The sequence below is a fragment of the Xiphophorus couchianus genome, chromosome 3, assembly GCF_001444195.1.
Source record: "Xiphophorus couchianus chromosome 3, X_couchianus-1.0, whole genome shotgun sequence".
Lineage (NCBI taxonomy): Eukaryota > Metazoa > Chordata > Actinopteri > Cyprinodontiformes > Poeciliidae > Xiphophorus > Xiphophorus couchianus.
Genome location: NC_040230.1, coordinates 857,893 through 982,547, shown reverse-complemented (window position 1 = coordinate 982,547; position 124,655 = coordinate 857,893). Strand labels below are relative to the sequence as shown.

General features: G+C 43.5%; 8 protein-coding genes and 1 long non-coding RNA gene across 21 annotated transcripts; 7 read left to right on the top strand and 2 right to left on the bottom strand.

The window, feature by feature from the left end:
• Positions 1 to 5,818: 5,818 nt before the first annotated feature.
• Positions 5,819 to 6,592, top strand: LOC114142203 (zinc finger MYM-type protein 1-like). The gene is made up of 2 exons (XM_028013345.1): positions 5,819 to 6,404; positions 6,478 to 6,592. Exons 1-2 carry the CDS (start codon positions 5,869 to 5,871, stop codon positions 6,590 to 6,592), a joined length of 651 nt encoding a protein of 216 aa, XP_027869146.1. The 5' UTR covers positions 5,819 to 5,868.
• Positions 6,593 to 16,929: 10,337 nt separating this feature from the next.
• On the top strand, positions 16,930 to 18,887 carry LOC114140853 (kallikrein 1-related peptidase b22-like). The gene is made up of 6 exons (XM_028011116.1): positions 16,930 to 17,037; positions 17,250 to 17,439; positions 17,516 to 17,698; positions 17,850 to 17,911; positions 18,453 to 18,601; positions 18,702 to 18,887. The coding sequence occupies exons 1-6, from the start codon at positions 17,001 to 17,003 to the stop codon at positions 18,867 to 18,869; spliced, it is 789 nt and encodes a 262-aa protein (XP_027866917.1). The 5' UTR covers positions 16,930 to 17,000; the 3' UTR covers positions 18,870 to 18,887.
• A 3,630-nt stretch (positions 18,888 to 22,517) lies between these two features.
• Positions 22,518 to 24,436, top strand: LOC114142098 (snake venom serine protease Dav-PA-like). 2 transcript variants are annotated; one of them, XM_028013175.1, is made up of 4 exons: positions 22,518 to 22,690; positions 22,921 to 23,113; positions 23,196 to 23,381; positions 24,311 to 24,436. In XM_028013175.1, the coding sequence occupies exons 1-4, from the start codon at positions 22,654 to 22,656 to the stop codon at positions 24,408 to 24,410; spliced, it is 516 nt and encodes a 171-aa protein (XP_027868976.1). In that variant the 5' UTR covers positions 22,518 to 22,653; the 3' UTR covers positions 24,411 to 24,436. The 2 variants fall into 2 exon arrangements, 1 of the variants encoding a protein (XP_027868976.1); XR_003594962.1 differs by lacking the exons at positions 22,518 to 22,690; positions 22,921 to 23,113 and adding an exon at positions 24,053 to 24,127 and having other exon boundaries at positions 23,195 to 23,328; positions 24,311 to 24,378.
• A 14,666-nt stretch (positions 24,437 to 39,102) lies between these two features.
• LOC114142202 (macrophage mannose receptor 1-like) lies at positions 39,103 to 43,857 on the top strand. The gene is made up of 6 exons (XM_028013344.1): positions 39,103 to 39,475; positions 40,390 to 40,764; positions 41,339 to 41,701; positions 41,776 to 41,873; positions 42,936 to 43,632; positions 43,811 to 43,857. Exons 1-5 carry the CDS (start codon positions 39,439 to 39,441, stop codon positions 43,077 to 43,079), a joined length of 1,017 nt encoding a protein of 338 aa, XP_027869145.1. The 5' UTR covers positions 39,103 to 39,438; the 3' UTR covers positions 43,080 to 43,632; positions 43,811 to 43,857.
• A 10,195-nt stretch (positions 43,858 to 54,052) lies between these two features.
• Positions 54,053 to 64,288, bottom strand: dcst2 (DC-STAMP domain containing 2). Of its 7 annotated transcripts, none has more exons than XM_028007965.1 (16): positions 64,160 to 64,288; positions 62,490 to 62,746; positions 62,252 to 62,413; positions 61,260 to 61,409; positions 60,974 to 61,168; positions 59,718 to 59,783; positions 59,434 to 59,647; positions 58,600 to 58,757; positions 58,365 to 58,529; positions 58,130 to 58,297; positions 57,883 to 57,983; positions 55,673 to 55,806; positions 55,466 to 55,590; positions 54,665 to 54,758; positions 54,320 to 54,424; positions 54,053 to 54,227 (listed from the first exon to the last, which is right to left on the bottom strand). In XM_028007965.1, the coding sequence occupies exons 1-16, from the start codon at positions 64,246 to 64,248 to the stop codon at positions 54,086 to 54,088; spliced, it is 2,325 nt and encodes a 774-aa protein (XP_027863766.1). In that variant the 5' UTR covers positions 64,249 to 64,288; the 3' UTR covers positions 54,053 to 54,085. The 7 variants fall into 7 exon arrangements, 4 of the variants coding, with proteins under 4 accessions (XP_027863766.1, XP_027863773.1, XP_027863790.1 ...); XM_028007972.1 differs by having other exon boundaries at positions 61,308 to 61,409; XM_028007989.1 differs by lacking the exon at positions 64,160 to 64,288 and adding an exon at positions 64,029 to 64,150.
• A 90-nt stretch (positions 64,289 to 64,378) lies between these two features.
• Positions 64,379 to 83,991, top strand: dcst1 (DC-STAMP domain containing 1). Of its 3 annotated transcripts, none has more exons than XM_028008068.1 (15): positions 64,379 to 64,513; positions 65,872 to 65,946; positions 66,038 to 66,166; positions 66,968 to 67,107; positions 71,412 to 71,583; positions 73,600 to 73,743; positions 80,194 to 80,315; positions 80,387 to 80,544; positions 80,987 to 81,086; positions 81,159 to 81,254; positions 81,338 to 81,464; positions 82,416 to 82,532; positions 82,807 to 82,949; positions 83,165 to 83,281; positions 83,659 to 83,991. In XM_028008068.1, the coding sequence occupies exons 1-15, from the start codon at positions 64,411 to 64,413 to the stop codon at positions 83,752 to 83,754; spliced, it is 1,839 nt and encodes a 612-aa protein (XP_027863869.1). In that variant the 5' UTR covers positions 64,379 to 64,410; the 3' UTR covers positions 83,755 to 83,991. The 3 variants fall into 3 exon arrangements, with proteins under 3 accessions (XP_027863869.1, XP_027863863.1, XP_027863877.1); XM_028008062.1 differs by having other exon boundaries at positions 80,384 to 80,544; XM_028008076.1 differs by having other exon boundaries at positions 80,384 to 80,544; positions 83,165 to 83,337.
• A 2,311-nt stretch (positions 83,992 to 86,302) lies between these two features.
• adam15 (ADAM metallopeptidase domain 15) lies at positions 86,303 to 111,470 on the top strand. Of its 3 annotated transcripts, none has more exons than XR_003594237.1 (25): positions 86,303 to 86,938; positions 87,536 to 87,627; positions 93,001 to 93,077; positions 93,185 to 93,263; positions 93,368 to 93,444; positions 95,924 to 96,131; positions 96,202 to 96,267; positions 96,464 to 96,535; positions 96,613 to 96,782; positions 97,778 to 97,862; positions 97,947 to 98,095; positions 99,725 to 99,902; positions 100,065 to 100,157; positions 100,242 to 100,437; positions 100,568 to 100,676; positions 100,764 to 100,953; positions 101,213 to 101,290; positions 102,120 to 102,231; positions 102,304 to 102,457; positions 103,718 to 103,826; positions 104,699 to 104,767; positions 106,171 to 106,239; positions 107,076 to 107,135; positions 107,338 to 108,956; positions 110,897 to 111,470. XR_003594237.1 is itself a non-coding variant. In XM_028007941.1 (25 exons), the coding sequence occupies exons 1-25, from the start codon at positions 86,794 to 86,796 to the stop codon at positions 110,961 to 110,963; spliced, it is 2,853 nt and encodes a 950-aa protein (XP_027863742.1). In that variant the 5' UTR covers positions 86,305 to 86,793; the 3' UTR covers positions 110,964 to 111,470. The 3 variants fall into 3 exon arrangements, 2 of the variants coding, with proteins under 2 accessions (XP_027863742.1, XP_027863754.1); XM_028007941.1 differs by having other exon boundaries at positions 86,305 to 86,938; positions 107,338 to 107,486; XM_028007953.1 differs by lacking the exons at positions 104,699 to 104,767; positions 106,171 to 106,239; positions 107,076 to 107,135 and having other exon boundaries at positions 86,315 to 86,938; positions 107,338 to 107,486.
• Positions 96,575 to 124,164, top strand: LOC114138620 (semaphorin-4B-like). Of its 2 annotated transcripts, XM_028008013.1 has the most exons (15): positions 96,575 to 96,580; positions 112,756 to 112,862; positions 115,256 to 115,416; positions 115,489 to 115,551; positions 116,455 to 116,553; positions 116,657 to 116,747; positions 117,696 to 117,818; positions 118,281 to 118,408; positions 118,483 to 118,664; positions 118,735 to 118,870; positions 119,569 to 119,752; positions 120,411 to 120,526; positions 120,600 to 120,763; positions 122,147 to 122,214; positions 122,296 to 124,164. In XM_028008013.1, the coding sequence occupies exons 2-15, from the start codon at positions 112,778 to 112,780 to the stop codon at positions 123,012 to 123,014; spliced, it is 2,319 nt and encodes a 772-aa protein (XP_027863814.1). In that variant the 5' UTR covers positions 96,575 to 96,580; positions 112,756 to 112,777; the 3' UTR covers positions 123,015 to 124,164. The 2 variants fall into 2 exon arrangements, with proteins under 2 accessions (XP_027863814.1, XP_027863808.1); XM_028008007.1 differs by lacking the exon at positions 96,575 to 96,580 and having other exon boundaries at positions 111,642 to 112,862.
• Positions 108,565 to 109,644, bottom strand: LOC114138795 (uncharacterized). The gene is made up of 2 exons (XR_003594306.1): positions 109,532 to 109,644; positions 108,565 to 108,918 (listed from the first exon to the last, which is right to left on the bottom strand). It is a non-coding gene; the product is annotated as an uncharacterized LOC114138795 (long non-coding RNA).
• Positions 124,165 to 124,655: the final 491 nt, after the last annotated feature.

Below are 124,655 nucleotides of genomic sequence, written 5' to 3'. Positions count from 1 at the left end.
GAAGTGATTCCATGGAAATAACACAGAAGGCTCCTTTATTCACCATCCTTCCCCCCCGGTAGTTTTAGGCTGAAGAAGTTGATCCGGAGTGAAGTGAAGGCTGTAAACTTTGCTGTGCTGCGTTAGCTTTAACTGGTAGCGACGATTATTTACAATCCACCGTCTTCTTAATTCAGGACCGCTTGGAAATCCATGAAAACTTAAATCCCATTATATTTGGAAAGCCAACAATGTGCATTTTATTGCTTTATTTGCATTTGAAATACGACTTTGTCTTTTCCAGCTGTCATGGAAACTTAAAGCGGAAACAAGAAAGCCGCATTTCGCTCATGTGGATGTGACGTCAGCGCCGTTCGTGCAAAGATCCCATTTGTTAAGAACTGTGAGAGAAGTTCAAATACATGTAGAGAGTGAAACTTCTTCCCAAAGATTAAGATACATTACAGATTTCTAAAGAAAATATAAAGGGGAAACCACAGATAATATAAGAAATAGCGCCCCCTTTGCATCCGGAGGTCTGTAAGGTTTTGGTTTTTTCTCCATGTTAATTTAGGTTTTTGAGTCGTTTCACTTAATTGAGTCTCCGTGTTGTCCTGTCCATCCCAGCTGTCTCCTGATTGTCTCCCTATGTATTTAAACCCACTTGTTCCTTGTTCTTTGTCGGGTCATTGTCTTGTCGTCTAGTCCGCAGTCTATGGGATTATTACCAGTTGCTACCAGTTTTTGAGTTAATAGCCTTCTGCTCATTCTGTGCTGCCTGGATTTTGGACTTTGGGATTGTATTTTCACATTAAATCACCATTAATTCTCTACAACCTGGGTCCGCTGCGTCTGCCTCGCCACCTTCATAACCTTCAGTGGTCCGTCCCTGCCCCTTTCTGTTTGCTGCATCCAGGTGGATTTGGCTGTTTTGCCTACAGAGAACATTTTAAAAGATCAGCTCAGGCCTTCTCCTGCTGACTGGGGTGTTGAGAGGCTTAAACAGACTAAGTGCAATATTATATTTGTTGTTGTATCCCTGATTTATTCAGGTTGTTTTCTTTCAGGGACGGAGGCTGCTGTGGCGGTGTCTTGTCTTACGTGTTTATTTTGTTGGTGCACCTTTTTCTTTCTTTGCTGTGTTTTTGTAGTGCCCCTTTTTCTTCACTGGACGTTGCCCCTTCCCTCACAGCTAAGCCTCTGTGTCCCTTGAAATTTAAACATATTTTACTACAACCAACAATTCTGTTAAACCGCATTCACTGTGTTTTAACCATTCTATTTTAGGTCTTTTTAAATGTTGAATTCTAATAAATCTTGCAGCACTTCTTGAATCTTGTCTCCTTCTAACATAAACTTACCTGTGCCCTTAAAATAAAATGTTCCTGGAGTGTTATTCCAGGTGGCGTTATTTTCTCTCATTCATTACAAAGCTTAACATCTCCTATTTGTGTTTCATAACCTTAAAGAAAATCCACCCCAGGTTGCCACAATAACATAGAGCAACTTATGGACAAAGATACTTAGAGGTTCAAACAAAGGTGGAAACATAGTCCTTCTGTCAGATTAAATTTGAATTAAAACAAAACCTAAATCCTGCCACAGGGGAGTAGTAAGTCACCAGAAAATGTTTTCTAAGTAGCTCTTCAACATTAATACAAACATTAATAAAATTGCAATTGAAAAAAGGTGTGTTGTCACAAAACGGACAGGAAAGTCTTTACAGGGAAAACGACATACATAATTATGAAATAAAGTAAATCGTTTTTTCACTAAAAAACTATTTGGTTCATATTTTCTTTAGAAATATCATCAAGATTTTTAAACAAATGTTTTCTTCTCAGACTAGAGGGGAAGAAAACAGTTTGCCAGCTTCGCGACCCGACTAAAACCCCAGTGTCATTACTGTTACCCCCATATATTTGTAATATTATTGTTAGTATCAGTACCAGAAACCGCCAGTAGGTGGCTTGTGGGTTTACACTTTGGTTTTGACAACAGAGAAAAATAAGAGTAGAAGAAGAAAGAGTAGCTGGCTGCAGCATGTTGTGCTGAGCTGTTCCTGCATACGTTTGGACTTTAATAGTTAATTAAGTTATATATATACATATATATATATATATATATGCACAGCAATGCACAGTGGTTGATCTCTCTACGAGAGGACCATAGTAACCTCCCTGAGCAAGCCTTGGTAACCATCACTGTGACAGATGTCCAAGAAAGAGTCTCAGGTATGAAAAACTGGACAGCACCAGGGCCTGACATGATCCATGCCTACTGGCTAAAGAAACTCACTGCCCTCCATGAGCGACTGGCAGACCAAATGAACCAGCTGCTACAAAGTGGGACTCACCCTGAATGGTTAACTGAAGGGCGGACAATCCTAATCCAGAAGGATCCATCAAAGGGTCCAGTCCCACCCAACTACCGACCAATAACCTGCCTCTCCACAACATGGAAGCTCATGTCAGGCATCATAGCGGCCAAGATAAGCAAACACATGGATAAACACATGAGCACAGCACAGAAAGGTATCGGTGTAAATAGCAGAGGAGCCAAACACCAACTCCTCGTAGACCGCTCAGTTGCCCGAGACTGCAAAACCCGACACACCAACCTGTGCATGGCTTGGATTGATTACAAGAAAGCCTATGACTCAATGCTGCATACTTGGATCATTGAATGCTTAGAGATGTATAACATCAACAGGACTCTGAGAGCCTTCATTGCAAACTCGATGAAGCTGTGGAAAACCACCCTTGAAGCCAACTGCAAACCACTTGCACAAGTGTCCATCAAATGGGGCATATACCAAGGAGATGCTCTGTCCCCGCTACTGTTCTGCATAGGCCTGAACCCCCTCAGCCAAATTATCAACAAGACTGGCTACGGATACCGACTCAAAAATGGGGCCAACATCAGTCACCTTCTCTACATGGATGACATCAAGCTGTATGCCAAGAGTGAGCGAGACATCGACTCACTGATCCACACCACCAGGATCTACAGCACGGACATTGGGATGTCATTCGGACTAGAGAAGTGTGGTCGGCTGATCACAAAGAGGGGGAAGGTCATCTGCACAGAAGGGGTCTCACTCCCAGAAGGAACAATAGCAGACATAGAGGACAGTTACAAGTACCTAGGTATACCACAAGCAAATGGCAACCTCGATGAGGTCACAAGGAAAGGAGCCACAGCTAAATACCTCCAACGAATAAGGCAAGTCCTGAGAAGCCAGCTCAATTGCAAGAACAAAATCCGTGCGATAAACAGCTATGCCCTGCCAGTAATCAGATACCCTGCTGGAATAATTAGCTGGCCAAAGGAGGAGATAAAAGCCACGGATATTAAGACTAGAAAACTACTAACAATGCATGAAGGGTTCCATCCCAAATCCAGCACCCTGAGACTGTACACGAGCCGCAAGGAAGGAGGCAGAGGACTAGTGAGTGTGAGAACCACAGTCCAGGACGAAACAACTAAGATCCATAAATACATCAGGGACAAAGCCTCAACAGACAATGTGCTCAGTGAATGTCTCAGACAACAGGGAACGGAGGTTGAGGTGCCAGAGATACCATCATGGGAGGACAAGCCCCTACATGGGATGTACCACCAGCAAATAACCCAAGTGGCTAATATCAGTAAATCCTACCAATGGCTGGAAAAAGCTGGACTCAAGGACAGCACAGAGGCCCTCATCCTGGCAGCCCAGGAACAGGCCCTAAACACCAGAGCAATAGAGGCCCAGATCTACCACACCAGATAAGACCCAAGGTGTAGGTTGTGCAAGGTGGCCCCTGAGACAGTCCAGCACATAACAGCAGGGTGCAAGATACTGGCAGGGAAAGCGTACATGGAACGACATAACCAAGTTGCAGGCATAGTGTACAGAAACATCTGTGCAGAATATGGACTGGAAACCCCGAGATCAAAGTGGGAAACACCCCCAAAGGTGGCGGAGAACGCCAGAGCTAAGATCCTGTGGGACTTCCAGATCCAGACAGACAAAATGGTAATGGCGAACCAACCAGACATTGTCGTAGTGGATAAACAACAGAGGAAAGCCGTTGTGGTAGATGTAGCAATACCAAGCGACTGCAACATCAGGAAAAAGGAGCACGAGAAACTAGAGAAATACCAGGGCCTCAGGGAGGAACTGGAGAGGGCCTGGAAGGTGAAGACCACAGTGGTGCCTGTGGTCATCGGGGCCCTCGGGGCAGTCACCCCCAAACTGGACCAATGGCTACAACAGATCCCTGGAACAACATCAGACATCTCAGTCCAGAAATGTGCAGTCCTTGGCACAGCCAAGATACTGCGCAGGACCCTCAAGCTCACAGGCCTCTGGTAGAGGAGCCGAGCTCAGAGGATAAGAACCACCCGCGGTGGGTGAGAAGAGAATTTTATTTTATGAATGGGTCAGTGGCAGCTGGCCAGTAGGGGGCGCTTGGGCGCCGCCCCCTTTAAATTGTTTAGATAATAAATGATTTCTATTCTGAACTGCAAAATACTTAGAAATGTATTTATTCATACTGTGTGTCCAATAGACATGTTAGAATTTATTAAAATAGTAAATACATAATTCTAATTGCTCACATTGTGCACACTTCCTATGTGCAGGGCGCCGTCCTAATGAGTGTGTATGTAGGCGCATCAACTTTTGGCAAGCAGGTGATCTGAGGCTGACTTTTAATTGGTTGTTTAAGGTTTTCCACAGGGCGCAGCGCTCTGCGTCCCGGACACACCCATTTTGTTGTGTCATTACTGGTAGAGCGTCAGTACTGGCTCATTTTTTTTAAAACATTGTGTGATTGGACAATCCCCGATTCGACTCATTAGCGCAGCTGCAGTTCGTTAGGTCGATTCACGGTAACGTTTGCAAAGTGGAGTAGTTTCAAAATGAGAGAAAATTCTGTTTTGTCTTTACAAAAAAATGCTTTTACAAAGCGTTCACTTGAAGAAAAAAACAGGATAAAGGAGCTTGGACCGGATCGTCCCAATTTACAAATTCAGCAGCAGGCAAGTGATCGTGGACACTTGCCTGTCCACGATCACTTGCCTGCACGCGGCTTTTTCCAGCTTTTCTTATGACAAGCGGAGTTGGCAGCTGGATGTGATGTAAGCAATGCATTTTACTGCTTTCCGTGTTTGCTATTTCAAAGTTCTGGCACGGAGGCAATGTGGACAACAACTGGGGTAAGAGACTTAAAACATCTTTCAGAAGAATGCAAACGGCACGAAAACAGCCGCAGCCACCTAGACAATGCAATGAAGCTAAGTTTTGGGGGGAAACTTAGCTTCATTGCTCAACAGCTAGATGAAGGCTACAGGATTGCTGTTAGAAGGCACAATGAAGAGGTGACAAAAAATCGGCACATCCTTTCTAGAATAATAGACTGTGTTAAGTTGTGTGGAGCCTTTGAGCTGGCCTTGCGTGGTCATGACGAAAGTAAGAGCTCTGAAAATCCCGGGATCTTTCGTGGGTTGGTTGATTTTGTTGCTTCTCTTGATGGAGTACTAAAAGAGCACCTTGAGAATGCTACTGTGTTTAAGGGAACTTCGAAAACTGTGCAGAATGAGCTACTGGACTCTATGTTTTCTGTTCTGAAGGAGCATATAATCAAAGAAGCACAGAGCAGTGATTGTCTTTCCATCCAGGCAGACGAGACTGTGGATGTTGCTACGCAGTGCCAGCTTGTGCTTGTACTACGCTATATCGATGCCAAAAACACTGTGCAGGAAAGGTTTTTTGAGTTTATCCCTCTGCAGTCGACTACAGCTGATTCCATTGCTACAGCCCTAAAAGAACGTCTTGCAGCTATTCTTCCTGAGGATCAAAAGGCTAAGCTAATCTGTCAGGCATATGATGGAGCCAGCGTGATGCGAGGTGCCACTGCAGGTGTTCAGAAGAAGATACAAGATGTGTACCCAAATGCCCACTACATCCACTGCTATGCTCATCAGCTCAATCTAATAATGCAACAGGCTACTTCTCACATAACCAAAGTTAGAATTTTTTTTTCTAACCTTAGTGGATTTTCCAGCTTTTTTTCCAGATCATCCAAGCGCACAAGCGTTCTTGATAAAGTTGTGGCCCACAGACTACCAGCATCCAGCAATGTCAGATGGAACTTTCACAGCCGTGCCATCAATACTGTGTTTGAGCACAGAGAGGACCTCATCCGCTGTTTCGAAAGCATACAAGACTCTGGTGACTTTGACCCCATTACCGTCAGAGAGGCTGGAGCATTTGCCATGCTACTGGAGGATCAGGATTTTAAGTTCTTTCTGCAACTTTTCCACCATATCATGCCTCATGTGGACCTTCTCTATGCCAAACTCCAGAAGAAGGTCATAGATTCAGTCTGTATCCAGGAGAGCATCCAACAGTTCCAGCAGGACATTCAAAAGATCAGGTAATTGTTTAAATAGCTGATTTTTCTTCTTCTTTTTCATTATTATAATATTGTAAGTATTTCTCTTTGGCAGAAATTCTCTCCACTCCATGGTTGGACAAAGCAGTGTAGGTAGTAGTCAGCCAGTGAAGAAGCGTCGGACACTCAGTGTAGAAGACCATGAAAGGATTGCTGCAGAGGCGAGTTGATGTGGAAAATCACTGTTACACTGGTTTATAGTAGTGTTATTTAATATATTAGGAAGATGTGCGTTGTAGTTAGAAATACCTTTAGTTGTGTCTATGCTGTGTAGGTATGTTGATGTAATGTTTGTCAGCAAGATATTTTATTATTTAAGTTGTACTGAAGTTTATGGGTAATGGGGAATAAAACATTTGGTTACTGTATTTTGTATAATCTTGTCCCACAAAAATGCTGTAACACATTTCATAACACAGCCTTAAAAAATGGCAGCAAATGTTATTAAAATCAGTAAGTTTATAAATAAAATGTGTTCCTTCTTTCTATGACTTAATAGAAAGGACAAAATAACATTTCATATTTAGAATGAAAAATGTGATTATAATATCATAATCTTCATGTTTGTCCTTCTCTCTTAAGGTCTGTGATATCATACTGGGACACACCAGGGAGCGCTTTTCTTTCACAAACCACCTTGTTAGTGCCACAGTCCTGCAGGGGGATAGATTTGAACAATACAACACAGCATTTCCTGAAGATGCACTGAGCAACACCTTAAAAGCCTATCCGGTGCTCAATCGAGGTAAGCTGAAGACAGAGCTTACTCTCATCTACAGCAAGGAAGAGTTCAAAGCCTGTTGTGGTGCTGTGGGCCTACTCCAGCTGTTTATGGAAAACAATCTAGAAGAAGTCTTTTCAGAAACTGTCACGCTCTTGAAGATCCTCATCACCACACCCATGACCACAGCAGAAGCTGAAAGGTGCTTTTCAACTCTGAAAAGAATCAAGACTTTTCTGAGAAACTCAATGACTCAGGACAGGCTGAATGCATTGGCCATGTTGTCAATGGAGAAAAGACTAGTCACAGAGATGACTGACTTTAACAAGAATGTAATTGAGAAATTTGCAGGGCAGAAGGAAAGGAGGGCAAAATTCATGTTCAAATAGTGCTATTTTTTAAGATTTGTTTTGTTTGTTTTTCATTTGTTTGTTTGTGTGCGCCCCCCTCAGTTTTTTTAGCACCAGCCGCCACTGGAATGGGTTGGTTTTCTTTAGAACCACACTCAACTTGGGACATTGCCCCCTGCAGGCCTGGATTCAATAAACTGAGCTCCAGGTTTCAACCCAACTGCTGGATCTGCTGGATCCACTTCCTGCCTTTCACTGGATTAAGATTTTAGAACCCAAGAAACACAAGGCCATTGAAATTGACAGAAACTTGACTGACTGACTTAAAGAGCACTGTATTAAACATTTGTTCATTTTTTGACAACAGGGTTGTTTGTGTTTACTCTCCTCCTTTAGCATGAATACTAATTGTAACTACATTGGTAAGAAATCCAAATTTTTTCAACCTACCTGTTTGTGAGTTACACATGTTGGTCACATTACCTTGAGAAATAATGACATTTTGTTAAAAATAAAACAGGTTTTAATGCAGAAAATGGTCAAATGTTACAGGTTATACAATTGGATCAGATACAGAGTGACGTTCACCGTCCAGCGCTGGATCCACTCAGCTCACCTTAGTGGTGACACCAAGTGAAGCAAAGACGAGTTCTGCTTTATTTTCTCCTCATTCTGCTCTCTCTAAGGTGTTGCCTTCCTTAATCTGTTCTTGTTCTTGTGTTATTGTCGCCAGTCTGAAATGTTATGGTTATGTCAGCGTGCAGCAGTGTGCGTGTGAGCAGATAAAACACATGGAGAAAAGACAAAGAGTCACTTTGTCCACAACAGAGTGTTCCTTATAAATTACTTGTAACAATTTTGGTCTAAAGTTACAAGATTCATAGTTTCTTTTATGAAGGACATTTCAGTTCCATTAGTCTTTTTGTTTTTCACAATGTAGCATCAGGGATTTTTTTCTATTTTTTCTATTTATGTTTGTCCTGAACTTGATCTTTGTTAGCACATTAGCTCCACTTTACACCAATCTAACTTTTAGCCACATAAAACGGATGTTTTTTTAAAGTAATAGCTGAATATGTAATCACATCTCTAATTAGTCAAATCACAGGCTGTTAAACTGAACATTTGTACATTTTAATGTGTATTTTTTACCATCTTGGAAATATGCCAATGTTCACAGAGTAAGCTGTCTGTTGCAAAAAATAGAACAAATCTTTTCAAAAGTAAAGTATTAAAATAATGTTTTAGTCATGAGGTGTGTTTTTTCGTGCTCATTAGGCCTCGTTATGCCCGCCGCCTGGGCGTGATTATCTCAGCTGTTTCGTTTTCTTGATCGTGTATTTAAGTTCTCCGGTTGCCGCCGGTGTTTTGTGGGATCATCTGCGTTGCTCGCTGCTCTCAGTGAGTTTTCAGAACGTGTATGCAGGAATGATACCAGTCTTGGGAAAATAAGTCATTTTACTTTTCAAACTAAGCTGCATCTGGATTCACCTTTTTCCACAAATCACTGTTCCTGACAGATTGTTTCACTCTACTGAACATGTGTGATTACAATGAATTTTGCTCATTATACAAGTCAAAACAAAACACTTTTGAACAGTCAAAAATCTCCAACAATGAGTTTGGAAAGCAAAAATACTTTATATGTAATATATACATATAAAATGAAGTTTTTGTTCTAGTTGTACCTTTTAGCAGCACAAATGCCTAAGCAGTGACCAGTCCCACCATGTTGGATGTCCAAGTTATGACACAGGGGTGTACTGTCCCAGTTTTTCCACTGTTGTAACCTTCAAACTTGTTTGTGCACTTCGACTGAGTCCAGACTTCATAGAGGGGTTTAGGGTGCAGCCTTAGTGTTTTGACCAGGCTGTGGAAATGCACACACCCCTACATGCACACGTATATACACAAGTAAGGTTAAGAAAATTACACATCAGGAAACTCCCTCTTTAAAGCAGAGCTTAGATTGAGACCTAGAATATGAATCAGAAACTGTTGCCAGGCACCATTTGCTTTATTCTCCAATAAGGAAACATGGTGATGGACCAGTTCTGTAATTTGGTCTAAATCAGGGGCGTCAAACTCCAGGCCTCCAGTCGCAGTCCTGCAGGTTTTAGATGAGCCACAGGTACAAAATACTGGAATGAAACGGCTTCATCACCTCCTCCTGGTGTGGATCGGTTCTCCAGAACCTTAATGACCTAATTATTCTGTTCAGGTGGTTCAGCAGAGGCTCATCTAAACGTTGCAGGACTGCGGGCCTCCAGGACTGGAGTTTGACACCTGTGGTCTAAATAAACAAGGTTGATGATTTCAACTCACTGACTCCTCTTTGGTTTTTTTCCAAAGTTTTAGTGCAAACAGAAAAGAAAAGCAGAAAAAAACATAACCATAACACCACAATAAAATAAACTTTTATGTACTTATCGATGTCTTCTTTTTTCTGCTTTTCTACATTACATGCTTCACTACACTACTAAAAATGTGTTAGGCTGCAATTACATTTAAAGATAAATTACACAAGGAACCACTTAACACACTTTCTAGGTGAAACAACATTTTTCTTTTATTACAGACATTTTAAAATACTCCAACATTAGTCACAACTTCATGAATTTTAAATATATTATCAATTTATTAAAGAACAATTAAATCTTAACACATTAAACATGAACATTTAAGTGTGACTAAAAAGCAAGATATTTATTAATCTAAAGAACAGAGAACCAAAGTAAAAGAAAATTTCAATCTGAGTGTTGGTTTGCGATCCAAAATCAGACAAAGTCCAGCCATTATAGAGCTCTAAATCTTTTCTTTATCAGTTCTTTGCACATTACACGACCATTTTCAAACTGACAAACATTCCAAACACGAGGGAGCCACACCTGATTCAAACCACCTGGCTTTTAAAGCATGGCCAGGACTAATTAAGGGGCGGAGACAACAATTACATTTCCAGGTAAACAAAAGAACAAACATTTGTGCTAAACAATATTCCTAAACAAATATTTACAGAATTACAACTAACAATTTAACAAAAACAAAAATAAGCTGGGGCCAAACAAAAAATAAAACAAACATCTCTCCTCCTCAAACAATGGACCTTCCCAGTAAGGTAAATTGGAAACACCAGGTCCTAGGCAACACTGCTCATGGGCGCGCCTCCATGGCAACACATGACCTCAAAGGAAAGAGAGGATGATCAAAACAAAATATTAAATAAAGCAACAATACAGGAAGCAGAAAAAACAACAACACCTGTTGAAGGGGGTAAATCCCTCACACTGAGCATCTGAAATTCTTCTTTTTTGGCTGAAGGCTCGTTATTACATTTGTGACGAATGACTACGCGCAAAAATAAAAATAAAGATCCTGTAAATGGCTGTTTGACCATCAGAGCGTTCAGCCGGGATTAAAGACAGAGAGTCTCTGAGTGGGAATGTGGACAATTATTCTAAATACTAGATGCTTCATGTCCAGAAGGAGCATTCATAAAGCGGGTGACTGCAGCTGGACCGGTACCGGTACCGGTACCTGCTTTAAGTTCTGCTCAGAGCTCCAGGATGATCAGTCTGGATGAATGTAAACGATCAGAAACCAGCAGATCAATCTGATCTCTGATCAATGGCTCCATGTTCTCCATCAGAGCCAAAGCTCCTCAGGTAGCGGCTCACCTTGGTGCAGCTACTGATATACCTGGGATTGTCTCCACACCTGATCACCTGATCAATAATCAAACTGTTTGATCAGCCCTGGTTTCTCTCTAGTGAGAATAAATAGATGCATTCAGATGATGAGTTTCATCTTTATGAGACACAAACTGAGCAACATGATTATTTACATTGAGGTTTTCACATCCTGTATTTCTCTTTTCTTTATTCTGTGTGTGTGTGTGTGTGTGTGTGTGTGTGTGTGTGTTAGCTTATTGTCTGAGGATAAATGTCATGGTTTAAACACTAAAATATTAAAATCATAAAATCATGGGGTTTGATGCTTCCTGGTCTAAATAACGGAATCAGATTTCAGTGGATTTAGTGAGTTTTGACTCTTTCTAGTTTATTATTGTCCACAGAAAAAGTTTCCTGGCTGCTGCACATTTTTACGCCAGTGAAAAAGTTTACATCTATTTACAGAAACTTTGGTGCAAAGTTAATTTTTATACATGCCGACTTGTGCGTAAAATATGGCACCGCACATTTTTGTGCGCAGGCTTTATGCATGAGGCTCCTGATTTCTACGTTCTGATCGGTTTCAGTGACTCCGGCTCAAATTAAAAATAACATTACTCATCACTGCTTTGGCTGGAGGAGCCAGGCAGTTGGACCATTACACCTGTTTAGAATTGTATTTGAAATGTAATCAATTACAAATATATTGATGGATCCTGACTTAATGCTGTGTTTTGATTATTGATTCTATATTGCTTTGTGTTTCTGTGTTTGTAATGATGTAAAGCACTTTGAAATGCCTGCTGCTGAAATGTGCTATACAAATAAAATTTGATTGATTGATATGTCATTTACCCAGAATACATTGCTGCGTGAACAACATGGCAACATTCCTGTGAAAATATTTTATTAAAATTTCTAAAAACTAAATAACCTATAGTATTATTACTGTATTGTTTTTACATCTAAGATAAATATTTCCCAAATAAGGACAATTTTTATAACTAGTCATGGATGCCTTTAAAGCAAAAGAGATGTAAACATTTTATTTACTTTGATTGCTCAATAAGAGGAAACACATTAACAATAAAAATCAGATTGCAGTTTATGTCATTACTTTGGATGAATCATGATAAACTGCCACGTTGTGCCTCAGAAATCCAAATTAGTCAAACTGACTACATTGTTTTCATAAGTAGCAATTTTCCTTCCATCAGAGGATATTTCAGTTATATTTAACTCTCTAACTCTTTGAAACTGGAGGGGCTGAATGTTAGGAGCCGAGAGCAGCTGACAGTAAAAAACAGGAGAAAGTATGCCTTTATTTCTTACCATCTTCAATGTAGAGCCTTTACAACCGCAAAATAAAATCTTAATATTTTTCTAGAAAAACTCTGGTGCTGAACCTTAAGTTGAAGTTCTGATACTTCCCAGATATTCAATTTCTACATATTTATATTTTCTCAGCCATCCAGGACATGGGAAAACAAAAAAAGAAAAAGGAAAAAAAGATTTAAAGCAACTAAATTTATAATTTAATTGAGAAAAACACATTTGATATGCATTGATGCTTACTAGTCACTTTTGGCCCTGCAGCTTGAAGACAATGAAAAAATGTTAAACCACATTTTATGTTACATTTCACTGAAACTTTGCAGACCACCCCCCTGCCCAAAAAGGCTGCTCTTAAGAAATATTCCTGTTTATGGTCCCCCAATGATGAAATGGGATTTCTTCCCTTGCTCCCAGATTTTGGGAATGATCTCTAGTTTTTAGTTTTACTAACCGAAGCTGTGCATTAACTCTAGAAAATTCCACTTTAGGTCCAAAGATAATCCATCCATCTCCTTCCGCTTTATCCAGGGTCGGGTTGCGGAGGCAGCAGCTTCAGAAGGGAGGCCCAGACTTCCCTCTCCCCAGCCTCTTGTTCCAGCTCCTCCAGGGGAATCCCGAGGCGTTCCCAGGCCAGCAGAGAGACATCGTCCCTCCAGCGTGTCCTGGGTTTTCCCCTCCTCCTGGTGGGACCTGAACTCCTCACCAGGGAGGCGTCCAGGAGGCATCCTGACCAGATGCTCCTCAACTGGCTCCTCTCGATGTGAAGGAGCAGCGGCTCTACTCTGAGTCCCTCCTGGATGACTGAGCTTCTCTCTCTAAGGGAGAGCCCAGCCACCCTACGGAGAAAACCCATTTCGGCCGCTTGTATCCGCGATCTCGTTCTTTCGGTCATGACCCAAAGCTCATGACCATAGATGAGGGTGGGAACGTAGATCGACCGGTAAGTCGAGAGCTTTGCTTTCTGGCTCAGCTCTCTCTTCACCACGACGGACCGGTACAGCGCCCGCTTGACAGCAGACGCTGCACCAATCCGCCTGTTGATCTCCCGCTCCCTTCTTCCCCCATTTGTGAACAAGATCCCGAGATACTTGAACTCCTCCACTTGGGGCAGGACACCCCCCCTGACCCGGAGAAGGCACTCTACCCTTTTCCGGCTCAAGACCATGGCCTCGGATTTGGAGGCACTGATCCCCATCCCGGCCGCTTCACACTCGCCTGCGAACCGCTCCAGCGAGAGCTGCAGATCACGACCCGATGAAGCCAATAGGACCACATCGTCTGCAAAAAGCAGAGATGAGATCCTAAGGCCACCAAATCGGATCCCCTCAACACCTTGGCTGCGCCTAGAAATTCTGTCCATGAAAGTAATGAACAGAATCGGTGACAAAGGGCAGCCCTGGCGGAGTCCAACTCTCACCGGAAACGAGTCCGACTTACTGCCGGCAATGTGGACCAGACTCTGACACCGATCATACAGGGACCTGACAGCCCGTATCAAAGGGCCCGGTACCCCATACTCCCGGAGAACCCCCCACAGGGCTCCCCGAGGGACACGGTCGAACGCCTTCTCCAAGTCCACAAAACACATGTAGACTGGTTGGGCGAACTCCCAGAACCTTCCAGGACCCTGCTGAGGATGTAGAGCTGGTCCAGTGTTCCACAACCAGAACCAGATCTTTCAACCTACCTGTTTGTGAGTTACACATGTTGGTCACATTACCTTGAGAAATAATGACATTTTGTTAAAAATAAAACAGGTTTTAATGCAGAAAATGGTCAAATGTTACAGGTTATACAATTGGATCAGATACAGAGTGACGTTCACCGTCCAGCGCTGGATCCACTCAGCTCACCTTAGTGGTGACACCAAGTGAAGCAAAGACGAGTTCTGCTTTATTTTCTCCTCATTCTGCTCTCTCTAAGGTGTTGCCTTCCTTAATCTGTTCTTGTTCTTGTGTTATTGTCGCCAGTCTGAAATGTTATGGTTATGTCAGCGTGCAGCAGTGTGCGTGTGAGCAGATAAAACACATGGAGAAAAGACAAAGAGTCACTTTGTCCACAACAGAGTGTTCCTTATAAATTACTTGTAACAATTTTGGTCTAAAGTTACAAGATTCATAGTTTCTTTTATGAAGGACATTTCAGTTCCATTAGTCTTTTTGTTTTTCACAATGTAGCATCAGGGATTTTTTTCTATTTTTTCTATTTATGTTTGTCCTGAACTTGATCTTTGTTAGCACATTAGCTCCACTTTACACCAATCTAACTTTTAGCCACATAAAACGGATGTTTTTTTAAAGTAATAGCTGAATATGTAATCACATCTCTAATTAGTCAAATCACAGGCTGTTACTCCTCGTCCTTCTCCCTGGTTTCCTCATGGCCTCTTCATTTGTCTGATTTTGTTAATTTTTATTCTTTGGACGTTGTTGGTTTATTGTAAGTCTGATTTTAAATTAAATCTCCAACAGAACTTTTACGTCTCCTGCCTGCTGCATTTGGGTCCACACTTCAACCACACACATCATGATAGACGGTGGGAATGCATTGAACTTTAAAGTCACTCTGTCCATCATGATCAGTTAGGAATGAATATATGTAATGTAAACATTTAAATATAAATAAAAATATTTTTTCAGAACCACAATAAAGCCCAACTTTGTTACAAAATAAAATGGCAACAATGGACTTTTTCCTTAAATCTCCAAGTTAAGAACTAAAATATAAAAATATTTTTACAGCCAAGATATTTGCTGGAAATGGTGCATATTGTAGATTTATAGTCAAAGTAATGATATCAATCAATACTTGTCAAAATATTTTCACTGATGCCCAACGTAAACTTTGATGGACAGGTGATCATTTGTAGAAAGTAACGACTAAAGTAGTTATTTATAAACTAAGTCAGTAGTATTACTCTCTAGAAGTTGCTTGATGTCACAATATTTTTGTACCTGCTAGAGCACAGGTCTCAAACTCCAGTCCTCCAGCCGCAGTCCTGCAGTTTTTAGATGTGCCACAGGTACAAAACACTGGAATGAAACGGCTTAATGACCTCCTCCTTGTGTAGATCAGTTCTCCAGAGCCTTGATGACCTAATTATTCTATTCAGGTGGTGCAGCAGAGGCTCATCTAAAAGTTGCAGGACTGCGGCCCTCGAGGACTGGAGTTTGACACCCCTGCGCTAGAGTTTTCTACAGTAGAAGGAGCGACTGGATATTCCTGAGTTGGTCTGCATGCTTTTTCATCTGTCCGCCATATTGGATTTAATTACATTTTCTTGCAATGCAATGGATGGCCAGTAGTTGGCAGTGTATTTTATAATGCACTGGTCATCGCTTTAGTGGTCTGTGCGCATTTACAACTTAAAAACCCCTAAAAACACAAGAAAATGGCTTTTGGATGGCTGTCCACTGTCCGCTGTGCATAAAATGGGTTATATATATAATGGATGCTCTGAGAAACTAACAGGCCAGTGTTTCTCAGTCAGGAAATAATTTTGGAGTTTCAGTTATGCAGAAGCTTGTGAAGTCAAGATTCTACCTGTTAGACATGGGGTGAACTTAGTTCATGTATGTTTTTGTAAGGTAATGAATCATAAAACAAGGCTGCAGACAGCAAAACAAATAAAGGGTTTGTACACATCCTATGTTTAAATCACATTCATGCAGCAGCCAACTGCAGGTCAAGGACTAGCACATGTTCAAGATCATGTTAATATGAAGTGAAATGCATAAAATGGCTGCATGAAAATGTAACTATCTGATCTACCAACGTTACAGGACAATAGCTAAGCAACGATTTGATGTCAGTTCATGCAAAGCTTTGACGATAAAGTCCTGTTTCTAATTTAGATTTCTGGCTGGAGTGAGAACTTCGACTAACTGACCTGAAATAGTCATAAAATATGTTTGCTGTCTAACCTCTACAGGCTGTAGCAGTCTGCCATAAGCACATAACTTTATCCAGTAACAAAGTCCACTGGAGTTTTGGCATCTTATTGAGTTTTAGCAATGAATTCATCAAAAAGCTGTTTGCATTAGATGCTTCAGTGTAGGTGAATCATTCTCAGGTTTTGTCAAGTTGAGTTTATTGAATGTTTTCATAATTCTTAAAGACATGAATTTCATACACTGGTAACCAGTTAAACTGGTAACTGGTATAATTTTAATCGGCCAAATTTAAAGGAATTTAAATTCCTCAACAAATCCTCAGCTCACAATGCTCTTTACTTTCTCATAAAAACATTTGGACTGAGACTGACAGATTAGGCAGCCAGAAAAAAGAAAACTGCTGGTCGTATAGACGGCCTGGAGGACCATGGACCAGATGTTAGGGAGTATAGTCGCCCAGCAAGCCTGGCAGAGCTGGGTGACTATACTGGGATTTTTCAGATCAGTGTCCGTCCTGTGATTGGTGGCTTCCTGTCCAACAGGAAGTGGTGAACAGAGTTTAAAAGCTGCTGCAGGACTGCAGACATTCACAGAAAGCTGGACCAGCAATGGCTCTGCTGAAGGTTCTGCTACTGCTGGGGCTGGGTGAGTCGGACACACTGGACACACTGGACACACTGGACACACTGGTGACACTGGACACACTGGAGACACTGGTGACATTTCCACTGGCTCTGAATGCTATGAATTATGTTGATCTGTATTTTATTTTATCCATTCCATTATAAGCTGTCATGTTGGTTCCTTATTTCTACTGTGTGAATTTAATTTGCTAAAACAGCAACTTTCTTCTCCAGGTGTTGCAGTGAGTTCAGTGTCTCTGCAGAAGAGAATTATTGGAGGTGAGAAATGTAGAGACGATGAGCGTAGGTATCATGTGAAGATTTATGGACATAATAAGACACAGGACTATATTTGTGGAGGATCTCTGGTCAGTCATCGATGGGTTCTGACTGCAGCTCACTGCTGGGAGTCAGATCCAGGATGGTGAGTCAGGAAACATTTTACTGAAAAATCACCAATAACTATTTGTTTCTCTATTAATTGTGTTTCATTTGCCTAGGGTTATTGAAGCACATGTAGGAGTTCATCCTAAAAGTGCTCCAAAGCAGATTTATACAATCACTCATCATGAGATTTATAGAGACAGCAACGGTCGTAAACATGACATCATGCTCCTCAAGCTGCCAAGACTAACAATAATCCAACCAGTCAGACTAGCTGCCTGTCCAGATACTCTCCTACTGTAAGTTTTATCTTCTCAAATGTCAGAATTTGGCTCTTGATCTGCAAGATGATGCAAAGTTCATCCAGGAAAACCTTTGAGCTCTGGTCTCCCAGAGTTAGTTGTTTTTCTTAATGTGATTTATTTTTATTTTGTTTTTCTTGTGTTTCAGCGGCACCAAGGTTCAGATTGCAGGTTTTGGAGGATCAAAACTTGGCATGTTTGGCAAAAGAAGTGAGATGAATGTTCATGTTTCTCATTGTTATTGTTATTACCTCACAATGATTCAGACAATTCAAACCATTGTTATACTCTGCTGCAGCTGAACTTAGTTTTGATCATCAAACTCTCTGAGATAAACGGCTTAAAGCTGAAATAGGAAGTCTTGAGAAAACTGTGACCTTACCCTGAAAATTAGAACCAGCAACATTACAGGTCCCTCCCCTGTAAAGGGAGCAGGATGTACATTAGCATTGATTGACAGCGCTAAGACCCTCCTCTAGGCTCTGATTGGTTGTTTTTGACCTGGAGTTCTGCATTTCTGCAGGCAGCTGGGACAACAGGGAGGAGGTGGAGGAGATCAATGTTTTCATAGATTATCTGTCTCATGTTTACCTTGAGGATATAGTGACAGTTTTGATAAAAATGTAAAAAATACTTTTTATACAAGTAACATGCTGCAGTTTAATAACCACAGATAACAAAGTGATATCCTGAGCAAAATGTGACAACACTTAAACTGACCTTACATGTTGGTGCTGCTTTTCCTCTACAGTCCATCATCGTTCAGATGATCTCCAGTGTGCAGAGATTAAGATTGATAAACATCACAGGATGGAACTGCTCATGTCAAAACATGAGTTCTTTGAGTACAGTTTCCAGAAGTGGTACAGTGCGAGTAGCTCTAAGAAAGACATATCTGAAGTACGTCAGTCTTTAAACCATTTTCTGCAAAAACCTTGATATCTATTTTACTGGATAAATCACAGCAGCATATAAACTGAAAGCTTTGTGTTTGTCACAGGGCGACAATGGTGGAGGATGGGTGTTCCAGAACAGGCTGTATGGTGTTTGTGCCTTTTCTGGACATCCAGAGTATGCACTCAGTGCACCAAGTGCCTTCATTGACGTCTGTGGCTACAAGGATTGGATAAAAGACAGAATTAATAAACCAGAAGAAAGATTAATCTGAATTGTGGCTAAGTGTTTCCAGGATAATAAGGTTACAAAGTTCAAGTTAATCTTTAAATTTAAATTTTCAATTGATTCATTTTGTGATTTGCAGCTGAATTATTTGGGGATTAATGTTATTGTATACAAATTAATCTGTGACAATCTTATTTCTGAATAAGTGAAGCTGCTGTTTGTAATAATCAGTAATAATATCCACTGTCACATGACTACAAAATAAACGGCTGTTATCTGATCAGATTGTCTCTCTTGTGCTTATTCCTGGTTATTAGTAAAGAAAATAACAGATTTTAAATTATTGAACACATTTCAGCTTTAAAGGCTGCTAAACTCGTCATCAAAACCAAAAACCTGCAGGCTTCCATCAAGCAGTTTAGAGAACAATGTTATCAGTTTCACACCATCTGTTATTGGATCTATTCTGGAAAATCCTGATGGTTTTGAACAAAATATTTTTAAATTATAAATTGAATTTCAGAAACTTTCTAAGAACAGGCATGAAAAGTTTGTCAGAAATCCGACATTTGGGGTCTGGATAAAGGATGGTTGATTAGCTCATTTAACTGATCTGTCAGTTTGTGTGTAGGTCGCCTTTTTTATTTTTAAACTGAACCAAAACACAACTTATTCCACAGCACATCTTGTTGTGGATATGAGTAGCTCTGATCACATGGTGTTGGTATTGATTGTAGATCACCTGTTGCTCACCTGGTGACTTTAGAGCAGGGATGCCCAAAGTGGGTCCTGGAGGCCCGGCATCCTGCACGTTTTAGTTCTCTCCCTGGTACCAACAACCTTTTCAGCATGTCAGAGTTCTTTTTAGGCCTTCTAACGAGCCACCATGTGATCCAGGTGTGTTAAACCAGGGAGAGACTAAAACATGCAGGATGCCAGACCGTGAGGACTGAGTTTGGGCACCGCTGGGTTACAGAGTGGGTGATGGAGGAAGTCTACTTTTTGCTGACTGCTTTAAGCTTGTATGATTTTTAGTTTTTGATCACTGTTATATATACAGAGTGACAATTTTGGTTTATAAAGTTACAAGATTTATAGTTTCTTTTATGAAGGATACTAGAAATAGGAAAACTACTTATGCTACGAATTAATTAATGGAAAAGTTGTATGATTATATATGTTAAACTTCATCATACTCCTTTTCAGACTTACAGTCACAGAATAAGTGATGTATTTACATATATTTGAGTATGTAAATTTGATAGTAAGGTATTGTCCATCCAGTTTCCATCATCTCAGTAGAAGAAAACCTCCTGCATATGTATGAACATCTGGACACTTTTCTCTCACCCTTTGGGAAGACAATTAACACAGATGTTATTCCAACAATCCAAACTCCATCATTTATGGCAACCAAACAGAAATCAGCTGTTCTTTCTCACCCACTGAAAGCTGCATGCATCAATATGAATCCACTGAAGCAGCTGCTTCACTTCACAAAAATCTCCAATCAGGCACATGATACTTTTTTTCTTATAGTTTCTTTTTCTAACTTTCTTATTCTTTGAATTTAGTTTGGTTTACATTTACAGTGTTTTCATTCACAGTTAAAATCTGGATTGCAACATTTGTGATTCTGGATCTATGTCATTTCAAGGACAATTTGACACAACCTGTTGAGACAGATTTTGGATTTAGCCAACATCAACAAGCCTGAGGCTAATATGGAAGCTAGCACAGAAGTTACCATGGAACTAGCATGAAGTCTAGCATGGAGGCTGGCACAGAGGCTAGCATGAAGATTAGAATGGAGGCTAGTATGGAAACTAGCATAAAGGCTAGCACAGAGGCTAGCATGGAGACTAGTATGGAAATGATCACATAAGCTATTATGGAGCCAACATGGAGGCTAGCACAGACACAAGCACAGAGACATGTATGGAGACTAGCATGGAGACTGGCATAGAGGCTAGCATAGACACTAGCATGGAGAATAGCATGGATGCTAGCATGAAGGTTAGCTCTCCCACAACTTGAAAACTTCTGGGCTTCACTGAATATCAAGTTTTGTATTTTGTCTTTTCTTATGAAATGATTGATTGGAGCATGTCATATTTATTTCAAGGCTGATTAAGAGCAATATTTGCTTTTGCTTAATATTTTATATGTTGTGGAACGGTTTTAGCCTTTTGCTAACAAAACGTGTCACGAAGTGCTGCTGTTCAGCCCTGTGTGTTCACAAATGCATTAGAATCAAGAAAAACTGTAAAAGCAAAGAATCATGGGTGATGAAAGAGGTCTGTCTCTTTAATAAAGAGAATCAGATCGGTTAAAATTTGGCACTGTAATATTGTTCTGTTTCCAAATAAAAGAAGCAAAACCTTTTCTGTTTGTACAGAGGGACATCTTCACAGCTCATCAATAAACAAAATGATTCTACTTTCAGGAGTAAAGGCAGATGTGAATTATTGTAAATTGGAAACCAAACAATTTTTTCTTAAAAACATCACCCTGAAAACGACAACAATTTACTCTTTCTTCAGAAAGTCTGTTTTATTTCATCAAGTTTTCAATCAAGTTTTCCCTTGAGCAAAACTCACTGCAAAAACAGAAAATTTACCAATTATTTTTAGTCTAGTTTCTATTACAAATCTCTCAGTTCACTTGAGATAAAGCAAAACTAACTTACAAGTAACTACAGCGAAATATAGGAGCTGCTTGTTTTAAATCAGTTCCTTAATATTACTGAAAAGGATCTTGTTTCATTGGTTGATTATTTAAGTTATAAGAGGTGGAAATTTTTTGTTATTAGTGAAATAATCTGTCAATGGAACAAGAACTTTTTTCAAGTTTCTTTTGAACAATGAGATGTTAAAGTTCCTCTGTATGCAGATGATAGCGCACATCAGTGTCATCCTGTGATTGGACAGATCAGTGTCATCCTGTGATTGGACAGATCAGTGTCATCCTGTGATAGCGCACATCAGTGTCATCCTGTGATTGGACAGATCAGTGTCTGTCCTGTGATTGGACAGATCAGTGTCTGTCCTGTGATTGGACAGATCAGTGTCATCCTGTGATTGGACACATCAGTGTCATCCTGTGATTGGACAGATCAGTGTCTGTCCTGTGATTGGACAGATCAGTGTCATCCTGTGATTGGACAGATCAGTGTCATCCTGTGATTGGACAGATCAGTGTCATCCTGTGATTGGACAGATCAGTGTCTGTCCTGTGATTGGACAGATCAGTGTCTGTCCTGTGATTGGACAGATCAGTGTCATCCTGTGATTGGACACATCAGTGTCATCCTGTGATTGGACAGATCAGTGTCTGTCCTGTGATTGGACAGATCAGTGTCATCCTGTGATTGGACAGATCAGTGTCATCCTGTGATTGGACAGATCAGTGTCTGTCCTGTGATTGGACAGATCAGTGTCTGTCCTGTGATTGGACAGATCAGTGTCATCCTGTGATTGGACAGATCAGTGTCATCCTGTGATTGGACAGATCAGTGTCTGTCCTGTGATTGGACAGATCAGTGTCATCCTGTGATTGGACAGATCAGTGTCTGTCCTGTGATTGGACAGATCAGTGTCATCCTGTGATTGGACAGATCAGTGTCTGTCCTGTGATTGGACAGATCAGTGTCTGTCCTGTGATTGGACAGATCAGTGTCATCCAGTGATTGGACAGATCAGTGTCCGTCCTGTGATTGGACAGATCAGTGTCCGTCCTGTGATTGGTGGCTTCCTGGACAGCAGGAAGTGGTGAACAGAGTTTAAAAGCTGCTGCAGGACTGCAGACATTCACAGGAAGCTGGACCAGCAATGGCTCTGCTGAAGGTTCTGCTGCTGCTGGGGCTGGGTGAGTCGGACACACTGGAGACACTGGACACACTGGAGGCACTTCCACTGGTTCCAGGGAGGCTGCTGCTCTCTGTGACTCTCAAACTTCCCTCTGAGTCTTTTACAGACTGATATGTCTTTGAATGTAAACTGTGATGCTTTTCAATCTTTAACTGTTTATCCTTTTTCTGTTCCAGCAGCCATGTTTGTGCCTGATTTCTGACTAAAGTCCTCCTTTTTCTTCTTCAGGTGTTTCAGTGAACTCAGGTGTTTCTCTGCAGAAGAGAATCATTAGAGGTCATGACTGTGATGACAAGGAGCATCTTCATCATGTTCGGCTGACTGGCACCAACGGTACTGCCACGATCCTGTGTGGCGGATCTCTGATCTGCCCAGAGTGGATCCTGACTGCAGCTCACTGCTGGGAGTTGGAGGCAGGGTGGTAGGAAAGAGACATTAAGACATTTTTATCTACAGATGATCAGGTTTTCTGTGTGTTCATTATAATCTAACCTTTTCTGCAGGACCTTTACTGCAATGTTAGGAGTTCATCCGTGGACGGCTAAACAGGAGGATCAGATAATCCAACACAGTCCAGTGATTTATGTTAAAGACGGTCAGCTGCATGACATCATGTTGCTGAAGCTTCAGAGGCCAGTAAGAAATATCCCACCTGCTCTGCTACCACCATGCAGCAACCGTCTTAAAGAGTAAATCTTTCTCTGATCAAAAGCTTAACTTCAGTGTTACATGCCTGGCAGGCTGTTTGTTTCTTTTTTTTCCCTCTCTCTTTGTTTCTTCACAGGTACTAGGGAAAGCTGGTGTCAATCTCCTCTGATTGATCCTCATCAACTATGGGCCAATCAGCATGCAGGGAGGCCTTATTTAAGCAGCCCAGCTGGGGAGAGCGGCCAGGAGCTGGCTTTGTTAGCTGACGCATGTCTTGTTGCTCTTTGTGTGAAGGTTTGTGGTGGGAGTTAGAGGGCGAGGTAAGTTTGGGGTACCCTGTACATTTCATCACGTAGGTGTATTTTCTGTTAGATACACTAGGTAAGGAGGTGGGTGCCACCCATGTAAAGTTTTGGTGGAAACTTTTGTTAGATTAGATAAACAGGGTTTTTGTTTTCTTTTTGTTTCTTTAGTTCAGACGGTAGTTAGGCCCTGTTTTGTTTTATTATTTTCTATGATTTGGCACCCCCTAACCGCCCCTTTCTCCCCCACAGTTTGTGTGAGCCTTCCGGGATTTTCGTTATCAATAAATCCCTCTTTTTTACAACATTCACCTGGACTCTGTCAAATGATTGTGGCTGTCGTGTTACTCCCCTCCTCACAAAAAAAGGGGGGGGCCGTAACATCAGGTTTTCTGTCTCTACTCCTCCAGTCCTGCTACCTCTGCTTCAGCACACCTGAGTCAGGTAATCAGGCCAATAGCAGAAGCAGAACCCATTTAGCTCAGGTGTGTTGGACCAGAGACACATTTAAAGGATGCAGGACACATCACTGAGGACTGGAGGTGGACGCTCCTGTGTCAGTGGATGAAGTCCTTCATGGATTTATTTTCTGTCGTTTCATTGTTCCATCTAATGATTCCTTTTCTTCATTGTCGTCCTTATTGACATTTATTCTAATTGGGTTTCAGTGGTGATACAGTTCAGCTGGCAGGAGAGGGAGCAACGACAACCGGCCCCAGTAATGAGCGATGTGAGAGAAATATTGAAGTTATGAGAATAAAATCTTGATTTCTGTCTCTACAGAGAAGGTCGAGTGAAGAACATATTTATGATTCTCATGTTTCTCTACAGTACCCTATGCTACTGCTTCAGCACATCTTCAGTGTGTGGAGATGAACGTTGCTGCTGCTTCCTACTTCGATCCGACACGTGGGAATATATTCCGTGCTGTGTCACTGAACAAAGATGTATGTATTGTAAGTTGTTTCTTCAACATCTCTACAGTGATTAGAAGACACTTCTGTTTTACAACATTAATAAATATATTGATATACATTTTTCTACAGGGTGACTCTGGTGGAGGAGTGATCTTTAACAAGAAGATTTATGGTGTGATTTCTGCAAGTGGAAATGATGCATGTCAGAAAGCAGCTTTTATCATGGATGTGTGTGAATACATGGCATGGATAAGCAAATCAACTGGGCTTAAACAAAGAACATAAAGTATCTCAAATTTATCATGAAATCAGATTTCCTCTGTCGAGGTTACTCGAGATCATCCCATTTTCCCACGCTGGACATTTTGGTTTAGCAGTAACAATACATAAAACTACCAGTAAAATTAGTCACATAAAGTAACATCTAGACCTGATCAAATTGAACTTAAATAATATCAATGAGGAAGAAGGAGTCGGAAGAAGAAGGGCGGCGGGATTGCACTTTATGTGAGTGAGAGGTGGTGTAATCCCGGTCATGTTAACGTGAAGGAACAGATTTGTAGCCCGGACATTGAACTTCTGGCTGTGGGAATGCGGCCGTGTTATTTACCGAGGGAGTTTACGTCCGCCATTTTGATCGCTGTTTACATTCCCCCATCAGCTGATGCAGGGGTGGCCTGTGACATCATCAGCTCTGCCACAGCCAAACTCCAGTCTCAACACCCGGACGCCTTCATGGTCATCACAGGTGACTTCAACCATGCCTCATTGGACAAAACTCTACACAACTTCCAGCATTATGTTGACTGTCCCAACAGGGAAAACAAAATGCTGGATCTCCTGTATGCTAATGCCAAAGATGCATACAGCGCCACAGCCCTGCCCCCCCTTGGCAGGTCGGACCACATCTTGGTAAGGATGACTCCCAAGTATGTCCCCTTAGTGAGTAGGCAGCCTGTGCGCATCAGGACGGTGAGGAGGTGGACACAGGAGGCAGCTGAGGCACTGCAGGACTGCTTTGGGTCGACAGACTGGGATGTGCTCTGTGGGCCTCATGGGGAGGACATCGACAACATGTCTGACTGCATCACAGAATACATCAGATTCTGTGAGGACACTGTCATGCCAGCCCGGATCGTGCACTGCTTCTCCAACAACAAACCCTGGATTACCAGTGACCTGAAGGCACTTTTAAACAAAAAGAAGATGGCTTTCAGGTCTGGAGATAAGGAGGAGCAGAGGAGAGTCCAGCGTGAACTCAGAGAGACACTGAGGACATGCAAGGACAACTACAGGAGGAAGCTTGAGTCCAAACTCGAGCAGAACAGTGTGAGAGATGTGTGGAAAGGAATGAAGCACATCGCTGGAATGAAGGGGAAGGACACACAGAGATCTGGGAGCCTGGATAGAGCAAACCAGTTCAACCAGTTTTTCAACAGGTTCAGCTCACCTCCTGCTACTCCCATACCACCACCATCCCCCCACACATCCACACTGCCCCAAGTTGTTCAAACCACCTACCAGCATTCTCCTGCCCCCCACCTCTCCTTTAGCCCCCCCCCCCCCCTCATCTCCACTGCAGACAACAACACCTAGCCCCAGCTAACGGTGACTACAGGCCAGGTTGAGAGACAGTTGGAGCGATTACACCAGGGGAAGGCTGCAGGACCTGATGGCATTACAACACGGATCCTGAAGACCTGCTCCATCCAGCTGGCCCCTGTACTGGCACACATGTACAACCTGAGCTTGAGGCTGGAGAGAGTCCCGCTGCGGTGGAAGACATCACATGTGGTTCCTGTTCCCAAGAAGCCAAGGCCAGCCGACCCAGAGGACTACAGACCAGTTGCTCTCACATCTCATGTGATGAAGGTCATGGAGAGACTGGTCCTGGCCCAGCTGAGGCCTCAGGTGAGGACGTTTCTAGACCCCCTGCAATTTGCCTACCAGCCCCACTTAGGAGTTGACGATGCCGTCATCTTCCTGCTGCACCGAGCACTGTCGCACCTGGATGGTGGAGGAGACGCTGTGAGAATCACATTCTTTGATTTCTCCAGTGCCTTCAACACCATCCAGTCTCTGCTGCTGGGTGAGAAGCTGCGGAGGATGGGTGTCAACGACTCAGTGATCTCCTGGGTGACTGACTACTTGACAGGCAGGCTACAGTTTGTCCGTCTGGGCAGTGTCCTGTCTGATGTGGTGGTCAGTGACGTAGGAGCTCCACAGGGAACTGTGCTTTCTCCCTTTCTCTTCACCTTGTACACCACTGATTCCCAGTACAACTCTGAGTCATGTCACCTACAGAAGTTTTCTGATGACTCAGCGGTTGTCGGGTGTATAGGGGATGAAAGGGAGGGGGAGTACAGGACACTGGTGGACGGCTTTGTGGAGTGATCTGACCAGAATCACCTGAGGCTCAACATTAGTAAGACCAGAGAGATGGTGATTGACTTCAGAAGGAAGAAGATACCTTCACGGCCACTAAAGGTCAAAGGGGAAGTGGTGGAGGAGGTGGAGGATTACAAATACCTGGGAGTTGTAATCGGCAACAGACTGGACTGGGCATCTAACACTGACGCTGTGTGCAGGAAGAGGATGAGCAGACTCTATTTTTTAAGGAAGCTGAGATCCTTCAATGTGTGCAGCAAGATGCTGGAGACCTTTTATCACAGTGTTGTTGCAGGCGCCATCTTCTTTGCTGCTGTGTGTTGGGGAAGCAGCATCAGAGCCAGCGTCTCTAATAGACTAGACAAAATCATCAGGAAAGCTGGCTCTGTACTGGGACTAAGGCTGGAGTCCCTGGAAACTGTGGTGGAGAGGAGGACACTGAAGAAGGTTCTGTCTATTATGGACAATAAACAGCAGCCTCTCCACCACATAGTGGACAGACAGCGGAGCACCTTCTCACATAGGCTGCTCCAGCTCCGCTGTCATAGGGACAGATACAGGAAATCCTTCCTGCCACATGCCATCTCACTGTACAATAAAAGCTAAATCATTGTTCTGCACTAATCAGTCCGATTTCACACAACTGCACTGTGGCACACTGCTGTACATATATTTACAGATACATACTGTATCTGCATTTTGAATCTTTGCAAGGACTGCTCTAAGCTGCTTTTATATTGACAGCATTTTATATTTTATTTTTATTTTGTCTACAACTGCTACTCAGTGGTGGTTGTTGTGTGTCTTGTCTCTATGCTGCTGTAACTGCGAAATAATTTCCCTGCTGGGATGAATAAAGTTATTCTATTCTATTCTACTCTACTCTATTCTATTCTATTCTATTGTGCTTTAATGTTGTGTGTGTCATGCAAACTTTGCTTTAATCCTATATTGGACCTGACCGTGACGTGACAATTCCTTCAGCAACACATCGTCACTGATGAAAGGTGGCAAATTAGACAGAATGATCTTTTTATCCGGGTTCATTAAAGGGAAAACAGTAGTTTGGGTATTTCTCAAAACAATTCCCCTCTCAACTACGCTGTTCACTTTATCAATCGAGTCCAAAAACATAACCACTGCATTGTTCATCCTGGACGCTGCCTTCACACCGTCACACCCAACAAGTTCCCCAACAGCCAACCCACACTCCTCAACCAAAAAATCCACGCCAACTGGTATTTTAATACCATGTCGGCATGAAAGGCTCCTAAAGCCAGCAGCACCGTAACTTTTCCCGGCCATCGCACCGAGCTAAAAACACGGTGCTGCCGGAAAAAACACTATTTAAACACCAGTGAAAACAAAAATGTGTTATCGTGCGAAACAGATGAAACAGCACTGTAAAAAGTGAAGTTCAAACCTTTAGAAAACCTCACACTCGTTCTCCTTCCACTCCACACATGCAGCAGACGCTCACACATGCGCACTATAGAGAGAGAGAGAGAGAGACAGAGAGAGAGAGAGGTCAAGTCATGGAAAATGAATAGCAGGCTTCCTGGAAAAAAGAGGAAGTAGGTTTTAGGTTTCCAGCCTGCAGAGAGTTTTAAAGAAGGAAGATTAAACATTATGAGTAATTGAATAAGAACCAATGCATAATACTTATATTAATGTTGTTTTGATGCTGAATTGGAGAAGCTAAGGGCGTTATAGATGTGATTATGACAATGAATTGATATAAAATGTGCAACTGCAATCAAAGATCACTGATGTTGTGTTGGAGGGACGTAGTAGGTGAGAGTTTAGGAAAAAGGAGAGCAAAGATGAGTGCACAGCCCAGCACAAAAGAGGAACTATGCCGAAAGGAAACTGGTAACAGACAGCGGGCCAGAGACAAGAACACAGACATGACATAATGTCTCCAAAGCAAATGTGGATCTGAGACAATCTATTCAAACAGACAGCCAATGGAAAAAGGAAGACTGTGACATGAGAGTGACCTTTGAGCATTCTTAGGATGCTTAGAAGTCTTCTGCAAAAGAAGAGAAGCGGGTTTTTCCTTCTGTAAGGTCTGCTCTGACATCGAGATGGATCAACAGGCCATGGATCTACATGGAAGAGTCCCAGAAGCTGTGGGGCTGCAGCAGAGCACCTGTACGCATATGAGGAAATTCTCCAAGAGCCAAATCCTGCAGCTTTGAATTTAGACTCTTCCAGCATCCAGGCCAACCGGCCTCAGCTCCCCGGGAACCGGAAACCCGTTCCTCTACCAGGAATGATCCTAGACCCTCGGACTGAGTTGGAGCTTGTGGTTCAGTTCTTCGTCTCACAAATTTTTCTCCCAGCACAAGCAGTGATAGAGATTAGGGTGAGAGATGTTGGATGGAAGTTGATTTCATTGTATAGTTTTCTCTTTGATTTAATGTTTGCATCTATTTTCTGCTACTGCTAAATGCTGTATAATCCATTTAACATTCCTACCCATATTAAATGAGCAAACAAACAGTCAGGTGGTGGACATTCATTCTGTGTGTCACCTATTGAGTCCTTCAATAGGTGTAATTAATCGTTGTGTTCGCATGACTAAACCGACGCAAGGTGTAAATACCGTGAGCTTAGCAAACCAATAGAATATACACTGCTCAAAAAAATAAAGGGAACACTCAAATAACACATCCTAGATCTGAATGAAAGAAATATTCTCATTAAATACTTTGTTCTGTACAAAGTTGAATGTGCTGACAACAAAATCACACAAAAATCATCAATGGAAATCAAATTTATTAACCAATGGAGGCCTGGATTTGGAGCCACACACAAAATTAAAGTGAAATAACACTACACGCTGATCCAACTTTAATGTAATGTCCTTAAAACAAGTCAAAATGAGGCTCAGTATTGTGTGTGGCCTCCACGTGCCTGTATGACCTCCCTACAACGCCTGGGCATGCTCCTGATGAGGTGGCGGATGGTCTCCTGAGGGATCTCCTCCCAGACCTGGACTAAAGCATCCGCCAACTCCTGGACAGTCTGTGGTGCAACGTGACGTTGGTGGATGGAGCGAGACATGATGTCCCAGATGTGCTCAATCGGATTCAGGTCTGGGGAACGGGCTGGCCAGTCCATAGCTTCAATGCCTTCATCTTGCAGGAACTGCTGACACACTCCAGCCACATGAGGTCTAGCATTGTCCTGCATCAGGAGGAACCCAGGGCCAACCGCACCAGCATATGGTCTCACAAGGGGTCTGAGGATCTCATCTCGGAACCTAATGTCAGTCAGGCTACCTCTGGTGAGCACATGGAGGGCTGTGCGGCCCTCCAAAGAAATGCCACCCCACACCATTACTGACCCACTGCCAAACCGGTCATGCTGAAGGATGTTGCAGGCAGCAGACCGCTCTCCACGGCGTCTCCAGACTCTGTCACGTCTGTCACATGTGCTCAGTGTGAACCTGCTTTCATCTGTGAAGAGCACAAGGCGCCAGTGGCGAATTTGCCAATCCTGGTGTTCTCTGGCAAATGCCAAGCGTCCTGCACGGTGTTGGGCTGTGAGCACAACCCGCATCTGTGGACGTCGGGCCCTCATACCATCCTCATGGAGTCGGTTTCTAACCGTTTGTGCAGACACATGCACATGTCTAGCTCGTGTTGCTAAGTATCCTCTGGTCTAGTTCCTGTTGCTAAGTATCCTCTGGTCTAGCTCCTGTTGCTATGTATCCTCTGGCCTAGCTCCTGTTGCTAAGTATTATTAAGGAAGAATAATTTAACATTAACTTTGGACAAAACGTTTGGCTCTTTCTCCCTTAAAGTCCTGGGATCCTTAGCGGGCGGTGCTGCAGCTGGAGAAAGTGAAACTACAACAGAGCGCGTTGACGTCACAGATCACAGAGTTTAATCCCATACAAAGCAACGCATGAATCAATTAACAAAGCTGCAGAAGTACAGAGATATGCAATTTTCTCATAAAAATAAAGACGGACAAGGGGAAAACAGACAAACACAAAACAAAGACAAACAAAAAGTAAAAACGTCTTTGGAGAGAGAGAGCCGATGCAAAAAAGGCAAAATGATGATCGCTCCCCCCCTTACACGTAATCTTATACTAAAGAGGTGTTTCCCTATTTAATTTATGCAGTCAAGGCGTTCCTCCTGTTGACCAACTGGAAACTCCCTTAGGCACTCAGAGAAACTTGGAACTCCCCTCATTTATGGCAAAGATTGGAGGCCGTCTGGTTTTTGTCTAAGTAAAAGGGCGGACCACTTAGTGCTAATCCCTGTCTGGTATGGGCGGATCCCTGGCGCCGAAAAGTCCTGAGATGAGATTTCGCAGATACCTCTGAAGTCTCTTCCCCCAAACTCCCTTACTTCTGCCCCATCGGAATGCTAATTTTATTGCTCTGTGTGACAGCGGGGGGGCCCCTGCTTGTCTGAATGCCTGCTATTCGGCTCAATTCCCAAATGCTCAACAGAAAACTTTTCCAAATAAGAGTATTGAATATAACTTTTACACATGTCGTAAGATTAACTGTATTAAGCACTAAAAATAATCATTTTTCCTTAACAGTATCCTCTGGTCTAGTTCCTGTTGCTAAGTATCCTCTGGTCTAGTTCCTGTTGCTAAGTATCCTCTGGTCTAGTTCCTGTTGCTAAGTATCCTCTGGTCTAGCTCCTGTTGCTATGTATCCTCTGTTCTAGTTCCTGTTGCTAAGTATCCTCTGGTCTAGTTCCTGTTGCTAAGTATCCTCTGGTCTAGCTCCTGTTGCTATGTATCCTCTGTTCTAGTTCCTGTTGCTAAGTATCCTCTGGTCTAGCTCCTGTTGCTATGTATCCTCTGTTCTAGTTCCTGTTGCTAAGTATCCTCTGGTCTAGCTCCTGTTGCTATGTATCCTCTGTTCTAGTTCCTGTTGCTAAGTATCCTCTGGTCTAGTTCCTGTTGCTAAGTATCCTCTGGTCTAGCTCCTGTTGCTATGTATCCTCTGTTCTAGTTCCTGTTGCTAAGTATCCTCTGGTCTAGCTCCTGTTGCTATGTATCCTCTGTTCTAGTTCCTGTTGCTAAGTATCCTCTGGTCTAGTTCCTGTTGCTAAGTATCCTCTGGTCTAGCTCCTGTTGCTATGTATCCTCTGTTCTAGTTCCTGTTGCTAAGTATCCTCTGGTCTAGCTCCTGTTGCTATGTATCCTCTGTTCTAGTTCCTGTTGCTAAGTATCCTCTGGTCTAGCTCCTGTTGCTATGTATCCTCTGTTCTAGTTCCTGTTGCTAAGTATCCTCTGGTCTAGTTCCTGTTGCTAAGTATCCTCTGGTCTAGCTCCTGTTGCTATGTATCCTCTGTTCTAGTTCCTGTTGCTAAGTATCCTCTGGTCTAGCTCCTGTTGCTATGTATCCTCTGTTCTAGTTCCTGTTGCTAAGTATCCTCTGGTCTAGCTCCTGTTGCTATGTATCCTCTGTTCTAGTTCCTGTTGCTAAGTATCCTCTGGTCTAGTTCCTGTTGCTATGTATCCTCTGGTCTAGTTCCTGTTGCTAAGTATCCTCTGGTCTAGTTCCTTTTGCTAAGTATCCTCTGGTCTAGCTCCTGTTGCTAAGTATCCTCTGGTCTAGTTCCTGTTGTTAAGTATCCTCTGGTCTAGTTCCTGTTCTGGGTTGGAAGAACAGGAGTTTAAGATGTTGTTGCTACTGTAGATTTTTCTGGATTCTTAGTTTGTTCTAATTCCTGTTCTGGGTTGCCAGATAAGTGTTAGTAAGTAATGATCCTTTCATGAACAACCTTTAGCTCAATCAGCCGTGTGTAACTTTTATCTGGTCTTTAAATCAACATTTCATGGCCAGGACTCTTGCAAAAGTCAGCAGGCCCGTTCCAGCAGAGCTGATCAACCATCTACCATGACTGGGAGGAGAGCAGAAAGGCCGATTCATGGCTGCTTGGTCACCAGTTCCCCTTTAGCTCCTGCTTCACTGGCTGCAGCCGCAGAGGCTCTGGAAACATATTTTATTTGAATATTGTCTGAATAAATAACTGAGGTCAGGAGATTTGGTTTATTGGGGCCTGCCATGCAAAGCAATGGCAGGAACCTATTACTATTCTCCCAATTCTTTATTTTTCATCCGTAACCGTTAATGCGGCTCATACCGCTGCGTGCACACCTACAAATGAGGTATCAAAACATGCAGAAAATTCACGCCATTGGAGCTATTACTTTTGGTGGGATTCGGGGTTAACGTGGCGACATAATTTGCAAAAAACTACGAAAAAAACCCCATTATAAGTCAATGGGAAAAATCCTACAAATACCCTATTTTTGAGGATTTTCTGTGTCGTCACGAATTCACGTAGAAATGCCATTCAAATTTCATTTTGTAGATACGTCTGTGATCTCTTCGAAAGTGAAGACGGCTCGTCGATACCAATTACGGTTTGTCCACAATTTGTCTCTAAGCGACCCAAAGTTTTTCATTTTTCCTAAAATTAGAGTGAGTCCTACTGACTGCCCCTCTGCTAGAGTGAGAAATTAAGAGAATTTTTCACCCCAAAATAATTTTGAAATCGCCGTCACGCCCACAAATATCGCACAATTGGTATCAAAATCAGTCCTGACATTGATACGCATGCCTGCTCCAGTAAAATGTTTTCGAAATTTATCTAGATCGTACGGTTTTCTGTCACGGTGCTTCAGAGCAAAGTCATGCGACAGGATTTTCTGAGGCTGCCTCAGGCTCTCTCCCATGTATTTGACTACAATTTCAGATCTGGGCACAACATTTCTTTCTCTCATCGCTGTAAATGTTCTGAGTGAGGTACAGATATGAATTTCGGGACTATCGCAGAAGACACATAGGCCTCTCATACGCTTCAAACGCTTTTCCAATATATATTACGGTTCCCGAACGGAAAGGATTTGTTCCCAATGCTTTTTTTGGGTGAAACTAGCTGGCGCAAACAGAGAATTGTGTCCCCCAGCATGTATGACTCACAGCTCACAGTTTGCTGAGACAATTATTTACCATAGCGACGGAACTCAAGAGGCTATTGGCTGCTGGTTAGGACTACAAATACGCATCACTGTAGTTCTATCTATGGAGGAAGAATCAGTTGAAACAGATCAGGACTGAACTGGCCTTTAGAACTACTTGCTGCTATGGGCTGTATATAACTGATTTAACTCAGTAACTGTTACACATGGGATTAGTTTGGAACTTTAAAATGGAGCATACTGAAAATTTCAAAATAAAAGCCTTGACAATTTTTACATCAGGTATTTGCTCTTTTGGGCATTATGTGACTTTTTATCCAAAGCACTGATACACATAGGATTAGATTGGCGCTTTGAAATGAAGCTTAACAAAACTTTCAAAATAAAAGCCTTTCATATTTTTACATCAACTACTTGTGTTTTGAGCATTATATAACTGATTTAACCCAATGACTATTAGACATGGGATTAGTTTGGACCTTTGAAATGAAGTTTAACAAAACTTCCAAAATAGAAGCCTTGAGAAAATTTTAAATCATACTGAATGGTGCACGTCCACCTTACTTAACGTTCTTGTGATTCTCCACATGCTACTGATTACGTTGCAGCGTTCTTTAGCATTGATGCTAATTTCTAGCGTGACAACGCCGGGCCCAAACCGACGGGCACGCTTTGGCAGGCCCCGGCTAAATTACTTCAGGAATTTTCTAGTAATTAAATGTTATTTGACTCAGAGGGACTGAACAAGATGCATGCCACACTTTTCAGGTTTTGTCTGTGTTCCTCCTGTTTTAAAACTTGTCAAATCCTTAAAACACTTAAACAGAGGAAATGTCACTTCAGAGAAAATGTTTTTAACTGAATAGCAAGAACCTTCTGGTCTAATAATTAAAGGAAGCAAGTTAAAAAGTTCTGATCCAAAGAAAGAAATCTTAAAGCTTAAAGTTTCCTGCATGGTCAGCTGGTCTAAAGCTTTAGTTTTAATAAATTTTGTTTTTATTTCTTGTGAGAAAAAGGAAAGAAGAAAATGTTGCATGTTGGAGAACTTCTGTTGGTTCTGATTTCTTGTTTTCTAGATTTTCTGGCTGAATCGGTTCTGTTCTCTCTTTGGTTCTGGAGGCTGAGCAGCTGCAAGGCTTTCCAACTGTTATAATGTGTAACCATGGCAACACGCTGTTGTTTTACAGCGTGGATCGGCCAATTAGCATCTCGAACAATTCCCGAACTTTGACCCTAAGTATCAGACAAGTTGAGCAGGAAGCTGGAACCATTTCCACCATCGATCATAGAGGATGGTATCCCCTACTCCAACATCTCCAAAACTCCTCTAAAGACAAAAATCAACTAAAAACTTTCATTTACTTGATGAATCAGATTTACCCGTCATTTTTATTTGAACTCATGAGTTGAGGTGTGAATATTTTTATCCAGGATTTTCTGCTGTGAAGGAAAAAATAAAAAATCCTTTTTGGAGACGGAAAATGTTGTGGCTCAGATTTAAATATAAAATGTTCCTGCAGGTTTTCCTCAGTAATGGCAACATTAAGCAAATCAGCGGGAGCCGCTGGTGCAGATCGCTCGTACTGTTTCCATGCAACGCAAAACTTTATGCAAAAACACTCAGGAGGCTGAAGGTCAGGAGAAGAACGAGAAGTTTTAACAAATAATGGAGGAAAAAAACATCAGATTCAAATTTAATTCAAATTTCATCCAAACATAAAAGAGAAAATCAGATTTTTTCCTTTTGTTTAAGGATCAGAAACTTTAAATCACATTTAGATTTAGAGCTGAACCATTTTTCACCTCATTTGGCTGAAATTCAACCAGAATCAAACCGAGAACATCAGATTCCTTTTGGTTCCTGCTGGTTCCTGCTGGTTCCTGCTGGTTCCTTTTGGTTCCTGCTGGTTCCTGCTGGTTCCTTTTGGTTCCTGCTGGTTCCTTTTGGTTCCTGCTGGTTCCTGCTGGTTCCTGCTGGTTCCTTTTGGTTCCTGCTGGTTCCTGCTGGTTCCTTTTAGTTCCTGCTGGTTCATTTTGGTTCCTGCTGGTTCCTTTTGGTTCCTGCTGGTTCCTTTTAGTTCCTTTTAGTTCCTGCTGGTTCCTGCTGGTTCATTTTGGTTCCTGCTGGTTCCTTTTGGTTCCTTTTAGTTCCTGCTGGTTCCTGCTGGTTCCTGCTGGTTCCTTTTGGTTCCTGCTGGTTCCTGCTGGTTCCTTTTAGTTCCTGCTGGTTCCTGCTGGTTCATTTTGGTTCCTGCTGGTTCCTTTTGGTTCCTTTTAGTTCCTGCTGGTTCCTGCTGGTTCATTTTGGTTCCTGCTGGTTCCTTTTGGTTCCTGCTGGTTCCTTTTGGTTCCTTTTGGTTCCTGCTGGTTCCTGCTGGTTCCTTTTAGTTCCTGCTGGTTCCTTTTAGTTCCTGCTGGTTCCTTTTGGTTCCTGCTGGTTCCTTTTAGTTCCTGCTGGTTCCTTTTGGTTCCTGCTGGTTCCTTTTAGTTCCTGCTGGTTCCTTTTAGTTCCTGCTGGTTCCTTTTAGTTCCTGCTGGTTCCTTTTGGTTCCTGCTGGTTCCTGCTGGTTCCTGCTGGTTCCTTTTGGTTCCTGCTGGTTCCTGCTGGTTCCTTTTAGTTCCTGCTGGTTCATTTTGGTTCCTGCTGGTTCCTTTTGGTTCCTGCTGGTTCCTTTTAGTTCCTTTTAGTTCCTGCTGGTTCCTGCTGGTTCATTTTGGTTCCTGCTGGTTCCTTTTGGTTCCTTTTAGTTCCTGCTGGTTCCTGCTGGTTCCTGCTGGTTCCTTTTGGTTCCTGCTGGTTCCTGCTGGTTCCTTTTAGTTCCTGCTGGTTCCTGCTGGTTCATTTTGGTTCCTGCTGGTTCCTGCTGGTTCCTTTTAGTTCCTGCTGGTTCCTGCTGGTTCATTTTGGTTCCTGCTGGTTCCTTTTGGTTCCTTTTAGTTCCTGCTGGTTCCTGCTGGTTCATTTTGGTTCCTGCTGGTTCCTTTTGGTTCCTGCTGGTTCCTGCTGGTTCCTTTTGGTTCCTGCTGGTTCCTGCTGGTTCCTTTTAGTTCCTGCTGGTTCATTTTGGTTCCTGCTGGTTCCTTTTGGTTCCTGCTGGTTCCTTTTGGTTCCTTTTAGTTCCTGCTGGTTCCTGCTGGTTCCTGCTGGTTCCTTTTGGTTCCTGCTGGTTCCTGCTGGTTCATTTTGGTTCCTGCTGGTTCCTTTTGGTTCCTTTTGGTTCCTGCTGGTTCCTGCTGGTTCCTGCTGGTTCCTTTTGGTTCCTGCTGGTTCCTGCTGGTTCCTTTTAGTTCCTGCTGGTTCCTGCTGGTTCATTTTGGTTCCTGCTGGTTCCTTTTGGTTCCTGCTGGTTCCTTTTGGTTCCTTTTGGTTCCTGCTGGTTCCTGCTGGTTCCTTTTAGTTCCTTTTGGTTCCTGCTGGTTCCTGCTGGTTCCTTTTGGTTCCTGCTGGTTCCTGCTGGTTCCTTTTAGTTCCTGCTGGTTCATTTTGGTTCCTGCTGGTTCCTTTTGGTTCCTGCTGGTTCCTTTTGGTTCCTGCTGGTTCCTTTTAGTTCCTTTTAGTTCCTGCTGGTTCCTGCTGGTTCATTTTGGTTCCTGCTGGTTCCTTTTGGTTCCTTTTAGTTCCTGCTGGTTCCTGCTGGTTCCTGCTGGTTCCTTTTGGTTCCTGCTGGTTCCTGCTGGTTCCTTTTAGTTCCTGCTGGTTCCTGCTGGTTCATTTTGGTTCCTGCTGGTTCCTTTTGGTTCCTTTTAGTTCCTGCTGGTTCCTGCTGGTTCATTTTGGTTCCTGCTGGTTCCTTTTGGTTCCTGCTGGTTCCTTTTGGTTCCTTTTGGTTCCTGCTGGTTCCTGCTGGTTCCTTTTAGTTCCTGCTGGTTCCTTTTAGTTCCTGCTGGTTCCTTTTAGTTCCTGCTGGTTCCTTTTGGTTCCTGCTGGTTCATTTTGGTTCCTGCTGGTTCCTTTTGGTTCCTGCTGGTTCCTTTTGGTTCCTGCTGGTTCCTTTTGGTTCCTGCTGGTTCCTGCTGGTTCCTTTTGGTTCCTGCTGGTTCCTTTTGGTTCCTTTTAGTTCCTGCTGGTTCCTGCTGGTTCATTTTGGTTCCTTTTCGTTCCTTTTGGTTCCTTTTAGTTCCTGCTGGTTCCTGTTGGTTCATTTTGGTTCCTTTTGGTTCCTGCTGGTTCCTTTTGGTTCCTTTTGGTTCCTTTTAGTTCCTGCTGGTTCATTTTGGTTCCTGCTGGTTCCTTTTGGTTCCTTTTGGTTCCTTTTAGTTCCTGCTGGTTCATTTTGGTTCCTGCTGGTTCCTGTTGGTTCATTTTGGTTCCTTTTGGTTCCTGCTGGTTCCTGCTGGTTCCTTTTGGTTCCTTTTAGTTCCTGCTGGTTCCTTTTGGTTCCTGCTGGTTCCTTTTGGTTCCTTTTGGTTCCTGCTGGTTCCTTTTGGTTCCTTTTGGTTCCTTTTGGTTCCTGCTGGTTCCTTTTGGTTCCTGCTGGTTCCTTTTGGTTCCTTTTGGTTCCTGCTGGTTCCTTTTGGTTCCTGCTGGTTCCTTTTGGCTCCTGCTGGTTCCTGCTGGTTACTGGTGGTTCCTGCTGGTTCCTTTTGGTTCCTGCTGGTTCCTTTTGGTTCCTGGTGGTTCCTTTTGGTTCCTGCTGGTTCCTTTTGGTTCCTTTTGGTTCCTTTTAGTTCCTGCTGGTTCCTTTTGGTTCCTGCTGGTTCCTTTTGGTTCTTGCTGGTTCCTGCTGGTCTTTGTCTCTTGGCTGAATTTGAATGAATCGTTAGTATTTTCTCTCTTTGCATCCAGGATCGACTGTCAGCATCTTGTAACCAAATGGATTCTGATTAATGTCGGTTTTTACATGTTCATGTCCGATTAAAGAGGACGGGCTGGACGGGCTGGACAGACGTGGGACGATTTAAAAAGGACGGATCGTTTTGATGCTTCACTCTTCAGGACCAAAACTCTCCTTGTTCAGGTTTGTATGTTTTTGGATTCTATTAACTTTAGTTTATTGTCATAAATGTTTACAAAGGTTTGTTATTAAAGAGTAATTACATGAAACGATGTTAATTTTCATATGAAAATAAAAGTTCATTTTATTTAATTTCATTTAATTACAGCAATTTTTAACACAAAGCAAAACTTTTCAACTTTTTTTCCAGAAACATTTAGATTTTTAAAATTACATTTACTAATAAATCTACTGTATAGCATCAGATTGATAAATGGTTATAATGTAAATAGTTTTTATTTCATCTTTTTGTGTCTCTATTGAGCTGTTTATAGCATTTGTTGGATTTTGTTATTTGATGCAAAAATGTATTCAGAAAGTTAAACAAGTGATAAAAATACAAGTTAATGCAGAAAACAGAAAAAAGTTTCAGGACTTCAGCAGCTAAACATTTAGTTTGATATTTTTAGTTTATTTGACTCTAATCTGATTCCAGCAGATTTTCTACAAACTGCAGATTTACTGAATTACCTTCAGCTTCTGGTTTTTACTGTCAATATTTGCCATATTTTCCATGTGCAGCTCTCAGTCATGATGAACGTTGGATTCTCCCTCCTGATGATCGCAGGTCTGTTATTTTATGCTCCATATTTTCTATTAATATTAACAGACAAACTTTCTGCACATTAATTAAAAACTGATCAATTTATGTTACATTAAATAATCTGGGGAATTCTTTTCTGATGTAATATCTGGTTCATTCATTAAACCATTTATTCATTTGTTTCTATGATTATTGCCACTTTTTGTCCTCCTTATGTTTAGATCTCTTGAGAGTTTTGGACAAAAAAAGAACAAGAAACAAAGAAACAGCAGAAAAACGGTTGTTTAGTTTTCCTGCTGCAGATCTAAAATGTACAGATTATTTCAGGTTCTGTCTCATCTGTTAATCTCCATCAGAATCTGATTTCAGTGCATGTGGGACCCATACGGGTTCTGATCAGGCTGGTCGGACTCCATCAGCTGCATCGTCTCCTTTCTGTGCCTCTAATTTAATCTGAACTTTATTAAATGTTTTGGAAAAGTTGAGTTCCTGAAAAACTTTCCAGAGTTTCAGGAACTGCTGATCATTCATGGAGCGTCTTTAGAAATGTGGACGCTGCTGACATTAGCATTAGCTGCAGCTAATTAGCATTAGCTGCAGCTAATGCTAATTAGCTGCTAATGTCTAGCTAATGTCTAGCATAGAGATGCTGTTTTAGGCTTTAACCCTAACCCTAACCCTAACCCTAACCCTAACCCGGCGTCCAATCAGATCATTTATTAGCAGAAGTTAACGAGAGAAGAGAAGCAGCTTCTCATCAGATTCATGGAGTAGAAACAGAAGTTTTAAAAAGCTGCTGACTGCCGAGTTAAATTCATCTAAATAAACGTGTTAAAGTCCCGGCCGTGAATCCCTGATCCAAACCGATCCTGGTTCTGTTCAGTCTCTCCTGAAGTTGCTGGTTGCTCGTTGCTGTAGTTTCCACCTTCCTCCCTCAGGCCTCCTGGCCGTCTCTGCTCTGCAGGCGGATCAAACCATCCGGCAGTTCCGTTACGTCGGCCTGGCGAAGAACTGGAGCGACGCCCAGACCTACTGCCGGGAGAGGTTCTCCGACCTGGCCTCCATCCTGAACGCCGCCAACGGCACCAAGGCCCGGCAGGCGGCAGGGACCTCCCAGGTCTGGATCGGACTCTTTAACGGCACCTGGAAGTGGTCCCAGGATGAGAACCAGTTTCCCCCCAGCAGAAGCGGCTCCATGTTCACCATGTGGAGCTTCAACGAGCCGCAGGACCGGAAATGCACGTTGCTCAGTAAAAGCGGGTACTGGTCCGCCAAGGACTGTGGAGACCTGAACGAGTTTTTATGTTATGATGGTGAGTCCTGATGAAGATTCATCCTCATCTGTTTGTAGCGACAGGTTCCTGTAAAATCAGCAGTTTATCGTCTGGATGATCATTTTAAACCTCATCGTTCACTGACATCACTTCTCTTTGAGAGAACATGAAGAGTCCGTTTACATTTTGCCCTTAATATGCTTTATTTTTATTTATATAATATTTGTCATATAAAGTGAATATTGTAGTTAATCCTGGGTCCCTTTCATGAAGAACAGAACATTTTATCAGGAGTTTTAAAGTTTTCTTTCTGTCCTGATATGAACTTTATGAAGGAATCACTTCAGTCTCTCCTGATTTCCTCCCATGATCGTCTGAACTTGCGTCGCTCTGAGCAGGGAAAACACTTGGGTAGTAACTAGTCACATTTACTCAGTTACATTTAGTTCTACTCTTATTTGAGTAAAAGTTTTGGATTCTTCACTGAATGAAAAACAAACATGTTTTAACCAAACATGTTACTTTTACTGCAGTACAAGTTTTTGGGTAGATGCTGCTCCTAAATTAAAGAGAATAAAAATGTGTTTAGTTTTGGTTGCGCTGCTTGTTTCAGGTTCCTCTGACAGCAACGTCCTGGTGAAGCAGAAGATGAGCTGGTCTGATGCTCAGGCTTACTGCAGGGGAACGCACACAGACCTGACCACCATCAGAGATGTCGCCAAGAGCTTCTGGATGACCACCCTCCTGCCTGACTCCACTTTCAACTTACAGACCCTCAGCATGAGCCCCCTAGCGGTGGCCTGGATCGGTCTGCACCGGTCCGACTGGGCGTGGTCCGACGGCAGCAGCGCCTCCTACTGGCCCTGGGCCACCCAGGGCGCTACAGAGCAGACCGACTGTGTGACGATGGACTTCTCCAGCGGCAGCTGGTTCCAGCAGTCCTGCAGCGACAGATTCAGCTTCCTCTGCAGCGCCGGTGAGTTTCTTCCCCGGCGGCTCTGCAGGATCCCGCCCGCAGGGCTGATTGTCCGTTCCTGCGTTTCTCTGCAGACGTCGTTCCGTCAGCGGCCAGGGCGCTGAAGATTCGTCTGGAGGCCGGAAATGCAGACCTGAACGACGCCGCCGTGCAGGAATCCATCCTGCAGCAGGTCAGGGGTTCACAAACGGTTCCAAAAGTGTGCAAAGAAATGTCAACTTTTAGAATGTTTTCATTCACTATTCAATAATTACTACATCCATTTAGCATAAATGCTGCCTCAGATCTGACTCTAGAGGGCCACAAACTACTGCCAGATAACATTTTTCATCACTTATCTGTTGATAAGAAAATATGTAATACTTTATATTAATTAATATGTCTGTTACAATAAGCAACAGACTAGTTCATTGCATGATAAGTTAAAACAAACTCAATAATTCACATTTGCATGATTTATTTTTCTCTCTGGATGATAAAAGTGTTTTTGTCTCAAAAGCTTCATTTTTTGAAGGACAGTTTTGTTTACAGAGAATTCATAATTCACTTTATTTGTTGTTTCTGTTGTTTTGTTTATTTTGGATATTTAAAATGTCTTAAAGTTCCAGTATTAAATATTTGTTAAAATTTAAAGTTTATTGGTTTTTGAGAATTTGTTCTTTAATTTTACTGCTGGAAAATAGTATTAAACAACAATATTATCATTTATTATCACAGTAACTTCTGGGACAATTTATCATCCAGCGAAATGTGTTGCTGCGACAGTTAATCAGATGAAACTTCTTTTAATCCCACATTAATCTGGTTTCTGCAGCAGTGTCCTAGTCAAACTTCTCCATGTGTTGCTAGTTATGCTAACATCAGGAGCAAAGCAGCTGAATGAATTTGATTGGCAGACAATCAGAAATAACATCCAAAACAATTATTTTAACTTTTTTTTTTAATTATTGAAAAAAAGAAAACAAAAAATTACGAGGAAACATTTAAGATTTCATTTATTATTTTGTGCCTTTTTTTCCCTCTTTCCTCTAACTTTCTGAGCTCCCCACTGCGCCCCCTGGTGGCTCTTACTTTGAAATGCACTGAGTTATTAATCTTCCTGTTACTGAGAAACTTCCAGCAAAATTCATCTCTGAGTTTAAAACTCCAACTCAGAAAATGTGGATTTTTTTTCATAAAATTCAGCGATTCTGGTGTTTATTTTCCTCCTGTTTGTTAATCTGTTTATTTCCAGCTGAGGACGAAGATGGAGGAGCAGGGAGTGGCAGAGGAGGTGAAGCTCAGCTGGAGGATTCAACCTGACGGGAAGGTTTTCCACCGGCAGCAGGAGGAAACAGCGCCCCCTGCCTGCGAGGCGGAAATATGCCACTCAGTTTAACACGACCACTAATTAGTTTCTGCTTCTTCTTGTTGGTCTGTGGTGAAACTCTCTGCTAGTCATTGGTTTGCTATTAATGCTAATATTACCAATAATAATATTCATTCACAGGATAAATACTTTGTGATTGTTGGCATCATTTGTTGAAATATGTAAGCAAGTCTTTCATTAAAGCAGGTTAAAAATGTCTAACTTCTCACTTTGTTCACTGTTGAAGCATCTTATGTTATCACATTATCATCCTGTGTGAGTGTAAAAACACAACTCAGATTAATCAGATTAATAATCCTTTAATCTTCAGATTAATGACAACATACTGAATATAAAAATATTTTAAAATCGTCACAGTTTTAGATGAATAAATGAGGACCGTCGTCTCCTGGATCTAAAAGTTTCGATCAGCGTGGAGAGAATCATTTCAACAGATTATTGCTCATTTTATCCGTTAAATCTAGATTATGAAGCATATGGAATTACATGAAGATTAGTGGCAACAAACCTGAGTATATATGTATCTAACTATGAAGTCAGATTTTGTCAACCTTTCTAGAAGGTTGACAAAATGCCATTAAAAAAAAAAAAGCATTTGAGGTCTTGTAGTCGTTGTGGACATTGAAACTAATTTTGTGGTAGCAATAAATCAAGGAACTGTGATTAGGCTTTATCTTGTATTACCTTAGTGCATTAATGTTTTTGTTTGCTTGTCTTTGCTTGTGGGGTGGGGGAAATAGTAGTACACATTGGTTGCTTGATTATAATAGAGAAATACACAATAAAACAATAAAAACACACAGAAGCCATTCTAGGCAGTGGCTCCCATCAGTGCCAATAAGCAGATTAACTAAGAAGCAATAAAAATACAGGATTACATAAAAAAATATAAATGCGTCACATTTTAATGTAGTTTTTTAAAGAGCAGAAAGTTTGTCTAATTTTGTTCTGCTAAAAAATTTATCATTTTTCAGTCGGTATATAGAGGGTCAAACATGACTAAAATATTTAATAGTATGACATGTAGTAAAATAAAGCTGTTTGGTATAAAATTATACACAATAAAAAAAATTCACAGTTTCAAAACTATTTTATGCTAAAATAAAACTACAAATACATTTTTTGCAGTTTCATTCACTTACAGTTTATAATGAATGTTACTTGTTGATATGAATAAAAGTTTTTCAAAAGTCAATTTACTTTAGCATAAGCAACTAAGGAACAATCAACCATCCATATAGATTAATCTATTATTGATTAATAATAATTCTAATGAAGGAAGTCGTTTGTGGTTTTCTGATCTGTCCCATTTGTTCTTCCATATGTTCAGCTAACTGATCATTAAGCGTTTTTCATCAATAATTTGTAAGAAATCACAATTACTGAATGTGTTAAATTGAACATTGATGTTTTTATGTAATTTTTGTGGACTTTTACTGTGATAAGAATGTGGGATTACTTTGATTTCAGTGACTGAATGTTAATGTCATCATTGGTCCTCCGTACCTTCACAGTAAAGCTCATGAAGAAACAATCTGTAGTTTTGATTTTGTTTCTGTTCTTTTCTGATTTAAGTTCATTTTCCATCTTCTAAAAGTCATGGTTGGTCCTCCGAGCGTCACGCCTCTAAAACGGAAAACGTCCAATGACTAAATTGGTTTTTATTACATCGTCACGTGTCCCTGCGGTCCCGCAGCGCCCCCTCTGGTCAGGCTCTGATGTGTCACTGCGGCAGGCAGTTGCACTTGACGCCCTTCTCTTTATGTGCGCCGCTGAACTGCTGCGCCGCCTGGTGGTGGATCAGCGTCCAGAAGTGATCGAAGGAGATGTTCTGGTCCTTCTGGACTCCCATCTGGTCCAGAACCCGGTCCAGGCCGTCCTCGCCCTGCGCCGTCTGCACACAGGAAGCAGGAAGACAGGCAGCACATCTGGAAACACTCAGAGCAGGAAGTGATGTGACGCAAAAACATCCCAAGAATTCAGATTAAGGGCAGCCCATAAATTCTCCTGCTGGCAAAACTAGTTTGAATCCTTTTCCTTGTCACAATAATAAGTCGATCAGATCCTTGTTTTGAGGGACGTGAAGGACGTGAGGGACGTGAGGGACGTGAGGGACGTGAAGGACGTGAGGGACGTGAGGGACGTGAAGGACGTGAAGGACGTGAGGGACGTGAAGGACGTGAGGGACGTGAGGGACGTGAAGGACGTGAGGGACGTCAGGGACGTCAGGGACGTGAGGGACGTGAGGGACGTGAGGGACGTGAGGGACGTGAGGGACGTGAAGGACGTGAAGGACGTGAGGGACGTGAGGGACGTGAAGGACGTGAAGGACGTGAAGGACGTGAAGGACGTGAGGGACGTGAGGGACGTGAAGGACGTGAGGGACGTGAGGGACGTGAAGGACGTGAAGGACGTGAGGGACGTCAGGGACGTCAGGGACGTGAGGGACGTGAAGGACGTGAGGGACGTGAGGGACGTGAGGGACGTGAAGGACGTGAGGGACGTGAAGGACGTGAGGGACGTGAGGGAAGTGAAGGACGTGAAGGAAGTGAAGGACGTGAAGGACGTGAAGGACGTGAGGGACGTGAGGGACGTGAAGGACGTGAAGGACGTGAGGGAAGTGAAGGACGTGAAGGACGTGAAGGAAGTGAAGGACGTGAAGGACGTGAAGGACGTGAGGGACGTGAAGGACGTGAAGGAAGTGAGGGACGTGAGGGACGTGAAGGACGTGAAGGACGTGAAGGAAGTGAAGGACGTGAAGGACGTGAAGGACGTGAAGGACGTGAGGGAAGTGAAGGACGTGAAGGAAGTGAAGGACGTGAAGGAAGTGAAGGACGTGAAGGACGTGAAGGACGTGAGGGACGTGAAGGACGTGAAGGAAGTGAGGGACGTGAGGGACGTGAAGGACGTGAAGGACGTGAAGGAAGTGAAGGACGTGAAGGAAGTGAGGGACGTGAGGGACGTGAAGGACGTGAGGGACGTGAGGGACGTGAGGGACGTGAGGGACGTGAAGGACGTGAAGGAAGTGAAGGACGTGAAGGACGTGAGGGACGTGAAGGACGTGAGGGACGTGAAGGACGTGAAGGAAGTGAAGGACGTGAAGGACGTGAAGGACGTGAGGGACGTGAAGGACGTGAGGGACGTGAGGGACGTGAAGGACGTGAAGGAAGTGAAGGACGTGAAGGACGTGAAGGACGTGAGGGACGTGAAGGACGTGAAGGAAGTGAGGGACGTGAGGGACGTGAAGGACGTGAAGGACGTGAAGGACGTGAAGGAAGTGAAGGACGTGAAGGAAGTGAGGGACGTGAGGGACGTGAAGGACGTGAGGGACGTGAAGGACGTGAGGGACGTGAAGGACGTGAGGGACGTGAGGGACGTGAGGGACGTGAAGGACGTGAGGGACGTGAAGGACGTGAGGGACGTGAAGGACGTGAAGGACGTGACCTCTACTGTGATTGTTCATTATTGGAGTTGCTTTCCTATCACTGTGTCCATGGAAACGTATCTGGCTGCTCCATCATCACTTCCTTCTCTCTAACAAGATAAAGGAAGTTTCTTTTAAACTCATTCAGCGGATCTACCCTGTTAAAGTCTATTTAAACAGATTCAGTTCTAACGTTGATGTGAACTGTTCCTTCGGTGTCGTTCGCCCAGAACCCGTCACTCATCGGTTCTGGTTGTCCCTCATTCTAAAATATTTTGGCAACATTTTTGTATCTTTGTTGATTCCAAACTTTCTGCAGGTTTTCAGTTATTTTGGGAAAATGTCTAATTTGGATTTCAACAAAATGGAGGAATGAATGTAAAGAGTCTCCTTATCAATTTACTAATTATTAAGGCTAAATTTCACCTACATAAATGCACATTTTTGAAGAAAAAAACAAATTTTTTAGTTTTTTTGATCGAACTTAAACATTATTTATCAACAATTCAATCCTCCACTAATCAAAAAGCAGAATCAATAATACGGGCTTTTAATCAACTTGGAAATTTGGATTATCTGTTATGTTAATGTGACATCTGGCACACATATCACAGTTTTCCTTTATACATATTTATATAGTTTTGTTCACAGTACAATTGTATTGTTGTTTATTATAATAAATAAAGTGTATAAAAAAATAAAAAGTAAAGATCCAGGCAGCGAAGAGGCGGGAGCGGAGCTACAGCGCCCCCTGCAGACAGCAGGACGAACTGATGTCAGAGTTCAAACTGTTAGTTTATCTGCAGATTGAAACTGAGCTAAAAAACTTCATGGATACATACGATTGAAATTAAAGAAAAATTCCGGAAATGTCAGCATAAATGATAGCAATTATAAATATTAATGATCTTCTTCCTGGTTTTATTTTTCTTCCCTCTAAATGACAAAAATAACTAATAATTATTACTATTGTTATTCTTGCTTATCTAGATTTTTAAATGTTTTTATTGTTTTTTCATTTTTACAAACTGTAAGTTGCGTCATCGCAATTATGGCAACAAAACTGGGACATTTTTAACAGTCTCGTACTAAATAATGAAATAATCAACATAATAAATTAAGTATTTAATTTAGAAAACGATTAGTTTCCTTTACAGTTAATAGGATTTAAATAATTTTTTAAATAAAAACTATTAATTATTTAAACAAAAACAAAACAACAACAACTGAGGGTTTGGGGCCGTGAGCGAGGCTTGCTCTGATTGGACGATGCTGTGTGACGTCATCGGTACCTTGGCGAGGAGCGGCATCTGTTTGGAGATGAAGGTCTGGAACTGGGTGGTGTTCATGGTGGGGGCGTCATCCGCCGCCCGGTGGAACTCCGTCACCATGGTGTTGATGGCCAGCTCCAGCTCCGAGTACTGAGCAGCAACAGATTACGATCAATAATCAATAAATCACTGATCACAGCATAAAAAAAGCTCAAATGTTCACAAATAAACTACCAGTTCACAGAGTTTTGATCAGAGTGTCAATACTTGTTGATTGATAATCTGCCGCTATAAACGGCGATTTGGCGCCATACAGTGGATGAAGTGCGAACTACATGCAATAAACTCAGTAAATAATCCTAATCACTGGATAGATTCTGCAATAAAAATACATATTTAGGCTAATCACTGTTTGCTACATCTGATATATTAAAATACACAACATGTGACCAAAATCCTGTAAGTTATTTCCAATTTAATTTGTCAAGTTTTAGCAACATTTGGCAACTAAAGCATGGAAATGAGTAAAACAAAGAAGCCAAGTGTATAACTGCAGAAGGAAAGTCTGTGCATCTACTTTGATTAATCAAAAGATTACTTCAGATTATAAAAGATAATATAAAAATATTGACTAAATAATTATGTACACATTTATTTAGCAAGAAATTTTTTCTATTAAAGAACGAGGCTAAAACCTCCTATGGTAAAAGCATATTTCAGTATTTTTGCTTTATTTTTAATAATGCATAGTGGAAATCAGTGTTTAAAATATATGTTGAAATTGAATTTGTAAAATTGATTTTCTGTTGTAACAAGAAGCCTGGTGATTAACTAATAACTAGCTGTATTTTAAATAGTTAAATGATTAAAAATAAAGAAGAATGGTTCCTGAAAAGCTTTTTCACTCAACTTTAAAGTCTAATTTGAGCATCTATAAAAACATCTTCCTTTTTCTCTGTTTATTATTTTTATTGAGCTTCAAAAGAAGAAGAAATGTTTAGATTAAATCCGCTTTTCTTTTTCATAAATCATGTTTTCTGTCACCAGCAGAATTTTAAATCCAGAATCCGTGACGCGTTTCTGACGGACTGAACATGAAACTGTGAGTTAAAGCGAACTTCAGGATTCCCAAAGGAAACTGGAATCTCTGGAATTCCCACGTTTCCGCTTCACATCCACCAGGAAAGACGGGAAGTTTTACGGGAACAATCTGCAGGTTGGGTTTGTTTCATCTCTGCTGTTTTTATCTGGAAACCTCAGAGACGAACGCTGCACTTTTATTTGCTTTCCTCCAGAGTGTGAAGAGCCAATCATCAACCTGACAGGTGAGACTTTATGGAGCCAAACCAACAGAACCAGGTTTCCTTTTCTCCAGAACCTTCAGTCGGGTTCTGGCCTCTGTGTGTTTGGGCTGAAACAGCTGAATGAGATCAGCAGCGTGTTTCTGAGAACAGGGCGTCGGTCGGCTGCAGACGACCTCAGAGGATCTGCAGAACATTCCAGGCTGCCTGCACGATCCGAGCTCATATCTGAAAATATTCAGACAACCAGTCTGGCTCTCTGCACAGAAACTGCACAGATTCTCTGAACTGTTTTGGGTTTCCAACCTGAAAAGATCCGTTCAGCCAGCAGAACCTAAAGCTGCGGTTCTGCCACGAATCAGAAACCCGAAGAGGCAACAAAATCAGCTTCTTGTAGCAGAAAAACTGTATAAATACGTCCCAAAGGGAAGAGTATCCACAACCTGAACTCCAGCAACAGTAGAAATACTTCAACATATTTCTACTCAAGTAAAACTAAGAAAGTATTTGGTAAAAAGTTTACTCAAGTATGAACAACTGATCAAGTGAACAATCATTCAACGGTTAAAAATGACCTGATCGGACAGATCAAATTGTACAATTAAGCGGTGATTTTGGTATTTTAAGGACAAATATGATAATAATTTATGTAAGTAACAAAAAATAACAAAATCAGGCAAAATAAATTGTTTCTAAATCAGTTTCTTTCAGTAAAAAACTGATGAAGCTTTGATAGAAACTCCAGGTGTGTGTCTGAGTCTGGTGGATTTCATGTTTATTTTTCATTCAGGGGTAGAAAATACAGACATGTTACTGAAGAAAGAGTAAAAATACTTCATGATAAAATTTAAAATACTGTGTAGTACAGAAACTCCTAAAAGTACATTTATCAAAAGGTAGAAGTAATTCAGTGAGTGTAACATGTGTTACATGCTCACACTTTGCTTCCGCCTCCTGATTGTTTATTTTTGTTTTTATTGTTGGCACCTTTGACGGTTCACTGGTGGGCGGGGCTCAGCCAGCCCAGGTGTGTTACCTGAGATGATGCGTGATGGTGGCGTTACGCAGCTGCCGCAGCTGCGGAGTTTTGGGCGAATAAAAATGAATTAAAAATACGGTGCGGGAGGCTCTGGAGGAAAGGAGCAGCTTCACCTCCGGACGGATCCACCCAGAGGGGAGCGTCGGAAGTTTTGGCCGGGATGAAGTTTGTTTTTGTTTGGATTTGTTTTGGGAAAACCGGCTGGACGCTAAAGCATGTTAGCACCGGGGAGCTACGCGCCTGCCAAGACCAACCACCGACGAAATCAGAGGTGCGGTTTTTAGGAAAAGAGAAAAACTATATGTAAGAGCCTTATGATTGAAATAAGTAATTACTGACGTGGCAGGATCACACGGCTTTGACACTTGGGTGGTGGGTGTGTCGAGGTGGGCGTGGCTGTCACTAAGGTATGAATGGGAACCATACTGGCGCGCTGGTTTGTATGTATGGGGAAGCTGGAGATCCGGTGGTGGCCGTAATTTCTGTTGACCGTGTTGTAATGTTGCTTATTGTTGGCACCATTGTATGGATTAGCCTGGTCAGTATGTGTCAGTCCTTGTAAAGGCTGAAGTATGGCTGTGAAAGTGGAATAAATTGTTGATTGCAACAACAACCTGAAGCGGCCTGGAGTTTCATGAAGCGTCGCGTCGGACAGTTTGAATTTCACCGCGTTAACCAGAGCGGCCTCTACAACACCGCTAGTTTACCGCACATTTACTATATAGTATATTTAAAGATAAACAAAGCAATTAAACGGAGCGGCTGATGAATGAGGGGTCGCCCTCTGATCGGACATAAGGTCAGGCCCCCGCCACACTGTTCCGTCCGGTGCCCAGTTTGTTCCTTTTTGTGTAAATCATTATCTCACTTATTGTTGCGGCCCCTTCTCTCCCGTAATCAGCATTAAAATAAAATAAATAAGAACGAGCCAGGGTAGCTGGACGGAACCAGTTACTACCCAACTCTGCTTAACGGCCATATCTTCAATTTCTTTACAAATTGTGACATTTTTGGCCTAAGATGTAACTAAAGCCCAAATCAACTTTTTGCTGATAAAACTTTTAAATAAGTTATTTATTTTTTATTTCTGTGCAAATTTTCATGTTTTTTGTACATTTGTTTAATTCTGCAATATTTTAGCCTAAGATCATCTCAGTGCTGCCCTCTTTGGTGGAACAGTGGTACTGCAGCTGGATTTTCCTGTTGGTTCCTGATTGGTCGATGTTTCGACCAATCAGTTGTTATGTTCGGCATAAAGTCTCCAAAATAATAAACCACACGTTCATGAAATAATCGTTTTGATTTATCGCAGTTCTCTTTGAGAAAACGTGGCTAGATTTGCTGCTGGCTTTTTCACTATTGAAGGTTTTTTATTTGTTTGTTTGTTTGTTTTGTTGTTGTTGTTTTCTTTTTAGGAAAAACAGAAAATCACAAATTTTTACCTTTCGCTTTTCTGAAAAAAGTAATCATTTTTATTAAATAATTTTTTTAGATTTGCCGTTTTTCTTTTCTTTGGAAAGTAGGCATTAGATTTGTTGCTTTCACACACACACACACACACACACACAGATATATATTTATTATTATTATTTATAACCAGGCTGGCCGGTTCTGGTGTCGTTATCAGAGCCAAACGGCTGAAATCATTTTTTATTTTAATTCTGACGGATTCATTTAAAACTTCACACACGGATCAATAATCCAGGTCAGATTATGTCAAAGATCCGAACTGTCCATGTCCAGATCGGAACCAAAACCCATGAGTACCAACAGTCTGCAGCAGCAGCATATACACACCTGTACATTGATAAACCTTCAAAATAAAATATTTCAGTTGGATTTAACTTTATTTTTCAGGATAAATTGTTGTTGTTTTTTTATTATTGTCTTTGAACCGTTTTTATCTGCCGCTCTTGAACGCAACTCGTTTCTGTTTGAATCACGTTCCATTTCTGTTGGACTCATTTGCATAACGAGGTTCCTAATATGAGCCAATATTCATTAATTTACCGATTACATTTAAAAATCATGAATCAGAATCAGATCATTACAAATCTTCTCTTACAGCGCTGCCGCTAAAACCTGAAACATTTACAGAAAATCTGCCGCAAACGCCACCGAACCAGAACCATCTGGACCAGAAGCGGTCCAGTCGGATCAGCTGCAGGTCATGGGGTCAAAAGGTCAGGAGGTCTCACCTTGATGGCCATCAGCTTCGATCAGCGGCGAAAAGACGCGAAAGAAAAAGGAGCGAAAAAAGGAGCGGAGAGAAAAGTCCGGAGCGTTTCCTGTTCGGAGACACGGAGTCCTCCCACTGACACACACTGAGACACACACACACACACACACACACACACACACACACTGAGACACACACACAGTAACACACACACACCGAGGCTTTTATCTGATTTCTCCTGTTTTCGCTCCTCGGCTCTCAGACACACCCAGATCCAACTGGGAGCGGACCAGTCCGAACTGGACCGCTGCTTTGTTTGGTTCTGTTGTTCTCACTGAGGACCTGCAGGGAAAAGTTTTCACACCCTGACAACTGGGAGGTGGGAAAAATCTACGTTTTTACAAATTAATAATAAAAATGATCATTTTAACTGTTTTTTGTTACATCTGGTCAAATAAAACTGAAGTTCAGGGTGTGAATACTTTAGCAAGGCCACATGTATGGAACTAAACTGGGGCCAAAAAGCTTGATCCCTTCAATTTAGAAAAAAGAAAATTGAAAGAAAAGATTGTATATTTATATGTACAGTACAGACCAAAAGTTTGGACACACCTTCTAATTTCAATGGGTTTTCTTTATTTTCATGACTATTTATAAGGCAAGAAATCCCACTTATTAACCTGACAGGGCAGGTTGACCTATGAAGTGAAAACCATTTCAGGTGACGACCTCTTGAAGCTCATCAAGAAAATGCAGAGTGTGTGCAAAGCAGTAATCACAGCAAAAGGTTGCTACTTTGAAGAAACTAGAATATAAGGGGTATTTTCAGTTGTTTTACACTTTTTTGTTTAGTGCATATTTCCACATGTTATTCATAGTTTTGATGCCTTCAGTGTGAATCTACAATGTCAATAGTCATGAAAATAAAGGAAACTCATTGAACTAGAAGGTGTGTCCAAACTTTTGGTCTGCACTATATATATATATATATATATATATATATACACACACAGAAAACAGAAAAATAACATTGAAACCTTGAATATGAATGACTTTGTATAGAAGACAAATAGTGCCACTGGGGAAAGTTACTTTGTTAGAAGATTGAAGAAGATTAAATTTTAAATTGAGAAAAAGCCAGAGTTCTTTTTTTTTCTTTCTTCCAGTGTCCCAAATGTTGTTCCATAGTACGGAAGAACATCAGGGCCACTGAAAAAAAAATCATTCTGACTTTAATCTTCTGAAATCAAAAGTAAAAATTCCTTTTTATATTTTTCCAGGTCTCTAATCCTCTTCCATAGATTCAAGCTTTTTTCAGTTTAGAAATTAGTTTGCTCAAAATATATTTTTTGAAACTGAAAGAAGGCGTCCATTTTCCTTCTGAACATGTTGTGCATGTTTCTGTCAGGATTCTACTGGTTTAATTTAACTGGTGCAACATTAGTAGCTTGTAGCGTGAATTAACCAGTTTAACTTTACTGGTCTCTTTTCCAGTTTGAGTCTTTACAAAATCTGTATTTGCTGTTTTCCTAGAGCTAACTGTGCAGATCGTTTCTTCTTTAAGTTGTTGTAGCTGCTAAGCTTAAGAAATGTTAAATGTTTTTTTGTTTTTTAAATGTCTGAATTCTTAAAAAGACAAAACAAACTGAATGGGTCCAGATCCGGGATTTTCCACCAGATGCACCTGAACGACTCCAGGAGTTTATAAAAGGAGAATTAAAATAATGTTTTAATGTGGCAGCATTGGGTCGTTACTACGGAGTTCAGCTGAAGGTAAAAATATGTTTATTATTCATAACATTCAGTTTATTGCAACACCAGACTGTTGGTTTCCATGACGACCCGGAGTCTGAACTCGGATCTCAGTGAGGGCTTCTGACGAGTAGGAGTCGCTGTCGGAGTCCGAAGACCCGGACCGGTCCTGGTACGCCATGTCTACTTCACTGACGGCAGACAGAGTGGGAAAACAGACGATCAGGAGTTTAAAATGGAGGAACAGAGAAGTGGGAGGAGCTTCACCTGGACGAGTTTTTACCTGGGAGCGCTGACGTAGTCGCCGCTGTCCTGGTCAGAACGGGCCGACCGGGCCGATTTCAGGGCCTCGGACCACAGGGGGAGCTGCTCATCGTCACTGGAGTCTCTGAGGGGAACAGGAGGATCCGGGTCAAAACCAGGAGGAACCGGGTCAGAACCAGGAGGAACCGGGTCAGAACCAGGAGGAACCGGGTCAGAACCAGGAGGTCTGTTTGGTTCTGGGTCGGATTTGATGGTTCTGCCATTTTTCTGCAGTTCTGTCGGGTTTAGAAGTGGTTTGGGTCGGTCAGTGGTTCTGGTTCTACTGGTGTTTCTGGTGCCGGTTCTGGATTGACGGGACACTCACAGCTCCTCCTCGCCGTCTTCCTGGGAGGTCAGAGGTCGAATGCAGACGGCGCACACGTTTCCTAGGCTGTGGAAACACGTCCGACAGAAAACGCCTGGAAAACATCAGAACCAGAGTCAGGGTGCATTCAGGTTCTGCTGGGATTTTCTGGTACTTTCAGGTCAGTCACTGAAAACAAACAGAAACATCTGAACTGCAGCTGAAGCATGAAATATTAATATTCCTTTGATTATAAGGCGCCATTTATAAAGTTACAGTCAAAAAGTTACAAAGACAAAATTGGAGGTTCAGAAAGTTTCAATGTCAAACTTTAGATATAAACTAGGTAGATATAACTAGATATTTAGCTATTTATGTAACTAGCTAAATATTTAGCTTGTTAGCTACCTAGCTAGGTAGATATAACTAATATTTAGTTAGCTAAATATTTAGCTAAATATTTAGTTAGCTAAATATTTAGCTACATAGCTAGTTATGTAATTAGCTAATATTTCTGAACAGCTAGCTAGCTAATACTTAGTTTGAAACAGACATTTATAAATAAATGTTTAGTTGGTGAAAAATGAACCTGCATTTTTCTCTAAATAACTCAAATTGCTGCTGCTGAGTTTTGGCAGCGACTTCTGGAGTATGAGTTGATCCGATCTTCTCCAGGTTCTGGTTCTGACATCATTAGAATCTAAACTCAGAACACAAACTCCCCACCGTCAATACTGACGAAATAAACCAAGTACAGCCCACGACCTGGCAGGATGACCCCGGACCGAACCCGGTTCTGATGGACCACAGTCTGTTTGTCACCTGAGCATCCCGAGACGTCACAGACGCCGGTTTGGTCGTCCTTCTGCCTGACGGGCTCGTTGCAGCCCAGACAGGTGAGGCAGGAGGATCCGGTGAGGGAGGACAGGTAGGCTCCACCTGGCAGCCTGGACACACAAACATTTCTGCTCAGCTGGATATTTAGTTTGGTTTGGATATAATCTGGGTTATCTGGTGGAATGAAGGTACCGCCTCAGCAGCGCCTGCATGCAACTGGTGCCGGCGGCCCGGTCGGCCAGGTGTCGGATCGCAGACCTCCTGAGGGCCCGGCCCACAGACAGCCTCTCGCTCAGGATGTGCTGGTGCAGGAACCGGATCCTCTCCTGCAGAACACAAAGCAGGGCCGGTCACCTGGAGGTTCAGGTTCCTGCTCTCTGATTCGGGTCGCCGTGTTCTGGCAGCATGGGAAGAGGATCCGGCAGGGACCAGAACCAGGCCCGTTTCTGCAGCATGGAGAGATAAGAGGCCATGTTGGAACATCAGCCTCTGTCCCGCAGCATGACGGATACATCTGCTGCTTCTGCTCATCACTTCCGGTTCAGAACTACAACTTTAACCATTTAAAGAAGGAAAGACTTTAGTTTTAGGGAAATCATGAAGCATTATGTTTTTCCACTTCTTGTTCAGGAAGTTTGGAGGAGGAAGAATATTGACTGGGTTACAGACACTGCTAACGAAAAAGCTAGTTGTGCTAAGACTCAGGAACAGGGTCATTTTTTCTTGACAGTATTTGATATCTGTGTTTTTCAGTTGTCCTCTGGACTGAGTAGCTGCTGCATTTTGCCTGCAAGTGTTTTGCATATTTTATGTCTAAATTAGGTGAATTTATTGCCAGATCACATAGTAGCATTTATACCTAAAGCGAAAAATTAACATCCAATAGAGGTGATGGGCAGAGATCGGAATCATGGATTATCGGAAAAAACCTGATGGGAGCGTCCGTCATAGAAACTACTAGAAGGATTCTTAACAGTCGAGCAGTAAAACTTAACCATAGATGTCAAACTTTACTCAACTGGAAGTTGAATAAAGTACATTTATTTAGTGGATGCTAAATTTGGTAAACGTGTTCAAAGTTAGCAAAAGCACTAAGCAAAAATTAGCTCCACTATTTTAGCCAAAAGGACCTGAAACCGTTTCAGAGAGCAGAACTTCAGCAGGAACACAACGCGACTTTCAGGACCTGAAACCCTGCAGGACGATGAGGAGGAGGCCACATGATGAAGAGCTTTGTTTCCCTCAGATGGAGATTCCTGCTCCCTCTATAGGCTGGAACGTTTGGGAATATCACGGAAAAGTATTGTGATAATCTGATTTAAATGAGTTAAATCCCAGTTAAAACCTCGGAGCGCCTCTGTCACGTTCAGACCTGCCTTCGGCTTCCTCCTCCAACATTCCTGCTCCAGATTCCTCACATTCCGGTCTGCTCCGCGACCTTTCACCCACAGCAGCTGATCTTCATCTGGAGGCAGAAAGCTTCAAAAACACGCTCAGCTAGAGCCGGAGGGGGCGGGGCTTACCGAAATCTACCTGCCATCAGGTAGCTATTGCTAGCGACTCCCACTTGGAGGAACTGATGTTAGTGTAGCTTCAGATGTTACAAGCTAACTTCCTGTTTAGAGTCCAGACTGAACAGGAAGGAGCAGCTGCCAGATGTTTGATTTGAACTGCAGTCGGTTTACCGGTAAACCCAGCCTAGATCTGCTTCTGTAAAGCTGCACATAAACAAACCTCTGAATGCTAACAGCAACCTCACTTCTACGGAAAGCCAGAAAGGCCACAATCCATACAATAAACTATTTGGTAAAGGAATATTAATATATGTGACAAAAACTGTAAATATTTAACGCTCCTGTGGTTAAGCGCTACGCTCAAGAACAGAAGGAAAGTGATGAGGGTGTCCGTCAGACCGTCAGTTCACAAAACCACCAAAAAAAAAAAAAAAAAATTCTCTACATGATAAGTAAAATAAATATTTCAATATCCATCCATCCATTTTCTAACACCCTTGTCCTTCATGGGGTCGGGAGGAGCTGCTGCCTCTCCAGCTAACGTTCTGGGCGAGAGGCGGGGTCACCTAGACAGGTCGCCAGTCTGTCGCCGGGCAACACGGGGACACACAGGTCAACACACACACTCACACCTAGGGAGAATTTAGAGAGACCAATTAACCTGACAGTCATGCTTTTGGACTGTGGGAGGAAGTCGGAGTATATTTCAATATATATGTTCAAAATTTCTGCTGCACCTGAAAGAAAATTCAATTTAAAATGATTTAAACTGATTTATTGCTAACTGCAGCCGGCCGGTTGAGACCCAGAACCAGTCGACGTTTTCTGCAGCGCTCTTTATTTTCTGACATGGATAGCCTTCCATACAGTCAGCAGTGTTTTCAGTACCTGTTCCTGATCCGGATAATAAAAAGCACAGAAGATCCGTTTGAGGCGCTGAACGAATCCTCTGAACAGAGAGATGACCAGAGCCATACCCAGCAGGAAACCTGCAGAACCAGAACCAGAACTGGATCAGAACCAGAGCCAGAACCACAGCCATACCCAGCAGGAAGTCTGCAGAACCAGAACCGGACCAGTTTTAGGTCTGGTCCCGGTTCTTGTTCTGGATCTGGTCCGGTTCTGGTTCTGGTACCGAGCAGGAAGTTGATTCTGTGGTCGGGCTCCTGCGGCTGCACCAGGCACTTCCTGCTGATGACGGTGATGTTTCCTGTCTGGAAGACGTTGAAAGACGCCACCAGGTCTCTGAAGATGTCTGAGGCGTAACCCGACCTGTTCACCTGGACCGCTACCTGGTAAGGGGCTGAGAGGACGCGCCGTTACCATGGAGACCATACAACAACGCCGCCTCATACCACGCCACGCCTCACCTCTGGCGACCACGTCCACCTCCACCTGGTGGTGCACCTGGTCCACGATCCAGAAGACCAGGAAGTCCATCACCACGATCAGGCCGCCCGCCACCAGGTGCCTGAAGACGGAGGCCATCTGCACCAGCATGCCGCGCCGCTCCTGCTGCGTCAGGCGCAGAGACACTGCAGAGAAACGCAGCGTTAGCTGCTGCTGCGCCTTCTGGTTAGCGGTACCTGAAGCGGCGGTTCTTACGTGGCGTCACGTAGGTCTGCGCCTCTCTGCGCGTCAGCGGCAGAACCGAAGCTCCGCCCTCCGACGCCACCTGCTGGTCCAGCTGTCTAAACTGAGCGCTAATGTATAAGTTATCAAAGCGCAGATCCCGGAGGTACCGGCGCTGGTACATCAACGCCCTGCCCAGACACACACACACACACACACACAACAAACAGTATTCACACCCTAATGTACAGAAGTTTTAGTAAAAATATACCCACTACAATATAATTTATAATATACCTAGAGGGTTTTATCACAGGTTGGCACCATCTATTTTATAAATAGCTCTCATGTGTCGTCACACTTTGAGCTTATTTAACAAGCAGTGAAGCTGAAGAGGAAGGAGAATTAAACCTTGTTTTCTAAATTTTTTGCACATAAAATCCAAAAAGTGCGGCATGCATTTGAGATAGCGCTAAATGAAATGTAGCACAGATGTTCTGCTTCTGGTTCTGGTCTCAGATGTTATTTAGAGAACAACCAGTAGACAGGAAGTGGAAGAAAACCAAAACTCAACTAAACGCCTGGACAATAATGGAGGAAAATGCAGAATACCTGAGACTTCCACAACGTCCTAGTCAAAGTCCAGACCTGAATCCATCTAATCTAAGCTGCTTTATAAAGAGAAAAGTCTGTAGATATTTAAAACTGACAGGACAACCCCAAAAGTTCTTCACTGTTGATTCAGGTGAGCTGAATGCAAAGGCATGCCACACTTTTCAGATTTAATTTTTTAATCATTTTGGAAACTGACGCCACTGACATGTTGTCTGTTCTGAGGCTGAGTGCAGCCGAGCGGTGACCTCTGACCTGAGGAAGGACAAGCCCAGCAGCAGGAAGTTGGTGTAGGCCAGCAGCTTGGTCAGCGTCTGGAAACTCTGCAGGTCGGCGGAGATGTCGGCCAGGATCTGCTGGGAGACCTGCTGCAGCGTGCGGCTGGCATTGGCGTCCACCTCGAAGGTAACCGTGGACGACAGGTTGAAGTCGAACTCATGCATCAGCTTCCTGAACGCGGCGACCGTGGCTGAAACAGGCAAAAGCGGTTAGGCGGCGGCGGCGGCGGCGAGCAGCAGCTGCAGGCGGAGGTCACTCACGCTCCGCCAGGCGCCGCTTCAGGTGGGACGCCACGTACGACGGGATGATGCAGAACAGCTCTCCGGCTGAAACACACCAAAATTATTCATGATAATCAATAAATCAGTTAATCACATGATGAATAAATTAAACTCAATTTGCAAGATTTATTGTTTTTGTCTCGTCTCTGGATGATGAAAGTTTTCAGCCTGCTGCTTTGGACCATTTTGTTTACAGAGATTTCATAATTCATTTTATTTGCACTGTAAAAATACTAAATCCTACCAAGTAAACGTGATCTAGTTTCTAGTGCAAGTATCTTACTCCATCTGAAATAAGTCGCAACTAACTTACAAATAACTTTTTGGCTTGTTTAAAGTCAATAATTGTTTAACATTGATGAAAAAGTTCCAGTTCCCTTGGCAGATAAATTTCTTATAACAAGACATTTTTCTGCCAATAATCTGCCATCAATGATCAATTTTCATCAATATTAAAAAAATATTGACTTAAAACAAACTGAAAAGTTACTTATGTTTTAGTTTTGCTTTATTTCAAGTGTACTAAGATATTTGCACTGGGAACTAAACCAAAAATACTTGGGAAGATTTTGAGTTTTTGCAGTGTGTTGTTTCTGTTGTTTTGTTTATTGCATTAGCTTTGGATAAACTGGTGTTAGCCTTGTATTGGTTAGCATTAGCCTTGGATAAACTGGTGTTAGCCTTGTATTGGTTAGCATTAGCCTTGGATAAACTGGTGTTAGCCTTGTATTGGTTAGCATTAGCCTTGGATAAACTGGTGTTAGCCTTGTATTGGTTAGCATTAGCCTTGGATAAACTGGTGTTAGCCTTGTATTGGTTAGCATTAGCCTTGGATAAACTGGTGTTAGCCTTGTATTGGTTAGCATTAGCCTTGGATAAACTGGTGTTAGCCTTGTATTGGTTAGCATTAGCCTTGGATAAACTGGTGTTAGCCTTGTATTGGTTAGCATTAGCCTTGGATAAACTGGTGTTAGGCAGTAGGAAGTAGAAAATCCAGTGGGTGACCAGCCTAGCTTTGCCAGGCACTAACCTCTCAAAGCTAACGCTAGCTAGTGGTTTCCTTTTCTTCAGCTAGCACCAGTGTCTTTCATTAATCGGATCAGTAGCTTCAGAATGGACATAGCCTCCTGCTACAAGGAAGTAGCCACTGCTGGGTGAACAATAGTTTTAATTTTGGCACTAAAGGCACCTAGGTGAAAGCAATTATTTAAAGGAAGTGATGTCAGTGAACGCACCGCGAGCGAGGTTGCAAAGCGGCAGGAAGGCGTCTACGATTTCACAAAGGAAGTTGAACTCCTTCAGCAGGTTGTTGCAGTCTTTCCGACCCTGGGCGAACAGATCCCGGCACTTCCTGTACGGAGCGCCCATTTTATCGTTGCAGATGTCTCCAATGTCCACCAGGAAGTGAAGGACGTTCCTCAGCGTCCGCGCTGTGGGGTCAAAGGTTACGTTAATTTACACAAACAGACTTCAAAACAAAAAGACGAATCAAAGAAAAACCTGAAGATAACGATGGAGGACCTTTAATCATATTTTTGTTGTCTAATGGTGTAGAGAAGGATGACTGACCAACATGGCGGACGCTGTCCGTCAGAGTATTGATTAAGTTTTGGACTCTTCCTGCCACGGCGTACGCGTTTCTGCTGATCTTTCTGATTTCATCAATGGCAGCTGCAAACAAACCCAACACATTATTCAGTTTATTCTGAAGAACCTGTGTAAATATTTTTAGTTCATTTTAAAGGGGACTTATCATACAAAATCCACTTTTCAGCCTTTAAATACATTTTGTTGTGTACTTGTCGTGCAGAAAAGTTCAGTCGTGATGCATAGATCTCTTTACATTCTGTTTGGGTCATATTTTTCAATCCGTTCAGCTTTCTCTACTCTCTTCTATGTTTTGAATTATTATGTCACATTATTTGCTGCGGAACAGCTAAACAAGGTCAGAAACGTCCAGCTAACTAGTTTCCTTGACTCCGCTATTTTTATTTCTCGCAGCCATTTTGTCGTCAAATTAAAGGAAGCTATCAGTAGATAAATCAAAATGTGCGATTGCTGTGTTTTAATGCACACAGTTAATGTTGGTATGACGTCCTAGCCGTCCTAGCAGTAGCATTGTGTGCTCTGCTTATGTTAGCACTGTGTGCTAGCTTAAGGTCTTTGGGGACAAAACCATTCACTTTGAATAGCATCATTACATAAACAGTTTGGCAAAGTTTTCTGTCGTTTTTGTCTTGAGGAATACAGCATCCAAATGCATTCAGTGACATTTTTAGCACTGGCGTTAGCTAACGTGCTAACTAAGGTACCATGTTTAGCAATTGTGTTCATTCATGTGGTGGTAGCATTTTCTGACTATAACATGTAAGGCTGGATGAACAAGTCTACCGTTGATGGTCTCGTTCCACCTTATGCAGACCACCACTGAATGATTTAGATGTCAAAAGGATTTTAAAGCAGGATATGCCCCATTAATGTCAGATGATTTCTATGAGAGGGGCGTGTCTTACAGAAGAGAGGCGTGGCCGCTTTCTGCATCAGCTCTTTCGTCTGATTGGCTGCCTGCTCGGCGCTACACAGCAGGCTGGCAGCGGCCCGCTCCGTGTTCTCCATCGTGTTCCTCATGGGCCCGGACACCACCGCCGACACATACAGGATCAGGATGCCGCGTGCTGGACCAGAAGAAGACCGGACAGCTTACTGACAACGTCCAGCTCCAATAGATTCAGGTGAACGCCTCTGACTCACCTGAGAACAAGGTGGGCAGCATGACCATGATGCTGGCCCGGAAACCTATTGACAGCCCCATGCCAAACGCGATGAGCCCGGCCAGAACCAGTGTGGAGTTGACGCAGAACCGCAGTGGCTGTTTCTGCAGCAAGAAGCCCAGCAGTCCATAAATAAACGCCAGCAGAAGGCCAAAGAGAAACGCCACCAGGCTCCGCCCCGCCCGCACCAGCTGGGGGCCGAGTTTCTTCTTTCTGCGGCGAGCGCTCACAACAGACCTGGAAGTACCATTAGCAAAGTCCATTAGGTTTTGCTCTCTTGCCACCAGACCTACGATCTCCAACATGTGGAGATGAAAAGTTAGGATCCGCCAACAGGATCTGAACACGGCTCCATATCCAGAGGAATTCATCCTCCATGTTTCAGCAATAAAAATTAAATCACTGAATGAAAAGGTTCCTGGACTGCTAGCTAGCCTTAAGCTAACAGTTAGCTGTATGCTAGCATCAGATGAACTGCCTCAGCACTGTTGACCGAAGGATACCAGCAGTGGGACAGTTTTAGGCATAACGATGTCAAACTAAACAAATTGCATGAAACCTCAGATAATCTATTTACAGTTTATCAACAGCTGTCACTGCAACTGTCTTAAGTGTTAGCTTTATGCTAATTACTTGTTCAGATGTCTTCTGGCTGCCAAGATGCTGTTAGCACTATGCTACCTAGACCTGGCTAGTAACTTGTTAGCTTTACTCAGACAGCTTCAGTGATTACAGCTGGAAACTAGAGATCATGATGAAATCAGGGTTTAGTGATGAACTCTGACCTGAACCTTCAGAGCCACATAAAGACATTTACAAAGTCGGCCTTCTATCACCTCAACATTTCCAGGAGTAAAGGGCTAATGTCTCAGTAAGATCTAGGGAAACTAATCCACACATACTCGTACGTTAAAGATTTGTTGTCATTATGTCAACCTTCCGGACCCGTCAGGTCTTCAGGTTCTGAACCAGAACCAGAACCAAATATGGAGAAGCAGCATTCAGCTTCTATGCATCACACATCTGGTACAAACTTCCAGAAACATGAAAAACCAACGACTAGGAGGACTCTGAAGGACACTGAGATCCTTTAAATCAAGGCGCTCTCAGTAACTGGAACATTGATTTATTTTCATTGTTTTTAAACCTTTCATTTATTTTCCTGCTGTAAATTAATATTCATCATTTGTTTTTGTCATGCAAGGATTTCGAACCACCTGTAAGAAGCTTCAAAACTTTTATGGCAAAACATGTTCATTTCTGCCTCAATTTGTAATTCTGTAATGAAAAATTAAACTATATTTTTATCCGTTTTACATTCTTTAGTCCTTAAAATATCAGAATTTGCACATAATTTTATACGTCTATCTGTCCGATCACGTAATTTTAGAATATTAAATCAGATGTTCTATCAGTTAATTGAGGAACATTTTTAGCAAACGTACTTTAACTTGTGTTTACAAGAGTCCAACCGACCCCACATCACCTCCACCCTCGCACCGCCAGGGGGGGACCGTACCTGTTCAGGTGACTTTTGGCGCTCCGATGCTAACTACCTTTTCAGGTATCCTCAGTGACTGCCCAGACGCTAACGTAATGCTAAGTAGTCTTCAGGTGTTAGATGCTAACCTGTAGTTTTATGCTAACTACCTGTTCAGTGTCCGTGTGGCTCCGCCCCTCACCACCTGGACAGCGATGTCCCCATTCAGCAGGTGTCGTTTCTCCTCCTCAGGTCTCATCTTTTTAATTTCAGACTAACTGAAACCGGTTGCCATGGAGACCACCGGGGCTTCCGGAAGCTCAACAGTTTGTCCGAACTTTTAACTGATGGCGCATCCTGACCCGCAGACACCTTCAGCTCTTTCCTGATTCGCAGAAGACCTGCCCGCTGCCTGCTCCAGATGTGTGGGGCCCCTCCGGTGGGGTGGAGGGCCGCCCGGCTTCCACAGGGCAGCCGGGCGGCCCTGGTCGGCAGAGGCCTGTTCGGCGCGGCGGGCGGCTCAGGTAAACCCAGTTTTAATAACTACATGTTTTTATTTTTATTTTTGTGGTAGTTTTTTTTTTTTCTTTCATTTTTTATAATTGCTACTAAATTGCTCTTAGTCAGAATACATTCATTATGTATTCTGACTAAATTATATTTATTTTCCAAATGTGTTTGATGTTTTAAAGTTCTTTTCATTCATTAATTTAACCTTTTTTTAAAAAAAAAAACATTGTTCTTTTAACTAATCCTTCTGGTTTTGAATGCAGATTTTTAAAATATTGGACTGTTGTCAGATGTGTTACCATAGCAACAAAGTCGGGTTTAATTTCTTTTTTTTATACAACCAGCTGATTATGACTGTATATAGTTTGAAAACTTTATAGATCCAACAATATACTCCTCCTGTTTGAATAGTTTAGTATCACGTTATAACCAAAAAGTTGTACATTTTTACTGTGTAAAGAATATATTATTGAACACGAAGAAATATATTGTAGAACATAGAAATTATTTTGTTTGACTAATAATATTTTCACATTAAAAACATGATGCCGTTCGTTGTCTGAACACAGTACTGTATTTTACTGAATGTGAATTATTTTACTTTCATTTTATTCGTTATGTTTGCACAATAATAATCACATTCATACAATATAAATATTACATTGTAAAATTATTAAAAGGTTTTTTCTAGTGTTATAATTATATATATAATGTAAGGACATCAAAATATGTTGTACAAACATGAAGAATTTATTGTTACAACAAAAACATTTTCACAACCAAAATTGACTTCCCTTTTGTCTGGATGGCAGCTTTCTGCCTCCGTAGATGATTAATGAATCAAAAACTCAAATTATTTGAGTTTTTCAGAACTACACTGAAAAAAAGAGAATGGAGCTCCAATTTAAGAACAATTGTGTTCATTTGTTACATGTCATCCAGTTAGTTTTGTCAAACGTACTTTATTTACATGACAACTGAATAAACTTAATTGGATGACATGTAACAAATGAACATTTTTTAAGCAGGTTTTCATTCTTTGTTTTCAGTGTATGCTTGTAAAGCCCAGATTCCCAGCGAAGAAGAAAGTTCAAACCGTCTCTTGTACTGATCATGATGGTTCTTCTGAGATGTTTGGCAAACAGGATGGATGAACTGCAGAGGAAATGTGTGTTTATATATAACATTTTGTTATAGAGACATAAAAAGAAAACACTGGAAATACTCATAAACAAATGAAAAAACAAAAAGGACTTTTAAAGTACTCAGCTAAAAAGTCTAAGGAGGAAAATAAAGACAATTCACTCCGAATCTCATAAAGATGGATTTTTAAAAAGTAGTCAAATCTATTTTGTTGTTTTCTATGCTTTAGTTTTGTACCTGGGATTTGCCCACAACTTACCGCTGACCTTTGACCTGAAGCTGGCAGTAGGGTTTGCATTTGTCGGTGAGGAGATGTCAGACTCACATTCCTCCTTTAAACCACATCCTGATCGGGTGAACACAAGTGTGTGTGTGCGTGTGTGTGCGTGTTTCAGGTGTGTGTATCGTAGGTGGATTCCTGTCCTCGTCCTTCAGATGTACCATCCTCCTCACGTTACCCAGCATCCTCGGCTCTCGTGGTCGTTCCTACCTGATGGTTATGATTGTGATGATTCTGTACAGAGGTACACACACACACACACACACACACACCCACACACACCGACACACACACACACACACCCACACACACCGACACGCCCACACACACACCCACTCTCCAGACTCTCCTGCTGTAATTTCTGACCCGTTGGCTGGTCTGTAAATCATTCCTTCATCTTTTCACCACAATCCTGGAAATTATTTTATATGGAGGTAAATTTGTTTCACAATTATTCAATCAAAAAAAAAAACTAATCTCAATTTAAAAACATAAAATTGTGTTCAAAACTTTTTGAATTGTAATGACTTTTTTTAAACAAAAAAAGCTTTATTAAACAACTTTTAAAAAAATTAAAATCACTCATTTTTGCCTTATGAAATGAAAAAGTTATTTGCAGAACATAAACTTTTATTTGCCCATGAAGAATTTTTTGGTTGACAGCCAAAGTTTCTGGCTGCGATTCTCAAAGTTTGTTTGATGCTCCCTTTTTTGGTTGAACTCCATAATCTCCATTTACCTCCATAATTTTGTCTCCAGACGAGTGAATCTCAGGAGTTGTGCAAACATTTTCTGCACCACTAGGTGTCACTGTGCTGCAGTGAGCCTCCGTCATTCCAGCACCACGAAGTTTGTTCAAAAATAAAAAACAATTGAAGCAGAAAAAAGTTTTGAAACTGAAAGAAGTTGGAAACTGACAAAAATATTTGAAACTTAAAAGAAGTTTTCAGATTTCAGGGTTTTTTTTCCTTTTGAACAATCTTTTTGGCCCTGTTTGAGCTCCGTATCTGTGACCTGCTGCGCTGTCCCATCTCTCCATCTGCAGGTCCGATCTCCAACACGGAGCGGAACGCCGAGGTGGCGGCGATGTCGCTCAGCTGCAACCTGGACCTGCAGGTGCAGCACAGCAAGGTGCTGTGGCGGCTGGCCGCCAGGCCCTTCCTGCTGGTTGCCAAGCAACTGATGGTGAGGGAGGGGCGGCAGGTACACAAACGGTCACTGCAACATAACAGGAAGGCTTTGAATAAAAACTCAGTTTACAGGGAATGAATAAGTGGAACTGATCAGGAAGCTTCTGATCAAATGTATTGATTAATGCAGGGGTGTCCAAACTTTTCCTCAATCATCCTGTCAGAAGCACTTATAGGACTAAAAATCTAATCATTTTAAAAACTATAATCAAAAGTTGTATTATATTTTTTCCCAAGCTGAACAATAAATTAAGGAGTAAATTGTTAAATTTTTTAAAAGTTAGCGTCGCATAAATTATTCCACATCTTAAAGTTAGAAGGGCTTTACTTGTTTGCCTTATTAAAATATGGATATAAATTTAAAAAATAGAATGTATTTAATGTATTCTATGCAATTAGACCAGGATTTATGTGACTTACTGTATTAATTCATTATTGAAAATCTGCTTAGTTGGGATTATTTACTGTGAAGTCAAACAGGAAGTAGAATATCTGGTCATTTTTATTTGATCAGAAATGATTCACCCCAAGGAGAGGGTGCTCCCTCTGCCACCTTATCGTGGTGGAGGGGTCTGAGGGCCCCAATGATCCTAGGAGCTATGCTGTCTGGGGCTTCATGCCCCTGGTAGGGTCACCCAAGGCAGACAGGTCCTAGGTGAGGGACCAGACAAAGCGCAGCCCGAAGACCCGAATGATGAGCAAAAACATTGGACTTGGCGTTCCCTCGCCCGGACGCGGGTCACCGGGGCCCCACTCTGGAGCCAGGCCTGGAGAGGGGGCACGATGGCGAGCACCTGGTGGCCGGGCTTTTACCCATGGAGCCCGGCCGGGCTCAGCCCGAAGAGGAAACATGGGTCCCCCCTCCCATGGGCCCACCACCCGTTGGAGGGGCCAAAGGGGTCGGGTGCATTGTGTGATGGGTGGCGGCAGAGGGAGGGGACCCTGGCGGTCCGATCCTCGGTTGCAGAAGCTCTTGGGACATGGAATGTCACCTCTCTGGTGGGGAAGGAGCCGGAGCTAGTGTGTGAGGTCGAGAGGTTCCGGCTAGAAATAGTTGGTCTCACCTCGACGCATGGCTCTGGTTCTGGAACCAGTCTCCTTGAGAGGGGCTGGACATACTTCCACTCTGAAGTTGCCCAAGGTGAGAGGCATCAGGCAGGAGTGGGCATACTTGTTGCTCCCCATCTCGGCGCCTGTACGTTGGGGTTTACTCCGGTGAACGAGAGGGTAGCCTCCCTCCGCCTACGGGTGGGGGGACGGGTTCTGACTGTCGTTTGTGCTTACGGGCCGAACGACAGTTCAGATTACCCACCCTTTTTGGAGTCCTTAGAAGGGGTACTGGAGAGTGCTCCTCCTGGCGACTCCCTTGTTCTGCTGGGGGACTTCAACGCTCACGTGGGCAATGACAGTGAGACCTGGAGGGGCGTGGTTGGGAGAAACGGCCCCCCCGATCTGAACTCGAGCGGTGTTCTGTTGTTGGACTTCTGTGCTCGTCATGGATTGTCCATATCGAACACCATGTTCAAGCATAAGGGTGTTCATATGTGCACTTGGCACCAGGACACCCTAAGCCGCAGTTCGATGATCGACTTTGTCATCGTTTCATCGGATCTGCAGCCGTATGTCTTGGACACTCGGGTGAAGAGAGGTGCGGAGCTGTCCACTGACCACTACCTGGTGGTGAGTTGGCTCCGGTGGTGGGGGAGAAAGCCGGTCAGACCTGGCAGGCCCAAACATGTTGTGAGGGTCTGCTGGGAACGTCTGGCGGAATCCCCTGTGAGACGGAGCTTTAACTCCCATCTCCGGCAAAACTTCGAACACGTCCCGGGGAAGGTGGGGGACATGGAGTCTGAGTGGACCGTGTTCCGTGCCTCCATTGTCGAGGTGGCCGGTCGGAGCTGTGGCTGCAAGGTTGTCGGTGCCTGTCGCGGTGGCAACCCTCAAACCCGTTGGTGGACACCTTCGGTGAGGGATGCCGTCAGGCTGAAGAAGGAGTCCTATTGGGCCTTTTTGGCCTGTGAGACTCTGGAAGCAGCTGATGGGTACCGGCAGGCGAAGCGGCATGCGGCTCGGGTGGTTGCTGAGGCAAAAACTCGGGCGTGGGAGGAGTTTGGAGAGGCCATGGAGAAAGACTTCCATACGGCTTCGAGGCGATTCTGGTCCACCATCTGGCGTCTCGGGGGGGAAGCAGTACAGCACCAACACCGTTTATAATGGGGATGGTGTGCTGCTGACCTCTACTCGGGACGTTGTGGGCCGGTGGGCGGAGTACTTCGAAGAACTCCTCAATCCCACCAACATGCCTTCCGTTGGGGAAGCTGAGCCTGGGGACTCTGGGTTGGGCTCTCCAATCTCTGGGGACAAGGTCGCCGAGGTGGTTAAAAAGCTCCTCGGTGGCAAGGCCCCGGGTATGGATGAGATCCGCCCGGAGTTCTTTAAGGCTCTGGATGCTGTAGGGTTGTGTTGGCTGACCCGACTCTGCAATATCGCATGGACATCAGGGGCAGTTCCCCTGGATTGGCAGACCGGGGTGGTGGTCCCCCTGTTCAAAAAGGGGGACCGGAGGGTGTGCTCTAATTATAGAGGGGTCACACTCTTAAGCCTCCCTGGCAAGGTCTATTCAGGGGTCCTGGACAGGAGGGTCCGTCGGATAGTCGAACCTCAGATTCAGGAAGAGCAGGGTGGTTCTGGTTCTGGTCGTGGAACACTGGACCAGCTCTACATCCTCAGCAGGGTCCTGGAGGGTCCTGGGAGTTCGCCCAACCGGTCTTCATGTGTTTTGTGGACTTGGAGAAGGCGTTCGACCGTGTCCCTCGGGGAGCCCTGTGGGGGGTCCTCCGGGAGTATGGGGTACCGGGCCCTTTGATACGGGCTGTCAGGTCCCTGTATGACCGGTGTCAGAGTCTGGTCCGCATTGCCGGCAGTAAGTCGGGCTCATTTCCGGTGAGAGTTGGACTCCGCCAGGGCTGCCCTTTGTCACCGATTCTGTTCATCACTTTCATGGACAGAATTTCTAGACCAGCCAAGGTGTTGAGGGGATCCGATTTGGTGGCCTTAGGATCTCATCTCTGCTTTTTGCAGACGATGTGGTCCTTTTGGCTTCATCGGGTCGTGATCTGCAGCTCTCGCTGGAGCTGTTCACAGCCGAGTGTGAAGCGTCCGGGATGGGGATCAGTGCCTCCAAATCCGAGGCCATGGTCTTGAGCGGGAAAAGGGTAGAGTGCCTTCTCCAGGTCAGGGGGGGTGTCCTGCCCCAAGTGGAGGAGTTCAAGTATCTCGGGATCTTGTTCACAAATGGGGGAAGAAGGGAGCGGGAGATCGACAGGCGGATTGGTGCAGCGTCTGCCGTCAAGTGGCGCTGTACCGGTCCGTCGTGGTGAAGAGAGAGCTGAGCCAAAAAGCGAAGCTCTCGATTTACCGGTCGATCTACGTTCCCACCCTTATCTATGGTCATGAGCTTTGGGTCATGACCGAAAGAACGAGATTGCGGATACAAGCGGCTGAAATGGGTTTTCTCCGTAGGGTGGCTGGGCTCTCCCTTAGAGATAGGGTGAGAAGCTCAGTCATCCGGGAGGGACTCAGAGTAGAGCCGCTGCTCCTTCACATCGAGAGGAGCCAGTTGAGGTGGCTCGGACATCTGGTCAGGATGCCTCCTGGACGCCTCCCTGGTGAGGTGTTCCGGGCACGTCCCACCGGGAGGAGGCCCCGGGGAAGACCCAGGACACGCTGGAGGGACTATGTCTCTCGGCTGGCCTGGGAACGCCTCGGGATTCCCCCGGTAGAGCTAGAAGAAGTGGCCGGGGAGAGGGAAGTCTGGGCCTCCCTTCTGAAGCTGCTACCCACGCGACCCGACCCTGGATAAACGGAAGAAGATAGATGGATGATTCTGCCCTCGTTAAAAACAAAACGTCTCCATGTGCGTCTGCCACCAGCCCGAACTGCCTCCATGTTTAGGCCCCGCAAATCCAGTCCATGGACCGCCAGCGGCCCCTGAGCCGCACTTTGGACATCCGGCTTCATGTCTATTTTATTTTGGGTGAAACGTTTTTAAATTATAAAGCTGCCCAACCTGAGAACCATCGATTAGTCCAGAACGGCCCGGTTCTGCCAGGTTCTGCTGGGTTCTGCTTGGTTCTCCTGGGTTGTGCTTGGTTCTGCGGGCTTCTGCCAGGTTCTGCTGGGTTCTGCTTGGTTCTCCTGGGTTGTGCTTGGTTCTGCGGGCTTCTGCCAGGTTCTGCTGGGTTCTCCTGGGTTCTGCCAGGTCTCTGTAACGGATCTGTCTCTGTGTTTTCCTCTCAGAAAGATAAAGTGGAGTTTGAGTCGGAGTCTCTGGACATCAACAAGAAGTTCCAGAACGTCCGAGACGAAGTTCTGCTGCAGTACGGATATGATCCGATCCAACCCGGCGGCGCTGCCCGGGGAAACAGCACTCAGGAGCACTTTGCCTCCAACACTAGGAGGCGCTGTGACGGTGAGGCGACCTGCAACTGGTTCTGGACCCGGTTCTGGACCTGGGTCTCTGCAAACGCTACACGTTCTGTCTGAATCCGATTTTTAAAGGCGGGACAGAAGAAGATGTTGGAACCAGGGCGCCACCTAGAGGAAACAACCAGAAAAAAGAGTGTTTTACAAACAATAATGGAATATATTATCACCAGATCTGGTTTCTATGATGGAGTGTTTGGACCAGAACAAGAAACAAACATATAAAGAATGAGAAAAACGTCATAATAACACCAGAAGAAACTCGTTCTGGTTCCTCACATTAAGAGAATAAAGTCATATGACTCCAACATGAAAATAATATAGTAATCACATTAACTGAGGCGATCTTGTAAAGTTATACTTTGGAATCAGTTTTACAAACACGACAACCTTAATCTGCTCAAACATCAGCTTCAGATTATTATTGGAGTTTGAATCGATTGATCAACAACTGAAAAGAAGAAAGAGCCGTGAACTGGACCAGCTGCACACGTCTTCATGACTCCACAAGCTTCTCATTTTCTACAAATGTTATGACTTTCTTATGCCCATTATTATGGCTTATTGTCATAATATCATAACTCTGTTCTCGTAATTTAAAAAAATCTGTTAGTCTGGCCCCTAATACTCTGTTGTAGTTCAAAGACTCTTTCAGGGGTTTTTCCAGTGGCGGTTTCTGATATTGGCAATATGGGCAACTGCCCAGGGCGGCATCTTGTTGGGGAGGCATGAGCGCTAGGAGAGGAATGCCTCTTACTCCTAAATATGAAGCTTTGGAACCAGTGGTCATTTCTCCATCTGTAACCTGGTCCAGACCAGCGGTTCTGTTAGGGCGGATCTGTTAGGGCGGTTCTGTTAGGGTGCATTCACACCCTGTTTAGTCCATTTTAATCAGACTGTAATTTGTTTGTCTAGAAAGTAATTCGTTTGGGGAGTGTGAATGCAAATTGAATTCCAAAACGGACTGAAAAAGCGACCTCTGACCTCCTGAAAACCTCGGCCTCGGTCCGGCTGAAGTGATCTCTGAAACGGTTGGACAGCAGTGTGAACGCAAGCGGATCGGAGACCGCTCCAAAAGCAGGAAGCTAACTACAGGGCATTCTGGGTAATATATTATCCTCTGATCTGCGGGAGATGTTGTGCTGGTTGCCATGGCAACGGGTCTGCGTACCGAGAGCGAGGAAAAGCGTAATATAAATGGTTTAAAGTTGTTTTACTGTTTATCAGCTTATTTTCTCTTATTGCCTCGTTTGTTTGAATCTAACAATCATCAAATAGGGATAGGATGACATATTTCATAAAGTTTAAGAGTAATGGTTTGTTACATCTTGACAAACTAATTTTAACAGTGGCTTTTATGTAATATTAAATATTAATATTTAATATTACATAATATAAAGTCCTCTCCTGCTTCTTGACAGAAACCAAACTGTTTATAGATTTATATCAAGGGAAAATACATATTTTACATATCAAAACATTCCTAAGCTTCAATTTAAGCCATATTTATATAAATCTGGTAAGAAATTAAGGCGCTGCGATCATTTTTGTGACAGATTCCTGCTCAGCCCCCATTGGAACAGCCTGGTGTTGCGGACAGACTCACTGCGTCGTAACGGCGACTGCAGGAGCGTCGCTAGCATTAGCAGCTAACAGGCGATGTGCAAAGTAGTAATGTAACAATGAAGCTAAAATCTGACACCACTTCATTTTTGTTTAAATTTTGTGAATTAGAAAGTTGCACTGGTCTTCTTCAGTGATTCTTGGTGCAGCGCCCCCACAGGCGACGGGTGGAACAGGGTTTTCAGTTAGTTTGGATCGTTTGACACAGTGCAGTGTGAATGCAAAACACAGCAGCTGAAAAAGTTACAAACGTTGCAATTTTGGCCCCCAGTCGGCCTGAGTCTACCAGACTATGAGATGTGAAAACACCCTTAGAGCGGTTCTGTTAGAGCGGTTCTGTGACAGCGGTTCTGTGTCTTTGATACCCTTCTGTGCTCAGGTGTGGTGGACGAGGGCATCCGGCGCTGCGCTGGTTGGTTCAGGCAGAAGTGGAGTGAGTGCATGAAAGCCATTCCTGTTCCCATCATCAACCACATCCTCTGTATTTCAATGAAATTCGACTTCCTGTGCGACGTCATGAGAAGTGAGTTTCTGTATAAAAAGTAAATTCAAACTTATTTCTGCTGACTGTTTTACACATTGATTCATTTAACCTGAAATAGAAGCAGAAAGAGACATAATAGCCTCCAGTTTGGCTAGCATTAGCGAAAAACACAGTGGTGGGCACTGCTAGCTAAAACGTTAGCTGTGCTATCCCTAAGCACTAATTACAAATTTTAGTTCTGCCAGTGGAGGGCACAATTCCTCTACTCCACTAATAACAAGCTAATTTTTAGCCTAGCGCTTTGGCATTTTAGCTAACTTTGAAAACATTTTGCATGCTTAGTTTTCCCTAAATTAATTTTTCCTAATAACTTCTAAAGCACTAATTTATTTGCCTGTTTTACACAAACACATTATTTAGTGAAAGTTGAATCTAATGCTAAAACGCTAATGAAAATTTACAAAACAGCCGAGGAAACTAATGGTTTGGAATTTAAAATTGTATTTAGGGAAAGCTAAGTTTGCTAAATGTTTTCAAAGTTAGCAAAAATGCTAAAGTGCTAAACTAAAAATTAGCTTCGTGAAGAAGAGTGACGCTCCTCTCATAGTGCCAGAGTCGCCAAACTTCTCCAAACGCTTCCGGTAACAAGAAGCAAGATCCCTTTTATGGCAACATCCTTTGCAAATATGTTTTCAGTTTTTAACTGTTGCAATGAGGCTGAAAACCGTTTCTGTTTATAGTTCTACTTGATTTCTGCTTCAGCTGGTGCTTTAACTTCTCATATGTTGACTTTCTAGTGAGTTTCTTGGTAAATTTTAGTAGCACTTAGCAGAAGCGTGTCCACCATCGGAAAACGCGTCCAGCAGCAGTAGCATCTTCACCTTCAACCCTTCCAAGCAGCCATACTGGTTCAGAGTGATGACCTTTAACCTTTTTTTTTCTTTTTTTTATAATTGTGTTTATTAGGTATTTTGAAGATTTATACAAAAACAGAAAAAGAAAGAACAATAACAGGGCAAAACATATACAGCACTGATACAAAAAACAAGACAAAGTCAAAATCGGAGGCATGTACATAAATTACAGCATCATATGAGAAACATAACCAATTTATACATACACGTCATTCGGATTCACATTACTGGTTTTTTAATTTTGGAATTTTGATGTATTCAAGAATATGTTCCCATCTTTTTTTAAAAGCATTAAATTTCCCATTCATACAATATCTCAATCTTTCTAATACAATAACTTCAGAAAGTAAATTTTTCCACAGCTGGATCGAAGGGGCATCACAACCAACCCATTTAAGCATTATTGATTTTCTGGCCAACATCAATAGAAATTGCACAATTTCTTTGTGAGTATCCAGATGACTGGGTATGAACCCAAGGAGACACAGGACTGGACTAGGGAGAAGTGTTTGTCCTATAGCGGAGCTAATTTCTCGACATACTGCTCGCCAGAATGCCTCTATAGTTTTACACTCCCATAAACAGTGAATTCTAGTCCCTGTAATTATTTTACATTTGGGACAATTTGGAGAGCTTCCTGGTGTGTACTTGCTATATATATATATGGAGATATGTATACGTTATGTAAAATATTATATTGCATTTCTTTGTAACGGTTACATACTGAGATTCTAGAAGGCAGAGTCAAAATGTCTTCCCATGCTTCTGAATCAATTGTATTTTTCAGAGTTATGTTCCAGGTTGATCTCAAATTCTCCATATTATCTTTCTTTAGGGCTTGTAATTTAGCATAGAATCTTGACACAAATCTCCCACGTTTATGACAATCGAGAATACTGTTTTCAAGTAAATAATAATCCGCTTGGAACTCAAGTGAGTCCATTTTTGCCTTAACGTAATGCCTTATTTGAAGATATTTATAAAAGTCCCTGGAGACGATGTTATATTGTGTTCTTAAGTCCTCAAATGTCTTGAATTTCCCATTGTTCCATAGATTGTGTATTCTAGTAATGCCAGCCTCTTGCCAAGACCTGAGATCAGGTCCAGCGCCCTCTACTGTCAGATCCGGATTATCTACCAGTGTTGTCAGAGATGAAAAATATTTGTTCTGACCAAACATTTTCCTCAAAATGCCCCATGCCTTAATAGTATTAGTAATTAAAAAATTATCTTTGACCATAAGTGGCAGTTCTCTGTTTTGTTTATTTAACATATTTATAGGGCAACAAGGTTTACAAACACTTTCCTCAATCTCAGGCCATGGATCAGCGTGTTTTTGGGCCCACAGTGAAATAATTCTTGCTTGTATAGCCAGTACATAGTTCTCAACCTTGGGCAGACCCCATCCACCCAAGGTTCTGGGAAGTTGTAAAACCTCCATTTTAATTTTAGGTTTCCTGCCTGCCCAAATAAATTCTGATATTGCTTTATTGATTCCAGCTAAATCTTTAGAGTCAATAAACAAAAACAGCATAGACACTGGATAAATTAACTTAGGGAGAATTATCATCTTAATGAGGTTAACTTTCCCCAAAAAAGATATGGGGAGCTTCTTCCATCTCAGCAACTTATCTTTAATATGAATAATGATAGAATTGATGTTTTCAGAGTACAGCTGGTTAGTTCTAGGTGTAATGTGTATTCCTAGATATTTTAATCCTGTAGGAGCCCATCGAAATGGCTTGATGAAAGTTGGTTCTCCCTGGTCAATAGTGTTTAAAGGCATTATTTCTGATTTTCCGTAATTTACCTTGTACCCAGATATCTTACCAAATTTGTTGACACAGTCAATCAGAGCCGGGATAGATTTCACAGGGTCTGTCAAAGTTAACAGTATATCATCAGCGTATAATAATATTTTATACACTTTTTTTCCTATTAATATACCTTTAATATCATTGCTTTGTCTAATTGCAATTGCAAGTGGCTCTATAGCCAAGGAGAAAAGTAGCGGGGAGAGAGGGCTTCCCTGCGCCGTCCCCCTACTCAGTCCAAAAGGTGCAGATAAGAGGCCATTTGTCAACACCGATGCCGTGGGTTTTTTATAAAGAATTTTTACCCAATTTATAAAGTTTTCTCCCAGTCCAAATCTTCTCAACACTTTAAACATAAACTCCAGTTCGACACGGTCGAAGGCCTTTTCAGCATCCATTGAAACAATGATGCCTGGTATTTGTGTCTGGTTAAGGTGTTGAATGATATTGATAAGTCGTCTAGTATTATTTGATGACAGGCGCTCCTTTATAAAGCCAGCTTGGTCTATATTGACTATGTTGGAAACTATATTTTCCAGTCTAGTGGCCAAAATTTTGGATAAAATTTTCATGTCTACACCAAGCAGGCTAATTGGTCGATATGACGAACATTGTTCTGGGTCTTTATCTTTTTTTGGGATTACAATAATATTTGCCATATACATGGTATTAGGTAATTTCGATTTTTCAAGTGATGTATTAAAGACTCGTTGTAATAATGAGCTAATTTTGCCTTTTAAGGTTTTAAAAAATTCAACAGGATATCCATCAGCACCTGGACATTTACCAGATTGTAGTGAAGAAATGGCCTTTTCAATTTCTAGACTTGTTATAGGTCCTGCTAATATGTTTGCCTGTTCTGGTGCCAATTGTGGTATATTTAATTTATCCAGCAGTTCATGTTCTAGTGCACCTTTTTTTACTTCGGAACAATACAATTTTTCATAAAACTGTTTGAAGCATTCATTTATGCGTCTATTATCTATATAACGACGACCGTTTTCGTCCTGAATTGAGGATATAAAGTTTGTGCCAGGGGATTTGTTTACTAATCTTGACAAATATTTATTTGGTTTGTTACCGTGTTCGAAGAACCTTTGCTGCGCAAATAATATATCCTTTTCAGCTTTCTTTGTTGTTATATCAGATAGTGAGGCACGGGCTGTTTTGAGTTCCCCTAGAATTTTATCTGATTTGGATAAAATATATTCCTCTTCCAATTTTTTAATTTTGTTTTCAATTTTATTTTGTTCTGCTAATTGTTCTTTCCTCTTACGACTGGAATATGATATTATTATACCCCGCATATATGCCTTATAAGCATCCCATACTAATCTGGGGTCAGTATTACTATTGTCATTGAGTTCTAAAAAGAAGTCTGTCTGCTCTTCTAGCAATTTTGTAAAATCTTCATTTAGCAGCAGCAATCTATTTAACCTCCAGGAAGCTGTGCGATCCAGTGGTCTGGGTGGCTGCATGGCCAGCCTAACAGGAGCATGGTCAGAGAGGGAAATAATTCCTATCTCTGTTTCTTCCACGAGGTGGACCAAATGATTCGAGATAAACAAATAATCGATGCGTGTCAACGTTGAATGTGGCAACGAGTGAAAAGTAAAACTTTTTATTGAGGGGTTAAAATGCCTCCATGTGTCCATTAAATCCAGTTCCTCTAGGATATTTTTTACAGCCCTAGAATTTTTAGACTGGGTGTTTTGGGGGGGGCACCTGTCCATATGAGGGCATAAAGAACAATTAAAGTCACCGCCGATAAGTATGTTTGGGCAATCCATCTCAGCAATTTGACTGAGGAGGACCGCAAAGAAATCCTCATCATTTATATTTGGGCCATATACACTGCCAAGCAAAAACCTCTCTCCATATAAAATACCCTTAATCAAGATGATTCGTCCCTCTGTGTCTTTGAATGTGTCTGAAACTGTGAAAGGGAGATTTTTATGTATTAAGATTATGACCCCCCTTTTATTTGTTGAGTATGATGAGAAATAGACTTGTCCTACTCATTCTCTTAAATATTTTTTATGTTCCTCATCCGTGAGATGAGTTTCTTGTAGAAACGCTACTTGGTTCCTGTCCTTTTTTAAACTATTTAGGATAGCCTTCCTTTTTATTGCATTATTAGAACCTTTTACATTCCATGTGCAAACCTTAATGCTCATCTATATTAGTGTTACTTAATGCTGTCTTTTAAAAAGACATCAATAAAATAAAATACAAAGTTACACTGCAACATGCCTGCCTCAAATTGTGTTCTGTGCTGACAAACCAACAAAAAAGTTCCAAGCAAAAACTCGAACATTACACAAAGCTTGGACCAGATTCTAAAGAAATAGTAACCATAACAAACTACATAAAAAAATAACAATAACGAACTTGTCATACCTTAACTCTAAGGTACAGCAGGTGTGGGGATCCTATGAAGAACCAAGATCAGAAGAAAAAACAAAAGAAGAATGAAGCATCCTGCCCTCTCTGGGTCTGAATATTAAGCCCCCGTGGATATATGAATGTGAAATATAATGAAGGTGTTTCATCTCAACACACCGTTCTTATTTGTAAAACAGTATAAGCAGATCTGATTTAAACTTACGAATAATGTCAAGGTGCCTATCTTACGAGTGTTCAGTGTTTACCTCTCATCATTACTCAGTCTTTTATGCCCACTCGAACGTGTGGAAAGGTCCATGTGAAGTCATTTATGAAGTGTCTTGATGAATTCGTTAATTTCTTTCATATCAGATAGGGATGTGGTCGTCCCATTCTGGTTGAAGATTTTGATAACCGCAGGGAACAGGAACGCGTACCTGACACCGGCCTCTCGCAGCTGTCGCCGAGCGCCTGAGGACTCCTGTCTCTTTCTGACAATTTCCGCAGAAAAATCCTGGTAAAAGGAGACTCTGCGATCTTCTACTTGAATTATTCCTTTATTCCTTGCAGCGTTGAGAATCTTTTGTTTATCGATGTAGTTGTGGAGTCTCACCAGGACTGCCCGTGGATGGTCTCGGTCACTTCGCCCGACCTGGGGTCCTGTGCGGTGGGCTCTTTCGATTTTTATCTGTGTCTGCTGCAGTCCCAGGACTTTAGGAATCCACTCCTCGAAAAAAGCCGCCGGTTCTCTGCCTTCTTTTAGTCCCATAATCTTAATGTTCTGGCGCCTGCTTTGGTTTTCGAGGCTGTCCAGCCTTCCCAGTGCTCTTTCAATAGTTTTCTCCATGCCGTCCATTCTAGGTGCGCATGCGCTGTTCAGCAGCAGCCATTCGCCGCGTCATGCTGTCGAATTTTTCTGCGAGTTCAGAAACTGGTTTAAGAATTGAAGCTACTTTTCTGTCCAGTATTTCTTCAATATTCTTGGTAACTCGCTCCACTATGATGTCTTCTTTTAGAGTGTTAGCTTCTTCCACGTCACTCTCAATGCTCCCCTGCTCCATGTCTTCAGCCACATCGTCTTGGTCGTTTTGGCTAGCTGCGGTATGCTAGCATTAGCCCCACCTTTCCGACCTCATTTCTTCTTTTTGCTCGATGCAGCGGGTACAAAAAATTATCTAGAGACATGTCGAATCTTACCACAACTATTGTTTCAGTTCACACGGTGGGTTGTTGTCTTAAATTATATATTTACTTCGACCCAGAAAGGAGACGAAAAACTCACGACTAATCCGCAGCGTGCATCACGTGATCCCCCGACCTTTAACCTTTGACCTGTAACTGTCTGTGTTTCTAACGGCTCTGTTCCCGTCCTTCAGCCATGACTCCGTGGTGCAGAGAGCAGATTCCTGTGGAGAGGAACTTCGGTCAGCTGTACGATCGGCTCAACGTTTCCATGGACCGTCTCTCCAGAGAGTTCCGCGCCCGGGTCGTCGTCCAGGTCAGGACCACCAGAACCACCAGAACCACCAGACCCGGTGAAACTGACGCGTTTCCCCTGCCGTCCAGCAGGAGGAGCAGCAGCAGTCGGTTCTGGACGGAGTCCAGTTGGACCGGGTCTTCACTGAGTCCGTTAAGGAATCCTTCCAGCGCCTGACGAAGAGGATGGAACAGGGAATGAAGGTCCTGGAGATGGTGCTGTCCTTCACCTTCATCACCGTCTTCATCCAGTAAGATCCACACCTTCATCACCAGTTTGACCAGTAACATTGGCTTCATCATCACTGCTGCTGCTTCCTCCTCTTCCTCCTCTTCCTCCTCCCCCTTTACTTCTCCTCCTCTTTTAGGTTCTCCTCTTCTTCTTTCCTTCCTCTTTCTTTTGATCCTCATCTCTCCTTTTCCTTTTCCTCTTCTCTCCTTCCTCTTCCTCGTCGTCCTCGTCCTCCTCATCCTAACCCTCCTCCTACTCCTCCTCCTTTCCCTCCTCCTTTTCCTCCTCCTCCTCCTCTTCCTCCACCTTTTCCACCTCCTCCTCATCCTCAACCTCCACCTTTCCCTCCTCCTCCTCCTCCATTCCCTCCTCCTCCTCCTCCTTTTCCTCCTCCTCCCCCTTTCCCTCCTTTTCCTCTTCCTCCTCCTCATCCTCCTCTTCCTCCTTTTCCTCCTCCTCAGGGCGGTGCAGTACCTCCGCTCCTACAGGACAAACATCTCTTTTGACAACGTCTACATCACCTCCTACTTCAGACGGATCGACGAGCGCAGAAGACGAGCGGTACCACCTCATCCTCCTCTTCATCACCATCACAGTGATGAAGGCTCACTGACTCTTCCTCTTTCCTCTCAGGGGAAACATTTCCTGCTTCCTCTCAGAAAGTCGGAGAGAAAACGGTTCATCGCCCCGATGAGTCCGAAGATCAACTCTGAGGAGCTGATACAAGTGGTGAGCAGCCTCCATTACCACGGAAACCGCCAGGTGTCATCATCCTCATCCTCATCATCAGCTGGTTCTGCTTGTGTCTGCAGGCCTCAGGAGGCTTTCAGGTTCTGGCCATCTCACTGCTGGCCGTGGTCCTGCTGGTCATCGACTTCTCCCTGTTCCACGTCCTGGACATCATCAGCAGACACACCTTCACACAGTTCAACATCACAAGTACACACACACACCCACGCCCACCCACCCACGCCCACCCACCCACACACACACACACACAGACCCCTCCACACACACACACCCACGCCCACGCACCCACACACACACACCCCTCCACACACACACACACACACACACACATACACACACACACACACACACGGTCCGGTTGATCTGGTCCATTGAGAAAACCTCGGAACACAGCAAGTGAAAGATTTAGCTGTGCTAATGCTACAGTGCTAATCATAAACATTAGTTCTGCTAATGCTAAAGTGATGTGCTAACACGGTGTTCAGCGTTAACTTCATCCATGTTTATAGCCATCGTGTGTCTGTGACGCTTTGTCACGCAGCTATCTGTGTGGTTAGCGCTTCAGGAAGGATTCTCTGGATCAGACCTTTCTCTTACAGCTTCAAGTTTATAGTTGTTGAGTTTTGATAACGCTGTTGCTGACTTGCGCTAAGCTAAAAAAAAGTAGCTCCACTATTAGCATATCAGTGGCTGTGAGCATAGTAGCCAGAAATTTTACTGTGGCAACTGTAGCGATATTTGGGAATATTGTTATTCAAGTAACAGTAAAATGTACGGTGTAATAAAAATATTTTTTTTTAAAAGTTACTGTAGTAAATGTAAGTTACCCACCTCTGGCAGTGGATCCAATCATAAAGGAGGAGGACAACCTCCCAAAACTTTCACTACATTTCAAATCAACAGCTGGAAGAAAAATTTAATTAACCAGTTCAAACCAGTTCAAACCGGTTTACACTGGTGATAGTGAACTTAAGCAGTTCTGCTGGGCAGAGCGGTGCGACATCAACCAGAACAACAGAAATTTGTTGATGGAAACAGAAAGTCCAAGTTAGCTATTATTCTGACCCAGTGAAAAATCTGCATTAATCAAATCTGAAATGCTTCAGACTGACAGTCAGAGGCTCCGCCCCCTTCCTGCAGGCAGCCATCACATCGACATCAGCGTGGGCGGAGACACCATGATGGCCCGCCTCCTGCGCACCACCATCTCTGGCTTCAACAGCTCCTCCGAGACGAACGTCCAGAGCGACAACCGCGGTGAGTCCCAGTTCACTGAACTGAACTGAATCACACTGAACTGATTCATATGGAACTGAATCATACTGAAGTGAACTGGATTTGAATTGGCCCTGTGGTCTGTATTGGTGTTGGCCCTGTTGAAACTGGTTTTTCTGCTGGTAATAAACCAGTTTGTGCAGGCTGCAGGATGTTGGACACACATTCACCCAGCAGGGGGCGACAGCTTCCTCCCTCTGCAAACTGTAAAGAGCATCTGAACTCACTTCCTCTTCCTCCTCCTCTTCCTCCTCAGCATGCATGTCCGCCCCCTCCCGCCTCCCTTTTGAAGTGTATGCGAGGTGTGTGGGCGGAGTCCTGGTGGTGGCGCTGTTCAGCTGCGTCCAGGTTTACACCAACCGCCTGCGCCACGTCATCGCAGCTTTCTACAACCCAAAGGTAAAAACACCAACAGCACCTGAGTCCATCATTAAAAACTAGATTTAACTAGAGCGAGGACGCAAAGACACTGGACAAAACAGAAACCCGTCCGTCCACCTGTCTGTCTCTCTGTCCACCTGTCTGCCTCTCTGTCCACCTGTCTGCCTCTCTGTCCACCTCTCTGTCTCTCTGTCCACCTGTCTGCCTCTCTGTCCACCTGTCTGTCTCTGCAGAGGGAGAAGAAGCGTGTCTTGTTCCTCTACAACCTGCAGCTCCATAGACGGCTGTCGTCCCCCAATTGGAAGATGAACATGAGCCAAAGACAGAGGATGAGGACGGGGACGAGGACGGTGAGCATGTTGTCGTCCTTCAGTCTGTCAGACGGAGCCGTTTGTCAAGTTGCACTGTAAGAAACTAACAGCAATAATTTGGTTTATTTAGCACATCGTAGAGAAAAACAGTCTCCATGTTATTCATTCATTCCAAACTAAATATTTCACCAGAAAAATATTTTCCTAATTAAATATTTAATTTGAAAGCTAAATATTAAATCTGCAACTCTGACATTTATAAATGTAGGAATAAAATGGTGAAAATATGACTTTGAAAAATGAACAACCAAATTTTTCCTCTGACATTCTAAACAAACTCAATTATTGCTGTTAGTTTTTTGCAGTGTGTCATCGACAGTACTCCAGCTTCTTCTTCTTCTGCTCTCTGCCTGCAGATGTTTCAGCGCCTGACCAGGTGGGGGCGCCGTCTCCTTCGTCACCCCCGACAGGATGCCTCAGACCAAGAGGAGACTCACTACGCTAGCAGCTAGCAGCTAGTCGGGGATCCGCCTGGAGACGCTCTCACTAACGCTCATCACCCCACAGATAAAACGCGTCCTCCTCCTTCATGACTGGAGACCGAAACCGGAGATAAATGTGATGCAAAGAAAATCATCTGGAAGAACGACAACTTTCCCTGGAATGTCAGCCATATTTATGAGGCTCTTCAGAACAAACAGGCCTCACCAAATGACTCAATAATAAATAAAACAACAGATCTGATCTGAGTCAGAGTTCAGGGTTTGAAACCACCATCAGTCTTCACACCAACTGAACTTTTCCTCATTTCTTAGTAAAACATGGAGAACGTCTCTGAACATCAGTTCAGTCCTGCCACAGATTGGCTCAGGTCTGAGCTTTGACTAGGCCACTGATCTCTCTCGGGCTGTTTGTTTTGAGTTGTTGTTCTGCTGGAAGGTGACCCTTACCCCAGTCAGCTCTCCTGCAGGGTTTGTGCCCAGAATGTTCTGATTTAGCCCCACCATCTGTCCCACAGCATGATGCTGCCATGTGTTCTCTCATATGTCTTGGTCCTCTACCTGAAGCGGAGCAGAACTCTGCAGTTTGGTGGTGTATGAATACTTGTGGACTCAGACTGCGCCACTCATGGAGGAAGAGGAAGAGTTCACTGCTCCTCTTTCTGCATGCAGCCCAGGGTTTGACCACGTGATATGATTACCGCCGCAGCGTGACGTCAGCAGCTGATCCGCCGCAGCACGTGCAGCGCTGCTTCACCAAACTGACTCTGGATCAGATTGTTCCTCTGAACCGCCGCTGACCTCAGCAGCCGCTAATCCTTCTGATTCTGCTGCAGTCGGCTGGGTTCTGATTCCAGACCTGCAGCCCGCCGTCAGCAGCTGCTGCACATCATTTCAGCCTGGAAACTATCACACCTTAACCCAGCGGTTCCCAAAGATTTTCTGCCCCCCCTATGAATTACAATAAAATCCCCTCCTCCCAGAAAAATCAACTGGTCCCACATCATTCGACCAGACATAAACCTTTACACATATTTTGTTTTCAAACTCCACTGAAGTTTATTTCACGTTTCAGGTTGCAACAAAACAAACTACAAACCATCTTTACAGTGAAACACTTTTGACTTTTGTGTAACTGTGTTTTTGTTTTTTTCATTCATCCATACCGCTTCCCAGGCCCCCCCTGCAACGGCACTGCGCCCCCCACACTTTGGGAACCACTGCCTTAACCTGTGGCTGCCGTCCTGCCAACGCTTACCCGCACCAGGACCGGGCGGCATGTGAGAGTCACACGTTAACACCAATAATTAGCTTTACTTAAAGAAAAAATAAATTAGTTAGCAAGGTAAATATTTAGTCAAATATTTAGTCTGACCTGTTGATTAAAGCGAAATATTCAGTTTGGAACTAAATATTTAGCTTGAAGTTATTTATAAATGTCGCAGTTTCAAACTAAATTTTCAGTCAGCAAGGTAAATGGCTAAATATTTAGTTTGAAGCTAAACTTGTAGCTCACAGTTAAATATTTGAGTTGGAACTAAATGTTTGGTTTGCAATTTAAATATTTAGCTTGATAACTAAGTATTTAGTATGAGGTTTACCGTTTAGCTTGCCAAATAGATCTGTGGCTAAATGTTTAATTTGAAGTTAAATATTCAGATTGGAGCCAAATATTTTGTTTGTAAACCAATACTTAGCTTCAACCTTAATGTTTAGCTTGCTGACTAAATATTTAGTGTGAAGTTAAAGACTTAGCTTCCAAACTGCTAACTAAATATGTGTCTTGCTCATCAACCTTTAGTTTGGAACTGTGATATTTATAGTGAATTAATAACATGGTGAAAATATGACTTTAAATAATAAACCCATTTTTCTCTTATGACTAAATAACCCAAATTATTGACGGTGTAGTTTTTCAACTTAAAAGCAGAAACCTGAAGGATCTGAAACATTTAGGCTGAAATACATTGTGGGATAAAACATCTGAATAAAGACATATTTGTTACATATTTAAATACAAGATAATGAACAGCTTTCCCCCATAATTTTTACATTCAAATAAGATTTAGAAAAAATATATAGAATATAAAGAATATAAAAGAATATAAAATATAATATAAAAAATGAATATAAAAGAATATAAAAGAATATAAAAAATGTATTTTTACCACATTATGGCGTCTAGAGGAATTATTTACTGCAGAGTATTTGTCTGTCTGTGGCACTGATGAACTCGCAGCTCAGAAACCCTCTGATCGCAGATGAAGTTAAGAGCTTCGTGAGTCAAAGTTCTCCGCTGGGTGTGTAAATACTATTGTACCAGCATACAACACTGTAATAAGCGCAACAGGCGTTTAAATACTGCTTCCGGTTGGTTTTCAAAGTAAAATGCATTTAGAAGTTTAATGTTTCAACATTTTCTATACTTTTGATAATATTAGCTAAAAATGATAAACGGAATGTTTGCGTAAAATTTCTTAAACAGATTAAATTCTGTTTAACAAAAGCTGCTTAAGGGCTTTTAACAAATCTCGTAAAGTGTGGGGTGCGTTTATTTTGATGGGTAGCCTTCAGTATGTCCGGTGTGTCGCGCGCAGCTTAACTCAGCGGGATGACGTCTTCGTTAGCTCCCGGTATAAACACGGCTGGCCCGGCGTCCTCCTATTCTGAGCCGCCTTCAGCGAGTTTAATTCGCACAGAAAGAAGTTCGTGAGTCCGGACGGAACTACCAGACTGAAACCGAACCGGTTCTGTTGGTCCTTTCCGCAGTTCCTTTCAGATAGGTGCAGTTTTACCAGAAACTACGCAGTTCGGGAACAGGGCGGGAGTCCCACCGTATTAACCGGACCGATAAACGGTCCCGCGGGTAGTCCCGAACCCTGACCCGCTCCGTTCGGTCTTATCGGGCTCTCACTGGGAACAGAGGCGCCATGGAGTCTTGGTGGAGCCCTTCCCGGAGCTCCGACACCGGGAGGTAACCAGAGCGGGACAGGAGAGCCTCGCACGGCGGACAGCGGCAACCTGTTGCCGGTTTCCGGTGACTCAGAGAGGATGAGCGGCGCCGCCGGACCGCCGCTGCCGCTGGTGCTGCTGCTGCTGGGCGGCCGTGCGGCGTTCATGGTCTGCCGGTCCCTGAACGCACCGCAGGACGGAGCGGTTCTGTCTGCGGAGGTCCAGATGGACGCTGCTCTGACCGGTAGGGAGGTTAAAGGTCAAACAATCAGGAAACTACAATGAATAATCAGAACAAACAGATTAATTTACATTTCTATTTTAGTTATTAACTCCATTTTATCCAAAAATGCTAATTTAAGAAACCCGTAAATGTTAAATATGCCTGTGGTTTAGATAAATGTTCATATTAATTATTTTGGTTTTATTTAGGTGCTTTGTAATAAATAAAAATATTTTGCCAGTTGGTTGATTTTGTTAAATAAGCATTAGACTGATTTCATGTTTCTTTCTGGTATCTTGCTGACTAACTTCCAGCTGCTGATGAAACTTTTTCCACAACACTCGTCCTTCCACTCAATTTTCCATGAATGTGTTAGGATGCAGCTCTCTGTGACCAAACAGCTTCTTAAGGTCAACGTCTGCTGGACTTCTGTCCAGTTATGTCGGACAGAAGAGAATATTTACATTTTCTGAGAATTTGGGTTTTTATCTGCTGGAATGAGTTTCTCCTTTTAACAGCTGGAATAAATTAACTTCTTCATGTTTTTCTGTCGACGTCTTAAAATCCAGATATTTGAATGGGAGTCAGTCAGGGCCTCCGTGTCTCTGTGTCTTTAAGGTGTGGACAGACAGAGACGTCCATTCCTGGAGAAAACTCGTCCCTTCGTCCTGGTGGATGGACAGAGACGGAGTCTGGCTCAAGCTGTGCAGGTTGGCGCTGGTTTTACTGGTTTTACTGGTTTGTTGTTGGGTAAATGCTGAACGTTGACAGATGTTTCCATCGTTGGTGTGTCAGAAAAATCTCAGCTGCCTCTTAAAGTCTCCAATCTCAAAACTTTAACAGTAATTCTTATTTATTTACCAAAACTAAAACATTTAGTAGTTTGATTGTTTTATTTCCAAAGATTTCCACCATTTTTCTTTTTGCTAACTCTTACCAAAACAAAACTGATTAGATGCCTGGTCTGTTACCATGGTTACCTGATGGGAGGGTCGCCCATGTGGCATTCAAGCACGGCCTGGAAGTCAGACCTTTCAGTGTTCTGCTCTGATCGTTACAGCAAAGACTAATTCTCCAGTTTACAGGTCCGGATCGGCCCGGTTCCGTCAGACGGCGGTTCCGTCAGACGGCGGTTCCGAACGCAATCAGCGACAAAACTAGCGAATTAAAATTCCAGGCCGTGTTATTAAGGGAAAAGTATTTGTTTTAAGTAGCTTTTTTCAGTTGTATCTTTATTTTGTAACAATTCAGGAAGTTTTTGCTTGATTTGCTCTGTAAACAGCGACTCCTCCGTGTTTCTGTAAATTATTGATAATGAGTCAGAGTGATCATTCACACTTTGAGGGATTTATTTTGGCGTTGATGTCGGACCTGCTGGAGTTTGTTCGGCAGGAGGAATCCGCCGCCCTGCGTTCGGGTTTCCTCCCGCTCCACAGACGGGCCGCCGCAGGAAGGAAGCCGGGCCGTTTTCACCCGCAGTTTCCTGCAGGAGCTCCGACATCTGAACACAGGAGGACGGCCGCTTCCTGTGCAGCTGACAGAAACTCTGAGATCATTTCCTGCAGGAACCCCCTCCTGACTCCACCCTGCAGGGAGGAAACGGGGAGTCCAGCAGGAGAAAGTGGGAGAGCCAACAACCTGGGATTCTGGTGGACTCAGCGGTTTCCCTCCAGACCAGGAGCAAACCGGAAACAGCAACCAGCCAATCAAAACCACAGGATGGAGCCGATGAGAAACTGTTTTTAGGGAAAAAAAGTTGCTTGATTTGTTGTTAATTGCTGATGATGTTTGGAACCACAGTCTGACGGAACCGGGTCGACTTTCTGTAAACTGGAGCTTTAGTCTTGGCATAAATGATCAGAACGCTGAAACGTCTGACTTTTGGGTCGCGTTTGAACGCCACTCGGCCGCTGCAGGGACCAACCGCCAGCCGCTGATTGAACCCACATGTTCCGGTTCTGACAAACATCTGGGATCCAAACTGATGGTTCCCCTTCCCCTACTGGACACACATCCTGGAGGAAACAGAAACCAGAACCTTCCAACCGGGTTCTGATGCTGACCCGGCTGGGTTCTAACTGGACCGATCAGAGGCTTTCCCTCAGTAACGATCCCACCCGGCCAGCAGCCGAGGTGGAGAAAACAAACACGCCTCAGAGGGGAATTCTGCTGCCCCACCCAGAGCTCTAACTGGGATCTAACTGGGCCGGTTCTGAAGCCAGCAGATAAACACAGACATGGTGGAAGTGAGGAAACGATAAAGCCGACCAATCAGAACCAGAACCAGAGAGGTTCTGATACTGAACTGGACCAACACATCCACTTTATACACTGGTTCAGTCCGGTCCAGTTCAGTCCGGTCTGAACTGGACCGGACTGAACCCGGTCCGGTCCAGGGTCCGGACTGATTCTGTAAAGTCTAGTTCAGTCCAGTCCAGTCTGGTTCTGTCTGCTTCTGTCCGGTCCGATTCAGTCTGGTTCAGTCCAGTCCAGTCTGGTTCTGTCTGCTTCTGTCCGGTCTGGTTCAGTCCAGTCCAGTCTGGTTCTGTCTGCTTCTGTCCGGTCCAGTCTGGTCCAGTCCAGTCTAGTTCTGTCCGGTCCAGTCTGGTCCAATTCAGTCCTTTTCAATCTGGTCTGGTACAGTCCGGTCCAGTCCGGTCCAGTCCAGTTCTGGTCGCTAACTTGAAATGTAACTAAAAGGACATTTTCTGTATGTTCCCATTTGCAGCCTGTACTGATGTCAGGCTGGAATGTAATATTTAATGAAGTATTTCTACATTCCTGCCTTCATCAGTAATTAGAAAATTATTTGTGTTTCTGTTTCATGTCTGATTATTTCTCACATTTTAATGGAGCTAATTAAGACTTTATCGAGTTTATTTGTAAATCACATTTCATCCACAAGGCAGCTGACAGTTCACATAAAAACCTAAAACCATCATGAAGTCACCAATTATAGAGCCAGCCTTTAAATTTTAAATGCCTATAAATAATCAAACTTGTTCCAGTTATGATCAATCGAAGCAGATCTAACCAGCTTGATTTAAAGGAACTCAGTGTTTCAGCTGTTCTGGAGTTTTCTAGAAGTTTGTTTCAGATTTGTGGTGCATAGAAGCTGAATGCTACTTCTCCGTGTTTGGTTCTGATCAGAACCAGAACCAGGAGGTCTGGAAGGTTGATCCAGCAGCAGATCTTTAATCCTGGAAACTTTCTTCGGCTGATAGAAGGCCGACTTTGGAAAGTCTTTAAGTGGCTCTGAAGGTCAGAGGTCATCCTGATCTTTAGTTTCCAGCTGGAAGAACTGAAGCTGTGCATTGACTCTAGATCTACAACTCTAGATCTATAACTCTAGATCTATAACTCTGGATTGTTCATCTTTATGTCCAAAGATAACTTCACTTTCTGTTCATCTGGAGAAAGTTTTGGCTCCTCCTTCATTTATCTGTTCTCAGCATCTGATCAGTGATTGGCTGGTTCAGAGTCACCTGGTGACATCATGAAACTAAAGGTGTTCATGTTTAAGAAGCTTCAAATTCTCAGCTGCTCACAGAATAACAGACACCATGTCTCTACGTGTCTCCACGTGTCTCCGTGTGTCTCTACGTGTCTCCGTGTGTCTCTACGTGTCTCCGTGTGTCTCTACGTGTCTCCGTGTGTCTCTACATGTCTCGGTGTGTCTCCGTGTATCTCTACATGTCTCCGTGTATCTCTACGTGTCTCCGTGTGTCTCCACGTGTCTCCGTGTGTCTCTACGTGTCTCCGTGTGTCTCTACGAGTCTCCGTGTGTCTCTACGAGTCTCCGTGTGTCTCTACATGTCTCCGTGTGTCTCTACATGTCTCGGTGTGTCTCCGTGTATCTCTACATGTCTCCGTGTATCTCTACGTGTCTCCGTGTGTCTCCACGTGTCTCCGTGTGTCTCTACGAGTCTCTACGTGTCTCCACGTGTCTTTACGTGTCTCCGTGTGTCTCTACGTGTCTTCGTGTGTCTTTACGTGTCTCCGTGTGTCTTTACGTGTCTTCGTGTGTCTTTACGTGTCTCTGTGTGTCTCTACGTGTCTCTAGTCCCTCAGTGTCTGTTGGTCCAGCATCGTTTCAGCAGCAGAGTCTCAGTGTGAATCTGAAGCGAAGCTCTCCAACTCCTTCAGCAGGAAGTTGCTTCTCGCTCGGCCGGATCACTTCCTGTGGAGCTGAGAGGAGAAAGCGAGGAGACGCTGGACAGGAAGTATCCGGTCTTCAAAGAGCCGGAGACAGGAAGTCTCTCTGATTGGATTGCGGATGCACTCAGTCACGCCCACATCCCAGACTGCCTTAAAGTGATATTTCTATTTTTATCGCTCAGACTTTGTGTTTTCCCTCCAAGCAGCCAGACCAGTGTGTTAACCGGTCTGCTAACTGGTCTGGACCTGATGTTCTCCACCTGCTTCCTGTCCAGTATCTACCCGTCCTGCTCATTAATCAGCAGATTGATCGGTTTTCTTCTGTGGTTCTAATAAAATGTTGTCGTTCTCCCTCTGGAGCTGAATCTGGGCCGATATTGATATCCGATAATGATGTTATGATCGATAATAACGGATATTTACCAATAATATCTTTATGAGCTTTCCTATAATAACATTTATAGATGCATATTTTAGTAATTTAAACTTTAATCTGCATTAATACGCAGTGGAAACTGTCTTGGCGTGACCTGCAGACGCTAACGCCCACTGCGATAAGGAAACTGAGTTTTCCTAAAATGGCGTCACTAGAATCTACTTTTATTCTCAGGATTCTTTGTGAATTTGGCGCCAGGTTTCTGCATTTATTTCGGATGATCCATATTTTACTTCTTGCATCCTATTGTTCTCGTGTCTCCTCGTTCAGATAAATGAAAACCTGCAGGCGGGTCTGGAGAAGCCAAATCTGACGGAGGAGTATGTTTGCTAATATTGGCTCATTGTGTTTGCAGACAGGGAGGAACCAGTCTGAGAGCTGCACTCCCAGTTTCACCTTTCCAGTTTAATCTGCACCTCACCAACTAAACCTCAGAGTATCTGAACCTGCAGCTAAAGCAGGAAGTACAGTAACCTGGAAAACACCTGCAGTCCGTCCAGGTGGGTCCGGTGCAGAAAGTTACTGGTTCCAGTTTCTGCTCCAGACATTATCAGGTGTTTTCCTCTTATATCAAAAATAATTGTTTTACCTTTTCAGTGGGATGATTATTACTTAGCCTCAGTGCGCGGCCTGGTGGCTGTTAATGGCCGAATCCCACTGGAGCGCCAACTGCAACACACTGATGAGCATTAGTGAGCATTAGTGAGCATTAGTGAGCCGTCAAATGAGAGGTTTAAACATGAAGCAACGCTGCAAAAGGTAACACAGACTCACCAGGTAAAGGAGTCTGAAAGCGAAGAGCATCGGTTTGTGAAGCTCCTCAGTGAAGAGGAAGTAACTGCAAGCCGAAGCTTTAAAAAGTAGGGAGTGTTTGTGGCAACAAAGGAAGTGGACCCGCAAAAATAAAAGTCACCTGTCTTTAAAATGTTCTGATCTTTCTGAAGCTCCGCCTCCAGGAATTCATCCCAACATGGCTCCTCCATTAACCCTTTAGCAGCGTTTCTACCAGCCCTGCTCTGAGCAGCAGCTCCTCCAATGAGCTCAGCTGAGAAAAGTGGAGAGTAGTAGGAGAAAGTAGCAGAGTGAGGAGTGGACAGTTTGTCCTCCAGCAGCCTAAACCTGCAGCAGCACAGCTACAGAGGTTGCTCAGGATTACCGAAGCTATCAGTTTCATCAGAAAGGAAAGTTCTAAGCCCGGTTCTAAAGGACCCAGAACCTCCAGAACCAAGTCTGCAACTGTAAAAAAAATTGCAATTAAAATCACCTTTGAATAAGTTTGTAAGTCATTAAAAATAAATGTGAATCATTCCTGGGGGCCACAAATGGCCCTGGGCCGCACTTTGGACACCCCTGTCCCAAGGCAACGGCGCTTGTTTCAAAGTGTTCGATGAAACCGCAGCTGGTGTGGCATCAGATTGACCTTTGACCCTTGTTTTGTGGTTGTGGGTTGGCATGTGTTCTGGTTCTGATCCGTTTTGTGTGTTTTCAGGATGGCCATCCCGACAGGCTGCTGTGTGAGCTGGAGGTGGGAGGACAGCGCCTCCTGCTGGACCTGGAGAAGAACCAGTAAGTACTGGTACTGTACTGGTCTCGCTACCAGCGTGGTACCGTACCAGTACCAGTACGCTGCCTGTCTGGACCCATTCAGAACCATTAACCCTCTGTTCCCGCAGCAACCTGCTGCCCAGACCGCCCAACATCTTCTTCTACCTCCCCAACGGAACCGGAGTGTCTGTGCCGGCCGAGCCTGTGGTGAGACAGTGAACACACCGCGGTCCCTTCGGGTTCTCCGGCCCGGTTTGTCCCTTCGGGTTCTCCGACTGTGACTGATGTCGATGTGTTTGTGTCGCCTGTAGACTCACTGCTATTACCACGGCAGCATCCGGGGATTCCCGCGATCCAGAGCGGCTCTGAGCTCCTGCTCTGGACTCCGGTCAGTACCGCCCTGGAGTCTGATCCCAACACAGACCCAGGGTTCTGTTCCCACGGTTCCCACTCTGTCTGAGGAAATAAAGGGTTTACCTTTTGATATTTTCCAGGTTTGATTGATGTTAATTCTGAAAAATTACTTCTATATGATAAAAAAAGATAACAGCCTCTGCTTTCAGAGGCTGTGTTAGCGGAAATCCTGTTTATGATTAGTGCTTTAGCATTAGCTTCCAGTAAATACCATGTTAGTGTTGCGCTTTATAATTAGTGGAGCTAACATTTATAATTAGCACTTATAAATGTGGGATTATTAACACCGCTATCGTTTTAGCTAGTGGTGCCCACCACTGATTAAAGATAAATTCTGGTCTTTATGAATAAAATAATTGAATATTCTAAATGAAAAGTTATGGGGCGTCGTGTTTAAAGGAAAAGTTCTGGTTCTGTGAATAAAATCGTTGCGTTTCTGCATTCAGCCCTTTGCTGTTGGACTCAGGAAGTTTCTCTGGTTTCCCAACATCGATCCGGTTCTGCTGACACTGCAGAAATCTGCTGACTCATCCACTCTGGCTCAGTTCTGCTGAGTCACTCAGTTTAAGAACCTGCAGGCGGGCCGGCCCAGAACCAGAGTTTTGTTCACCAGCTCTTTGTATTTCTGGGCGTTTTGCATCTCGGTTCTCCTGCAGCTGATCCGATTAGTGAACCTCTGACCTGCAGCGGGATCAGAAGGTTCTGAGGTTTTCGGGCCGGAGCGACTCGGCACAGAGGAAACCGTTACAGATATGATGTGGAGCTTTTTCTGCTCAGCTGGGATTATTCAGATTAGCTGGAAACACAGAAATCCTCAGATAATCCCTCCAACACCAGAACCAAAACCTAGACGGGAACCTCGGCGTTCTGAAACTTCAGCAGCAACGAAAACCCAAATAAAACCAAACTGACTTTAAACTGGAGAAATGTCCTGGATCAGAATAGAAACAGGTTCTGTTGCTCCGCTGACTCAGCAGCAGGTTTAAAGGTTCGCACAAAAACTGTAAAAATCTGTCAACAGAAACAAGTTTAACAATAATAATATACTGTACAGTGACTAGGAATAAAAATAAGGAATGCAGCTGATTCACTTTTCCAAATTTACAGAATGTGTATTAATCATATTAGTGCAGTAATAAGAGAAAAGATGTTTTTAAAAGTCACTACGAACAGAGCAGATTGTGCAATTTCTGGTTTGAGAAAGTTTGAACTTCCTCCTTTTGAGCTCCTCAGATATGGGAGTTGATAAGGAGGCTTTGGGGTCAAAGTTCAGGTGTTATTTCAGCCCTGAGATGCTAATCGGCGCCAAAGTTAAACATTCAGAGCAGAAATCCTTCCATTTTATTTATTGTATATATTTGACTTTTTGCACGGGAGTTGCAATAGAAATTTCGTTGAATCCTGTTCAATGACAATAAATGCTTTCTATCTATCTATCTAGCTAGCTAGCTAGCTGTTCAGCATCTGGAACCAGAGCGAATATTTGTCCGAACCGAAACTTAAGTAAAAAGAGCCAATCAGAACCAGCCCCGCTGCTCCCACACGCGGCCACCAGGAGGCGCTGTCCAATACACTGCCACTGGGAGGCGCTGTCCGACACGCCACCGGAAGGAGCTGTCCCATACACTGCCACCGGGAGGCGCTGACCCACACGCGGCCACCGGGAGGAGCTGTCCAACACGACACCGGGAGGCGCTGTCCGACACGCGGCCACCAGGAGGCGCTGTCCAACACTCGGCCACCGGGAGGAGCTGTCCAACACGCCACCGGGAGGCGCTGTCCGACACGCGGCCACCAGGAGGCGCTGTCCAACACTCGGCCACCGGGAGGAGCTGTCCAACACGCCACCGGGAGGAGCTGTCCAACACGCCACCGGGAGGAGCTGTCCCATACACTGCCACCGGGAGGCGCTGACCCACACGCGGCCACCGGGAGGAGCTGTCCAACACGCCACCGGGAGGAGCTGTCCAACACGCCACCGGAAGGAGCTGTCCCATACACTGCCACCGGGAGGCGCTGACCCACACGCGGCCACCGGGAGGAGTTGTCCAACACGCCACCGGGAGGCGCTGTCCGACACGCGGCCACCAGGAGGCGCTGTCCAACTCTCGGCCACCGGGAGGAGCTGTCCAACACGCCACCGGGAGGAGCTGTCCAACACGCCACCGGGAGGCGCTGACCCACACGCGGCCACCGGGAGGCGCTGTCCGACACGCCACCGGAAGGAGCTGTCCGACACGCGGCCACCAGGAGGCGCTGTCCGATACGCGGCCACCAGGAGGCGCTGTCTGACTGGCCTGAGGAACCAGCCTCTCTGAGGATTTTCTCCTCGGCAGATTTAATCTGATGCTTCCTTCCTGCTGCAGACTGCGATGGAGGAAATTTAACTCATGAAATCAATCTCCTCTTCTTCTGTGGTGGAATACTTTGATCAACAGCGTTCTTTCCTGCAGCGGTGTAATCGTCCTCAACTCCTCTGTGACCTTGGAGCTGCAGCCAGAGGTCAGGGAGCGGCTGGAGGAGCCGGGAGGAGGAGCAGAGGAGGAGGACGTTCACCTGCTGTTCTCTGCCGGTCCTCTGGAGGGCGCCACCGCAGCGGCGGGCTGCGCTGTGCCGCACGCGCCCGGTTCAGCGTCCTCCACTTACAGCGCCAGCCAGCGGGTGAGCCACCGTTTCTCTGCACGCTCCTGTTGTGACCTCTGACCTCTGACCCCGCTCCGTTTCCCCGCAGACCAAGAGAGACATCCTGTCTGAGACCAAACACGTGGAGCTGGTGCTGGTGGCGGACCATCAGGAGGTCAGTGAGGGTCCGACTCAGAGGGTTTCTAGAAAAACTGGAAGATTTCCACAATTTTTTTTTTAGAAAATTTGTGAGATTAATGTCAAGATTCCTTAATTTTTTTCTCCAAATTGTTCGATTTTTGGAGCTCAGAAATTCCTTCGTTTCCTCCAGACATTTTCTAAGATTTTCTAAAATAACATTTTCCCTGCAGTTCCTGAACTACCAGAGGAACAACCAGACCATCGTGTACCGGCTGATGGATGTGGCCAACCAGGTGGACTGGGTGAGTCCCGGTCCGGTTCGGCCCGCTCTGGCCCGCTCCGGTCCGGTCCAACAGAACCGCCCCGCTCTCTGTTTCAGTTCTACCGGCCGCTGAAGGTCCGGGTGGCGCTGACGGGCCTGGAGGTCTGGAGCGACCGCGATAAGATCCGGGTAGAGAGGAGCGCCACCGACACGCTCAACAACTTCCTGGAGTGGAGGAGCAGAGAGCTGCTGCCACGCCTTCGCCATGACAACGCCCAGCTCATCATGTATGCCTTCAAAATAAAAGCTCCTGGTTTATTTACATCCTCCAGGCTTTGGCGACACCCAGACAGAAGGTTGAAATGTTCCCATCAGGCCTTGAAGTCCTTAAAATTTGAGAATTTAACAACATAAATTCAAGGTCCTGAAAAGTTTTTGAACACAGTCATAAAGAGACACCTTGAAATCCTTGAATGTTTTTGGGTTTTAACGATTCATTTAGTCATCAACTTAAAAATCACCACATTCTGTGTTTTCTTAATGAAAACATTTAAACTTATTTTACTCGATACTAGAAATACATTCAAAAAATTAAAACTAATCACTTTTTAATGACAAATTTGACATTTCGTTACCTAAAAGGAAATAACAGCTAAAAAATCCTTTTAACATCAACATGAGAAGCTGTACAGCGTAGAGCTGATCTGGGATTATTATTGGATTAACAGATTAATAATTGGATGCAAAAGGGGCTTAACTGCAGATTTATTAAGCAGAATATAAACCAGAGGAGACTTAAAAAAGCTTTAATCTGAGTGTGTCGTTTGTTCAGCAAATGGGCGTTTTACAGCATTTATATTCCAGTTAATGAATAATCGATTTTCCCATAATTGATTAATCACAATTAATCGTTTTGTCCTTCTGCTTATATGTGGAAAGCTACTAGAGCTAGCTCGCTGTGTACCATCGGTGCCCTGGTGGGTCCTGGAGGTCCGGCATCCTGCAGGTTTTAGTCTCTCGGTTGCTGGTAGTAACAACCGTTTCAGCAGGTCAGTGATCTCTAATGATCCATCACTGGATCCAGGTCCGTTAAACCAGGGAGGAACTGAACCCTGCAGGATGCCGACCCGCCAGGACCCACTGTGGGCTCCACTGCTTTATAAACTCTGTCTTACACACACAAGTTAGAAATATTATATTATTGATTATTGAAGCTACAGTTGGGTTAAACAGACCTTAAAGAGTCCGGTCCAGACCTGAGCACTCTGTCTGACCCGAACAGGGGCGAGTCATTTGACGGTACCACTGTGGGAATGGCGTCCCAGTCCTCCATGTGCTCCAGGGACCGATCCGGAGGTGTCAATGTGGTGAGGCCCGCTCTGTTCCTCCACTTCCTGTCTACTTCCTGTTTGACCCGCCCACTTCCTGTTTGACCCGGCTCTGTTCCTCAGGACCACCTGGTCAGCGTTCTGGGCGTGGCCTCCACCGTCGCCCACGAGCTCGGACACAACCTGGGCATGAGGCACGACACGGCCGAGCGCCGCTGCTCCTGCGACAACGAGCCCCGCCTCGGAGGATGCATCATGGAGCCGTCAACCGGGTCAGAACCAGAACCAGAGCCTTCCAATCTAGAGAGGCACTTATTTCACTTCCAATACCACAATACTGTGGTTTACTATCGATCCGATAGACAGGTTGCATGTTACTGTTTACACATGATGGAGGGCAAAAAGCTGATTCTTCTTCTTTCCATGAGTAGCAGCGCCGCTGTAGTAGAACCGTTCACTAAATGAAACCTGGAGATGGAACTATAAAAATTGTTAAAGAATAACTCAAAACCACTCGTATTCCTTATTCTTGCTTTCTGTGTTGGCTACGCTACACACAGACTCATTGCCATAGCAACTGAGAACAACGCCACTAAAGTATCAGGATTCAACATCAAAAACACCCAAACATTTCCTGCGCAAAGAGCAGAACATTCAGTCCATTACAGTTTTATGTTTTCAGGCTTCATGTGTATTCTGCGATTATTAATAAGTGATCACTGTAGTAGATTAGCTACTGCTGCTATTAGCTAAGCTAACACAGCGGTAATAGATCAGCTAATTTAAACACCTGCCCTACCAATGATCTGTCAGAGTTGGTGTGTGGGTTGCCTTATTTTATTTTTTTAATGTACCAAAACACACTGAATTCCACAACACATCTACATGTTAATTTTGTCATAGTCAAGCTAGCATAACTGGTCTACTTCCCTCTCCCTTGCTGTTTTTTATTAAAACTTCGTCCTGACCTACAGTAGTTATCTGGTTCTTGTAGTGTTGACATTATGTAGCAAATCACTGTGTCTCTTTTTCTGTCATATTTCACACGTGCATTTAAGATTTAGCGCCTTATGTTGACAGCTTGGCAGCTAGTTATCAAGCTGGGGAGCTGTTCACAACTTAACAACTATGTTAACATGACTGTTGTGTTGACAACTTGACAGCTAAAACTAGTGCTTCCAATCTAGAGGGGCATTTATTTCAAGCTGCAACGTGTTGATACAGAAATTAATTGACTTAGAGTTTTTATTTTTAAACAGACACAAATGTACTGATTTTTAAATGTATTTGCTAACTCTGCACCAGCTCACTTTAATACACTAAAAGCTTCACAAGCTGGTCAAATATGTAAATAAAACTGTAACTTGTTCAGTCAGTGCAGTTACAAGTATAACAGCTAATGTAAAATAAATCATAAACTGAGAAAGCAAAAGGCTGAACTCACCTGGTCAGTGAAATAAACTCCAACAAGCTTTCTTTCAAATGCATCAAAGGGCAATTAGAAAGAATAAATATAAAGTAAAATAAATAAAGCATAGAATTAGACTGAATAGATCTGCCCTCATGGATCTGTAACAATGTCTTAATTACTGACCTAGAATTTTTTTTAATGTCGGGACCGATTCAGATATTAACATCAGACCAGTGCACCTCTAGTCCAAATTTAGCAAATCACTATTAGTGCTAACAGCTATTAGTGCTAACTGTTAAAACCTCAGCTGATAGGAGGTCAAAGGTCAAATAAACCCTGAAAGTCCTTCCTACAGCTTCAGTTTGATGAGTTTTTGAGCAGGTAGTGCAGAACCTTCCTGTCTGAGTAGGAAGTGTTTGCTGACCTGGTGCCCGTGGCTAACAGGATTAGCCTGTCTGATCTCACTGTTCCTGTTCACCTCTGACCTCAGCTTCATGCCAGGCCAGCAGTTCAGCAGCTGCAGCGCCGCAGATCTGTCCGTCAGCCTGCTGCACGGCGGCGGCATGTGTCTGTTCAACGTGCCGCAGCCCGACCGCCTGCTGGGCGGCCCGCGCTGCGGGAACCTGTACGTGGAGAAAGGAGAGGAGTGTGACTGCGGCCTGCTGGAGGTACACACCTGTACACCTTAAATACGCACCTGCACTCCTTAGTATTCTCCTATGCAACTTAATTATTCACCAGCCCACCTTAATACGTCAGTAATAATTGCATCATTAAATTGTGAATCAGCCTCTGGTTCTTCCTGCTGATGCTGCGCTCTGATTGGTCAGGAGTGTGATGACCCGTGCTGTAACGCCTCCACCTGCCAGCTGGCTCCTGGAGCTCAGTGCTCCTCAGACGGTATCTGCTGTGAGGACTGTAAGGTGAGCCAGGCTCCAGGTCCACAAATAAAACTCGTCTGGTTCAACCAGAATCTCGCTAACGCTTCTTCTTCTTCTTGGGTTCAGCTGCGCGCAGCGGGCTCAGTGTGCCGTGAGCCGCTGGGAGAGTGTGACCTACCTGAGTACTGCACAGGCTCCTCCCCTCACTGCCCCCCCAATGTGTTCCTGCAGAACGGAGAGGCCTGCCGGAACGGCGCTTCCTACTGCTATGGAGGAGTCTGCGCCGATATGGATTCCCAGTGCCAGATGCTGTGGGGAACCAGTAAGAAAACCAGTTCAGAGTGACTCCATTAAAAGTAGCAGCTTGCATCTGAACCCAGTTGGTCCTGGTTCTGGTGTTAGCATTAGCAACTTGTATCTGAACCCAGTTGGTCCTGGTTCTGTGTGTCCAGATGCCAGCAGCGCTCCAGCCTTGTGCTTCTCATCCGTCAACAAACAGGGAAATAAATATGGAAACTGTGGTCAGCGGGCCAACGGCTCTTACATCCCCTGTGCCAACCTGTGAGTAAACGCTGATCTGCTCAGCCTACAAATCCCACGATGCCTCAGTGTTCCGGGTTCATCCGTCTGTGTCTCTTGTTGCTTCAGAGACGTTCTGTGCGGCAGGATCCAGTGTCAGGGCGGGACAGAGCGCCCCCTGCTGGGCAGCATCGCCCAGATCCTGACCGTTCGCTTCAACCACAGCGACCTGGTCTGCAGAGGGACGTTCTTCCACCTGGACGACGACGTGTCCGACCCGGCCACCGTGGCCCAGGGCACCGCCTGCGGGCCCGGCAAGGTCAGAGGGCACTTCCTCCCCGCTCAGCCAATCAGGCATCATCTTAGATCTGATTGGCCTACAGGCTAACTTGTTTCTACTGGTTCAGGTTTTCTTTCTCATTCAGCCTTAAAAAGTTACATTTAGTGATGAGAAGTGAGTTTTCTACAGTATTAAAGTGTAGTTTATGATAGAGATGCTTTTTTTGCGTGTAGTAATAACAAGAATAACATTTATTCTTATTATTAATAATATCATTATTCCCTGTGTGTGTTTGTAGGCTTGTTTGAATCAGAAATGTGAGGATGCGTCCGTGTTCGGTGTGGAAGAATGTCGCAGGAAGTGCAGTGGTCATGGAGTGAGTCACATCATTTCAGGCTTCAAAGTAAAATAATTCAATAAAAAAAAACATTACAAAACAGTAAAACCAAATACATGCACGAACCATCTGTTTTTTATTAATGCTAACCTTAAATCACCACAGAGTCCTGATTTAATTAGCAGCGACTCCTGAAAACCTGCAGAACAGAAAATACATAAAAACCTGAAATCAGTTAATTAACATCAAATTAATTCACTCTTATTAAATATATTTTGATATGTTTTTAATTAAGGCAATTTTGATATTATTTGCATTTTTTTATACTTTAAAACTAAATATTTATACTTTTACTCTCTTTTCATTCAGTTTTTATACGTTATTTAAAAATTAAATAAACCAATAAATAAAGGAGCAAATAATATCAAAACCTTCTAAAATCAAAACACGTTGATTTATAATTAAAATGGACCATTAATATATTTATTTTACATGAGTGAATTAATTAAAGACAGATTGTCTTTATTATATTCTATAATAAATAAATGTTTAATCTAGTTTGTATCAAGTATTTTAGGATCTAAACAGTTTTTAAAGTGTTTATTATTTTTTTATAATGTAAAAAACATCCAGATCTTCAGGAAAAAATATTTAATATTATTTATAGATTTATATTTATATATATTTATAGATTATTTATAATGTCTGATTTTATGGAAACTGGAAGGAAACGAGTTTGGATTTTTTCTTTTTGGACCTCGGAGTAAATCTGGATTTTTAATAAAAAAATGTTTGGCTGCATCAGTAATAACCTGGTGGAGTCCAGCTGGCCGTCATGTGATCGGCGGTTCCTGTCTACCTGTCTCAGGTGTGTAACAGCAACAGGAAGTGCCACTGCGACGCCGGCTGGGCTCCTCCTGACTGCAGGTTCTCTGGACGCGGCGGCAGCGTCGACAGCGGCCCGGCCGCCGCCGCTGCAGGTGCTTCCCCCTCAGAACCAGAACCAGAACTGGCTCCGGTTCCGCCGCTGACCCGCCTGTTTCTGTGCTCAGAGTCCGATCCGGTCCAGGTCGCCCTGCTCCTCATCTTCTTCTTCATCCTGCCCGTGGTGCTCCTCTTCCTCGCTCTGCGCTTCCCCCGATTTCGCCGGACGCTCTGCTGCCTCGGACCCAACAGCCCATTCCACAAGGCCCGGCAGCACAACCGGTACCGCCGACCCAACACACACACCCCCACACACACACACAGACTTCACGCATAACTCTGCTCTTACCCACATTGCAGTGTGGCTGACTCTGAGCTGTGGGGTTTGGAGTTTGAACCCGCCCACGTCTGCAGGTACTGCTGGACCTGCCGGGTTCTGCTCAGCAGATGGTTCTGTAGGCTCAGTGGTCGTCTGGAGTATCTGTGAGCGCTCAGTATCCTACCAGCTGTCAGGCTCCAGTTTCCCTTAAAAAAACAGAATTGTTTGAATTTACTGCAGAATTTCTCTAATCCATGCGGGTTCATATATTTACATACAGACCTCGTGATAAGTTGGACTGAAGGAAAGTCTGGTAACTTTATTTGAATAAATTGATGTGATCATCATGATAAATATAAATACACATTAACATGAATCCAACATGTAACAAACTGATCAAATTGGTTTGTTTTATTGATGATTTAACCAAATTAAAGGGGATCAAAGTGTATTGAATTGAGATGTTGTACCGAGTTACACCACAAGGTGGCGGTGCTTCCCCTGCTCTGCCAGTCTTAGACCAGTAAAGTCTCCATCTCATTTTAGCTTAGTTCCAGGTTGCTAACGTTCACCAAACACATGGATGGAAATGATTCCCTTAAAGTTTTTAGCGTCTAACATTTGTTATGCCATCGCCCGGTCGTATGTAATCAGAGTGAAGTAACTGTTACGTCTGTTAGCATTTCGCCGCTAACATGGTAGTTGCACTGCTAGCTTAGCAGCTAATGTCTAAACTGTTAGCAGTGATTGTAGCGATCCAGAAATAAATTTTGAACACCTCACTGTTTGAATTTATTCATAATAGTATAATAATATGTCAGATTAGGTTTTGTTTTTCTAAGTGTGCTGGTAACATACTGACTGCTCAGACGTACTCGCTCCAACCCACCGGTCTGTGCTTTTAAATCTTCACCTCCCTCACTGATGTGATCACACCTGCTGTAAATCCACTTAAAGCTGCACTCACAAACATCCCAGTATGGATCCTGATCAGAGCAGAGGTGATTCTGGGTAATGAAGTCCTCAGTGTTGAGCCCTTCAGTGCAGCTTTAAGTTCCTTCAGAGATCTGAGGATGAACCTGTAGCCAGGTAGTTAGCTGATGTTGTGTTTCCTGCTAAACTAACAACATTAAACCCAGAGCGGATCCGGAACGGTGCCGGTTCCGGCACCACTTCCTGACCGCCACGGTGTAACCATGACAACCGTCCTCCATGTTGCCCAGGACGCCGGCGACAGAGCGAGTAGACGGTCGCAACGGAGAGCAGGTCCGACCGCTACGATACCACCTGAACCCGCAGTCCGACGTCGCGCCGGCGCCGCCCCACAAAGAGGTAACCATGACAACGGCACCACACACTGAGCGCTGGCTAGAGGAAAGAGTCTGGGGTTCATGACCTTAAACCGGAAGCAGAATGTCTTCAGGTTCTGGTCCTGTTGGGTCCATTTCCACAGAGACTCAGCAGAACTGTACCGGGTACCACCAGCAGGGGGCGTAGTTCGCCTTCACCATGCTGATTTAAGCAGCAGTGAACAGTGGAACCGTTTTTCTCTCCTGATTGGTTTGGGTTCGGTCTCCATGGTAACCAGGTGTTTCATTTCTGCTCCAGGTTACAGGTGGGTCAGTAAGACCATCGTTTTATCAACGTTAGCTTCCTGCTGGATTCAGATACGTTGCTATGGAGACGGTCATAAACATGCAGCTGTCAGTTTGTTTCCAGTATGTCTGAAACGATTAATCTGATTAATCGCTTATTGAGATAGTTGTTAACTTAGTGATCGATTAATCTTTAACTGGAGTACAAACTGAAAGAACAATAGATCTAAAACTGTACAAAAATATAAACATTTTGAATAAATCTGTTCTACCCAGAACTCTATCATATTTATTATTCCTGTGAGGAAAAGAAAAACCTCCAACTGTCACACGGAGCCAAACAGCAACAGCTTCAGTTTATTGATCCATCAGTTTCTGATCAGGGCTCTTAAAGGTAAATAATGAAAACTTTGCTGATGTGAGACCATCATGTTTGGAGCAGGAGAGCAAAACTGATAAAGGAAGAGAAATGAGCCCCTCTGATTGGTCGGATTTGAGGCTCCTGGTCGTGGGAGAAAGTGAAACGGCGAAGCGGCGTCTGCTTCCCCTCCTCTTTTATTAACGCTGCTGCTGCTGTCTGCCTCTGCTTCCTGTTTTCTCTCCAATCAGGTTCATGACAGGCCTGCTCCTCCCACTAAGCCCCTCCCCCCCGACCCCGCCCTAACACCCCCGCAGCAGGTAACCAACACCTGGCCGTTCGGTGTGTCTGTGCGTCCTGCTGCATCTCAGCTGCTGCTCTGTAGTTTGTGGCTTGTCGTCTCGGTCCAGACGTCTGTGTCGTTTTCATGTGGGATTGTTTATGAAATTATGGGAAAACGCCTATTTTTCTATATCAACCAAAGACTTTCAACAGCTGAAATAGTTTAATTTTTTATAATTTAACTTGAGAAAAGCAGAATATTAGTTGATATAAAACATTTAGCGGCTCAAACGTTTCACCTGCATCCATCTTGTTTTCCACCGTCTGAGAAACATGAATAGATGTCAGAAACTTTGGTTGGTTTGGATGTTTTTGTGTTTAATCAGGTTATGTTCATCTGATCTGAACATTTCATGATCGGAAGGTTTGAAGAACAGTTTGATTTTAACGATTATTGAATGAATCAGTTCATTTCTGCAGTAGAAGGAACTGAACTTTGTCTCTTGGTTCTTCATGTTTCATCCAAAAAGTTTCTACCGATCTGAACATGACCTGAAATAGAACGTTTATTATCTGCAGTCAGAACAATCACACCAATGGGGCCAGTAAGGTCACTGATGGGTCATTAGTACTGCTAATGGGGCCCGTCATGTCCTGATTAGCATGGAAGGCTAACAGAGACGTTAGCCTAACAGGAGCTAATGGGGCAATAATTTCACAAATGGGCCAATTAGACCTAATGGGGTCGTAAAGGTCAATAATGGGACAGCTAAGGTCACCACGGGGTCATTAATGGGGCCGTTACGTCACTAATAGGTCAATAAAGTTCATTAATCATTTAAGTTTAAGTTTATTTATATGGTACATTTAAGCAACAAGGCAGTTCAAAATGCTTTACATCATAAAAACACAAAAATAAAAGAAATCAATCATTAACTTGACTTTTTCTGGTCACATGGTGTGACTGACTCACCAGGTACCAAGTTCATTACATCACACTGATGGGGCCCCTGGGGTCAGTACTGGGCCCCAGAGTCAGAGCTGCAGTGTTAGAAAGGTTTAACCACTGCAGCGTTTCTAACGAATCAAGAGGGGAAGTTCAGTTTCCTGAATCAGTTATTTACTGAATCAGTTTAGTGAATCAGTTATTTACTGAATCAGTTATTTACTGAATCAGTTTACTGAATCAGTTTAGTGAATCAGTTATTTACTGAATCAGTTTACTGAATCAGTTTAGTGAATCAGTTTGTGGCTCTCTGATGCAATCAATGCTCAGAACTCGATCGGTTCAGGAACTTTACAGAATCCAGAAACTTTAAATAGATTTTCACTGAACGGATCTAGAAATAAACTCTGTGTCGGTGAGAGTAACTGCTCCTTTATCTTCCTCCTCCTGACCTTTGACCTGCTCTTCTTCTTGCTTTCATTTCTGCTGCTTCAGCTGGTTAAAGCGCGACCAGCTGCCCCCACCAAGCCTCTGCCCCCTGACCCCATCGCCCCCGGCAACCAGGTAGGCTCACCTGCAGCCTACCCGTCTGACCCGCCGCTTTACATCCAGGCTGCTTAACGTTTTATTTTTTTATTATTTTTTATTTTCCTGTATTTAACCTGGTAAACCCGGTTGAGATCTAGATCTCATTTTCAAGAGGGACCTGAGCAGAAAGTCTGCAAACAGCAGCCTGGTTACAAGATAAAACTATTGTTAATCTTACTAATATTATAAAGCCACACATTTACATTTATTTATAGAGTTCTCTATTCTCTCTTTTTTAGCTGTTTATTTGCTTTTTTGTTTTTCACATTTTTCTGTTTGGCTTTTTCTAAGACATTATTTTAGCATTAATTTATTTACTCATTTATTTTGATTTATTTTAACATGACGAAACAAAATGCACTTAGAAAAGAATTTAATTTAAAATCTTACAACAACATGGAAAACAAAAATACAGAATAAACGCAAGAAATTATTTTTCATTTTCTGATCTATTTATGGACTAGTCAAATTTACATCCTTTTTTGTTTTAATTTATTTTAGTTTTGATTTCCACAATTTCTTTTTTCCAAAACATTACACCAACTTTATTTCTTTATTTTCACCCGGCTGGAAATAAAATGCAGACATAGAGAAATAGTAACAAATGATTTAAAATCAAACAATATTAAGAAATAAAACTGACTAAATGCTAAACTAACGATTATTATTTATTTTGAGTTTTCAGTCTCAGTTTTAACAACCAGTCTCTGTTGCTATGGGAACCGCTCTTCGGACCGACCCGGTTCTGTATGCATGCAGCCTTTCCATCTTCATCTTCACTCTTCTCCTCTTCCTCCTCACTAACCTTTCAGCCGCCGACGAGCCGACCTGCCCCGCCCAACAAGCCCCTCCCCCCTGACCCACCTGCACAGGTACGCCGCTCTGATTGGCCGGACTGGATCATGTGATCATGGTAGACTCTAGAGGTTCAGGTCTGATTGATGGATTTGAATGAGATGTACAGTAGTTGCCATGGCAACAGCTTTAATATCTAGTGAACCAATCAGCAGTTAGTCAATCATCTGCTTTGTGAACGTTTTTCTGATCCGGTCTCAAACTTCTTCCTGTCTTCAGGTTTCTGTTCCACTAAAGCCCATCGTACCCAGGAAGCCCCGCCCACTGGCTCCGCCCACTCAGCCTTTCCACCAATCAGAGAGCAGCTACGCCTCCAGCACCAAGCCGGCTGCGCAGGGCGCCATGGCGCCTGCAGCAGGTCCTCACAGGTACCCATAATCCACCTGGACATCATCCTGCAGCTGCCACTGCTGACAGGTGTCGTGGAAAGTCCAAATGTCCAACAGGAGACCAACAGTCGTCCCCTGAATGTAAATGTTCCATCAGTTCTCTGGTGTAAAATACAAAATTAGGATCAACAGACACTTCAGAGCCTGGAGGTGATGAAGGTCTTCATTATCTTCTTCATCTTCTTGATCCTCTCGGTCTCTTTCATCAGCTGGTTTTGTAGGAGGGACATCATCCGGTCCATGGAGGACAGGTTTGATGAGTTGAGGTCAGAGGTCAGATGCACTGCAGTGAGGCTCAGACAGAAGGAAAGAGAAGAAACAAGTAGAAATTGATTAGGCTTGTTTTGTAGTTTTCCTTGTTTTTTTATACATAAGTATTTATGAAACTTATTTTAACCTTTTGCTTGATCATCAGAGAAACCTGAGGGAAACTGTTTGTTCAGCTCTTTGAGCTGCTGGTAGTAAGAAAAGGTCTCTTATAAATAAAATTAATGATTTCCTTTTAAGAAATAAAATAATAATTATAATTTAAAATAATGAAATAATTTTGTTTATTCAAAGAGAAAAAGACACATTTTGTTTAAAATGTTAAGGCCTGTAATTTAGTAAGAAAGATTTTATATTCAGCATTTTTATTCTTTATTTGTTCCCCTGCTTTTCTTTTTCAATATTTATTATCATATAGTCGAACAATTCCCCCTGAGGAGGAGATTGTGTTCTGGAACCATGTAGACCCGTTCTCCTTGAATCGGGTGGGATTTCCTCTTTAGACTGCAAACGTCTCCGCAGAATCCAACAGATCAGCTTTGTGGTGGCTCTGCCTCTTACTCCTTTAAGAGGGTCTTTATTTCCGATAAAGGTCTTTCGGATTCTCTAAAGATTTAGTTCCCCTAATTTAGAAAACCAAAACTCAAGAAAATACTTGCCTTATTCACCGATAAGGACTTTAACTAGGACCCTCAGCCTAGAAACCCGTGGTTCCCTTTTTTTCTTTATTTCCCTCGGCCTAAAACCGGCTGTCGGGGGGAGATTCACCCCCCACTTATGTTTTTTATTATTTTTCTGTTTATTTTATATATTTTTATTTCATTTTTTATTATTTTCCTTTGGGACTTTAACCCAACTTTAACACCGTCAATCTCTATTCCCCAGGGTGAAAGGTTTATCGGGTCCTTAACTATTTTAGATTTAATAATTTAGAATTTGTAAAATTAATTTGTTAGCCTGAGTGAGTTTCCCACCTGATAACTGGTTTTGAGTTCGTTGATCCCAGTGCTGGAGCCGTGGAGCCGACCAACAGCCCTCCTCTCTTAAATCGAGCTTTGAGGCTGGAGTTTAGTCCAGGTCGGCCAAATGCTGTTCGTCGACGTCCTCGGATGTCCAGTCGAAGGATCCGGGTCACGGCACCAAACTGTCGTGGAAAAAAAACTATTTTCAATCACTGTTCAGGTAAAATCACTCAATCAGGTTTATTCATATACTGTGAACAATACAGAGACAATCAGTAATGAAGCAGGTCTGGATGAAAAGCTGCCAGGCAGAGAAACACATGAGTTTTATACAAAAGATAAAGAATTAAAACAAAGGAGAGACAGTCTGGTTCTGATGCAGCTGCAGAAAACAACTTCCAACCTTCAACATGGAACCAAATAGTTCTTATAGTGAAGAGTTCACAATCATTCATATAACATGACTAGCAGATGTGACCTTAATGTAATTTTTCCATCACACAGGTTTTCTAAGATGTTCTAATGTTTTACCCTCATCAAAAACAAACCTGAAGTGTTGCATTCTGGGATGACTTCTGGAGGCGGAGCTTCAGAAAGAGCAGGAGTTTTTAAAAAGACAGAGGCCCAGTTTCAAAGCGTTAAGTCAGGAAGTCAAATGTCTTCAGTCACATTTAATTTGGGTTTTATGTATCAACTGAAGGTCACACAGTTATTTGATTGTGTTTAAAATGGCACCGTGTGCCTGGAAACACGACACTGGCCCTTTAAATATTTCCACATAAATGTCAAACAGACCTTCTGTCTCCAGGCTGCTCAGAATTTGTCGCCCGTCCATTTCTGCCTATCATATCGTGGTTCTAACCAGGCCGGTTCTGGAAGAGACGGTTTCAGTCCGAAGATGGTTCTGGGCTGGAGTGGAAGGATCTTCCTGTTGGGAAACATCAACAAGTTCAGGAACGTTTCCATCAGGTCTTGGTGTCAAGTCAGACATAACTGAACCCACAGAAATCAGATTTATTGACATTTTCTAGATTTTTCATGGTTTCAATGAAAACTTATTTTTGCCCTAAAACGGTGAATGTTTGGAGTCGAATCATAACCGACATATTTTGAATCATACGAATCTTTTTTTTTTTTTGATCTTGTGCTTTCAATTGATTCAATTCTGATTTTAAAAAATGGCCATCAGGATTGAAATGGAAAATGTTTGTTTTTCAATAAAGTCAGCAGCAGTTATTAGCGACAGCTAACCAAAAGGTTGGGTTACTAACCACTAATTTGCTAGATGAGAATCTCAGCTCTGCTAAAAACAAAATGTTTAAAAAATGTACAGAAGCTAACGCTACATCGCGAAACACAGAAGTAGCAAAAGCTAACAGTAAAACAAAAATTCCCAGAAGCTAATGGTAAACAGCTACCATTAGCTGTATCCTCGCTGTAACGCGGTCGGTTCAGCTTCACGGTCTCACTGCTTCGCGGAGTTTTTTGTGCAGTTTTTTGTTTTTACAGTGCATTGTGTTCTGCGTCCTGATTGGCTAAACAGTCTCCGCGCTCCTGCTCTACCTGTGTTTCCAATAACGTTACGCCATTTAAAGATACGTAATACAGCTTGGCAAATTTTGGTAAATATTTCTGCCCAGAAGAAAAAACAGCGACAACAGCTACCGATAATAACTACGTTGTTCTTTGGAAAAAACTCACCGCCACCTCAGGCTTCAGGAGAAAAGGCCAGTAGAGGGCGCAGTCGGGCCGCGGCGTCAGTCAGAGGATCAGAGAAACACGCCAGTCACAATTTGTCCTGCTGTGATTCGTATTGATGATTCAAATGATTATTTTACTGTAGTTGTTTGTAAGAAAGCGTTACATTTGTTAAAAAAAAAATGCTTAGGCCTGAAAACAGTTTTTGTTCTTTGGTTTTAATGTAGAATATTTAATTATGCTGCATAATAATTGTAAAAAATAAAGGTACCTACTTCACGGATTTCGCCGATCACTGATTCTTATTGGAACCCAACCCAGAAAACGATGGTTCACTGTATATATAACAATAGCAGACGCTAACGCGAAACCAATAAAACATTAAATTAGCAGAAGCTAACACTAAACTCCTAAATAAATGAGCAGAAGCTAATGCTAAGCAGCTAAACTCTCTGTTTGCAGACGACCTCCTCTTCGTCCGAGTCGGCCGCCGGTTCCACCAAAGTTCGAGTCGTCGCCTCCGCTTTAACCCCAGAGGCGCCGAGCTGCTGCTGGACGGAGCGGCCGAAGGTGATGATGAAGGTGATGATGAAGATGACTTCCTGTCGTCGGATCCGGTCCTGCAGGAACTCCAGCTGGAATCCGACCGCCTCTCAGTGCCTTGCTCAGCAGCGTCACACAAACATTCTGGGTCCAAACCTGCTGCTGGTGGCCTTACAGCGCCCCCTGCTGGCACCACAGGATTCTGTACCTTGCTCATGGACGCACTGGACAGAAATCAAAGCTGGGGTCAAAGTTCAGACGGTAGAGTTGGAGGATCAACGCAGTGTCTGATTGGACGGAGGAGGAACCAATCAGATTCTTTATATTCCCATGAACTCCCAAAGACTTCGGATTAAACCCGGAGAAAAACGAATCTGAAGACGTTTTCAGTCCAACGATCACAAATATTTCTAGCTCAAGTTTTATACAAAATGTTCTGATGTGAGAAAAATCATTGCAGTCGATTCGTTTAGGAATAAAATATCCAACATCACCGTTTCTTCTTCTTCTATTGGTTGCTCCTCCCACCGTGTTGATGGCGGTTCTGACCCGCTCAAATCTTCAGAACCTTCTGGACCAATCCTAGACCAGGACGTCCACTTCCTGGTCTCTGTCCAATCAGGGAGCAGAGACACGCCCACACTCCATAAAGTGGAGACTCTCCACATATTTAACTTTATGAACATCTTATGATAAACGTCCCGTAGAGAAAAATGTAGCTGAATATTTAATGTAGTTAAATATTGGGTTCTGTTGGCTGGTTCTGCTCAGACTCTGACAGTAAATCTGCTGCTTTAAATCACCAACAGAACATTTCTATGTTGCTTTAAGCTAACGGGACGTTTCTGGCCAAATGCTTTGGTGCTTCAGTTTTTCATCAGAACATTTTAGCTGCAGGAGTGAAGAACTGCACATAAAATGATGCTTTGCTGCTTTTGTTTCTGTCTACAACAGTAAAACCATTCCGCTCATCCATCCTTCCTTCTCTTGCTCAGCAGTAAAAATCTTTCCACTGTTTCTTCTTTTTGGCTTCGACGTCTTTTCGTGTTCAGACTCAGCTGACGGTGCCGACGCTCCACCCACGCCGACGCTTTCAATCTGTTGCTATGACAACGATCATCCACCGAAACAGAAAGAGTCAATTTGACCAGCGTTGGATTTAAGTCAAAAGATTCAGAAATTTTACAAACAATACAAAATTCAAAGATTTTAATTAAGTAGAGCAGAACCTGGATTTCTTTGTGTTAAAAGCATCTGGAATATTTAGTTCTATTTTTCCAGCTGAAGGAAAATTAGTTTCTGTTTCCAGGAATTTAAAGTATTTAAACTGAGCAGCAAATGAAGGAGAAACAGGAAATTTATCTGAGATACAAGAAGATAGTTGGATGTTTTCCCGTCCTTCTCTCCCTCCATCATCCCTCCATCCCTCCTCAGCTGTAAATCCAGATCTTCTCCTTCCGGTTCCCTGAATCTCCTCTGATTCCTCTGATTGTTTCCTGATTTTCTGCAGAAGAAGAAACTCCGTCTCTACGTTGGGTGTAAATCTGAGGTGGAGTTTGGACCCGGACCAGAACTTCCTCCTCCTTTCTCTAAGTGGTTTTCAGAGAAGCGTGTTTAAAGTTCCTGAAAGCATCGCCGGCGCTTTATCTGCTGCATTTCATCACATCCTGCAGCGCTGCCTCCTCCTCCTCCTCTTCGTCGCCTCTGACCTCAGACTGAAGGGAGGAAGCTGCGGTTGTTCTGATCGTCACTCTGAGTGCTGCTGCTCTGCGCTCAAGACCCGACCCGTTGCTCGGCAGCATGGCCTCTTCGCTCGCCCTCCTCTTCCTCAGCCTGCTGGGCTCCACGTGCGCTCTTCTTCCTCCTCGGATCTCCTTCCTGCTCAGTAAGTCAGCTGAATGATTATTGATCGGCTCTGATCGGCAGGTCGCTGCCTTCAGACGAGGCGATGAAGAAATGGCAGCGTTTGTCTTCCTCTCTGACGTTTTCCTGCCTCAGAGCTGGTTCTGATTCTGCTGCTGTGGTTCCACTGTTTGGGTCAGAGAACATCTGATCAGAAAAATGACAGAAGTTTGTTTCCATGGTTTTGGGTCCAGAGTGAATAATGGTGCTGCTACGCCCAGTTTCACGGTCCAGCTCTGCTGTCATCTCCCAGAGGAACGAAGGCGTTCTCACGATGCTGAAGCAAAAACATCCAAACATTTTCAGCCTCTTGATTTTAGATTCATTTGAATTTTAAGTCAGATTTTTAATCAATTTAAGTTTAATCAGCATAAACAGGTTATTCAGTCCAGAACAATCCAGTCAGCAGCACTTCTGGTTTTCTTCTCCTGATCAAGCATGTGGCGACAGTGGACAGGAATCACTTCCTCTCCACTGAGAGGAAAACATCCAGCAGAACCAGAACCGGCTCCGTCTGATCGGCCGCTGATGAGACAGGAAGTACAGAGAAGCAGAACCGCGTCGCCGTCGGTTTGTTTTCCCGTTTTAAAAGAGGAATCTGCCGGATCTGGGATGTCGGCGTCTCATTCGGCCGACAGAGCAGAGCGACGCATGGAAACGCTTCCAGGGTCCGATACCGGAAACCGTTTGAATACAAACCAGAACCGAGTCATCAAAATGACCAACATGGCCGCCGCGCTCAGCATGTCTGCCTTCATGAAAACAATTTATAACCAGAATGTGATTTATCAAACTGAGCTCCTGTTTTTAAAGGAGGCAAACCTGCACCAAAAATGTCTGCAGTCGCTACGGCAACCACAGCTGGAGCATATATATTAAAATCAGATTATTATTATGATGAGCTAATGATTCCTGAAGCTCTGCAGGCGTTAAAGATCCAGAACCAAACCGGTTCAGACGGCTGGAAATGAAACCTGACAGCTACTGTCATTTCAAATCAAAAAACTTTACATGCAGCATAAAAACACGTTTATGTCATCAAAGTTACTGTGTTTATGTATTTAATCACCAAATTAAAAATAATTGAATAAGTTTATCGGACAAGCAGCTTATAAAAAAATGAGGGAACAAAAACATCCGAAGCTTTAAGACCCGTTGCATCATGAAGGGAAATTATTGATTTTTAGATTAAATCCTTATCAATATAATCCCACAAACTGAAACCACATGAATTTATTTTAACTGATCAACCAGATGAATTATTTATGGTGTAACGTTACTGATGACTGAGTGACATAAACTTCCTGTAACTCTGACCTGGGTGTTCCTCAGGGAAGTGTACTGGTGACACTTTATGCGTTTTAAGGATTTTGAGGTTTCAAACGGGTCCAGACCTGCAGACCTTCCTAAAGGATCCTGCGATGCCTCCGGGTCAGAGACGGGTCGCGGTTCCTCCACAAACTTCAGACTTTTATCAATATTTGTTTTTCGCAGGTTTTTTTTATCGTATCACTCTGAGGCGTTTTGTTTCCTGTGACACAAAATTTGCTCTACAGATTATTTAAAGGCGCTCAGACAAAGCGGCTCTGAACCACATCCTGTCTGAGCAGAACCCCAGAAACAGGAAGCTGCCACAGAACCGGTCAGCTGACAGACGAACCGACGTTTCTTCACCTGGCCTGTTTTTAGATCACCTTTAATTCACATCTGAGACTCAGACCTGAGTGGAAACAGACGGAGGCAGACCTGAGCTCAGCGACGGTCCCTGTGGGTTTCAGATCAGCCTTCAGGTTGCTGTTAAACACTTTGACCTCACTTTGTCACAACGATCACTAAAAGTTTCCACTAAAACCCCGAGACAAACCGAGCAGACGTCTGATGAGACAGACTCATTTTTAGATTTGATCTGGTTTCCGGTCGATCTTTCTTCATTCATTTAAAAAAAGTGAGCAACATATAAAAGTTCTTTACGTATTAAACAGCCTTATTGTTAAAGTCATTTTGTATAAATCTCAAAACAGAAACTCCTCACGTTCTCCACCTGTGATGCGGTGCAGCTAATAATGTTTATTCTGCACCCAGAATGCATTGCTGCTGCAAAGCACCCAGCAAACACTTTAAAACCTGAAGTTTGACTGAATCAGCAGCAGTTAGTGAAACTGAACAGCTATGGACCAAAGAATCAGTTCCTGAAGCAAAAAACCTACTAGTGTAATGACAAGTTTGAACCTGTAGATGGCGCTATGCTACATGGTGTTGCATGTTGTGTTGCTGACATGATGCCTATCAAAATGGTTGAACTTGGTGCTTTAGGATTAGTTTACCCTGAAGAACCGTTGGCTCATCAGACCAGCTGGTCCTGTTGTTTCTTCTCAGATTCACCAGAAAGACCTTTGGTTCACTTCAACCTCACAGACGTCAGCAACACCGCCACACTGTTGCTTAGCAACGACAGCTCCACCCTTTATGTCGGAGCTAGTAATGCCATCCTCTTACTGAATGTCAGCCAGAGTGATGTCATCAGCCTGAGGCGTAAGGTGAGGCCCGGATCGTCCAGGTGAAGCCTCTGACTCTTCCTGCTTTGACACTCAGGTGTTTGTTGTCTTCAGGTGACATGGAGTCCGTCCAAGGTCGACAGAGGAGACTGTGCGTACAAAGTGCAGGATCCAAAGGTAATGGGGGATCCGATTCGTCCGATTCCACCCAGAACCCAGTCTGATGGAAGAGGAAAGAGGAAACCCTTACCGCTGCTGCATTTTGAACCCTGAAATGTCTTTTCTAATATTTCCATCATACAATGTTTTAACTGCAACATCAAAAACAGAGAAATGCAAGAATGGATCAGGAGCTGGTCGGTTGGGCCGGTTCTCCAGAATGTGGGCAAGAATGAGGGGTGGAAAGGTCATAGATACGGGTTTTATTTGAGAGTTAAAGGAAGCGCTCTGAGTTTTACTGAACCATGATTTAACTGACCAGATCTGCAGCTGAGCGTCATCTGCATAGTAGATGAGAAATGGGCCAAACACACAACCCTGTGGAACTCCATAACTGCAGCTGGACCTCAGTATTTAAGTATTTTTAAGGTATTTTTCACAGAAAGAAATTCCACATTTCTTCATACAGAGAGGTTCACGTGGGGTCATTGTTGGGACTTTCCCTGTGAGAGAAAGCCTCTGGTTGTCATGAACCGATGGTCTGTGGTTGTTCAGAGTGAAAAATACACCAACCACCAGTTTAGCACTTCACTAACCAATGATGAGTCAAAACCTACAAGAGGAGTTTCAGCCATTTATCTCCAAAATGAACCCTTCAACTCTTTGATTACCTCCAGTCTCTAGGCTTCAGAAAGTCGCTGTGAATTTTCAGTTGTTCAACATGAAAAACCAAACAGACCCAGAACAGCCATCCGTTCTAAACCTTCTCTCAGATCTGCAGATTAAACCGTCTAGAAAAGAGTTTTGCTTCATCTCTGAGCAGTAGGACACCATCTGGTCGATCAGCCAAACACTTTCCTTCAGTTGTTCAAAGTAACATCTGCTCCAAGTCCATCTGTGTTGTTTCCTTTCTGCCTGCAGGTTGACTGTCAAAACTTTGTCCATGTTGTTCAGAGAGTAAACTCCACCCACCTGTACGTCTGCGGCAGCAACGCCTACAACCCTCAGCAAGCCTTCATCGTGAGTCTTCATCCTCTTTTGAGAGGCAGGGATGGAAACAACTATTAGTGACTCCACAGTCAGGAGATCAGGGAAGGTCACAGCTTCTGTTTGTCTCCTGCAGGACGTGGAGCGTCTGTCGGTGGTCCAGCAGGACGAAGCCAGAGGGCGCTGTCCGTTCAGTCCTTTTGAACGGAGCTCTGCAGTCATCATTGGTTAGTTTGAGTTTTACATTAACGTAAAGATGTGCAGACAGGGGAGGTTACAGAAATGTTTTATGGATATTATCAGCAGAACATGTTGAGTGAAGTTTCTATTTGAAGTCTATAAAAACTTAAGAAGAGTCAGAAAGAAGCTTCTCCACACATGGACCGGACCAAGACCCTCCTCTGTTGGACTCCTGGTGAACATGGGCTCCCTGGAAGACGTCCATCCTTACAGACTGCCTGATCCCAGAAAACCACCTGCTAGCTGAACGAGCTCTGTGGCTCCTCCTCCTCAGGAGCAGACGGTTCTGGAGCTTACTGGACCTTCTTGAAGCATCTTGTTGGGAGCTGAACCGCTCTTCTTCAAGTTTTTGATGAGCTTGATAACTTTCCTTTCAGCTGCTGTTATGGAAGGCTGTAGCTTCTCTTCATAGGAAACCACTGAAGATAATCATCGTCATCTGCCTGTCCGGTACCGGGTCACTGTGGCAGCAGTCTCAGCAGACGTCCCTCTCCCCAGCCACCTCAGGAGGAAGCCCACAGCGTTCCTAGACCAGCAGAGATGCATCGTCCTTCCAGTGTCCTGGCTCATCCCCTTTGGTTTCAGGACAAGCCTCAAACATCTCCCTCACCAGGCATCCAGGAAAGATGCCAGAGTCACCTCAGCTGACTCCTCTCGATATGAAGGAGTGAACGATGTGAACCAAGCTCACTGTACAGAGGACGAATAGCCTCTAGTTCAGGGCCTCGGAGTCCGTACCCCTGGGGCCCTTCCTACGGGTGCCCATGAGGCACACAGTTGCTGAATTGGTTGGGGAAACTGCCAACCCTCAAGAACCCTGCAAACGGTGTAGCTCTGCTCCATGTCTCCTCATAAACCAAACCCTCCCTCCAGTCTGAACCAGGCCTTACTGAGCAGTTCATGTTTTAGTGTTCAGCGTTTCTCTTGTCATGCAGACCAGGAACTCTTTGCTGCCACAACCACCGACTTCAAGGGAAAAACCCCACAAATTTCACGATTCCTCAGTAAAGATGGCCGCCCAGACATCAGCCTGGACTCCTCCATCAGTTTACTTGAGGGTGAGTGGATAAAATCTCTGAAGTGTACCTGTAGAGGACTCTGTTACTGTCCTGAATCCTGACAGAAAAAAGCTCAGAGTCAAAAGCAGATTTCGCTCAATCATCTTAGAAATTATTGTAATTTAGCATAAACTTTAGAATCTGTAATCTTTGATCAGAAATCTGTCCTACATGACCGAATTTCAGTAAAACCACACAGAAGTGGGTTTAGTGTGAGATCATAGTTCCTCATTTCACCCTGAGTGATTCAGTTCCTCTTTGTGTCATAAGAAATGTTGCTCTCATTTTGAAACATCCTGTCCTTGTTTAGAAATTGGCCAACAGGAGAGATTTGAGAAAACCCTTCAGCTTTGCTAAAGTTTCACATCTGGTTGATGAGCAGTCCATCTGCTCCCAGATCTCTTTTCCCTGCATTCGTACCACCTGAGTTTCATCTTCAGTCAACACTTCCTGCATTTTCAGATCCAAGATTTGTGAGTGTGTCGGTGGACCCGGCGGGACAGAAACTCTACTTCTTCTTTTCTGAAATCGGGAAGGAGTTCAGCTTCGTCGACCAGATTCAGATTCCCAGAGTGGCTCAAGTCTGCAAGGTTCTGGAGACGCAGAGCAGCGATTGGTGACTCGATGGCGGATCAGAGATAATAACACTCTGCCGGTTTCACAGGACGACGTTGGAGGACAGAGGATTCTGCAGAAGAAGTGGACATCCTTTGCCAAGTCTGCTCTGCTCTGCCAGCCTCCAGAACAGCCTCCCTTCAACATCCTGGAGGATATGTTCACCCTGCAGCCACCAGAGGGCACCGACGCCTCAGAAACACTGTTTTATGGCGTCTTCACCTCCCAGTGGTGAGGCTCCGTCTCATTCCTGATGGCGCTGCTTTTACTGACCCAGCTAACATGAGAACCTCGGTTTCAGGTCCAGGCGGCCCGAGTCTGCAGTTTGCACCTTTAGGCTGCAGGACATCCGAGACGTTTTTGCTGGAACCTTTAAGACCCTGGAGAAGGGAACGTACCAACTGAAACCCCCAGCAGGACGACAATACCTGGGACAGGTGAGAACATCCAGACGTACCAAGTTACCACACCTAGCATACCTAGCATCTGTTCAGTAGATAAAGGTAAATCTGGGTTTCCTCTCCATTCATTCTGTCTGAGTTCAATCTGTAGGTCAATAAAAACGTAGAGCTGAGTAAAATGGTGTTAATGATTCTGGGATGATTCTGATATATTCCAGTCTGAATGACAGAAACATTACAGTGTCTTTTTCACAGAGAGCGCCACCTCTCTGCAATTTACATCTAGGAGTCTTTAGCCGTCTCAGTCTTTGTAGTTATTTAACAAGAAATGTTGACATTTCCGGATAAAACAGGACAAACTTCGGACCGATCCCGACCGGAGGGAACGGCGAACTTCAGCGGTCTTCCTGCAGTTCTTGATCTTCATTTTTGAACCTCGCTCACAGTGAAGCTCATGTCTGACTTGATTTAGGAAAAAACGACCTGAGTCCAAATGTTTGCCTAAAATGAAGGAACTACTCTTTCATTTCTGTGGTTTCCACTACGTTCCAGTACCATCTCCATGGTGACGTTAAAGCGCCTGCGTTGTTGATGGAGGCCAACAAATGGTGGATTTTTTTTTTTTATTGATTTTGGGACATTTTAAATTGATTCTGAATCGTAATAAGAGAAAATTGGGATTCTTATGAATCCATTTTTTGGCACAGCCATAATAACGATCCTTCTCCCGACAGTGCGGCCTCTCAAACTCCTCCGACTCTGAGCTTTCTGAGGTGAAGATGAACTACCTGACCGACAGGAACGTGAAACCAGTTGGACCAGTTTTTGTTTTTCCTGAGCAGAAATACAGTCGTGTGGTCGCAATGAAGACAACGGCGGCCAACAGCCAACAGTACGACGTCCTGTTTCTCCTGACCGGTGAGACGCTGAACTCAAAGTGGTAAAAATGAACTGAGATTAAGTTTCTAAAGACTTTAAATAGATGCAGTAGAGGACACAATCTGCTGGGAGCTGGGCTAATCTTTTCTTTAGCACTTCCGTGTTTTTGCTAACCTTGAAATTGGTTAGCACACTTACATAGCTTCCCTAAGGTAAATTTTCCAGAGTTGTCTTTGCGTGTGTTGAAGTTAGACGTTTGTATTCATGCTCTTATTTTGAAGTCTGTCTGCGCAGCAGTTCTGTTTCCTCTCATGTTTTTTTGTCAAGAAACTTTACTGAGCAAGTGGGAAGTACAAACCAAATGAATGAATGAATGAATGAATGAGTTATACAGAAGAATGCAGCGTTACATGAACAACCAGAGGAGTTAATTAGACAAATACATGCAATAATTTACATATTTGAAATGTTTTTATTGCTACTCCTCATGTTTTCCACCTGCGGTGCGCAGCAGCAACTGATGTTTATTCTGTACCCAGAATGCATTGCTGTAGAACTACAGACTGCAGCATTTTAGCATTAGCTACATTGGTGTAGCGCCTTTATATCATCAGAGCTGTTGTTTCTGTTTAGTGTTAGTTCGGCTAGCGGTGCCGGTTCTGAACTGAACCTTGATCAGAATTTCTTCGCCATCCAGAGTCCGGGTTCCTCCACAAGGCGGTTCCTTTGGATCAGGACCTTCGAGTCGTTGAGGAGATCCAAGTGTTCAGGGAACCTCAGCGGGTCAAAAGCATGATCCTGTCTTCCTCCAAGGTAGACCTCACACCACAACACCTGCACCACCTGCATGGTTCTGCTGGTTCACGATGCTGTTCTGGTTCTGAAGGGACTCGTGTATGTGGGAACGTCTGAGGGAGTGACAGCGGTACCTGTGGCCCAGTGTCCGAGCTACCGGAGCTGCAGGCAGTGCATCCTGGCCAGGGATCCGCTGTGTGGCTGGAGTCCGACCCGCAGAACCTGCACGGGTCTGGATGGCGCCGGCGACAGCGTGTGAGTGGATCTTAATCACCCAGAACATCAGAAATTATCAATATGATCTGCTGCTAGATTAAAATCAACCTAAATAGGCAAATCAGAGGAAAACAGCCAAAAGTCTCAGTTGCTATAAAAACCTGATAAGTTAATAAAATAGCAATAAATAAATGAAGGAATAAGTTCATCAAAAATGTGCCGAATAAACAACTTTTATAAAAAGAATCCACAGCATGTTGGCCTAAATATGAAGTCATTTTTAACCTGAAGCAGTTCTCACTCATTCATATTTACTTAAAAATGTTACATTGTCACTTTTTAAAATAATTGTCAAAGCCATTTTAAAAAAACAACACAAAACTACCTTTTTCTTTCACACAGATGGTTTAGGCCAAAAAAATTATTTTTGTCACAAAATGGCCATTATTTTAGAAAGGTGACGACATGTCGACTATATTTTCACCCTGGGAGGCCGCCATGTTTTCACCTGAGCAATGCATGCTGGGCCGACAGCCAGAGTCCGTTAATACATAATATAGAGCCGCTCGCAAAACGCCTGGACTGAGACAAACTGACCGAAGCTTTTCATGAGCTGCTAAGATCACAACCTGCTGCAGGGATCAGCTTGTGATCTACTGTTCACTGTTAGCTGCTGCTAACGCCGTTAGCTGCTGCTAACGCAGAGAAAAACACATGAAACTCATTTTAACATACTGGAGAAAATGTTTGGATGCCGATGCTAACCGTAAACAGTTAGCAACACTCACCTGTTTCCTCTCAGGTTGCTGCTTTGTCTTCTATGTGAATATTTATTCTCCGGTTCAGATTGAAGCGGCTAAACGTTAATTCTTCTTCTTCTTCTGTTGCGTTTTATGGCAGTTTACAGACTTTGTGCATTACCGCCATCAACTGGACGGAGATGTAACTTCAGAAATTAATTTTTACTATACATCTTCAAATCAAAAAAATAAAATAAAAATGAATAAATAAATTCCATCTTTCCTGCCATATATTATTTATTTTATCTTTAATAATTACTTTTATTTCTGCTCTACTCGGCTGAATGTTAATATTAGCACCTAGCAAATATCATTCACCCAGGATGCATTGCGGCGTAAACAAAATGGCGACATCTGTGTGGCAATATTTAACTTGCATAAACTAAACAGCCTGCAGTATTTTTGCTGTATTGTTTTTACATCTAAAATAATTTTTTAATATAAAAATGTTATTTATAAAAGCTATTGCTGCAACTAGCAAAAATAATTAATCCTTAAATACTTTATTTAACAAACTCCCTAAGCTAGAAACAGTCGATCAGCCGTACTTTGTGAAAAATTACAGAATGATGAAAGCTGCTAAAGGAGGCAGTAAAACATGGCTGTGTTTGTTTTGTCTCAGAGTTCAAAGCCTGGACAGCATCAAGGGGGACGAATGTCAGCCGGCAGAGCGGATCCTGCAGCACCAAGGTAGATCCCCAACATCCAGATTACCCAACAGAACCTGCTGTTAGGGAAACCTTCACCGGTGTCCGTCATTCTTTCCTGCAGACGTCTTTGTCCAGCTGAACGAAGTTGTGACTCTTCAGTGTGTGAAGCCGTCTAACCTCGCCACGCTGCGCTGGAGCTTCGCCGACGCCACGGTTCAATCGGACCGGCTCTTCATCCAGGCAGCAAACGGCAGCCTCCGCTTCCTGGCCTCTGCTGGGACCTTCGGGATTTACCGCTGCCAGGCGGAGGAAGACGGACTCATGGAAGTGGTGGCGAGCTACAACGTCCGGCAAGCGTCCAGTCCTCGGCATCTGTCCAAGGTCAACCGGGATCCGGTGACCCCGGGCCCGGAGAAGAGGTCTGTTGAGACCGAGGATCCGGCTGTGATCCCGGTTTCAGACGCACCAGAGGATGAAACCTTCATCACCAACGATTCCGACGCAGAGGAGCGCGTGACTCAGGCTAAAGGTGATGCGTTTTCCGTCCAGGAAATAGTCCCGACCTCCAGGAAGGACAGCCGGTCCATGAAGAACCCGGCTGAGGAGGCACCGACCCAGAGGAGCTACCACAGCGAGCTGGTGGTGGTGTCCCTGCTGCTGGCCGCCTGCGTCCTGATCCTGGCGCTCGGCGCCGTCCGCATCTGGGGGCGGCGGAGCGCCGGCTCCGGGTCCGACCGGCTGCCATCCGCAGACAATGGAACCAAAACAAACACGTCCATGGAGATCCACTCACTGAGCGCCGCAGAGGACGCGGGTCCGGACCAAACCATCATCCCGTGATGGAGGTCTGGACGGGTCTGGACCGAACCATCATGGAGTCCAGTGGCGGTCCGGGCTGTTCTGAGGCTCCAGAGTCGGCTTCGTCCTGATCGATCAGTCGGTCATGAAGGACTTCTGACCCGTTTTCATTCACCTTTAGGTCCAGTAGATTCTGTTCCCAGTGACTCAGTCTGAAGTCCAGAACCACAAATCCTTCAACATTCAGATTGTTTCAGTTCAAAGGTCCAGACATGTAGCGCCATTTTACAGCATGCTCAAGTAACGGTTATAAAATGTTTTATACCTAAATATCAAATATAACTTAAAAGAAATCCAGATTTAACGTCTTGAAATTGGGCCTCTGTCTCTTTAAGAAGCTCCTGCTCTTCCTGAAGCTCCGCCTCCAGGAAGTCATCCAACATGGCTCTTCTATTTAAAGCTTTTACCTGCTTTGCTCAGAGCAGCAGCTCCTATAATGAGCTCAGCTGTTTGCTAACTGCTGCTGGCTAGTCTAAAGGAGATGAGTGGGGGCGGAGCTAAGCCTCGGAGGCGGGGCTACGTCCACCAACTGATAATCTATTCAATAAGAACCCGACACAAGATGCTGGTTTTTATTTTCAGGTTCTAAAGCGGGGAAAAAAGTCAAAACAAAAAGTTTTTAGCGTTTTATTTCTAAACGTGTATTCTATTTTTTTGATGAAGAGTTTTTGCGGCGCTAGTGGCTCATATTTTTGCAACAGTAGGCAGACAGGAAGGAGGGCGAGGAAGACATGTGGCAAAGGTCGCCGGGACTGGGAGTCGAACCCACGACGTCCACGTTGAGGACGAAGGCCTTCGAACGTGGGGCGTGCTAACCCGCTGCGCCACCACAGCACGCCCCCAGACTCCATGTTTTCTGCGCAGCAGGTTTCTCAGGGATGATTTGTCATGAATTATTTATTGTTTCCTGTTCTTTCAGATGTAATTTATGACTGTAAATATTCCAGTGTTTTTCAGACGTGCTCAGCTGGTTTTCTGCTCCTCTTTGTGTTTTTATTCTCTGTTTGACTGTGGCGCCCTCTGGTGGCACAAAGTATGTTTGTAAATTCATCTATTAATCTGACAGATTAATAAAAGATCATAATTCTGATTGTTGTTTCTATTCATAATAAACTTGAAGTCCTCAGACTGATCACTGCTCTGTTTGGATTAAAGACCAAATCATAAAAATCTGATCAAGATAAATATGAAAATAAATCTATTAAATGTGTTTTGCTGAACATCAGATTTTGATAATTGATCATTTGATCTGTGATAATCAGATTTGTTCCGTCTCACAGAAACTTGGTTTTTCTCGTCTTAGTTGAACTAAACACTTTAGTTTTTGTTTGGTTTGGTTTAGGTCAGATTTTCTCTGGTTTAGTGATGAACACTGATACGTTCCTTCGCTCCGTCTTCGTACTCCAGACCTCCTGCTGTGACGAGGCTCAGAGTGAGAAGAAATAACTCCTAACTCTGCTGCCTGACAATTTTTAATAACTCTTTAGTTTATTTTAACTGAGTTCTACAAATCAGGGAGAATATTTTGCTCTTGGTATCTGGAGGAGTTCTGTGTCATGTGGAAACTCATTCTTAGACTTAGACTGACTTTATTGTCATTTTTCATGCACAGGGTGAATACAG

Excerpts from the sequence above, each read along its gene's own strand:
- dcst2 (XM_028007965.1), bottom strand. The coding sequence starts at position 64,248 with ATGAGACCTGAGGAGGAGAAACGACACCTGCTGAATGGGGACATCGCT. Across the intron at positions 58,758-59,433 it reads CTGGGCTTGTCCTTCCTCAG|GGCGTTGATGTACCAGCGCC; the intron begins GTCAGAGGTCAC and ends GTGTCTGGGCAG. Across the intron at positions 54,228-54,319 it reads GACTACGTCAGCGCTCCCAG|TGAAGTAGACATGGCGTACC; the intron begins GTAAAAACTCGT and ends GTCTGCCGTCAG.
- dcst1 (XM_028008062.1), top strand. The coding sequence starts at position 64,411 with ATGTGTGGGGCCCCTCCGGTGGGGTGGAGGGCCGCCCGGCTTCCACAG. Across the intron at positions 81,087-81,158 it reads ACGAGCGCAGAAGACGAGCG|GGGAAACATTTCCTGCTTCC; the intron begins GTACCACCTCAT and ends CTTTCCTCTCAG. Across the intron at positions 82,950-83,164 it reads CAGCTTTCTACAACCCAAAG|AGGGAGAAGAAGCGTGTCTT; the intron begins GTAAAAACACCA and ends CTGTCTCTGCAG.
- adam15 (XM_028007941.1), top strand. The coding sequence starts at position 86,794 with ATGAGCGGCGCCGCCGGACCGCCGCTGCCGCTGGTGCTGCTGCTGCTG. Across the intron at positions 102,232-102,303 it reads CCCGGCCGCCGCCGCTGCAG|AGTCCGATCCGGTCCAGGTC; the intron begins GTGCTTCCCCCT and ends TTCTGTGCTCAG. Across the intron at positions 102,458-103,717 it reads AAGGCCCGGCAGCACAACCG|GACGCCGGCGACAGAGCGAG; the intron begins GTACCGCCGACC and ends CATGTTGCCCAG.
- LOC114142203 (XM_028013345.1), top strand. The coding sequence starts at position 5,869 with ATGCGAGGTGCCACTGCAGGTGTTCAGAAGAAGATACAAGATGTGTAC. Across the intron at positions 6,405-6,477 it reads CAGGACATTCAAAAGATCAG|AAATTCTCTCCACTCCATGG; the intron begins GTAATTGTTTAA and ends TCTCTTTGGCAG.
- LOC114140853 (XM_028011116.1), top strand. The coding sequence starts at position 17,001 with ATGGCTCTGCTGAAGGTTCTGCTACTGCTGGGGCTGG. Across the intron at positions 17,440-17,515 it reads TGGGAGTCAGATCCAGGATG|GGTTATTGAAGCACATGTAG; the intron begins GTGAGTCAGGAA and ends TCATTTGCCTAG. Across the intron at positions 17,912-18,452 it reads TGGCATGTTTGGCAAAAGAA|TCCATCATCGTTCAGATGAT; the intron begins GTGAGATGAATG and ends TTTCCTCTACAG.
- LOC114142202 (XM_028013344.1), top strand. The coding sequence starts at position 39,439 with ATGATGAACGTTGGATTCTCCCTCCTGATGATCGCAG. Across the intron at positions 40,765-41,338 it reads CGAGTTTTTATGTTATGATG|GTTCCTCTGACAGCAACGTC; the intron begins GTGAGTCCTGAT and ends TGCTTGTTTCAG. Across the intron at positions 41,874-42,935 it reads AGGAATCCATCCTGCAGCAG|CTGAGGACGAAGATGGAGGA; the intron begins GTCAGGGGTTCA and ends GTTTATTTCCAG.
- LOC114138620 (XM_028008013.1), top strand. The coding sequence starts at position 112,778 with ATGGCCTCTTCGCTCGCCCTCCTCTTCCTCAGCCTGCTGGGCTCCACG. Across the intron at positions 112,863-115,255 it reads TCGGATCTCCTTCCTGCTCA|ATTCACCAGAAAGACCTTTG; the intron begins GTAAGTCAGCTG and ends GTTTCTTCTCAG. Across the intron at positions 118,871-119,568 it reads GACGACAATACCTGGGACAG|TGCGGCCTCTCAAACTCCTC; the intron begins GTGAGAACATCC and ends TTCTCCCGACAG.
- LOC114142098 (XM_028013175.1), top strand. The coding sequence starts at position 22,654 with ATGGCTCTGCTGAAGGTTCTGCTGCTGCTGGGGCTGG. Across the intron at positions 22,691-22,920 it reads TCTGCTGCTGCTGGGGCTGG|GTGTTTCAGTGAACTCAGGT; the intron begins GTGAGTCGGACA and ends TTTCTTCTTCAG. Across the intron at positions 23,382-24,310 it reads TGCAGCAACCGTCTTAAAGA|TGGTGATACAGTTCAGCTGG; the intron begins GTAAATCTTTCT and ends ATTGGGTTTCAG.